The 124,147-nt window shown below is 40.3% G+C and overlaps 1 protein-coding gene and 2 long non-coding RNA genes across 6 annotated transcripts; all 3 read right to left on the bottom strand.

Annotated features, from left to right (window-relative positions):
* Positions 1–12,214: 12,214 nt before the first annotated feature.
* On the bottom strand, positions 12,215–115,215 carry sfi1 (SFI1 centrin binding protein). 4 transcript variants are annotated; one of them, XM_064296276.1, is made up of 33 exons: positions 115,089–115,215; positions 107,450–107,523; positions 107,184–107,378; positions 101,083–101,154; positions 100,852–100,962; positions 95,590–95,684; positions 90,592–90,709; positions 89,577–89,679; positions 87,546–87,702; positions 83,695–83,856; positions 81,172–81,242; positions 80,988–81,080; positions 80,569–80,666; positions 76,391–76,457; positions 75,784–75,914; positions 59,731–59,812; positions 59,183–59,361; positions 58,830–58,905; positions 53,408–53,503; positions 47,343–47,419; positions 45,936–46,038; positions 40,729–40,825; positions 40,290–40,450; positions 35,122–35,196; positions 33,735–33,809; positions 20,332–20,508; positions 19,915–20,081; positions 19,666–19,761; positions 19,033–19,225; positions 18,795–18,897; positions 18,424–18,568; positions 16,580–16,679; positions 12,215–12,604 (listed from the first exon to the last, which is right to left on the bottom strand). In XM_064296276.1, exons 2-33 carry the CDS (start codon positions 107,455–107,457, stop codon positions 12,494–12,496), a joined length of 3,594 nt encoding a protein of 1,197 aa, XP_064152346.1. In that variant the 5' UTR covers positions 107,458–107,523; positions 115,089–115,215; the 3' UTR covers positions 12,215–12,493. The 4 variants fall into 4 exon arrangements, with proteins under 4 accessions (XP_064152346.1, XP_064152348.1, XP_064152347.1 ...); XM_064296278.1 differs by having other exon boundaries at positions 19,666–19,740; XM_064296277.1 differs by having other exon boundaries at positions 107,184–107,357.
* On the bottom strand, positions 42,539–45,929 carry LOC135233094 (uncharacterized). The gene is made up of 2 exons (XR_010323760.1): positions 43,598–45,929; positions 42,539–42,754 (listed from the first exon to the last, which is right to left on the bottom strand). It is a non-coding gene; the product is annotated as an uncharacterized LOC135233094 (long non-coding RNA).
* On the bottom strand, positions 96,884–98,419 carry LOC135233096 (uncharacterized). Its single transcript, XR_010323761.1, has 2 exons — positions 97,543–98,419; positions 96,884–97,338 (listed from the first exon to the last, which is right to left on the bottom strand). It is a non-coding gene; the product is annotated as an uncharacterized LOC135233096 (long non-coding RNA).
* Positions 115,216–124,147: the final 8,932 nt, after the last annotated feature.

Here is a 124,147-nt window from a genome sequence, read left to right as displayed (position 1 = left end):
AACTAAGAAGCGGCAGAGCCACTCTTGATTGGTAGGCTATAAAAGAGCACTGCCCAAATGACTGCAGTGCTGGAGCCGGGAAAAAAGGGTCTAGGCAAGAGTAAAACTGTAGCCATCTAAATAAGCTGGCTTTGCACGTATAATGTCTCTCAAGATTGCCCTTTCTGAAAACAGCTAGAGCTTCTCCACAAATCAAGCAAAAGGGGTTGCCTTTCACTTCCACAAAAAAGTAATCCTCTGTCCACGTCTCTTTACGGACCTTCAGCATAAATTTTTCTTCGCTTTGCTATTTTCCCAATTAAACCGTACACTTGAGATGACTACTTGATGGCCTGCACGAGTGACGTTGCTAGATTTTAATTGGATGATGAAACTAGGGATGCACTGATTTATAGGACGATAATACTGCAATCGGCCATCAACCGATAGTATGAAAAGGACTGATGCTCAACTCAGATTATGTCAAAAGGAAAAATAATATATTTTTTATTTGTTATTCAACAGGTGTTTTTCATTTATCTGTCAGATACAAAATAATTGCACTTAATTTTCCATTCTTAGTTCCATTCTTACCTACTATAATTGTACAGACCTGGTGGGCTGCCAGGTTTTTTTAAATACTGAAAATAGTGCCAAATATCTAATCATTTGGAAATCAGTAATCATTTGGCTTGGGAGTCTCTGTGGGGTGCTATTCCGAAATATGAGACAACTTCTGTGTTGTTGCCTGGGAAACATGATGCAGTACATGTGGCTGCAGTGTTCTATCAATGATACAATATTCAATTAATTGTGTTCTATGCTGCTGTCAGTCCCTTTACTTTACATAACCCTGTAGAGCGAAGTAAAAGTAAGTTTTTGATGATTAATATTTTGTTATGGAACCACAATCTCACTGTATGTCTCTTGTTTGCAATGTCAATGTTCTGGCTCTCTAGGGGTGTGGTAGATGGGGTGTGCAACATGAAATAGAAAAAAAGTGAATGTCCAGGGAAGGGTGAGAACGGTAAATTCTGATGAGCGGCATGACAAGAATAACAATTCACAAAAAGTACAGTGGGAAAAAGTGTTTACTTAATAATAGTGATAACTAGTGACAACAGTGCAGACACATGACAGGCTATAAATAGTACAATATTTACAAACACCCTGAGTGTTGCCAAAGAAAATAAAGTAACAAAACCAAATGAAGCTAGCTATAACCAAAAAGTAGATGAAGACTACCTACCTAGAGACATTCAAATCAATAGCCTACCTACAGTTGAGGCCAAAAGTTTACATACACCTAGGCTAAAGACATTCAAACTCAATTTTTCACAACTCCACACATTTCATGTTACCATACATTTCCCGTGTTAAGTCAATTAGGGTATCTACTTTATTTCAATAAGAGGTCATTTCAAAATAATAGCTAAGAGACAGATTTGTTTCAGCTTTTATGTACTATATCAGATTTACAGTGGGTCAAAAGTTTACATACACTTTGTTAGTATTTGGTGGCACTGCCTATTAATTGCTTAACTTGAATCAAATGCTTGGGGTAGCCTTCCACAAGCTTCTCACAATACTTTGCTGGAATTTTTGCCCATTCCTCCTGACAGCACTGGCGTAACTCACGTCAGGTTTGTGGGCCTCCTTGCTCAGGCATGCCTTTTCAGTTCAGTCCACAAATTTTCTATGGGATTCCGGTCAGGGCTTTGTGATGGCCACTCCATTACTTGTTATCTTTAAGCCATTTTGTTACACCTGGAGGTGTGCTTAGATCATTGTCCTGCTGGAAGACCCAGTTGTGACCAAGTTTGAACTTTTTAGCTGATGTCTTGAGGTGTTGCTTCAGTATTTCTAGATGATCCTCCTTCCTCATGATGCCATCTATTTTCTGAAGTGCACCAGTCCCTTTTCCAGCAAAACACCCCCACAACATGATGCTGCTACCCCCATGCTTCACAGTTGGGATGGTGTTCTTCGGCTTAAAAGCCTCACTCTTTTTCCTCCGTACATAGTGCTGATAATTATGGCCGTTCAAACAGTTCAATTTTCGTTTCATCTGACCACTCCTCCAAAAGGCTAGGTCTTCATCCAGGTGATCACCCGCAAACTTAATTATGGCTTTTTTATGCCAGTCTTGGAGTAGGGGCTCCTTCCTTGCATGACAGCCTTTCAGGCTATGATGATGTAGGATTCTCTTAACTCAAATTCTCATTGTTGTGTCATTCATAAGCGCCTAACAGATAGAAAGCATCAATGACGCTTGCGTCAATGATGCCAGTCAAGTGAGGCCACTTGTTCACATCGAAGGCGGGAGAATTTGAAGCGTTTAAGTGTCAACAGAGGAAATCACGATCGGTATGTATGCAGAATTGTTTTGTCCTACACTATTTTCTAATTCTTTTTTGGTCTGCAGAATCCTGCTTTGTGCTACAAACTATAAAATACAGTTGTTTAACCATGGTGCCATAGCCGAAGTCCCAGTTGTTCGTTATAGTTAGCTATCAGCTAACATTCACTGACTAGCTATTGTTAAAAAAAAATTTGGAAAACAGCAAAGATATCAGATTAGTGGTTTGTTCGGGCAAATGTCATATTCTAGTAAACTAGTAAATGACAAGTTTATCGCTAGTAAATTGCAGAGAGGCTAGCATTTGCTAACGTTAACGTAAGCTGTCTATCTAGTTATCGATAAATAAATAACTATAGCTTACTTGTAGCACCATCGCCTACTACCTCGGCAACTGCACGCCACGCGATTGCTCCTTTCTCCCTATCTTTATTTTCGGCTAGTTTGGCAACATATAGAACAGGGTACTTTTGTACCTCGTTAATGAGTTTCTCCTCATCCATGTTTTTGCCGTTTAAAGCGCTGCTAGTAGGCCTACGTGCAAAGGAAGACGGGACTACTGTAGTTTCACAGACAAACTTATTATTTTTCTGGATCTGTGCAGACCTTCGTCTATTTAATTAAAAAACAGACTTGTGTTTCTCAAAAGAGAATTTAGAACGGTCAAACAAGTGAAAACACAAACATACATACACACTGCAATACAAGTTTGAAATAAAATTAGATTACCTTTTTCCTTCTGCGTTGATGCTCCAACTCGTCAATACCGGGATGCCACATACACTTTGTATTTTGGTGGTCTGTGCCCCCGTCGACGCTCAAAAATAGAACCGAGCTCTGAAAGGCACGTCAACAGGTTTTGACGCGCCCACTTGACGCCACCAGTTTGTCTACAGCTGTTGAAAGCAATGGGTGTGTTTGTTGACACGAGCGTCTGACGCTTTGTATCTGTCAGGCCCTATAAAGAGACATTCTAATCTTGTGTTCTACTTGCACCAGTGTGACAATATGCTTCAGGTACCACTCTAGCACTGTAACACCGGTGTGACCTACGTCCCCAAAGTTTTTAACTTGTGTAATTGAAATTGTGTTTATTAGAAAGACAAGATTTTAAATTGTTCAAAAAAAGTTATGGAAGTAGAACCACCAAACAATTGTTATTGGCTAATGTTTCTCCCAAATAATCAGTAAGAAATGTTCATATTGGCTGCATCCTTAGATGAAACTGTTGCCATTGCTGTCTTTTTTAATTTTCAAAAGCAAAGTTTCATTTTGTTTTGCAAATTGTATACTGGCTATATCAAATCTAGGAAACATCCAGTGGGCTGTGTGATATTGACTGGAGGGCCCAGAATATGGCCCAGAAGGTTCCCCACCCCTGGTGTACACTAATATGCAATGTAGCCATCAAGGTTTGTTTTAAGATGGAAAATGCACTTGGAATATGGCTCTGAGTTCTCAAGCTTTTATAGACAACCGCCCTATATCCAATGTTCAGGTCCCATGCCACCTACTAACAAAAATTCAATTATCAGCCATTACTAGATGGCCGTAGGCAGTGTTGCCAATTTAGTGACTTTGTCGCTAGATTTAGTGAATTTTTGACCTTCCCTAGCGACTAAAAATCTTATCTAGCGACTAGCGACAAATTTGGCGACTTCTCCCAACTCTGGCAACCTCCATTCTCGTTGTCGAGCAACAGCAGAAATCACCTTTTGCTGATTTGTGAATGACGCCACACCTGCCTTTCCTAGTGCTCTAGCGTTGCCCACGTTTATAAAAGTAATGATTGACCTATGTAGAATCAGCTGCTATAATTACATGGCAGTAGATGTTCTACAGATCTAACAGATACTACGCAGCTCAGCCAACATCATTTGAGGGCAGGCAGACACAAAACCTACGCTATGCCATGTGTGGCTTAACATACGTTTTTTTAATATGCAAATAATTACGTGGTGATGTCATACATATGCAAATTAACATATGACGTCATCTAGCGACTTCTTGCGAATTTTAGAGGAGGCCTTAGCTACTTTCCATAGAAAATAGTTGGCAACACTGGCTGTAGGCTACCATTTGTTAATGATAATCATAATTAATGATTTCAGTGAGTATTTCCCCATTATTATTAATCAAACAAGCTTACCTATGTTGGTACAGCTATTTAATTGTCTGCCTGAATGTTAGCTATTAGGCATAATTTGTTGATTATGAGGCATTTGCTGTATTAATATGATTATATATTTGGCAGAAATTACAGCCTTGAGTCTTCTTGGGATACACTACAAGCTTCGCACACCTGTATTTGGGGTATTTCTCCCATTCTTCTCTGCAGATCCTCTCAAGCTCTGTCAGTTTGGATGGGGAACGTGGCTGCACAGCTATTTACAGGTCTCTCCAGAGATGTTCGATCGGGCTCAAGTCAGGGCTCTGGCTACACCACTCAAGGACATTCACAGACTTGTCCTGAAGCCCCTCCTGCGTTGTCTTGTTTGTGTGCTCAAGGTGAACCTTCGCCCCAGTCTGAGGTCCTGAGCGCTCTGGCACAGGTTTTCATCAAGAACCTCTCTGTACTTTGCTCCGTTCATCTTTCCCTTGATCCTGACTAGTCTCCCCGTTCCTGCTGCTGAAAAATATCCCCACAGCCTGATGCTGCCACCACAATGCTTCACCGTAGGGATGGTATTGGCCAAGTGATGGGCTGTGCCTGGTTTTCTGCAGACGTGATTGTGGCAAACACGCCTGCCACAGGCCACCGAAGTGGCTTTCTTTGGGGCCCTCCAGCACAGAGACACAGGGAGAAGATGTTCAGACAGTCCACATTTATTCCACGAGGGTTTGGCAAGATGGTAACAGCCAAATGAGCAGATGTAAAAACCCTGTCATGACAGAGAGCTGCCTGGTGTGGGTGGGGATGGCAGATTTAACCTGTGCGCAGTGATTACCTCACTACGCACAGGTGCAGCCACTCCTGTTCCTGGGTCCAATTAGCCTGGCCAATTATCTAATTCTTCACCAATTATCCAATTGGCCAGGTCTAATTAGCTTGACCCAGGGCAGGTGTGGCTGCTTAAACCAGCCATCCCCACACCACATACCCCCAACGCCAAACTGAGGCCAGGGAGAACCACTGGCCGAAGCCTACACCCCCCCCACCCCCACCCCCACCCCCACCCCCACACTCCCAAGAAAGCAAAAGACAACAAACAAAAACAAAAACACTCCAAACAAGGTAAAAAAATAATTTAAAAAAGTCAGGGTGGGTGGCCCCGGAACAGTCCAGTACATGTGGTGACCCTCCCTCGGACGACAAGGCAGCCCTTCTTCCTCCTCCCTCCTGGAGCACGGGAAGTCCTGGGCTGCTCCGCTGGCTGGTGGGGGCGTCACCGGCCTGGGCTGTTCCACGGGCTGTGGTGGGGTGGCTGGGCTGGTGGGCTGGTGGACTGGCCTTGTGGTGCTGGGGACCAGGAACCCTCGTGGCTGTGGTGGCCGCCAGTCGGCTCTGCTGGCGGGCGGCTGCAGGCTTATCCCCTCATGGACTCCGGGCAAACCAACCAGGCCAAAACAAAGAACGAAAAACAACCAAACGGACGAGAAAGGAAGCAAAACGGCGCGGCCACCGCTCGTGCGCCGCCCGTGGCTGACCCGCCTTCCCGGCCAAGTCCAGCTCACGGCGCGACCACCTCTCGTGCACCGCCCGTCGCTGACCTGCCTTCTCGGCCAGGTGCAGCTCCTCAGCATCCCAGCTGAGGATTGCCTCCTTCCCCTCCCTGGTCATCTTCCGCTCCCCATTCTTGGCCCGGAGGATCCGCCCGAAGCCCTGTCGGGAACACCTCAGCCGCCCCTCCTCCAGTGTGCTTCCTGGCTGGCCCTCCTGTGCCTCTTTGCTGTGCCGGAGGAGCCCCACGTTGGGCGCCACTGTGGCAAACACGCCTGCCACAGGCCACCGAAGTGGCTTTCTTTGGGGCCCTCCAGCACAGAGACACAGGGAGAAGATGTTCAGACAGTCCACATTTATTCCACGAGGGTTTGGCAAGATGGTAACAGCCAAATGAGCAGATGTAAAAACCCTGTCATGACAGAGAGCTGCCTGGTGTGGGTGGGGATGGCAGATTTAACCTGTGCGCAGTGATTACCTCACTACGCACAGGTGCAGCCACTCCTGTTCCTGGGTCCAATTAGCCTGGCCAATTATCTAATTCTTCACCAATTATCCAATTGGCCAGGTCTAATTAGCTTGACCCAGGGCAGGTGTGGCTGCTTAAACCAGCCATCCCCACACCACAGTGATGCTTGGCATTGTGGCCAAAGAGTTCAATCTTGGTTTCATCAGACCAGAGAATCTTGTTTCTCATGGTCTGAGAGTCCTTTGGGTGCTTTTTGGCAAACTCCAAGCGGGCTGTCATGTGCCTTTTACTGAGGAGTGGCTTCCATCTGACCACTCATCTACCATAAAGGCCTGATTGGAAGAGTGGTACAGAGATGGTTGTCCTTCTGGAAGGTTCTCTCATCTCCACAGAGGAACTGTGAAGCTCTGTCACAGAGTGGCTATCGGGTTCTTGGTCACCTCCCTGACCAAGGCCCTTCTCCCCCGCCTGCTCAGTTTGGCCAGGCGGCCAGCTCTAGGAAGAGTCCTGGTGTTTTAAAACTTTTTCCATTTAAGAATTATGGAAGCCACTGTGTTCTTCAGGACCTTCAATGCTGCAGAAATTTTTGCACCCTTCTCCAGATCTGTACCATGACACAATCCTGTCTCGGAGGTCTACGAACAGTTCCTTCGACTTCATGGCTTGGCTTTTGCTCTGACATCCACTGTCAACTGTGGGACCTTATATAGACAGGAGTGTGCCTTTCCGATTCATGTCCAATCAATTGAATTTATCGCAGGTGGACCCCAATCAAGTTATAGAAACAGTTATAGAAACATCTCAAGTATGATCAATGGAAACAGGATGCACCTGAGCTCAATTTTGAATGTCATAGCAAAGGGTCTGAATAAATGTGATATTTCAGTTTTTTATTTTTAATAAATTTGCAAAAATTTCTAAAAATCAGTTTTCACTTTGTCTTTATGGGGTATTGTGTGTAGATTGATGAGAATAAATGAATGTAATCCATTTTATAATAAGGCTATAACATAACAAAATGTGGAAAAGGTGAAGGGGTCTAAATACTTTCTGAAGGCACTGTATGTTGCTGCCAGACATCAAGGCTAGCCTACATGAGTAGGTTAGCCGCATGGGCTAGTTATGATGCTCAGCAGTGGCACTTAGTCAGCTTCACTTAATCAGCTGCACTTAATATCATGAAATTGTTTCATGGCGCAATTCCAGGTGTCGGACAATCTGATTTCTGATATGGCAGTGCATTCCAAAATAAACTCAATTGTGCATTATTCAGTTGGTTAGCCAAGCAATGCATAAATTCAGTAGCCTACTTATTTTACTTCTAAATTATGCCAGAGCTAAACTTTATTTTATTAAAAGAGCACAAAGTTGATTATATTCTGATAGAGGAGGTTAAAATGCATTTGCTGGTTTATTGTTGGCTTTAAAGTAATAATCTTGAAGATTTCCATTAAAATAAATGTCTGTTAAGTCACGATCTATCGCCGAATTAGGTAACACAATGGTGATTGAGCCTATTATTATATTAATTTATATTATTATTATTATTATAATTTATGATTAAAGAACTGGGTGTCTGTGGCGACATTCCCGGGAAAAAATCACAAGCGACGCATAGTTAGTGACGCGCTTTCCATCACTCATCAGTGGTTGGTCCGCCAGAGAGGGTAGGCGGAGTTAATGCAACAGGCTCGCTCTTGAACTCACTTGTGTGTGAGCGGCGTACTGTTTTTTCCGGTGTCTGCTAGCGTTACAATAACAGAGAAAGGGGGGGTTATGGAACCCTGAAATGTTTTTGTGTAACATGACAGGTCATATTATTTGTTGATGTAAATTTCATATTACATTTGATGACAATGTAATGTTACTAAATTACATAGCTATTTGCACAGCTAACGCTAGCTACCGGACCATGTCAAGAAAGGCAACAATAGTTTAGACAACGTTGCGCACAGTATCCATCTCTCATATCAGGTAACGTTGCGTTAGCTAGATAGCTAATGTAATTAACACAATCTAATGTCGGCTAACAATGAGAAAAAACGCTAGGTAACGCTACCGACCGGTACCGACCTCGCAAACTGTCTCTCGAATGCAATGCTACTTCCTTGCAACGTTGCAATGTAGCTAACTAAAGGCCAGTTCAGATCAATGATTCGCAACGAGACTGGATGCAACTTGCAAAATTCCAAGATGTCTGATTGTAAACGGTCTAAAACTGCACTTGGCGATTTGACAAGGTGGGTCTTTTGAGACCCCAGGGCAGGCAACGGCTCTGCTACCAACCAGTTCACACCGCTGCAACATTCTAAAACCGTTTCGTCTCGTTGCGAATCATTGATCTGAACTGGCCTTAACGTAACCGTTATTTACATTGCCATCAAGTTCAGCAATATATTATAATGATCGGAATAGAGCCGGGTCTGATTTCTGTGTAAAGTTGTCAAGCCAGAGAAAACTAAATAAAAGAATACGGCAGTATGGATTAGCGTTGCTATTTTATTACGCTTCCTGATATGTTCCTTCAGCCTTGATACCTTTTTTTGATGAAATGTCCATTTTTGTTTTATTCTTCGTGTTCTGATTGCTAATTTAACACCCAGCTCAGCTTTATTCTCGAACAGTTTATCTAGCAAAACCAGAAACACCAGGGGTAACATTTTGCAAGCCAGTTGTTTCAAAAATATCACACAACAATCATTCACGAAAAAGACTGTTTATCGTACACGAGATACATAATTGCACGAGCCACAGGGAATTCTTCTCTGCAGTGTAAAGGTGTTCATACCGGGCAAAAGGTGGAATAAGAACGTTTGTGGAAATTGATCATCACTAATTCTACCCCAGGTCTGCTACAGCATTTTAACCCGGCTCGGCAGTGTAAAGACAGCTTAAGTTAGCCTAATGTTAGACAATGAACGAGTATGTACATAACATTACTTTTATAACAACCATTTTTTAGTGTTTAGTGTAGTGTTGTAGTTGGCATGGCACCAGGTGCCAACCAGAGAACTGACTGACGTCACACAGGCAACACTGGTTGGATCCGGTTGGATCTATGGGAAGTGAGGTCCAAAAACACACCTGCAATTACCGCTTCTCGCCATTGGTACCGCCAAAGAGAACGAAACGGAAATCTTTGAGATTGTAACTTTAAGCTGGATTTGTCAACCACGGCACTATTATTTGCCACTTTACATCTTGCCCACATTGCTTTACTCTCTACATTACAGTAACCCCCTTTGTGCGGATGTGGCCAATTGACTATTTTTGTAGCATTCTATTTAAGACTTTGAGACTTGTGAAATGGCTTAAATGAAGCAAGATACTTGTACCATTGTCATAAGGTTGACAGTACTTGGTTGAGCTATTATATTTAAATAAATTTATTGTATTATTTCAAATTTAAGTACAGTTCAGTGGTCAAGGATCACTGTTTAGGGGTCACCCCCAATTACCCTGTTAGTGGCACAGCACTCTCAATACTGAACCGAGAATAATTGGAGATCACCTTTTATCAACCTCAACACTTAAAATTATTTAGAGGGAACTGACCCTTAGCACTTATGAATTCAGATGTCTCTATTTGACTTTGTTGGTGGATCATTCCATCAGTATGAGAGAGGAACCACAATCCCAGATAAACAAAAATATAAGCTTTAATGACAAATAATTCTGAAAATTAAGCAGTTTGGTTGGGATATGGGATAGGGTACTGGCCGAGTATAGCACAATACAACTCTGTACATGTAATGTAGCATGAAGTGAAGAGTCAGACGTACTAAATTATTAGTATTATGGTTCAGAAGTGGTACGCTATCGCAACAAGGTTGCTGGGTACCGCTACACAGAAACTCACTATGAACTAATACAATTATACGCACGTAGCCTATGATTAGTAGGTGACAGACAACAATCATTTACACTCGACTCAGAACACAAAGGTCTTTAACCATACAATTAGATTTACAGTCCAGAAGCTGTCTTACTACTGCTGGCTTTGTACGGATGCACACATAAATAGCCAATGATAGGTTAAACTTTGAATTATGGTGTTACCTACAAATCAGAGTGTGGAGAGGAAAGAGAGGAAAGAGGGAGAAGAAAGTGATCCCTGAGACCCAGCTGAGGCAGCACGCACTAAAATCAAAGCCGGCAAATGCAGCTTGGACCAGGCCAGCTTGATCGGTGACACCGGACTCCCAACACAAATCTGTCTGTACTTCAAGACATAGACACGCACTTCCAAAACTGTGCAAACACTCGGTAGTCCAACGGTACAGCGATCCAGGGTTATTGAGGGGTCTAGTGATCCTGAAGGGAAGTGGAAGATAGTGTTGGACTGTTGAAAGTAACAGACACAGGCTCATTTGGGAGCTTATGCAGAAATAAAGCATTTTGAGCCCTCAGAGAAAGGACTGCAGAGAAACAACTTACAACTGCCCTACACCATTTACAATAGGAATATTAGTTTAGTTTATTTTTATAATTTAGGTAAAAATGAAGTGCCACAAATACAAATAATTCTATTTGAAAATGGAAAAAAGAATGTGTTCTCCCTTGGTTTGCAATAAAATACTGAGAATCACATGTATAGTTTAACTGTAAAACAGGTTAATTATACATTTCCTGGATCATAAGGGTGATATGCAGAACTACTAAAGACCTATGAAGCAAAATGTACAGTGTACCCTGATGGCCCTTAGTGTTTCCAAATCGATCCAAAATGCCTAAATTGTGCATTATATGCATGTGCATTTAAATGTGTCTAGTTTTCACCAGAGCACCATTAGAAATGTTATAATAGGAACAAAAGACAATACAAAAGCATTATAACGCACTTTGGTACACACACCTTAATATTTAATCATGCAGTCCTGTACTTAAATAAAACCAATTTTTTTCTGTACTCTACGGTATGTGGAGGTCTAATGGTACAGAGCACAGCCATCGGTATGGGTGGAAATTCTAATTTTTGTGATTTTTTCCCTCAGACATTGGTAGCTGTGACAGCTTGGCAACCAGGTTTTGAGCATTAATATGGGGCAGATGCCCCTATAATAGCTCTAATGCCCCCCCGCCCCCCTTCATCCATCGTGCTTCCAGCGACCCCTTGCAATCTCAGAATGCCCCCTCAAGGGCGCCCATGTTGAGAAACCCGAAGCTACATGATTCACGAGTCCCATTTAGCTGCTTGCCTTTCTCTTGCCTCTTGCCAGTTAAGTTTTATTTTTAACGGAAATGGGATAGATTCATAATTAAGATGGACAAAGAGGGCACATTTACGGTTTAATAACTTCAGGTTTAATGTAACTTGTAATTTGTTATTACTGTAGTACACACCATTTTAGGCTTCTTTTCATTAAATTCTTGCGACAGAAAACATTTTGCGGTGATGCCTGGGTCTGAGGATGGCTGGTGGATATGGGTGGTCTTCTCCAACAGGCTCACACAGGAAGAAGGTTGGGGGTTACTTCAGCATTGTTTTTGCCGCAGCATTTATTTTATTTATGTAACAGAACTACTATTAAAGTAAAAATCAAATAACATGTATAGTTCAATTGTACATTGAGCAGGTTCTATCATTGCATTCAATCTCCATATGAATGCCATTTGGTTGCTATTTGGAGCTACCATTTCTCAACTCATTGAAAAACTATTGGACTTTGTTGCATTTCTTACAATACAATTAGTATTTCTGACTGACACTTGGAGACAAGAACCACATTTTCCCCACTCTCACAGCTACAGGTTTTTTGAATATTTTATTTGGCCCCAGTGAAATATTACAAAAAACACTGTACATATGAATGACTTTATATAAACCAGTATAAACTAAATTTCTGTGCCACAAACACTGCAAATCCCTCAATCTTGTAAAATTACAAAAAATAGACCAGAACATTATGCTGGGAGATGTATTACTCTAGCTCATGCTCATCTTGACAACTGTAATTTTGCCTTCCAACATGCACACTGGCAGCACAGGAGAAAATAACTTACTCCAGGCTGCATCTTTTCAAAGCTAGTTCTCCAAAAGGCAGCTAGAAATGCTGTGAATCCTGGCAGCATAGCATTGCATCACTGGCTTCTCCTCCTCCAGCCAGGTGGCCAACCTACTCATCCGGGCCTCCAGCTAGAAGGGACAAGAGCATAAATAAAATTAAGCATCAGAGGTCATATGATCACTGTAGCTCCACTGCAAACATATTGTGGCAGTCCTTATAAAATGCACAACACAAATACAGTTCATTTGATCTGATTTTATTTTGGTTTTCAAGGTAGAATAGGCTATCCCAAATAATCAAGCCATGGCCCTTCCCCCCCATCTACAGCCTCTACACTGCTTATGATCCTGCCTTCTCTATTCAAGAAAAAGGTATTTACTATTAGATGTTTGTTTTGGCAAGGTGTGAAGATGTAGGATAGTGTCTGCTTAAAGTAATGTGAAGTGCAATAGTCTAAAAAGGGGAAATCAAGATGTAAATTCCACTGTCAAAAGTCACTGGATGGCACTGAAACTTACAGCAGGAACATGACCACAAACATACTGCTAAAGCAACCAAGGAATTTTTTAGGGCCAAAAAGTAGAATGCTCTTGACTGGACAAGTCAATCACTCGTCCTATCTTCAATTGAACTTGAAAAGACTGAAGGCAAAATTCCCCAAGAAACAAACAGGAACTAAAGATGGCTACAGTACAGGCCTGGTAGAGGACGGCCAGGGAAGATACCCAGCGTCTTATGTCTACGGGTTGCAGACATCAGGCAGTCATTGAATGCTTTGCAACCCAGTAGTATATGACAACTTTAATTAAAGAATATACTAATTTCTCCAATTACTTCTGCACCCCTAATGTAGGAAGTAAGTATAAAAAGGGCAGTATTTCCTACATGGATCACCCAATATGGATGTAAATACCCTCAAATTAAAGTGGACAGTGTGCACTTAAACCTCAGATTAATCATTTTATTTCAAAACCAATGTAATCAATAGAAAAGAAAAAAACGAATGTTTTCCCAGCTTTATTTATCCATTGTACCTTACAACATACAAATGGGAAAAAACACAAAATGTATTAAATCATTATTAATAAAACAGAATAACTGGGTTAACTGATTAGCAGATCATCTTGACCATGTCTACATGCCTAAATGCACTGAGTTGCTGCCACGTGATTGGCTGATTCGATATTTGCATTAACAGGGGCAGTTTGCGGTTGAACAGGTATACCTAATAAAGTGTGTGTATGTATGTTTAAGCAATAGCTCACGACAGGCCGTGGTATATGCTTCGCGTCGGGCCAAACAACGCCCCTTAGCTGTGATATAATAACCATATATCACGGCCTGAAGTGAGCTATTGCTGTTATAAAACGGTCACCAAGTATGGCAATATGAAAGTAATAGACACACTCCAATTTAAATAGTTTTTAAATACTGAATACTGAATTGTTCGAAGTACAATTATTTTACCGTTGTCAAGCAAAACTGTGGTTGGTAGTTCTATTTGGACCATTGTTATTCAAAAACTCTGGTTGGTCGTTCTGTTTACACCGTTGTTAAGCAAAAACCTCTGGTTGTTAATTCTATGAAAACGATTCCATCGAGAAAAATAGTTCCTTCTTGTTTTATACCATACAATTAGCACCAATTTTGGTCATTTTTTTACATTACATTATTTAAGAAAACTGCATGAAACCATAACTCAATCAAATTAATCTCCCTAGACCAATCAGATTCCTTGATTTGAGCTACCCGTTTTATAAATATTTATATAAAACGGGTAGCTCAAATCAAGCAATCTGATTGGTTCATAGCCGTGGTATATTAACCATATACCACGGTTATGACGTCTAATTCCTTTGCCCAATTCAGTATCACTCTGCGTCTGAAGGAAAAAAAACGTTTTAAAACTATTTAAATTGGAGTCTGTCTATTACTTCCATATTACCATACTTTGTGACCGTTTTATAAAAGCAATAGCTCACTTCAGGCAGTTATTAATTAATTATAAAGTTACACCCTTTGTTACCTTCTGCTTTTCAATGTCCAATTTCGCAATTGATGGCAACGCTGAATCACGGTTCTAGTTACTGGCTTCATTTAGGAATGCCAACAATCCAGCAAAATACGGAATCGTCCCTTATTTTGACAGTAGCTAGAATAGGCGTTCCGTATTTAAGTCATGGCTACGGGACGCATTTTCATCCGTATGTTTGTAAAGGATTGCGTTTGTAGTAACTGCTGTTATGAATACAATTCAATAGTTAGCTAGCCAGGATAACAAGCATGCTGTGAGGCCATTCTGACCTAAAACCCAGAATTTTAATATTGGCTAGATGACCGGTGATGGCGAGCCGACGGCGAATCATAAAGTTAACTTATTCAAACCCGGTTTCAGAGTGTCTTGGAAAAACGCAATGTCACTGCGAGACCGCAACATTTTAAAAAGCAAGACGGCTAGGGAGATAAATTTGATTGAGTTATGGTTTCATGCAATTTTCTTAAATAATGTAATGTAAAAAAATTACCAAAATTGGTGCTAATTGTATGGTATAAAACGAGAAGGAACTATTTTTCTCGATGGAATCGTTTTAACAACCAGAGGTTTTTGCTTAACAACGGTGCAAATAGAACTATCAATCAGAGTTTTGCTTGACAACGGTAAAATAATATGCCCAAACGGCCGCGAAAGAATATTTCATTTCAGCTGATTAAGTCGATAAAAATCAATAAATATAAAGTAACCATATAGTCATTTTTGGTAACCCGTTGTATAAGTGGAATAAACCCCTCCAGGCTGTCCCGTTATTGGAAAATAATGTACTTTGGGGCTGGTTAAGCGACCCTCGGCTTCGCCTCAGGCGCATCACCACCCCCGTCGTACATTATTTTTCAATAACGGGACAGCACGTCATGGTCTATTCATTATACACTCACTGGCCACTTTATTAGGTACACCTGTTCAACTGCTCATTAACGCAAATATCTAATCAGCAACTGCAACCCTACGCAACCCTAACCCTAACCCGCCCCCTCCCCCCATCTGTGAAACATGGTGATAGGGGTGTTATGCTTCGACCATGTATGGCTGTCAGAGTTACATGCTCACTTGTTTTCATTGATGATGTAATTGCTGACAGCAGCAGCAGAATGATGTCTGAAGTGTACAGAAACATCCGCTCAAGTTCAAGCAAATGCCTCCAAATGCACTGGGTGGCACTTAGTCTTAAAGCAAAACAATCGGCCTCATTCACTAAACCTTTCTTAAATTATTTTTACTTTTGTTCATAAAAATGTTCCGAAAAAAACTATATGAGATTCATGACACGTGCAGGTCTTTGTTTTTGTGCATATCCCAGGTGAATGAGATGATTAACCCTGGCTGTTTGTAAATTTTATGCGCAATCCTTTTCATGTGATATGCATAAGGAAACAGCCATGAACAAATACAGATTAAAAAAAAAACGAATGATGAAATGTTCTTGGAAACGTTTTTACACGCCATTTACCATCAAATGTGATCTTACACATGTTTCGTGAATGAGGCCCAATGACACCAAATATAATGCAAACGCAACAAAGGAGTTTTTCAAAGCTAAAATATGGAAAATTTTGGCCAAGTCAGTCAGCCAAGTCATCCAACTAAACACATGTTTTTACTGCTGAACACAAAACTTAAGGCAACCAGCCCCGAAACAAGCAGGAGCTGAATGGCAGTACAGGCCTGGCAGCGCATCATCAGAGAAGATGCTCAGCACCTGGCAATATCTATGGGTCACAGACTTCAAGCAGTTAATGCATGCAAAGGATATGCAACAATGTGCTAAACCTGACTACTTTCATTACATAACATTAATATGTCCCAAACATTATGGTGCTGTGAAATGGTCAGGCTACATATAAAAAGTGCTGTAATTTCTATATCTTGAAACCAAATGTATAAATATACCCTTTAATAAAAGCTGTGAACAACAGAAATACATGCCAAAGGTATTTCTCCATCTTTAGGTGAACATACTGATTCATAAATGGCTCTTATAATGATGAAACTGTAGTCTCTGTGTGAGGTGTGTGAAGAGTTTATGAGTGTGCATTCAGCACCTCACCTCCTCTAGCTCCAGGCGAGTTGAGTGGCACTCAGTCTCATCCTCACTCGTGCTGGTCTGTAACCAGCTTCTCAACACGTCTGCAAGTCTACGCCAGGCCCTAGGAACACAGATAACAGTAATTATGGTGGTTCATCCACACCAAATAAACATGCATGTCAGAAGTGTTTTAGATGTGCAAATGGATAACATTAACAGGAAAGGTAAAAATAAAGTAACAAAGACAGACAAAGACAAAGCATGATAGGAAAGTGGTCCACGCTACTGGATTTCAGCTGTGTGTCAAAGCATATAAATTACTGCATAAAATGAGGCCAATTAGTACTACAGACTGATAAAAACTATTATTATTACAACTACTACTCTTCATCCTATAAGATTCTTTTTTTAATGGAAAAAGCTGAACTTCAATAACAATAAGACATCCTAATTTTGTGGCTTGTGATTGTAGTCAGGGATGAGAGGATTTTTGTAACTGGTGTTTGAAACTGCATTAAAATGTAAAGTAGCCTACTGCCTAAGTGTGGACATTAGAGGTCTGGAACCGGCTAGAAATAACGACCAAGCCTGCCAATGCCCATCGTCTTTGCTGCCTGACCCAAGCCAGCCCAACAAGCTCTACCCAAATTTGAAGCCCGTAGCCGAGTGGGCTCTATCACTGAAATAACAAGCCAACAAAACCATACAGCACAGTAGAAAAATTGTGATCTTCATAATGGCACCCAGCAAAGCTTCTAGTTTTTTGGCTGGACCGCAACTGTGGGGCCAGCCCTACAAACGCGAATGTCTGTGACTGAGTCACTGAGTGATGAAGTTACACCATTGGTCGGCCGAGTTATGAAGTTACACCATTGGTCGGCCGGTCCAGCCATATACTAGGTTTTGACCTGGTCTTGTTTAGTATAGTTATACTCAACTAGCAAATTACAAACAGCCATATTGGAGCTTTCAAGCTTTTTTGAAACATTGTGAAATTTTTTCCTTCTGTTAAATGTGACATTAATTTTTCATGTTTAAAAAAAAATTCTCACTTGCACCTCTGCAACAAACAACACAGGAGCAACTTCTTTGTTCTTTCTATGAGTTTGCATGAACAATGTTTGTAAAACAGGAATAATTCATATTTAAATGTTTTGTAAAGAACAGAACAAGCTAGCAAGCCAGCTTTAGTGCCATTTTTCTTTATGTTAAATGTGACGCTTAAATTTAAATACTGCATGGCTTATTGCATGGCAAACAAATGTAAAAATCCAGATATGCACTTTCATTTAATAGCCAAGAAACTCATGGATAGAAAAAGCTAATGGCACGAGCCCACAAAATGACATTGTTAACACTGCTTCTGAAATCAAATGCTCCAAGTGAAATTGATCGAATATGTTCAGCAAACTAGTCTAGTTAGTCTGCTTGGTTATGGATCATAATATAATTTATCAGTTCCCTACCAGGGGATTCAACAAGATAGAATATGTCAGGGAATCATACCTCAGGCCACTGAATTGGATCATTTGTACACACTTTAACTGCATATAAGGACAGCACTTGAGTCCAGTTTGGTTTATTTAACCAAAATGATTTTGCTGTCATCGTTATTTACTAAAATAATAAAATGGCAATTATCTATGATGGATCCCTATTCAGAACAATGGTAGACAATGGTAACAAACATGGGTTCCTCTCACAAGGTTTTGCCTATGTGCCTATAATGGATCTATAGCGGTCTCTCACAGTTGCTTCAGTGACGCTAAAGATAAAGAAGTTCATAAAGGATACAGCCTTAGGATGGGATTCAGTGTGAACTGCATGCTCAGTTTTAAACAATGGACTAGGGTGGAGATCCTTACCGCAGCTGCCTTTTCTCACGCTGAAAATTATGCATTTTCCATTGGATGCCGAGTAGCTCTTTGGCAACAGCAGTGCTGGCGTGACAGTAGGGCTGTTGGTCTACCAGCTCGCACTCAGTCTGTTTACCTTTCTCAGAAACACAACCTACAACAATATTCCTATATTAAACACTCCACAAAACAACTATTGCAGCACCAAATCATTACAATATTGGGTGAATTTGGCAGTAAGATTTTCTAATAAAAAAAAAATTGTTACAGGCAAAATAGTAGAAATGCAATTAAAACAGGATGCCAACGCACAAGTGGTGCTTGGTACACAAATAACAAGAATTCTAGAAGCACAATGACCATTTTTATTTAAACAGTACCTGTGGGAGCAGCTGCCTGGCACATAGTGAACTTCTTAGTGGACAGCAACATGTCTGAGTGGCTTGGCCCAGGCTGGGCCATTAATGTTGAGGTGCTGTGTTGCTAAAACAACATTAAGAGGAAAACAGAATAAACAGAAGAGTAGGAAAGGGCAGGAGAAAGATCCATAGAGAATGCACTGAACTTGAAATGAAAGAGACACAGCAGCTAAAAGTGCAATCCTTAAACTATTTTTACCCTAGAAACTCCAGATGTCATGAAGGAGGAGGGAGGTAACAGCACTTCCTGGTTTGTAGAGTGGTCCTTGTGGCCAGTCAGTGGTTCTTGTGCAATAGCAGGTGAGCAGAATAATTCTGGGGCCAGAGGGGTAGGCCAGCCCATTGTTTGAATGGGATTTGCAGGGCTAGGTGGGGACGACAAAACCTGGGTACTGAAATAAAAAGAGATGAACCAAAATTGTGTAATAAAGTAAACTAGCCATCTTTCCAATGCGTATCATAAGACTCAAATTTTTCATATTTAATTTCATACTCAAATACTACAGGGAGGTTAATTATTACCAACTTGCATAAGAAACAAATGCCAAATAAATATTTAGCAATAAAAGCTACTTCTTTCACAAATTTAAAATGAATGATCATTATCAATTTTATTTTGTGCCACACCTACATTGTACAAATGGCAGAGAAAGTCCTCAAACTGAAATTTAAGGTACCTGGGGCTTTATGTAGCTTTATATAATTCAAGGGTAATGTTTTCAATAACGCTGTTGAGTGATTGATGAACACCTTCTTTCTGCATAAAAAAATTATATGTGTCTCCTGGATACCAGAGACAGTGTATGTTTTGTGTGTGTGAGGCACAGTGTACCGGTTATGCGTAGATTTACGAGGTGATGCTTTGTCCAGGGAGTTCAAAAGGTGGTCAGACCGTCGTGGCTGCAGCCTGGACGTGCACACAGATAATCTGGGGCAAATTAGAAGTTTTAGGTAATCTATGAAATAACCAATTACACTTAACAAGCTCCATGCAATGTTATACAAACAGATTAATTCTGTGTCTGAATACTTGTGTCTAGTCCTGACTTACAGTTGGCCAGAGGTATGTTCAATGGCTCACCCCACTGTGTAATTTTTGCTGGTGCTCCCTGGTGTAGAGATGGGCGGTGGCAGACAGAAGGATACACTCTTGCAAGTCTTGCCCCTGCACCCACCTGGCTCACCCAGGACTCGCTGCTTCCACAGCATAGCACAACGCCACACCACATTCTGCAGTTGCCGGGCACTCTGCAGCAAACACAATTGTATCACCCGCTTAATGCACGCACAAACTGCATAGAGCACAGTGCACCAAGCACCCATCTCAGTGTATCAACTGCTTTGTGCTGCACTCTGGTGTTGGTAAAGTAAGGTACCTGCAAGGTGTAAGTTTTGCACACTCACACAAATATAGACCTGGGTAAACAAGCTGACATACAACATGCTAAACCTGCTGTCCTGTAAAGGCATAAGGTACACAAACATTGGCCCTTCTAACCTGTTCTTGGCTCTGCAGTGCCAGGTTGATACGGAAGCTGCGCATGTCTGCAGTGTGGGAAAGGATACGCATCACACCTTCCCTCAGTAACTGATCTTGGTGAAACTGAGCTGAATGTACCAGCCGGTCTTGCTTCCGGTGACGCTCTGCCATCCAACACCTCCAAGCCTCCATTACCTGGAATGGAAAATCAACCATGAGCATTAACACTATTTATTCCTGGCAGTAAGGATTGCTCTGTCCAATAACTCTGACATTACAATTATAGGTTCTTACAAAGCTCCCTCCGCCCTCAAGGAATCGGTTTTCTTTCTAGTATATTGGCTGAATTTAGGGAGTTTGAGTTATCTGAGGGAAATTTAAACTGGGATTGGCTCACCCCCTACCTCAGGTTGGTGTCTTCTGTGAGCTGAGTCTATCACAGCTCACTAATTTACCAACTGGCCCTAATTCTAAATATCCAAATAAATTAACACTGTTGGACTAGATCCTTATGAACAATCCTGATAAATTCTTGGTTGTCAGTTTTTTTTAATGATCTTAGTGACGACTGAGCGATCACATATGTTAGTGACACCAGGCCCCCTACTTAGGAATTTGCCTGGATGAGAAGCTTATGTTTAAAATGCACATTGACAATCTCATTAACCCCTTAGCGCACATGCCAAATCTGGCCAATCCTTGCCCATTTAGGGGGTACCCTATTTAAAGCTTTATAACTCCAGATGTGAACACCACAGAGACTTGAAAAATGACTTAAAGTAATAATCTCAAAGATTTTCATTAAAATATGGAAACCTAAAAAGTTTTTGTGTAACATGAGGTCATATTATTTGTTGATGTAGATTTTGTATTACATTTGATGACAATGTCACGGTACTAAATTACATAGCCTAGCTATTTGCACAGCTAACGCTAGCTACCGGACCATGTCAAGAAAGGCAACAATAGACAATGTTGCGCACAGTATCCATCTCTCATATCAGGTAACGTTGCGTTAGCTAGCTAGCTAATGTAATTAACACAATTTAATGTAAAACAATAACAATTCGAAAAAACGCTAGCTAATGCTACCGACTGGTACCGACCTTGCAAAACGTCTCTCGAATGCAATGCTACCTTGTTGCAACGTTGCAGTGTAGCTTACTAAAGGTCAGTTCAGATCAATGATTCGCTACGAGACTGGATGCAACTTGCAAAATTCCAAGACGTCTGATTGTAAACGTTCTAACTGCACTTGGCGATTTGACAAGGTGGGTCTTTTGAGACCCCAGGCAATGGCTTCAGACGCTCTGCAACTAACCAGTTCACACCGCTGCAATTTTCTCTGCAACATTCTAAAACTGTTTTGTCTCGTTGAGAATCATTGATCTGAATTGGCCTTACCGTTATTTACATTGCCATCAAGCCTTTACAAGTTCATCAATATATTATAATGATCGGAATAAAGCCGTCTTTACACAGAGCATTAACCAGGGGTATAGGTGGAGCACAGCCAGGTCTGATTTCAGTGTAAAGATATCAAACCGGAGAAAACTAAATAAAAGAATACAGCAGTATGGATTAGCATTATTATTTTATTACACTTCCTCATATGGTCCTTCAGCCTTGCCCTTTTTTGAAGAAATCTCCTTTGTTTTTGTTTTATTATTCTTGTTCTGATTGCTAATTTAACACCCAGCTCTGCTTTATTCTCGAACAGTTTGCTAGCAAAACCAGAAACACCAGCGGCAACATTTTGCAAGGCAGTTGTTTCAAAAATATCACACAACAATCATTCACGAGAAAGACTGTTTAGTGTGCACGAGATACATAATATGTCCCGCAGCCGCAGCGAATCCCCATAATTCTTCTCTGCAGTGTAAAGATGTTCATACCGGGCAAAAAGTGGATAAAAACGTCTGTGGAAATTGATCATCACTAATTCTTCCCCAGGTCTGCTACAGCATTTTAACCCAGGTCAGCAGTGTAAAGGCAGCTTAAGTTAGCCTAATGTTAGACAATGAATGAGTGTGTACATAACTTTTATAACAACCATTTTTTATTCAGTAAATAGTAAGTGTTATCTCATAAAAAACACGTTTTCAACGTACAAAAATGCCAAGTTACTCAAAAGTATTGATATCAAAATGACGCCAAGTTACGGTACTACAAACAATAGGCTATCTTGCCTCACCGAAATTACATAAGATGTATTTCAAAGCAATGCACCCAATATTTCCTCAATTCTTTTAAGTCACTTGGCACAAAAGTAGTAGACAATTATTAGTGAGGGTAAAAGCAGGTTAAAGGAACGTGTCCCTAGCTGGGCTTGAACCTACGACCCCATGTTCCCAAGACTGTAACCTTACCCACTACTCCACAGGCAGATTAGCTGTTTAAACTGGAAATGTTTCAGAATAAAAAGGTATGGGTATTTTGTGTGTGTATGCAAGTTTTTGATTGGATCGTGAGGATGAGGATTCGGCTGATGTCAGTAAAATGTCCAATGGGGAGACATGTTGTTAGTGGGATAGGCGGCAGGAAAAAGAAGAATGAGAAGAAGAAGAATGAGAAGAAGAAGAAAAAGAAAGAGAAGAAGAAGGAGAAAACGCAAAATCCCCTTAGTTTGGGGCTTTATTGTGTGGACATGTGAAGTTGTTTATGAAATCTGTCTGTTGAAATACGGTCAGAATGTACAGAATTTAATGTTTTTAAGGGCTGAGTGTCTGTGGCTGTTGTGGTTATTTCTGTGGGGAACCCTGAAAAGTGCCAAACTCTCGGTGCTGTATAGGTACGGGGCATGCCCCCGCCAAGGCATAACTTGGCGGGATGGCATACCTGCCCCACCATTGTCGCTCTGGTCGTTCATTTAACACGCACCCCCTCCCTGCAGTCTCATCTAAAAAACACCCCCCACCCTTGACATAATGGACAATATTGTCTATCTTGGCATTCATAAAAATATTCTTTCACCACTAAAAAATCGTATTCCGTCATAGCAACAAGATAAACCCGACAATAGCCCTAAGATATGCAGTGAAAACGCTGCTCACTGAATAACGAAATAAACGAGAAAAAGTTTTTAAAAATGATACCATGTAATTCTACAGTCAATATCTGGGACTAAATATTGAATAAATATAAAAGCTTACTGTTGGTTTTACGTGTAGAGATGTCCCTTTTGAGACTGCGTGGTCATATATTGTCTTAGACAATCCGTTTGGGAAATAATATTATACGCGCATCTGTGACGCCTGGGTATCTTCCAAAATAGCTGTGCTTAACACCACACCTGTGGTTTACGGCATCGTCGCCCTTTTTAGTACAGTCTGACTTGATTGAAAATTCATTTATTCAGTAGGCGAGAGTATAAGCTTTCTAACGATGTATAACATGTCTAATTCTGCTTTTGGAATAGCGTTTTATAGGTCAGCGTAACAGAAAATATTCTTAGCATCGCATTCACTTACGCATTCACTCTGTTAGCAGACAAATACGATGCACCTAACGAAACGTGTTCAAGGATATTTCGTAATTTCTTGGAAAATACTATTATTATTGAGGACTTCTGAACATAGCTAAGCCATATGTTTGCTGATAGACCTAGCTGACATCGTTTTCTGGAGCAAAACAGAAGCGAATAGAACAATATCATTGATACTGTCTCTGTCTCCATCTACTGAACATAGAGGAGATTTCATCATTGCTATGTAAGTATTACCGCTCAAAATATTTCGGTTATATACGTTATTTTTGAAATTGAGTATCTTTAAATAGGTTAGTGGTGTTATATAATGTAAATATTTCACACTGTAATGTAAGCGTTAGATGGAAGTGTAATAGTTTTTGTGAAGCATGCAACAGTGATGACGTCAGAGCTGGAACATTGCCAAAACGTGGTGGACGGGTGAAAATTGTTTTCATGTTGTCTCATCCCCATACAAGAAAACATACGAGAGTACAGAGTATAGAAATACACACAAGTTAATTATTACACATTTAGGTACTGTACCGCATTGTGTGACAATATTTTTGCATTATTTTTTTAATCTGATAGCAATGTTTCATCTTAAACCCTCATAAGGGGCTCATTTATATGCTTTATAATGGACAGAAAGCATTTTATTCAATTTTGGAGAGATTTTGGATATGTTTCTGGACACCTAGCTATTTTAGACCACTGTACTGACTGAAAGCTTGTAATTCCCATTTGAAAATTATGCAACAGTGATTTTCTTGAGTCAAAACAGTTGATTTGTAGTGAAATACGTGGATATGTTATGATTTACAGCAATGCATAATTTAGACATTTTGGATAGATTTGGAGATGCTGGGTACACTGCTTAGTTTTTGCTTCATACATCTATAGTAGTTCTACATATCCACCCTCAGATTTTATGAACTTGTGGTCAAGAAGTTTTTGACCTAGCACATGTATAGTTTAACCTCCTGTATATATGCAATCTCTCAGTATTTCATTGCAAACTTAAAAAGTGCAATTTTTTTTTGTTTTTTTGTCAAAACAATTGCATTTGTGGCACTTTATTTCTTCAAAAATTATGAATATAAACTAATCTGCGTTAGTATTGTAAATTGTACAAATGTCTTGCTTTAAGCCATTTTTCAAGTCTTTGTGGTATTCACATCTGGAGTTATAAAGCTTTAAATAAGGTACCCCCTAAATGGGCAAGGATTGGCAAGATTTGGCTTGTCCCTTAAGAGGTTAAGCAACTCTGCCATCCCAATAGTTGGCGTGGCCCAGGTGCCAACTGACTGACGTCACACAGGCGACACTGGTTGGATCCGGTTGGATCTCTGGGAAGTGAGGTCCAAAAACACACCTGCAATTACTGCTTTTCACCATTGGTACCGCCAAAGAGAACGAAACAGAAATCTTCGAGATTGTAACTTTAAATGAAGCAAGACATTTGTACCATTTACAATACTAACTTAGATTAGTTTATATTCATACATTTGGAAGAAATAAAGTGTCACAAATACAACTGTCCAGGCAAAAAATCTAAAATGAATTTGCTCTTTTTTAGATCGCAATGAAATACAGAAAGATTGCATATATACAGCAGGTTAGTATACATGTCCTGGATCAAAAAGCTCTTGACCACAAGTTCATAAAATCTAAGGGTGGATATGTAGAACTACTAAAGATCAATGAAGCAAAAGCTCAGCAGTGTGCCCAGCGTCTCCAAATCTACCCAAAATGTCTAAATTATGCATTGCTGTAAATCACAACATATTCAAGTATTTCACCACAAATCAACTGTTTTGAGTCAAGAAACTCACTGTTGCATCATTTTCAAGTGGGAATTACGAGCTGTCCTTCAGTACAGTGGTCTAAAATAGCCAGGGATCCAGAAACATATCCAAAATCTCTCCAAAATGAATAAAATGCTTTTTGTCCATTGTAAAGCATATAAAAGTGCCCCTTATAAAGGTTGAAGATGAAACATTGACATCATAATGCAAAAGCATTTTCACAGAATGTGGTATAGTACCTATATGTGTAATCATTACTTCTTGTATGTTTTTTGTACTCTACAGTATGTAATGTTTTCTTGAATGGGGCTGGGACGACAACAGAACAGTATTCAACCGTCCACGTTATGGCAACGTTCCTACTTTCATGTCATATCCGGGGCATGACATACGAACACTACTAAGCTACCAATGAATGCTTTTATTACAATGTGACATATTCACATTATAAAATACCAATAACCTATATAAAGACACTCAATTTCAAAAATAAAGTATATAACCAAAATATTTTGAGCAGTAATACTTACATAGTGAAATGAAATGTTATCTGTGTTCAGCAGATAGAGACAGAGAATCAAGCTGTCGTTCTCCTCTTCTGACTTACTCCAGAAAACTAGTCAGCTAGGTCTATCAGCAAACATATGGCTTAGCTATGCTCAGAAGTCCTCAATAATAATAATATTTACCAAGAAATTACGAAAATTTTGCCGGGTGCAGCGTCTTTTACTGCTCTACAGAGTGAATACGTAAGGCGGAGATGATCAGGGAAAACTTTTTGTTATGTTGGGCTATAAAACGCTATTCCAAAATCAAAATTAGACGTGTTATACATTGTTAGAAAGCTTATACTGTCACCTACTGAATAAACTCATTGTCAATCAAGCCAGATTGCAGTAAAACAATGGCGATTGTAGATTGTAAGGCGACAACACTGTAAACAACATGTGTGGTATTACGAACAACTATTTTGGAAGGCACCCAGGTGTCACAAATGCACGTATATTTCACAAACTGATTGTCCAAGACAATAAATGCCCACTCAGTTTCAAAAGGGACATCTCTATGCATAAAACCAATGGTAAGGTTGTATATTTATTCCATATTTAGTCCCAGATATTGACAGTAGAATGACATGGTTTAATTTTAGAAAAATTTGTCTTTATTGTTTATTTCATTATTCAGTGAGCAGTGTTTTCACTACTGTATTGGCATATCGTAGGGCTATTGTTGGGCTCATCTTGTTTCTATGACGGACTACACATTTTTAGTATTTAAATAGTATTTTTATGAAGGCCCAGATAGACACTATTGAACGACCTGCGCGATCGCCAATGGTGGCGCTGCAAAACTCTGTATTCTGCATAGTTGTCGTGTGTCATCTACTAATGAAACTACAACACAGAGTTTTGGTTTTCAACTAATAATTTGGTTGCAGAAGCAATGAATGTCTGAGTTGAGCAATCTCAGGATGCCGGTGTCATGGCCACTAGGGGATTGCACTAACAAGTTAATTAAATATACAGTTGCAATCAAAATTATCCAGCTCCTCTAACCCATAAGATGTCTTTGTGATGTGAATAAAATATCATGACAATGTATCAACTAAGGCCTTTGTAAACAGAAATACATGTTTATTAGAACATGTTCAAGTGATTTTGAAAACATACAGCTGAGTTTACTATTTGTTATAAGGAAAAAAAATGAAATTCTCCACAAAAAAATCAATGACCAAATTATTCAACCCCCAAAATCAGTACTTTGTGGAACATCCTTTAGCTTTTATAACTTCCAATAAACACTTCCTATAAGTGCTCACAAGCCTCTGACACCTCTCTTTTGGAATCTTGGCCCATTCTTCCTGTGCAAATGCTTCAAGTTCACCGATATTCTTTGGTTTTCGTGATGCCACTGCTTTCTTCAAATCCCACCAAAGATTTTCAATGGGATTTAAATCTGGGGACTGAGAAGGCCAGTCAAGGACATTCCAAGATCGTTCCCTGAACCAAGCTTGGCTTGACTTGGATATATGCTTGGGATCATTGTCTTGCTGGAAAGTCCAATGATCACCAAGCTTCAGCTTATGCACTGAGGGCATCACATTCTTCTCCAGAATGGCATGGTATTTCAAGGAATCTATGGTGCCAATCACACACTGAAGATTGCCAGTACCAGAAGCAGCAAAACACCCCCACAGAAGGACAGACACACCACCATACTTGACTGTGGGGATGGCTGCACCTTTCTTGCGCCAGACATACCGCTTATCCATGGGTCTAAACAATTCCAGTTTTGTCTCGTCACTCCATAAAATATTCTCCCAAAACTCCATAGACCTATCCAAATGACGTCTTGCATATTCAAGTCGATTTTTCATATGCTTTTTGGTTAAGAGTGGAGTGCGGCGAGGTGTCCCACGCAAACTATTCTCCAACTTCTCTTCCCTCCTCATTCCTCCTCCACCCCCACCTCCCTCTTCCCTCTCCGCAGATGACTTTCTGGCCGCCTTTGAAGGAAAGGTGGCTACAATCCGGAACTCCTTCGCCCATCCAGTGAGCCCCCAACCCCGGGACAAACCCACAGCCACACTGACCTCCTTTGAAATGCTGGAGGACTCCGATGTATTACAACTCATCACCTCTCATCGTGCAACCACCTGTCCACTTGACCCCATCCCATCTAAAGTTCTCCAATCCATTTCCAGCGAGCTCCTTCCCTATCTGTCCTCCATTGTTAATTCCTCTCTCTCCTCTGGTCATGTTCCCTCTGATTTTAAGATGGCTCGTGTTACCCCACTTCTCAAAAAACCCACCTTAGACCCCTCCGATGTAACGAATTATCGACCCGTATCGCTTCTACCCTTTCTGTCCAAAACCCTTGGACGAGCAGTTCTTAAACAATTAACCTCTTTTCTCCATCAGAACAACCTGCTAGACCCTCACCAGTCTGGCTTCCGATCCGGGCACTCAACAGAGACTGCACTCCTAGCTGTCACGGAGGCACTTGCCACTGCAAGAGCCTCACGCCTCTCCTCTGTTCTGATCCTTCTTGACCTGTCTGCAGCTTTTGACATGGTCAACCATAAAATACTCCTCTCCACCTTGGCTGGGATGGGAACTGTGGGATGGGGACTGCCCTGTCTTGGTTCGCTTCCTATCTTGCAGATAGGACCTACCAGGTCACCTGGAAGGGGTCTGCCTCTGCTTCTCATCCACTTGTTACGGGAGTGCCGCAGGGATCTGTACTGGGTCCTCTGCTGTTCTCCTTATACACCAGATCTCTTGGTTCAGTCATTAATTCACATGGCTTTTCCTATCATTGTTATGCAGATGACACACAACTCTTCTTTTCTTTCCCCCCCTCGGCCACACAGGTCAATGATAAGATCTCTTCCTGCCTGGCTGACATCTCCACCTGGATGGCCAGCCACCATCTGAAGCTCAACCTCAACAAAACTGAGCTGCTCTTCTTCCCGTGCAAGACCTCCTTGCTTCGTGAACTCTCAATCACGGTTGATGACACCACAGTGACTGCCTCTCACTCTGCCAAGAGCTTGGGGGTGGTCCTGGATGACCAACTGGACCTCAAGGAGCACATCAAGGCAACATCACGGTCCTGCAGATTCCTCCTGTACAACATCAGGAGGATTCAACCATACCTGACGACGCACCCCACCCAGCTGCTCGTCCAGGCTACGGTGACCTCTCGCCTTGATTACTGCAACACTCTCCTTGCAAGCCTGCCAGCTTGTGCCATACAGCCACTACAGATGATTCAGAATGCCGCTGCCCGAATCATCTACAACCTCCCCAAATTCTCCCACGTCACTCCTCTGCTGCGATCACTTCACTGGCTACCGGTCGCTGCCAGGATCAGGTTCAAAGCCCTGACCCTTGCCTACACTGCCACCAACAGGACAGCCCCCATCTACTTGCAGGACATGACTCAGTTCTATGTGCCTGCTCGACCACTCCGCTCTGCGGCAGCAGGGCGCCTTGTAACCCCTCCCACCCACCCAAAGGGATCACAGAGCTTCTCCACCCTAGCTCCCCAGTGGTGGAACGAACTCCCCGTCCCTCTCCAAACCTCCCCCTCACTATCCATCTTCTGTCGTGGCCTGAAGACTCATCTCTTCAGACTATACCTAGACTAACCACTACCACGCTGTATAGAAAAAAAAAAAAAAAAAAAAAAAAAAAAACCTTTTTCCTGTCACTTGTTACATGTTGCCCCATCCCTGCACTTCTTGGTAATTTGTATTTGTCCTAATACTGTAGCTTATTCTTCTGCCTAGTTGGCTTTGCAGATGTTAGACCAGAATAGTGTTCATTGTTCTTGGCTAGAAATAGCTGTACAAAATAAGTAAATGTACCTTACTGAACCCGTGTTCCGCAGTTGTCTACGATCATGAAATGCACTTTTTTGTACGTCGCTTTGGATTAAAGCGTCTGCGAAATGAATGTAATGTAATGTAATGTAATGTGTCCGGCCATGAAGGCCTTGCTTGTTCAATATCCTTCTTATCGTCTGTACTTTTATTCCAGCTTTTAAAAGGTCATCCTGTAAGCCATTGGCAGTAATATGAGGGGTTTTCTCAGCAGTTCTTACGATGTGCCTGATACCAGTTGATGTAGCTTCACTCTTCCTTCCACGTCCAGGTAGGTTTACTGCTATTCCATGACATTTAAACTTCCTTATGATGCTGTCATTGTCTCTTTGAACTTTCAATATCTTGGACATCTTTTTGTATCCATTGCCTTTTTTATGCAATTAAATAATTTCTTCTCTTAACTTTTGAGAGAGCTCTTTTGTCTTTGGCATGTTTGCTAGTCAGCTTCAAATTGATGTGAAGAAGTGCACCGGTGGATTTATATGTTTATCACAGGTGAAGCAAACTGTATTGTTATGGATTTCCTAAGGGCTTAAGTGTCTTTCCACAAAATCTAGTCACTCTACAGACCAGCAAATATTTAAAAAATGGTGATATTGAATGGGGGTTGAATATTTATGATATGGCTGAAATACAACATTTACATGCTACTCAGAAATCTTAAATACATTTTTATTTTGAATTTTAACAGAACACACAAGGGACATACATGTTGTTTTTTTTAGTTTCAAGTCTCCCAAAAAGCATACATTTAAAAATATCTACAGAGTTGGAATAATTTTGATTGCAACTGTACTTTTAAATGAAAGAACATCCAATTGCTCTAGAGGTGAATAGATAATATGGTTTGGGAGCATGGTAACATTCCTGATATGGTAAACAACCAGGAAGTGGCAGGCTGACTACAAATGATAATTATACGATTATAATTGTCAACATGATCATCATCATTTATATTAGCGAGTAATTCTCCTGGTAAATCGACACAAACTAGCTAGCCAGCCAGCTAGCAGTATGATGTAGTCTTAGCTAGCTAGCTAACTCGAGTTTTCATCTAACTATTGTGAAGCTATCTAACTGGCTGCTACGTTTCATTCGCCTCTGCTGTCCACTGGACCATGCCTGCTGTTCATTGGATCTCTCTCGCAAGCTACTTTCATTCACGTACGCTGTCCACTGGACCTCTCTCGCGGGATTTCAATCTGGCTAACTGGATCTCTCACGCAAAAAGTGCTTCATTTCCTATTGTGTTTTTGTGACTGACTTTTGGTAAATGGTAAATGGACTGCATTTATATAGCGCTTTTATCCAAAGCGCTTTACAATTGATGCCTCTCATTCCCAGAGCAGTTAGGGGTTAGGTGTCTTGCTCAAGGACACTTCGACACGCCCAGGGCGGGGTTTGAACCGGCAACCCTCCGACTGCCAGACAATCGGTCTTACCTCCTGAGCTATGTCGCCCCTTTTGACCATAACGGCGCCTCAAATGCAGTCCATCATATAGCTCATATGGTACTGTGGTGTTTTACATTGAAATGCATTTTTTTTGTTGCACTGCACAGTTTAGAGATTTTCTGAGTTTTGCTTATTCATACAGGGAAGAGCTGCAAACTCCAGCTTTTCATCTGTCCTTGGTGTAAAAAGGTGATAAAAAATGTATACACAGTGGTGCAATGGTAAACACAACAGCTGCATTATTCTGCAAAATCTTGCTTTTGTTTGTGACATGCTATTCAGCAGATAAAAGCCTAAATAACATAACCTTTAGATAGCATGGCAGTCATTTCTTGCACAAAGTAGTACCTATTCTCAGTGCACATTTTGTGGTTGGGTTAATCTACACGCAAGGGCATTAAGTGGAAATGCATTTTTAAATTATTTTTATTTCTGTCAGTTGCTTGATAATTTAATTGCATTAATAAACATTAAAAGGAGCCGTTTTACAGTTAATATTGCGCACCTCAACCCTGCAAATGTTCCTCTGAAGTCTTGCCTGGTGAGGCAAAAATAATGGTAATGCAATACAATTGTGTATGCACTGCTTAATAATCGTGTTCTCTACAGTTCTGGACGTGCAACAACTCGTCAATTATACACCATACAGCAACAATGAATTTGACTTTTTTTGATAAAAGATGGGAAAGTGACTGGTAGATGAAAAGATTTCCGGCCAGACAGATTTTTTACCAGCCAAAAATAATAAATTGCTTTTTACTATTGCAAGTTGCTATTATTACTATTTAGCATGTCATCTTGGTCTCATATGCGATTCTCAATCAATATTATAGTAGTGTGCAGCAATAATAGTAGTAACATTAACTGTATGCAGAAATATTAATTCAACTGTTTCAACACTAAAGTGTAACACATTTGAATGAGTAAATTCAGTGGTATTCGCCTTTAAGTGCAAGAAGAATCATTTATTAAGGAGTTTGAGAATATAACAATCATATCAAATTTGCCAAATCAAGACTTAAGTTTATTGTTGGGGCCACAGAGGCTACAGCCAGCAGTACTCATAAATATTACCAACCAAAGAGCATGTTCTTCACCATGTAAATTTCGTTTCATTATCTCCGCCAGGCGAGAGCCTGGAGGGGATTATGCGTTTGGTCGTGTGTGCGTGTGTTTGTGTATCTGTCCGCATCTAATCTCGCATACTACTGGGCCGATCAGCCTAAAGCCGGACACCCACCGCACGCATATCGACCGCGAGCGCACTACGCGCGTAACTGAAGCGTAGTCGAAGTATTGTTATTACAACGGCAGCGGGCGAGGTCGTCTCCACCAGATGCGCACTGTTATGCACCACCTGACCAAAACAAATTCCTCGTATGTGTAAACCTACTTGGCAATAAAACCTGATTCTGATTCTGATAGTTTTTGTCCATATGGTTAGTTTAAAATGTAGTGCCAGAGGACAACCATAACAATCTTTTTTTCTTATTCACCTTTATTTCGAAATTTGGTGTTGAAAACATAGTTAAAAACTGTCTAATGACGTGGTTGTTATGTTATCCTGAACGCGTTTCCCTTAGCTAATGTTATATGATAGCTACATTAAGCTATGATAGAACGTTAGCTAGCTGGCTAATTATTGTTAACTTAGCTAACGTTAACTGCCGTAACCAAACGTTAGCTAACTTGTCGTTAGTGGTCTCTTCGGCCTGAAGTTCGCCTGTTTTCTTTCTCTTTCCTGAGGGCTCCACTCCCGCAATAAATCTCCACATGGCTGGGTTTGTTTCTACTGCCCGGATGATAACAAGTACCTCACGTACTGTAACAAAAAATTGCGCGGTTTGATGACTGACGCACTTACGTACTACGCACGACACGTAGCACGACTGACCTAGCAGATTGAAGTGACAGCAAGCCAGCAGCTTCCTACAGCGCGTGTAGGAAATTCATTTTATTCTACCGGCCCGAGTGGCGGGTGGTCTCCATAATATACTCGCCAAAGACTAAATTTACCCACATTTGGCAACTGGCGACTTAATTTTGGACTCTGCTTGTGCATCTTATCCACTGTTTTTACTGTTGAAATAGACAAGACATTTTAGCATCAAGTATCAGAGTACTAAAGCCATAAAGCTAGGCCGCTGAGCTAGGTGGCCGCAAACAAATAATAAATAAATAATAAATAATAATGTTAATTTAGTTTTCCAATGGCATAAAATATTTAAGGCAAGTCAAGTCCTCTCTTGATAAACTGATTTTGTAGCTGTGGAGGGTATGAGGAGCAGACATAAGAATCTTACCTTGGCCAGAAGTTTGAATGACCAGTGCCAGAGAGCCACATCTGTAAGCTCAGCTTCCTCATATCTAAGCTGCAGCTGGAGGAACAAATCACATGACTCTCAATAAATATTAATACCAGATGCATACTGTATCTACAATAGGTTAAGTCATTTCAATAGAATCTCAGTTAAGACAGAACAATTTAGTTTTTTATGGACACCATGTGCTACCATTACCAGAAGAATTGTTGGTCAAGAAACACAAGGTTCCAAATTACAAAGTCTATAATGAAATGCAAACAAATCGTCCATACCCAAGAAATGGGGTCCTTAAAAGAGACAAGAGCACAAAAAGAATAACACTTCTTCAGTGTAAATGGATAACCCCACAACCAAACTCCAAATAAGCACCCGGGGTAAAGGTAAAAATAAATAAATAAGTAAATATACGTAGACACAAACACACAGCTCGATAATGTTTGGGACAATGATTTTTCTTGATTTGTCTCTGTACTCCACAATTTTATATTTGTAATAAGCTTTTTTTATTTTTATTTATAATTTTTGAATACACTTTAATTTCACCATGTACAAATTACAGCACTTTTTATACATAGCCCCTCCATTTCAGGGCACCATAATGTTTGGAACATATAATGTTACATAAATGAAAGTAGTCCTGTTTAGTACTTTGTCACATATCCATTGCATGCAATGAATGCTTGAAGTCTGTGACCTGAAGACATCACCCGGTGCTGAGTACATTTTCAAGTGATGCTCTCCCAGTCCTGTACTACAGCCATCTTCAGCTCCTGCTTGTTTTAGGGGCTAGTTGCATTAAGGTCTCTCTTCATCATATGAAACGTATGTACAATTGGATTCAGATCAGGTGAATGACTTGGCCAGTCAAGAACTTTCCAGTATTTGGCTTAGAAAAACTCCATTGTTGCTTTAGCAGCATGTTTGGGATCATTGTCTTGCTGTAGGATAAAGCGCCATCTAATGAGTTCGGAGGGATTTGCTTGAATTTGAGCATGTAAGATGCTTCAGTAGACTTCAGAATTCATTCCACTATCAGCAGTTACAACATCAAACAAAGAAGATGAGAAGAAGTGAGGCACACGCACACACATACAAAAATCTGAGTGTCAAGCATGAACATCTGCCAATTTGCAAACACCACTGTGCAGCCCCAAAGAACATGTGAAGATAGATAAATAGATAAATAAATGAATGAATGAATGCACCCCAAGCATCTTCATTAACCCAGAACAAGAAATGCCAAAAAAACTGCTGTATGCTTTAGCTCTAACAGCAAAAAAGAGAGAGTAGAAACTCAGTGATGAAAAATGTTTTCAAAACTGCACCTGCACCCAGAAATAGAATCAGCATGTCCTCCCCTGCTTACCTGTCTTTTCCAAAAGGTGAAGTAGTGCAGACAGGTCCTGCGCAGCAGTAAGCAGTTGGCCTGCCCTTGCATTACCTGAGCACACAAACACACATATTTTCTCATCAATACCTTAGTCTGATTCAGCAGTCTTAACAACTTCTCACCCTACTAGTGGAACTGGCAGTGTTGGGCATGTGGTAGTGTATTAAGGCCCTAGTTTTGCAATAGTAAAACATGACTAATTCAGGATGATGGCAAATTAATTATGACTTTTTCTACATAGGGCACAAAGTGCTTTATAGAATAAAAGTACAGGTAAAATAAAGAAACAGAACAAAGTCAATACATTTGGACAAATTTTGGAAGGGCAGCCAACTAAAAATCACTTGATTTAATAGAAATAAAAAGATATGTTTCACATAAAATAACCAAGTGGTGACGAACAAAAAAAAAAATATTGCAAATATTGCAAACTGAACCTTAAAGGACACAAAAATTAATTTATGCTTAGGAAGAAACAAATTCTCAAATAGACTGAAACCTGAACTGATCAGAACCAGTCTAGAGTAGGGCCAGAGACCCCCTACCCAGTTTATAATTAGGGCTCTATTTTCCAGCCGGCGCATGGTATGTTGCAAACTGGAAAATGTTATTTTCGCCATATAATTTGACACACCTCAGCGGTTTGGTAATTTTGTGACTTGCCATGCAGGAGGAGAGCCGCTGCTGGGGGTGTGTCAGTCAATATCACATGGCACAGTGCAATTTTGGCAGCTCATTGGAATAGCGCAGGCCATCATCCAGCGGACTGCCAATGTTAGACCTTCCCCATGGAATACGCGCATGTTTCACGGTCAGTTCAAAAGCTAATCAACGGGGAGGCGTTGCAGCTATTTATCAGTCCTTATTGAGTCTAGCGCCTAAACATGGCTATATGTTCTCCTCTTTTGAAGCTCTTATTACTAACTGTGTACAGTCCGATCTAGCTAATAAAAGTGCTAGCGGGCAGTCCTTTTTTCTTGTGTTTGTTTACAGGTCACCTGGGCCTTATTCTGATTTCTTAAGGGAGTTTTTATCACACCTTGCAATTTCAGCAGATAAGGTCATAATTGTTGGTGACTTCAACATACATGTGGATAAAAACGGTGACCCCCTAGGAACAGCTTTTGCCTCTATTATTGATTCCATTGGTTTTGTACAGAATGTTTGTGAGCCTATTCACTACCGTGGCCACACCTTAGACTTAGTTTTGTCACATGGTATTAGTGTGGTAAATCTTACCATCGCACCTCATAACCCTATACTATCAGATCATTTCCTTATTACGTTCAATATTAAGGCATCAAATCCTCCTGTATCACAGCCTAGATATTACTACAGCCGCTCAGTAAACGCTGAGGTTATTCCACAGTTTTTAAACATGCTTCCGGAGTCATTCCTCTCCACAGAAGACTGGTGAAAATGCTGATGAAGCCGCTCTGGACCAATTGACCAACCAGCTAACCTTTACCCTCAGGAACACTCTTGATGCTGTTGCCCCCCTTAAAAGAAGAAGCCCTAGTCAGAAAAAGCACACTCCATGGTATAACGATACCACCCGGGCCCTGAAGCAGTCTACTAGAAAATTAGAACGAAAATGGCGGTCAACAAAGCTAGAAGTATTTCATCTTGCATGGAAAAACAGCTTTCTTCAGTATAAGCAAGCGCTTGCTTCTGCTAGATCTGCCTTTTTCTCAAAACTTATTGAACAAAATAGACATAACCCAAAATTCCTATTTAGCACTGTGGATAAATTAACTAAAAAACAATCATCAGAGTTTTCATCCTATCCCTCCAACCTTAGCAGCAATGCCTTCATGAACTTCTTCGATCAGAAAATTGAGGCTATTAGAGACCAAATTTCCAAACTGTCTCCATCATGCACTATTCCTGTTCATGCTAATAAACAGCCCCGCACCTGGTTACAACAGGAAGATTTACAGACAGCAGTACTGAGCTGTTTTACATCCATTAGCATGATTGAGTTATCTGAATTAGTTATGTCTTCAAAACCGACGACTTGTGTACTCGATCCTATTCCTTCAAACTGAATTAAAGAACTATTTCCAGTACTAGGCCAGCATATACTAAAAATCGTAAACACATCCCTAGTCACAGGATACGTACCTGAGTCACTAAAAGTGGCAGTCATTAAGCCATTATTGAAGAAACCAAACCTAGAACCCGATAAATTGGAAAATTATAGACCTATTTCAAACCTTCCATTTCTTTCAAAATTATTGGAGAAAATTGTTGCTAAGCAACTAAGTGCATACCTTAGCTCTAACGGTATCCATGAAGTATTCCAATCTGGGTTTAGACCCCACCACAGCACAGAAACCGCACTTATCAAGGTTACAAATGATTTATTACTGTCAGCCAACCGTAACTCTGTGTCGGTTCTTGTGCTCCTCGACCTGAGTGCAGCTTTTGATACAATTGACCATGGAATTCTCCTGGACAGACTCCAGGCCTGTGTTGGACTTCATGGACAGGCACTTGCATGGTTTCGATCATACCTATGTGACTAGAAACAGTTTGTCAGATTAAAAGAAGATGAGCCCAGCTCCTCAATAATGAAATACGGTATTCCACAAGGATCAGTACTAGGACCAGTACTCTTCTCGCTATATATGCTACCACTTGGCAATATTATCCGGGCACATGGCGTAGAGTTCCACTGTTATGCGGACGATACCCAGATTTATATTTCAATGAAACCTGGCGAAGCACTGCCGCTTTCACGGTTAGAGGCCTGTATTGTAGATATCAAGGTTTGGATGCTTTCAAATTGTCTGCTCCTAAATTCAGACAAGACTGAAATGTTGGTTTTAGGTCCCAAAATATTAAGGGAGAAATTGTCTACTCTCACCTTAAATTGTGATGGTTGTTTGGCTGAACCTAATATGGTCGTTAAAGACCTTGGTGTCACCATTGATCCTGATCTATCTTTTGACACCCATATAAAAAACACACCCAGAATTGCCTTCTTTCAGCTGCGCAACATAGCTAAAATTAGACATTTCCTGTCAGTCGAGGATGCTGAAAAATTGATCCATGCGTTTGTTACGTCTAGGTTAGACTACTGTAACGCCCTGCTTTCTGGCTGCCCTAATAACTCGTTAAAGCGTCTCCAGCTTGTGCAGAATGCAGCTGCTCGTATCTTGAGCAGAACTAAGAAGTATGAGCACATTACACCAGTACTAGGGTCGCTTCACTGGCTACCCATTAAGCATAGGATAGACTTCAAGGTTTTGCTCCTGACTTTTAAAGCTCTGCATGGACATGCACCTGTGTACATATCGAACCTGCTCCAACCTTATAAGCCCACAAGGTCACTCCGATCTCAAGACGCAGGCTACTTGGTAGTTCCAAGAATTTCCAAGAACCTAAAAGGTGGTAGGGCTTTCTCCTACAGGGCCCCACTACTGTGGAACCAGCTTCCAATATTTATAAAGGAGTCAGACACAGTCTCAATATTTAAATCTAGATTAAAAACGCACCTCTATGCTCAAGTTTACAATCAGTTATAGTCTGGAGACAGGGTGCGAGAAGCCTGTAGTCATAGAGCTTTGTAGGTGGCAATCCTTTCCTTACTGTCACCTGTCAATCAGCTGTGACCCGACTTTACATGGGCTGGCTCTTGATAGGCGGGTATGGTTGTCTACCCCTCATGACTGCATGGGCTCTCCATCCCTGTCCTAGTAGATATGCAGCCATATTCTACTCCTGGCGGGGTCCCCAATACATACCACTGGCACTTACTCACTGTCTGCTATATTGCAAATTCCTTAACTGCTGTTTCCACCCTCTTCCCCATGCTGCCGGCGGGGCTCTTGCCCCAACCCTCGAGAGTGCTTCGAGAGTCGTCTGGTCTCCCCCACCTCTGTGGTCCAGCCCCTCTTTCGTCATTGCCTCCACCCTGCCCACATCGGCCGCCACCTGCTGTTCCCCATCACCGCCACCCGGCCCCACCCATCATCTGAGCCACATCACTTATCATATCTTCTGCATAAACTGGCTGACATGCTGGTCACCAGTTGGCACCCTGAGCCGACCAGAGGAGGATGGGTTTCCCCCTTGAGCCTGGTTCCTTCCAAGGTTTCTCCCCATCTGCCACAGGGAGTTTTTCCTTGCCACTGTTGCCTTAGGCTTGCTCCTGTGGGGGTTTAGGCTAGGGCTGTCTGTAAAGCGTATTGTGACAACTGTTGTAAAATACGCTATATAAATAAAATTTGATTGATTGATTGATTTTCACAAATAATATGCTGTCTAATTTTACTTTTATAAAAATTCCAGAAGCAGGAAAAATTAAAACTTAGCATTTACTGTTCATCATCTTTTTTATTATTTAAATTCCTGTATGTATTTCTATTTTAAATTGGTTCATAGCTGTTCTTATACTGCATTGTGGTCCTGTATTTTGTTCCTTTCGCTCACTTCTGCAATGAGAAGAATGTTCAAGTTGCCTTTATTGTCAATCTTTTCATTTTAATTGACTGTAGTTAAAATGATAGCAACATTACTGGCACAAATTATGGATAAGCTGTCTTTATAAAGTTTGATGATTAATGCAATATTTTGTAAAAGAAAAAAATCTCTCTTCTTGGCATAATAAATGTAATATGTAATAAACTTACTATCAACATAAAACAAAAATGCAGAAATAATTAACATTTGAGTGAAACAAGTAATAATCATTACAAATTCCTACACGTATTAGATCATACCAACATAATTCAGCATGTATCACATATCTTACTGGTGGAAATTTTCTAATCGGCACATATTGTATATATAGGAGACGAGAGAATGTCTGATGTGCTTCAGCGATTTCGTAGCCCAGCGCTGAATTGGCTTACTTTTACACACGCGGACTATTAAACCCGCCCTTATATGCCCATATATGCTTGGATTCATTAGCATTTTTTTCTGGCTTCTCATCAAAGGTCCTCGTGAAAAAGGCTGAACATACATCAGAGGGAAGCGTCTCCATCTATGGTTAAGGTAACGATACAGACAATGAAACTGCCAACCTGGGCAGAGGGAAACAATATTCCGCTTGCCACATACAAAATAAGCAATTCAACGAACACTCAGGGGCATCTACCCTACTGTCAAATAATAATACAGCGTGCTTCTCTTACCTTCCTGTGCTTGTGTTGGTGGTAGTACAGAACCCAAGCCCCAATGCATCTGTGGAGGAGAGCAGTTTGGTGATTTTTCCTGGCCTTCTCCATGTGCAGTCTCTCCTGCCGAACCTCCTGGCCTCGTTTCTTCCAACGCTGATACGCCTGTTGCAACCACACTGAGACAACCAGAGTTTTTATATTATTTTACTTCCAGATCTCTGACGTTTCTACTCTCTTGCACATCCTCAGGTCAGTCCATATTAGAATATTTTGCATAATGACTTTAACAGCATCATGTATAAGGATACATTGAAATACTGCAAGGGTAACAGGACTCATTTTATGTCTCAGAATTCTAAATTATAAGTTAAAATCTGACTGGCCACCAGAGAACCAGGCACAGCAACATTAATAATGAGGTGGAACCTGACCAATAGGATGCACCTTTGCTTACCTCCCTGCAGGTAAGTCCGTGCTACCTTCACTTCCTCTTCCTGTTGATGGCGAGAGTAAATCGCATAAACTGTGGCCTCTCTCCACATCATCAGCACCTGAAAGAAAAGAGAAAATGGAGAAGGTCATAAAGACATGGAGTGTGTCATCCTCAGAGGCCACCTCTACAAATACATAAAAAAACTTAATTCAAATCATTTGTGCCTAATACTCTTTCAAGAGCAGAAGGGAACGTATATAAAGTGTCACCAGAAAAATACATTTGAACACATTTTTGAAGGAGAATTTCTGGGGAAATAAACAATTGAACAAAATGTACTATTAATGCATTCAATAATAAAGGACATGGGCATCTGAAATACCACAAGGCTTAAATTAGCGGCCTGGTGTCATAAGTGCATAGAACACCCATTTATAGGGAGACCTGGCTGTTGGAGACCAACATCAAAACAGTTTCTCACTTATGGGTACACCCCATTCTTAAAGTAGGCCAGCATTGAAACTACCAGTGTAGTGTCTTTTCATATTTTTGCAAGACAACATTTTCAATTGGATCTCTTATGGAGTGACGGGACACAGGCTACCTGTAATAATTAAAATAAACAAATAAATAATTGTAGATATAAGCATGTTTTGATAACCATCATTACATTGCCTTTTAATTTAAATGGCTAGCTTAATAGGTGAGTTTTTGCTTAAATTGCGATGTAAATGAAGATATTATAATATTATATATATTGTAATAATCTTTCGGGATGAACAGGCTGTCCACACACACAGGTTCAATTACGCATGAAACAGTTTATTTAAAAAAACAAGGGAAAATGAGGGAAAACAAATGAATGAAGCCACTCTCTACTTTCTGGTTACTTTCACGTCTCGAGAGAGAGACCACACATGCAGCTCAATCAGAGGGTTCCTTGTAATTGGTAGCTCAGTGGATGGGGGCTGAGCTTGATGTGGGGGGGGGGGGGTAATTCCACAGTGCATCTCCCAAACCCAGCTTACAAAGTGAACAGGAATGGTTATCAAAATGACACAAACATGAACCATACACACTAAACACAACAATCCACAGATTACAAGGTTACTACAATATAATATAATAATATAATATTATAATATAATAATATCATAATTGTATTATTATTATTATTATTATTATTGTTATTATTATTATTATTATTATTATTAATACACCAATAAGAGTTTTACAAATTTCACTTACTAGTCAATAACACTTCTAATGGGAACAGTGATGTTGTGCCTTGGACTGAAGAATCGTTGTCGGGTGTAAATCTTGTTGTGGAGATTCGAAGCACATCGCAGAAGTGACTGTCAGTTATCTTGGCTCTCAATCGGCTCTTGTTCAGCGTCATTACAGAAAATGTTTGCTCACATATCTATGTGGAGCCAAGCAAACTGAGTACTTTATTGCCGTGGCGCCTCATCAGTGGAAATCTGGACTTTTCCAAGCTCCTGTAGAACTCTGGCAGTGGAAACTTGAGATAACTTCTCGCAGTGCAGGCAAGTGTGTGTCAATGCGCTCACTGATTTGTCTCTCAAAAAGACGAAGCCTCATGGCAAATGATTTAATGTGCACGTACATTTGAGACAAGACACTTGCAAGCTTTTCTTAAGCGCGTTCAGCTGGCCAGTGAGGTCCACTAAAAAGGCCAGGTCTGCCAACCACGCAGGGTCGCTCAGTTCATCAAGTGTCAGGCTTTTTTCTTGCAAAAATCGGTTGATTTCAGATCTCAGTGAATAGAACTGCTTAAGAACAGAGCCGCGACTCGGTGAAAAAGTATTCATTTTTGCCAGCGTGGCTGAAATCTCCTGCATTCGCTTTCTGTTTTTCAGTTCCTTGGTGCTGCCATTTCTAGCTATAAGCTTGCTAACATTAATGTACACTGTACAGAATTAAAGTTTTGAAGAGGGGAAAAAGGAGGGGGAGATGATCCATTCTTAGATGCGGTTTTACGTGTTAGCGAAACCCAGTATGAAAACTAGGAACATCATTTTTTTTACTTTCTTAATAGCTGATCTTTTTTTAAAAATGGTTCTATCCCGCCTGGACTACTGCAACTCTCTTCTGGCTGGACTACCGGCATCTGCCACCAGACCCCTGCAGCTCATTCAGAATGCTGCGGCTCGTCTGGTCTTCAACTTCCCCAGACACTCCCACGTAACTCCCCTGCTCACTACCCTCCACTGGCTGCCTGTTATAGCTCGCATCAAATTTAAAACATTGGTCCTAGCATACCAGGCAGTCAAGGGATCAGCCCCAGCATACCTCCACAAGATATTCAAACCCTACATGCCAGCCAGATCCCTCCGTTCTGCTACCTCAGGACGCCTAGCACCTCCCCCTCTTCGCACCTGCACTTCCAGAACACGTCTCCTGTCTGTTCTGGCCCCACGATGGTGGAATGACCTCCCTGTGGAGGTCAGAACAGCTGAGACTGTGACCCATTTCAAACGACGACTGAAGACCCACCTCTTCAGGCTGCACCTCTCCCCATCCCTCCCTTCCCCCCTGTAAATGACTAAACTTAGGGTTGTAACTAGGCAGCTGTTTCATAGGTGACTTAGTTGATGCGCCTGTCTTAACGACTACTTGTATTTTTATTTATTTTTATTTTTCCATAGATTGCGTTGTTGCCGTTCTCGTTGTTAGTGTTAATCAGTTTAACCATCAGGGTCCAAGTTGAACTATGCGGTTGTTCCCTGTACTTGGACCGGTACTTCTCTCTAGGGGTTTCGTCATACTTGTTCCTGGTTATGGTTATACACTTTGTTGTACGTCGCTCTGGATAAGAGCATCTGCCAAATGCCTGTAATGTAATGTAATGTAAAAAAAATTTTTTTACTTTCTTAATAGTGGGCCAAATTAGATTTTATTTGTAAAATAACTTGCGGGCCATTTCAATAATGGCGGTGAGCCACCGATGGCCCGTGGGCCGTAGTTTGGACACCCCTACTATACAACATCATGCCTGCTTCAGCCGAAACTGAAAAAAGTGCATAATGGCCGAATGCTGGATTTGTGTTATGCAGAGCGCAAAGCGTTATCCAAGAATAGCTTACCAACTGCTCTGGTTAGCGTAGTATAGTTAATATGGTAACAGTTCAGTTTTTTACTTTATAGCCTATTATACAAAGTCAGGGCATTTTTGTTTACACTGAACAAAAATATAAATGCAACTCTTATCAATTTTTATTGAGTTCAAAGGTAATAAACGTAAATCAGTCAAGTGAAATATATTCATTAAGCACTTATCTATTGATTTCATGTGATTGGGGATACAGATATGCATTTGTTAGTCACAGATTCCCCAAAAAAGAAGATACCATGAACAGAATACCAATCAGTATCCTGTGTGACCACCATTTGCCTCATGCAACGCAACACATCTCCTTTGCATTGAATTGATGAAATTGTTGACTGTAGCCTGTGGGATTATTATCCCACTCCTCTTCAATAGTTGAACAAAGTTGTTGGATATTGGTGGGAAATGGAACACGCACTCGTATGTGCCGGTCCAGAGCATCCCAAACATGCTCAATGGGTGAATGTCTGGTGAGTATACAGGCCATGGAAGAACTGTTACATTTTCAGCTTCAAGGAATTGTGTACAGATCCTTGCAACATGGGGCCACGCATTGTCATGCTGAAACATGAGGTGATGGTGGTGAATGAATGGCAGCAATGGGCCTCAGGATCTCATCACAATATCTCTGTGTATTCAAATTGCCATGGATAAAATGCACTTGAATTCTCTGCCCATAGGATATGCTTGCTCATACCAACACCCCAGCACCACCATGGGCCACTCTGTTCACAACGTTGACATCAGCAAACCGCTCACCCACCCGACACCATACACGCTGCCTGCCATCTGCCCAGACAGCTGAAACCGTGATTCATCAGTGAAGGGGACCATTCTCCAGTGTGCCAGTGGCCATCAAAGGTGAGCTCTCGCCCACTCACGTCGATAGTGACACCGAACTGCAGAAAAATCAAGACCTCGGTGAGGACGTTGAGCACGCAGATGAGCTTCCCAGAGGCGATTTCTGACAGTTTGTGCAGAAATTCTACGGTTGTGTAAACCAACTGTTTCATCGGCTGTCCGTTTAGCTGGCCTCAGACGATCCCGCAGGTAAAGACGCCGGATGTGGCGGTCCTGGTCTGGCGTAGTTACACGTGGTCTGCGGTCGTGAGGCCTGTTGGACGAACTTCCAAAATCTCTGAAACAACGCTGGAGGCGGTTTATGGTGGAGAAATGAACACCCATTACTCTGGCAACAGCTCTACAGGACATACCTGCAGTCAGCATGCCAACTGCATGATTTCTTAACTCTTGAGGCATCTGTAAGATGGTGTTGAACAACAAAAAACTCAACGTTTTAGGGTGGCCTTTTATTGACCCCATCATAAGGAACACCTGTGTAGTGATCATGGCTTTTAATCAGCATCTTGATATGCCACACCTGTGCAGGAGATGGATTATCTTGACAAAGGAGAAATGCTAGCTAACAGTGATATAAACAAATTTGTGGGCAAAATCTCAGAGAAATTAGATCTTTGTGCACAAATAACAAATCTTTGAGGTATTATTTAAACGCATTAAAATGGTTTATTTCAGTGTTCAGTGAGCAGCGTTTTTCACAGCTGTATTAGCATACCTTCCGCTATTGTTGGCTTTACCTTGTTGCTACAACGGAATACAAATTTTAAGTGGTAAAAGAATGCTTTCATGTATGCCCAGGTAGACACTATTGTCCAGTGTGTCACGCATGGGGGTGTAGTTATAGATGAGACCAAAACCAAAGGTGAAAGTCTTAAATTAAAATGTCAACAGCAATAAAACTTGAGATTTGGCCAAGAGGTGGTGTGCAGAAGCATTTTGTGATAAATGTAATTTAAAAAAACAGAGAGAAGCAGAAAATGTATTTATAAAAGTACGTCACTAGCCTATACACAACCTATTTATCTACACACACTAGTAGTGAAACTGCAATCATTAGAAAATGTGTATCTCATCAGTTTGATTCCTCAAGCTCATGCATGCTTTATTTTCATTTTTATTCACAGCTATTAAAAGAAACTGACTATTGGACAGACTAATTGAATATTTACTGTACTTTGGTAAAGAACCTGAAGTACGGCAAATCCTGTTCTGAGGCTATGTAACAGGCGTAGCATACCTTGGAGAGAAGAATGTGTTGGTATTGTTTAGAGGCTCTGCTCTGGGAGGCCTTGTCTCTCACCAACAGGGTGATATTCTCCTTCCATGTGTACAATGCTTTCCTAGGAGTAGATAAGAACACAGACCCAAAGGATTTATGTAAAGTACAATAGGGAAAAAGACTATTCCTGCTACAGAAGCTGTGAAGAGGGTTATGGAGGGTTAAGGTGAAGCCACACTGTATGCGGCACCGCCTCCATTCATTTTGAATGAGAGGTGGCGGCAGACCCCCACAAGCCATGTTGGGATTGCAGGCAGCGTGGCGTGAGGCGGCGAGACGCCGGGGGAGATGGCCAAAGTTCAACTTTGACCCCCAGGCGGGTCAATGCCGCATTTCGGTAACCAATCAGATTTGATGTAATGATCCGTCAGGTAAATTGTCCCAATTTATTTCTGAATTTAGTTCTACATTCTATAGTTCCACAATGGAGGACTCACTCATAATTGCCTTTATCGGGTTTCCCAACTTTACACGATCTCCTACAGAGACACCGATAAGAGGAATGCAGCGTGGAGAAAAGTCTCTGAAATTGTCGGTGGCTCTGCTATGTAGATATAGCCGTTACTATTAGTTATCACTGTCCAATCTGAATAAAAATCATTTCTGCAGTAACCTAGCTCTGAAAAACGTTAGTCAACTGTCTAAGTTGTCTAATGTCTAGCTAGTGAGTAACAACCAACAATAACAACAAAAACATTTTCCAGTTGCTAGTTGTTCGTGATTGTTTCTACCAGCCACCTAGCTAGCTAACCAGACATAACTTTGAAGGCAATAGCTGGCTAATTAGCCAGACGATGTTTTTGACGATGTTTTAGTTGTTACTCACTAGTTAGACATTAGACAGCCTAGCTAGGCAGCTGACTAACATCTTTCAGATATAGGTTACTGCAAAAATGATTTTTATTCAAACTGGACAATGAACGTGAAACACGACATTAAACCCAGTCAACATTTAGCGTACACAACTGTACAAATATAGGTGACATGCCCACAAGCGACCGATTGTGGGATGCAGGAGTGGCGCCAGGGTGCATCGCCGTGTAGTGTGGCGTCACCGTTAGATTTCCAGAGCAGACAGATAAACAGTGGTAGTCTGCAACGTCTATCTAAAAATGTAGAATTCATGTACTATTCCCGTAGGGATGCAGAGACCGATTTATGTCCTGTATTTTTTAATGATTTATTTTTATTTACTAACATTTCTTTATACAGGGTAGGTTGACTGAGTACGCATGCACTTTTGCAGCAATGCCCAGTGAATCTCCCCCCCCCCCCTCACATGTGTCTGGGATTGTGGGAGACACAGGGAGAAAAAACTCCACAAAGAAAGGCACGTAGTTCATAATTTTGATTTTAAAAAAGTACCTCAAAAGATTTTGATGGTGCAGTCTCTGACGCTCCTCTGCAATGCGGTTAGCCTGTTGTGCCCTGTGGTGGTACTCCTGTGTGAGGGAAAGACTTCTCTGTTAGGTTAAGCTTGCCAGCTTATCAGAAGGACCTTCTCTCCAAGTGACCATTTCAACTCTTATTCTCAAAGTGTCACACAGCAGGAACTCTAATCTCACAAATTATTAAATACCAGTACAGGTGTGCAACCAAATAAAATACAAACATTTATTATAAAAAGCTTGTCTGTTGAATTCAATTTTACAATGCAGGGAAACAACAAAGTCAAGCATGGATGCATCACCGACATCTACAGTTGAGGCCAAAAGTTTACATACACCTAGGCTAAAGATATTCAAACTCTGCACTTTGCATTTCACGTTACCATACATTTATTTTAATTAGGGCATCAACTTTGTTCACATCAGAGGTCATTTTAAAACAATTAAGAGACAGAGTTATTTCAGCTTTAATTCACTCAATGAATATTAATCACAAAGTGAAAGTGAAATGTTCTGACAAAAGCCTCAAAAGATGGCAACATCTGCCTCGTCTCCAAAGTGCATCAGCATAGAGCTTTGACAACTGCTACCGCCATGTATACAATTCAAATAACATGCACAGTGGTTTAAGGCTTCATTTTACACAATTGCCTGTACAGCAGAGGTTCTGCTGGCCAGAGGGAAATACATGTGGGGTCCGACAGTAGGGGGCAGCAGAGTGCCATTTTTCCTCACAAGGAGACCTGCCATTATATCGCATTGATGTCTTCAGAGAAATTGTAGTTGATGTCACACCGTGACATCATTTTTAGAGGAACGCGTAGCTCTAATTTGGACAGAATTCATATTTGGAAAAAAAGCCATTATGTTTTGTTTGGTTTACAGTGGAATCAACTCTGCTCTGACAGACTACAGACAGGCATGATGTGCACCCTTGGCATGTTCTACAAGAACAGCTAAAATTAGTTTAATTTCTTCACAACCAAATCCCACAAGGAGAGCAAAAGCAACTTGCAAGACTTCAGTCAATGGCTGCAGCAGTGGCAGGATATAGGCGATTTCATTAAATGATGCATCACACAATAAATATGAGTAAAGGCATACAGTATATTTGTTTTACTGCACCAATACCACTAAATATTGCTTTATCCCCTTGAAAAATTTGGTTTTAAATCATGTGACTAACTTAACCAGTCCAAAGCTTTCCACTTTTGCCGATTGGTTAATGCATTGGTTGCATTACCACAATGATGCATTTCTTTGTACGTAGGCAGACAAAATCTCTGTACACTCCCGAATTCATCCTACTGCTGCCATCCTATGTTATATCATCAATAAAGACGAGTGAGCCTGTTCCAGAAGCGGCTTTACACACCCAAGACAACACACTATCGTTTCCATTCTTCACAGATGAGGGAGATCCTTTGGATCACGAGCTGTTCCTTCCTGTTCCTCCACACATCTGGCTTTCCATCGGTTTGGTAATGCCAAACCTCGTCTCATCTCAATGAAACAGAACTCCAGAACTCTTCTGGCATGTCTGTATTTTTCTGCAAATTCTGATCAAGCTTTTTGATTCTCGCAGTGTAGCCACTATTCATAGCAAAAGGAGGGATTCAGGTCAAGTACAGGAACATTACACTATTTTAAAGTTATTCTGTATGGCCATTCTAACGTATCGCCTGTGATAATTTAAAGTTTTACACTGTGCAGTTACGAGTGCAAAGTCAGTGTGCTGCTTTTTTGCCTTTTATCTGTTTTCTTAACTCTACTTACACCTGATCAATGGCAACTCGATCCCACCGTCCCACGAACCTAACCCCAGCGCGGTTAGCCCTACGGGGCAGGGACCAAAAAATTGATGCCCGGGTAAAGATAGCCAACATTTCCCCATTTTCTCGTATCAGAATAAGCCTTTTCATTTTATTATCTTTTATTTGAAAATACAAATATGCCCAAACGTATGTGGACACCCCTTCTAATAAGTGGTTTTGCCTACTTTAGACACACTTTTTAAAATAAAGCATAGTCATGCAATCTCCATAGACAAACACTGGTAGTAGAATGGGTTTGTCGATAATCCTCCCCCTCCCTTTGGAATTAACTCAGACCAGAAACACTGTGTGGCTAAAAAGTATGTCGTTTCATAGATCATGTTCCCTGGATTTTACGATGGAATGCAATGTATGACATTAAATTGAAATCACTGATTGAAAACCTTAATGTCCCTACAGATAATGGTTGTTGAGTCCTGACAGCTAAAACCTACACATCTGCTGTTGAAATTAAAATTAAAACTTAGATGTTTTTTTATAGGTATTCAAAACTGAATTACCACCCAAAATAATCATGTTTGGTCTCATTAGAAAGATTCAATTCAGGAATCTTTTGATAATAATATCATGGTACTTAGATATGTTGTTTTTACCAACATAAGTTCATATACAGTTGTTATACCTGATATACAGATTGTTTTGACTTGTTGGTTGATTCCACCAGGTTACTGTAGACTGACCTATTCGGCAATTTAATTGATAAATTGCACAAACAAGGTCCATATAGAAATGGTATGCCAAGTTTTGTGTCGAAGAACTTGACTGGCCTGCAAAGAGCGCTGACCTGAACCACATCGAGTACCTTTGGGATGAACTGGAACGCCGACTATGAGTCAGACCAAATAGCCTAACGTCAGTGCTCGACCTCTCTTGCAGCTGAATGGAAGCAAATCCCTGCATGTTCCAAAATCTACTGGAAAGACTTCCCAGAAGAGCGCAGGCTGTTATAGCAGCAAAGGGATGACCACCTCCATATTAATGCCCATGGTTTTGGAATGAGATGTTCAACAAGCACATGGGCATGATGTTTGAGTGTCCACATACTTTTGTATGTGTTATATATGTGTGTGTGTGTGTGTGTGTGTGTGTATACTAACTGAATTAACTACAGGTGACACAGACACACACACGCACACGCACACGCGCACGCGCACGCACACACACTCAGGTAGAGATATTTAAAGGTATTTAAAATATCTTTTTTATATTAAAAGGTAGAGAAACACATATATTGAATAACAAACCAAAGTACAAATTTGTTTTTCAATTTCTACCCACAGTAACACAAAACGATGACTTTTACTTTAAAAAAAAAAATCTAAGACATGACTTTCGTCTATCCAATCATTTTGCAAAGTGGGAAGTGGAGGGGTAATTAAATTGAGTGAAATCTTATCTACCTTAATTTTTATTTCTTTTTTTTTTACCCAGGGAGCCTAAAACCTTTAGCCTGTAGTGCAAGTAAAAAAGGCACTAAAGAAATGTGGCAAATAAGGATGAGTTAGGCTTAGATGTGTGGGGTAAACATGGTAAACATTAGCAAGAAGGTTATTCCCAGAAAGAAATTGCAAAGAAGCTTACAATTTCCAGGTGCAGTGTTTATTACACACTCAGAAGGTTCCAGCTGATGAGCAGTAATGCAAAAGGAGAAGACCAGAAAGATAAAGAGGCAGAAGACAAATATCTTGTGTAAAACTGCACCACAACTACAGGAAGAACTCAATGCAACTAAAGAGAAACCAGTTCCACTGACTACAGTGAAACGGCAACTACAATCTGCTGGTCTAAAAAGATGTGTGTGTATCTGTGAGAAAAAAAGCCCTTGCAATGTGCTGTGAAAAATAAGACTCCAGTGGGCAAAGCTCCATCAACACTGGACTAAAAAGATTGGGAAAAGGGAGATGCACATCCTTATGATACTGGGTGACTTCAACATGTTTGCTGCCCTAACAGCTCATTAGCCTTTTTAAATGTAGTTGAGGCTTTTAATTTACTTACAGCCGTCACAGGTTCCTCATATACCAAGGTTATGACTTGGTCTTGTCACATGGCTTACCTTTAAATAACATGGTTTATGTAGATGTAGGAGTCACCAACCACGAGTGCATCATGTTTGAATCGGTGACTTTAAATCAGTCCGAAAGCAGGTGTAACTCAGTATGTGCCCACATTTTTAATACTGCCTCTACTGCCAAATTTGCTGAAGATTTTACTTAGTCTTCATTTGTGATGGGATCCAATCTGGATGTTGATATTATAGAATATATTTTAATAATACCCATTCCATGACACTGGACCAATTATCCCCTTTAAGGCAGAGAAAACCCTCAAAAACTTTGTCGTAAGTCAGAGCATCGGTGGAGAAACTTTAAACATTCATCTTGACTCATCAATGGACAGTTTTAACGCTACAGTTAGAAATACCAGAGCACAGTATTTCTCTGACCTGATTGCTGATAACGCTTCAACTCCAGTGTTCTCTTCAATGTTATCAGTCGCATCACTCAACCTCCGCCATGCAACAGTATTGATCCCTCCCCAGATGAATGTGAATAATTAAAGGTTCACATCGCACAGTGAATACAACTTTGGCCAAATTCCCTGGTGGGGCAGTTTTGTATGACCATCACAAAAAATAAAGGTAGTCAATTAGTCTACGGTAGGCCTATTCTATCATATGGGCTGCGCTGTAAGTGCCAGGGAGCAGAAAGATTTACAAACTGAATAATAAAATAAAGACTTGTTCAAACTGGAACTTAAGAGACTTCAAAAATTAAAATAAAATCACACTTGACTTGAAATTGAAAACTTCAGCTAGCTAGAGTAAGAGCACTTATTATCGACCACCGGGGGGGGGGGGGGGGGGGGCGTGTATCCACCACCCTAACCACTAGTGTATTTACTTTGTATGTATTAGAGAGAACTGGACATTGTTACCTAATAAAATGTAAGTCCTGTAAAAATACACATAATAAACTGTCTAAATGTAAAAAACCAACTTCATACATATGCATTTAGTTATATTAATACAGCCTTATTTACAATGTCAAGTTTAAGATCAGCAACACGCTCGGAATTATCTCATCGCGACCCATTAAATGCAATGGCGCAGAGGTTGCTTTGAAGAACTGCTTTCCTAACGGCTATTTTGCGTCCTGCGACTTGGGTTACAACAGTGAATAAGTACGGATTCCTAGACGTGCTGATAGCTACCACCCTTTCTCATATTAACCTCAAATACGCAAGATAGGACACTACAGTATGCTAGCAAATTTATGTCAAGTTCCATTCATTTATATGGGGTAGTCGATACACGTCCCCATAGCTAGCGCTGGACCACCTCTGACTTATTTTCCGGCACAGAAAAAAATCGTGAAAGTACTGAAAAAATAACCACTGGAGGATAACAAGGACATTTTTTCCTACATAACTAGGTACAGGTTGTTACCGATATTTCGCCTATTTCATGTATATTTGCAAATCTGTTTACGTTTTCTTGTCTGTCGAACGAAGGTGGTCGCTAATAGGTGCTCTCACTCTAGCATTAGCGATAGACGTACATCAACCCATTAACGGTCACGTTTATTTTTTTTTGCCACCTCATGTGGCTCTCCTATTGCTAGGCAGAATTCGTAGGGGCAGAAACATTTCTGCCCCTCCGCCCAATATAATTTGCAGGAGGTTTTCCCTGCTTACACAGATCACGCTCACGTTGTTCCCCTAGCAACGATGGGGCAGAGTGCTCTGCTGCCCCACAGCAGAGAGATGGGGCAGAGTGCTCTGCTGCCCCACAGCAGAGAGATAGGACAGGGAGCGCAGTCCGCAGCACGAGCACACACATACCCACAAAGGAAATTACTCCAAAACAGCACTATAAGGATTGTGAGTCAAGTTTATTATATTTATACACGCCAATTTCACCACTGAATCACCATTTTGTATTAAATTTAAAATACATTATGCCACAACGTTCAGATGTTATGAGAATCTTGCACCACAGTGCCATCTTTGGCGGGGCACTGCCCCACATGCCCCTAATGTAAAAACGCTCCTGCATGTATCTAATTTAATTAAGTTACTAAACACCCATATGCGTAATGATTTTACACCGCACTGTATGGTTTCATGTTGAGCGAGTGCTTACATATTTAGAGGGGTGTATTTACCTATGTATAAAATGTGCTTAAAAGTTTGTCTGGATATTTACCTTCCAGCCATGTAGTGCGCGTGCCAACAGCTTGCAGTGGCGGTAGTGATCTAGTTCCTCTAGTTTTCTCTTCTTCTCCCTCTTGTGTTGGACATACTACACACACAAACACAAAATATAATGTAGACACAACCTCCACACATCTCACTCCTATTAGTACATTCACACAAGGGCTGTCAAACATTGGTTAGATATTCAAATGCAATTCCAATTTGAGAAAAAAAAATAAAAATAAAGAAAGTAATTAGAGCGTGAACAGTAACATCTGAATGTAAAAGAAGAAACAAAGGGTATCTATATTGCAGCCATTTTTCCTTTCACCATGGGTTGTGTATTATGCATGTACGGCAAATGCAGCAAAAACTTTATTGTATCCATTTTAGGAACATACTTATGGACACTTTTTGTTATGAAATAAAATTGCTGCACATTTTAATCCTTGTAACGTCCATGCATACTTGCATTCGACTTATGTCAACCCCTGATTATAAATGTGTACTGTATGTACATCTTAAAATCCATCTAAAATCCCCTCAGAGACAAACTATATGATTTGTGTGAGCACAGGAATATATCTCTCTACCCCCTTCCCGCTCTCCGCTCCACAAACAGAAAGGGAACATCCTTGGGACAAAGCCATGTTCGTATCTTCACTATACAGACCTAGCGTGTCCACAAAAGATTTTTCTCCTTTGTAAGTTATGACTATTAACTCCCAGAACAGACATTAGGACACCATATAAGGGGTAAGAGAACCCACATGGCTACATGCCACAAAGATCCATTTTCCAGTTAAGTTGGAATACAATCTATGGCATTTAATTTAAATCAGAGTGAAAATCTATTTAGATAATGGCTGTTGAGGCCTGATAGTTGAAATATCCATTTTAAGAACCAGTTCCAGTTTCAAGTATAAACCAAAGTGGTACGACTTGGTTCTGTTACACAGAAAATATTTTGCCTGAAACTGGAAAACGCAACTGGCAATTTGTCTACAAAAATCGCCTCGTTGTCAGAAGCAGTAGTAAACTTCCATGTTTATTTATGGCCATGAATTACCTCTTAATTTTATTTGGCATTATATAAGCACGTACCCCATGATGTAATGTTAATTCTCTCAGACCCAAAATCATCCGCAGTCACTGGGAGACACACCTCACACTCCCATCAGTTACACTGAAGAGAGTTAATAGTCTTAATCCAGCATCCCTGATACCGACATCAGAGGAGGGTGATCCTCATGAATGTGACATTGTAAAAAAATAACCCTCCCACATTCTGGGGTTAGAGAGACCCCCACTGCAGGTGGTCGCCTCGTAAAGTGTGGTTTGCTCCCTGGAGCATCAGCACAGGTTGCTGAACTCAGAGCATTAACGGAAGCTTGCAATGCCACTGTAGGTTATAAAGTGAATATATGTATATACAGACCCTAGGTAGGTTTTTGGAGTGGTTCATGACTAGAGGTTTTCTTACAAGTGAAGGATCACCTATATGTCACAAGGAGGTGGTTTTGAACCTCCCTCCATACTGATATCCAACAACCAAAGGAAGTTGTAGTTCTTAAACTGAAAGCTCATAGCAAGAATCAGGATGAGCATAGCATTGGAAATGCACATGCAGACTACCTAGCTAGAGAAGCTGCTCTCAATGGAGATGTGGATATTTGTAAAATAGCAGTCATAAATGAACAATTATCCCAGACAACCCAGAGTCTTACGTCCCTGGAAGATCTTAAAAACATCCAACCTTCCGCTCCAAGGTTGGAGAAATGGAATTGGATAGAAAATGAGGGCAAATTGGATGATGAGGACATAAGGCTATTTTCGCATCACCAGGGCTGCCATGGGTAGATGCCCTTCCAAACCAATCTGCTCCGAACATACTTAGTCTTATTACTGGTCCAATCACCAGTAAGACTACAGGGAATATGATCGTGGATCCACAAGAGTCAGATCAAGTTAGTTCTACCTGCACAACCTGCGCGCAGCATCCGATCCGCTGCCTCCAGACGAACCTGGAGACAACTTTTAAGCGTATACACAGCTTTTGTTTTGTTTTTGCATGGTTATTTATTTCCTTTCACTACTTTTCTATTTATGATTGTGTGCACAATTGGCCACTTGAGTGCTTTCTAATGCTACTGTACCCTTTTGGGAACATGGAGCGTTTACAGTATCGGCATCTCAGCGGAGAAGCACAGGCCCCACTATCTCCAACTGAAGTTGTGATATGTACCACAAAAATTGTGTGGAGTTCCTTGACTTTCTTTCTTCACAAAAGGAGGGAAACCCCAAATAATTAAGATCAAGTTTGCGAAGTTCGAAAGCCAAGAAAATTCAACCATTAGGAGGACTGGGAACCATCCTCCTGTTGGGAATGATTATTAAACTAGCACAAACTACCACAAAATTGGAGCACCAACATTTGACAAAACCAGGCCCATTAAAGATCTGTTATCAGTCACTTGGCCCTGTGTGTATAAGCATGCACTACATGGACAGGCCAAACATATGTGTGGATGGCTTTCTCACAGTCAAGATTGATTGAATAGGCGTCTATATGTCCAATTTGTATTGGTATGTATGTATTTCGCTGCCCAGCATTTCTGTTGCCTGAATGATTGTATGTTTCTTGGTATAAATGTCTGTTTGTAAAGGTGAATGTAACATGCTGCGAGGGAAATGTCCCCATGGGGATAAAGAAGTTCTCTATGTATGTATGTACAATATGTATTTGACATGCAGCATTTATTGTATGTAGCAAATATACAATAACGTGTACATTTACTCAAATTCAGTTCAGAAGCAAGTACAAATTTATGTTTCCTGGAGAAATATGCTTCCTGTAGTTACTCACCAGCAGTTTTCTACATGAATTTCAATGTGTTCCATGAGGAAATTCGAAATATTTGACTCTTTGATCTGACACAAAGTTTGCATGACATTGTTAAATGGTAAGATTACAAAGCACAGGGCCAAGTGACTTGAAAGAATTGAGGAAATATTGGGTAGCATTGCTTTGGAATACGTCTTATTTAATTTCGGTGAGGCAAGATAGGCGTCATTTTGATATCAATACTTTTAATGGCAGGCCTGGATTTTGACAGTCTGAATGAATGAGTTATAGACGGTGTATGTCTTGTACGTGTGAGTAACTTGGCATTTTTGTACGTTGAAAACGTGTTTTTGATGAGATATCATTTCTTTTTGCAAAGCGTTTTATTATGAGAGTGAGAAAAGTGAAAGTGACGTGTACCGTGTAGCAATTTCGGTTTGCTATATATGTAAAACAGTGGCTGTGACAAAGGGTGCGATGGCGTAAACGCATCATAAGCGCAGGTGAAATATGGCCAGGGTATGTACTCACGGATTTGACGGCCATCCAACGAGTCTTGATTGACAAAAGAATCAGCAAGTCTGTAGAATTAGAGCTCCCTAGGTCGCAACTTGTGTACCTTTCTGTCCTGCTCCGTTGTCTGTTATTTTGTGGAGATGAACTTTTAGTGTTTGTAAGGTTTATAAGGCATTTTGATAGGCTTATCTGCAGGTGGGAATCCTCTTTGCTGTTTTGCTAAACTAGAACTGGAAAAGTTGATAGCGGAGAATAGGAGCAGACGCATATGTCCCAGCAGGCTTTGCTTATGAGAAAATAACAACAGTGCGAGAGAAATTAGGATGAAATGATGAAATTGCGTAGTTGAAACAATATGTTTTTAGCAGAATGGGCATGTAGGTGAAGGCTGACATGATCACAGAGTATAGTGTGAAGTAAATGGAGTGACCATGAGCGAGCTTATTTTCCTTATCGAATGGTATATATAACAGTCGCTATAAAATACTCGTTATTAAAGTGTATGGTTAAGTAACGTGTGAAATCTATTGCACTGATGTGTTTTTCTCATGTTCAGTACTAGTAGTTATAATTATGAGTGAATCATGATTTTAAATGTAATGTTTTATTGGGGAGTTGCAGGACGTACATACGTAGTAATTGTTTGTATGTGGCTAGATGGAGAACAGGGCGAGGTAACCTGAATGTAGAAACGTGGCGTTTGCTGATAAGAAGGTTTTGTACGGTAGCCAAGTGAAGAAATATAGTTAGTAGAAATGGCACAGCGGTGAACTGGTGCAACTTTTTAATAAAATGAATACATTTGCCGTCATGAAATGCATATGGGTGGCCGTGAGTGAGTTTTGGTAAAGCAAATATAAGCGTAAGAAAACGTTAGTGTAAAAGAGGAAATTCAAGCCTTCAACTGGAGGTTTACCAGTCTGTGACTTTGTTAGGGCAACACCATGACATAGCTATGCAATGCGTGAAATATCATTAGCAAACCTGTCCGTGGTTTTAAAGAAGAACACAGGCGAGTAAGCACAGAAGAGCTCCCGTTGAATCCATATGGCTTTGCAATATTGTAGCCGGTTAATAATTGAACGTGCAGACGGTACGTCATAATGCAGTGTATATGTTCGGTGAACGGCGGGAAGCAAAAGCAATAATTGAGAAGTAGTAGACAATTATTAGTGAGGGTAAAAGCAAGTTAAAGAAAGGCACTCCTAGCTGGGCTTGAACCTACGACCCTATGTTCCCAAGACTGTAACCTTGCCCACTAGGCCACAGGCGGACTAGCTGTTTGTACTGAAAATGTTTCAGAGTAAAAAGGTATGGGTATTTTTCGTGTGTATGCGAGTTTTTGATTGGCTCGTGTAGGTGAAGATTTGGCTGGTGTCGGTAAAATGTCCAATGAGGAGACATGTTATTATTGGGATCGGCGGCAGGAAAAATAAAAATGAGAAGAAGAAGAAGAAAAAGAAGGAGAAAACGCAAAATCCCCTTAGTTTGGGGCTTTATTGTGTGGACATGTATAGTTGTTTATGAAATCTGTCTGTTGAAATAGGGTCAGAATGTACAGCATTTAATGTAGGGCTGAGTGTCTGTGGCTGTTGTGGTTATTTCTGTGGGGAACCCTGAAAAGTGCCAAACTCTCGGTGCTGTATAGGTATGGGGCATGCCCTCGCCAAGGCATAACTTGGCGGGATGGCATACCTGCCATCCCAATATTCGAGGCAAAATTGGATATGGACTTTTCACATTGGTTAAAAAGTTGTGAAGTATTTTCTAGAGTTAGTTGATGAGATTCATGACCTATGTGAAAAAATGCTTGCGCGCCTTCCTTCCTGCACTCAAGGGCAGGAGAGAAGATCAGTTGAGGGTTGAATAGGCATAGGTTTTGGAACCTTTAACACATTTTCCCAAGCTAGGTGGCGAGGGCAGGCCAAGAGCACCAGTGTTACTGAGCAGGACACGCCACTGTGGTTTTAAGTAACAGTTTTTGCTTAAAATGAAGTTGTAGATGGTTGACACATGAATGGGACAGGATGGGCTGAGCACTTAAGAAAATAAATTATGAGAATAAGGGCACCTTTCTCCAGCGTGTCAGGGCCTTTTGAACACAGAGTAGATGGTCATGTCTCACTGCCTGCTGCTCATTTTCTCTTCTGCAAGAGAGTACACACCTCATGAATAAACACATGGACATCATGGACGTCAATGCATACTTTCAACAAAGCAAACACCTCATTTCATCTTCTTCCATTCCACAGCTAACAATCTCTCCTCCATCTCCCAATCAGCATAAGGCAGGTAAAAATAAAAGTGATTAAAACTTGATTAAAATTTGGTAAGAGTCATAACAAGAAAAGATCACAAAATGGGTCTCATATCTTCACTTTCACACAAGCTCTTTCATGTGAAACTGCAATCCTCTGGTGTTACCCTGATTGAATTAGGGCAATGTTGTCTCTCCATAGACACAGGGTTTTGTGAAGCAGAGTGTTCAGGTACAGCCTTGCTGAAGCATTGCTTTTCTCCCGCTCCTCCCTCTCCCAGTCTGCTCTGGAACGCCAGTGGACAAAGACCCGGAGCAAAGCAGATTGGTCTGCATGTAACACTGCCTGTAATGTAAGACAGAGTTCAAACAAGAAAAGAAAAACTGTCCATAGAAATTCAGTTTGGAAATCAAACTACAGGACGTGGTGGTCTGAGGAGGACTGCAATGGGTTTTGATCCATCCCAAGAGAAGTACAGGTGTACAAAGGCCCATGTGATGCAACAAAGTCAACCAACTAAAAAAAGTCTGCCAGCTTTGCATGGGCACCCATTTTCCCTGTATGCACTTGAAACTCCCCCATAATGAGAGCATTTCCCCAAATTGATAAAACAACCTGCTTACTTGTGAAACCATGTCCAGATGTCATTTGGTTTCATTTCTTGCATTCCCTAATATTCTTAATATTCCAAATATAACTGAAATATTACTTTACCATCCTCTCTGCCAACCGTTTGTCCCTCTGTTCTTCAGACTGAGTCAACCAGGTGTAGAATGCCCAGGTACATGTCCGCTGCCTAAGAGCAGTAACATTTTCTTTAAGATACAACTTAAGCAGCTTATCTCAAACTTGTCTTAAATGCAAATAGAGCTTTTTAGGGGTCCAAGCAGGAAGTGCTGGAACCCTATTGTTTTTGCTTGGATTTTCAGGGGTCCAAGTACCACAGGTGCTGAAACCCTATTGTACACTAAATTACCAAAAGTATCTGGACACCCCTTGGTCTGGGACAGTTTTTCATGGTTAGTGCTACGCCACTTAGTTCCAGTGAAGGCACATCTTAATGCTACAGCATACAAAGACATGCTAGACGATTCTGTGCTTCCCTATCAGTCTGGGAAAGGCCCTTTCCCGTTCCCGACAATGTCTCTGAGCACACAGTGAGGTCCATATAGAAATGGCTGTCGAGAACGGTGTAGAAGAACTCGGTTGGCCTGCACAGAGCCCTGACCTCAACCCAATCCAAAACCGTTGGGATCAGTTGGAAAGCCAACTGTGAGCCAGGCCTAATTGCCCAATCAGTGCCCGACCTCACTAATGCTCTTCAGGCTGAATGGAAGCAAATCCCAGCAGCAATGCTCCAACATCTAGTATAAAGGCTTCCCAGAAGTGTGGAGGTTTCATAGCAGCAAAGGATGGACCAACTCTATTAATGGCCATAATTTTGGTTATGTTGGATTTGAGGTGTGTAGCAGCCAATAATGTAATAACTGTCAATAACGTAATAATTTTTCCGTTCTTAATGTAATAAAAGCCGATAATGTAATAACTGACCAATAATGTAATAAAATTTCTGAACCAATAACGTAATAACTTTTTGCACATAATGTAATAAGTTATTAGATTATTGACTGGCTATTACATTATTAGCTGGGTTAATAAAAATCATTAAAAATGTAATAATATACTTGTATCACTATGTATAAGTTTTATTTATTATCAAGTGTCAGACTTCCATAACACTTAGGCCTACCCTTACTGTTGCTTCTTTCAAATAGCTGCTCAAAAACCAGGCCAATCCTGACCCCTGAATCTTAGTCCTAACTCTGAGAAAACACACACACACACACACACCTACTCTCTCTCTCTCTCTCTAGGAATTAATTGTTTGTGTAACTTGATGGTTGGACTTATCTCCAGCCCTGCCTTATACTCCTTTGCCATTTGAGTACCACATTAAGTGGGAGCACGCATGTTTGCAAACACAGACAATTACTCTTATGTTGTATAATATGAAATCTATACCTCTTTGGAGATGCTGTGTTCTCAAATAAAAAAGACCACCACTTCTTTCCATGAAAAATATAATCTTTAATCAAGTGTATTTAAATAACTTCTTCAACCAAACTGGCACTATTATCCCTTGTGCTCAGCTTTCAACCTCTTAATACAAAATTCTAAACTGTAAAATATAGTATATAACATGACCTACAAAGATAACTTTCAGTTTTATCATAATAATAAAGGATGGTTTACCGTCCCTTTTTTTTAAAGAACTAAACATTCTCTTGATACACATTACATTTAAAGTATCTATACCATTGGTCCCAGCATCATGTTTTGTCTCAGAAAACAATATGTGTCATTTTATCAACAGAACTACTTAGTTAAATATTTTTTGCCCAAACTAATATAAAAGTAGTACTGATAATTCTTTTAAAAACATGTCTTTTGCACACCAAATTAGGAAGTATCGATAAGAGTATCGATAAGTATTGGTATTGATAAGCAGTATCAATAGTGGTATTGGTATTGATAAAATCCGAACCATGCCCATCCCTAGTTGTAGAAACTAACTAACTCACGAACAGGTGCAGTTTTCTTATGACATGGCTTGCCATTGTGTCCCTTTCTCTCTTGTTTTAAGCACTTCTTTCATGGTGACTCGACTTGACTTGCTTGAGTCTAAGCACAGAGACATGAGACTTGCTTGAGACTTGAAGGTTAAGACTTGAGACCAAGCGGCCAAAACCAGACTTCGTTTTTGAAGCTCATTTCCTGGTGTTGTAGTTCCTGGTTGCTCACTAGCGCCACTACGGATGGCTCCAGTATAGGTGTTTTCATATCCGGTTTCCATGTAAGTCTACGGTACAAATGCAATAAAAATACAAAGCCACTAATTTTTTCTCACAAGAACAAATAGTCATAATAGGTGTATTTTATTCGTCTTATGACTGTCCATGGGTCTATTTTATGATTTATTGCATCATTTGGGCACAGGGCCAATATTTGTTCTGGACCAATGAGGTACAGCTTGCGTCACTTCCGGATTACTTCGGAGGACTATGCTACAGTAGGGGCCACAGTCTATGGTCACTGGGGTGGGCGGTGGCGCTTCTTGGCCTTGCCATTGCGGCTCCGGCTACGGTCCGCCTGTGCTAAGTCTGAAAATGCAGGCATCCCATTTCGTGGTGATTTCATTATGGCGTGTGCTATTTACAGCTGCACTAGACGACCATAAAATAATCCTCCTCTTAAGTTTTTCGGTAGCCGAGTCATTTTTACTATTTCCTTTAGCCTACTTAACCAAATAATTACTCGGCAGAAAGCGTAATCAGCCTGCTATATTTGGTAAACCAGCAGTAGCCTGTGCTAAAACAGTTCGCAACTTCGGCTACCAAGCCGTTTGACTAGCTAGCTAACCTTAACCGGCAAACATTCAATCTGTCAAACGTGTTTGGCGGCTTGTCAGTCGTGTACATTCCGTAAATGTCTACCTGGGCCATGCTTCAAGCATGTGACAAAGCTACTATAATCCCGATTTTGGGATAAACACTTTTTCAGTTTCACGAAGCGAATTAAGAGTCTCAAGGTTCATTTGCTGAAATCACACACACAGAATTTAACGAAATTAACCATCTTGGCATTTAGAAAGGAATATGTTTTTAGCATTTAAGAGACCGACAAGCTAGGCATTTAAGACAGTGGTTCTCAGAATCGGTTCTGGGGGCTCCTTGCGTATATTGGCTTTTCTCCATTGGTTTTGATGATTTACAAGAAAAAAACGATAGCCTAATAATAATTAGAAATTCAACGTAGGCTACATTATTTTTGTCTTCATGCACCAGGTGGAAAACTTGCTGTACAAAGTGATTTGCGAACGATCGGTCAGCTAGCGTCACCCAGCAAGTGAACACCACAAACGGCGATGGAGTAGCTAGTAGTAGCAGTTACTGGCTCATTAACTGACTGGCGAAAACCTACGACGATAACTTGCTCGGTTAACAGCAGATCTACCAGACAGTTATACGAAAATTAGCCTAGTCATATCACCAGTAGCCTACACATCTCCGATTGATTGACCATCAGTGTAGTCAATGTTCTTCCCCTGTGGTTCATATTGCTAATGCGTGAGCTAACCACGGATAGCCTACCTAGCTCACTGGCAAGCTGATATGCTAGTTAAGCATATTCGTTTTGCTGAGAAACATGAATTGAAGATAACTGAACATAGCCGAATTGTATTTTTAATGTCATACATATAACGTGATTACATGACAGTACAGTCACGGATGGAAATTAAACTCCGTAAACATCTGATAATATATTTTAAAACATAACGGCAGACAGTCAGCTAGCCTCGTTCAGGTTGATGGGCTTTTCCGCACCGGACTGTCAATCAAATTGTAAAAATCACAGAGCGGCTTTTAAACTCTGTGGTTTTGGCTCCAACTCCAAAATGGCCGCGCCCGCCATTGAGCTTCAAAACGTATTTTCGGAGACCCACGGAGAGTCAATGGGTGACGTCACAGTAGCTTTGTCCATATTTTTTACAGTCTCTGCTTGAGACTTGCTTGTGACTTGCACAAGTGTGACTTACTCCCACCTCTGCCTCACTGTCAGGTGAAAAGAAGCAGTTGGCGACTCTACATGTATCAGAGGCATGTGGTAGTCTACACCCTCCCCAGACCAACAGAGGATAGCGCATCGACCAGGACCGTGATACACACACAGAATTGGTATAACGATTAATTGGAGAAAATGGCAAAAATAAAAAAGAATGAACTATAGATATAATTTGCTTCGGTTTTAGACTCTTTGTTGAGCTTGTCAAGACTGTATTCAAATAGCCAGGGATGTCAATAGGGCAAGGATTCTGATTTGGTACATTTTCATGTAACCTTTCAGGAGTCAGGTTTGGTATATATACATAGAGAGAGAGAGTGCTGAATAGCTATAATAGTGTGGTTGAAACAGTTTGCTTGAAAAAGTTATTTAAATACATTTAATTAAAGATGACATTTTTCATGAAAAGAAATGGTGGTCTTTGTATTCGTGGACAAAGCATCTTCAAAGAGGTATAGATTTCATATTATATGACATAAGAGTAATTGTCTGTGTTTGCAAACATATGTGCTCACACTTCATTTGGTACTCAAATGGTTAAGGAGTAGAAGGCAGGGCTGGAGATAAGTCTAACCAAGCACCACAAACAAATAAATAGTCATAATTCCTAGAGAGAGAGTAGGTGTGTGTGTGTGCGTGTGCGCGCGCGCGTGTGGTCAGGTTTTTGAGCAGCTATTTGAAAGAGGAAGCAAGGGTAAGTGTCATAGAAGTGTGACACTTTATAGCCAAAAATAAAACTTAAAGCGATATAAGTATATTATTACATTATCGGCTCCTGTTATTACATTTTTTATGATTTATTTAAAAACCCTAATAATGTAATAACCAGCCAATAATGTAATAACTTATTACATTATATGCAAAAAGTTATTACGTTATTGGTTCAGAAAATGTATTACATTATTGGGCAGTTATTACATTATCGGCTTTTATTACTGTAGCCAATAATGTAATAACTTATTACATTATATGCAAAAAGTTATTACGTTATTGGTTCAGAAAATGTATTACATTATTGGTCAGTTATTACATTATCGGCTTTTATTACTGTAGCCAATAATGTAATAACTTATTACATTATACGCAAAAAGTTATGACGTTATTGGTTCAGAAAATGTATTTACATTATTGGTCAGTTATTACATTATCGGCTTTTATTACATTAAGAATGGAAAAATTATTACGTTATTGCCAGTTATTACGTTATTGGCAGTTATTACATTATTGGCTGCTACAAGGTGTCCACATACATTTAGCCATATAGTGTATTTGTAGGAGTTATTACGGGCCCAAGAACAAAATTGCTTTAATTTGTTCAATTTATTCAAAATGGCAGTAAATTCACAATTCTAGGCTAATGAGTCATGGAGGCAAATTATTCTGTATGTAAAGAGGGATCTTGTGACATTAATTACTGGTCCTCAAGTCAAACAGAGATGTTTTAATTTGGTGAAATTCAATGGACTGCTATAGCATCACCATGTTGCCAATTGGCACCAAATTTAATAAGTAAGTAGATAACATTTCATCATCGCTATTGTAAGTATTATTGCTCAAAATATTTTGGGTATATACGTTATTTTTGAGTGTCATTGGTTAGTGCTATTTTATAATGAGGATATTTCACAATGTAACGTAAATGTGCGTTGGTAGCTCAGTAGTGTTTGTGTTTCATGCACCAGATATGACATGAAAGCTGGAACAAAAAGAGGTGGATGGTTGAGTATTGTTTTAATGCTGTCCCATCCCCATATAAGAAAACATTCCATACGGTAGAGTACAGAAAAACATATAAATAAGAGTTAATGATTACACATTTAGGCCCTGTACCACATTGTGTGACAATGTTTTTGCATTATTTTTCTTATCTGATATCAATGTGTCATCTTAAACCTTCATAAGGGGCATATTTATATGCTTTATAATGGACAAAAAGCATTTTATTCATTTATGGAGAGATTTTGGATATGTTTCTTGACCCCTATATATTTTAGACCACTGCACTGACAGAAAGCTTGTAATTCCCACTTGAAAATTATGCAACAGTGAGTTTCTTGAGTCAAAGTGGTTGATTTGTAGTGAAATACATAATTATGTTATGATTTACAGCAATGCATAATTTAGACATTTTGGATAGATTTGGAGACGCTGGGTACACTGCTTACTTTTTGCTTCATAGATCTTTAGTAGTTCTACATATCCACCCTTGTGCACTTATGATCAAGGAGTTTGATCCAGGTCATGTATAGTTTAACCTGTTTTATATATGGGAGCCCTCAGTATTTCATTGCAAATTGATTTCTCATTTTTGCCAAGACAATTGCATCTGTGACACTTTATTAGTTCCTGAATTTCAGAGCAAATTCATTTTTCATTTTTGCCAAGACAATTGCATCTGTGACACTTTATTAGTTCCTAAATTATGAATATAAACAAGTTAGTATTGTTTATGGCACAAATGGCTTGCTTCGTTTAAGCCATTTTTCAAGTCTCTGTTATACTCACATCTGGAGTTATAAAGCTTTAAATAGGCTACCCCTTAAATGGGCAAGGATTAGACAGATTTGGGGTTAACTGGTAGTGAATATGCATGATTGAATTCTAATTTATTAGTGTCTAACCTTACAAAATGTAAAAGATGGAACTGTACATATGGCTGTTGAACACTCTGACAACACAAAAAAGAGTAAAAGGCCACTAACTTTAAAAAGATTTTATGGGTACAAATAAACTGGCAAGCTTATCAAAAAGTCAGTTTCCCATCCCCCCATGCAAAGACATATACGGGCATTTAGGCTACTGTTAGAGGCAGTGGATGGGTTGTTTAAAATTGCCAGCGTAGGCTACCCTTGTCTATAATCCAAATTCAACCCCTAGCCCCAAGTAGTTCCCCTGGAGTGCCCTTAGTATTATAACTTCCTGACATCACAACGATTTGTTTTTCCATGAAAATAATTTAAATAAATCAAATACAAAGTATTTCATGTGTAAATGTATTTGAAAATACTTCAAATATGCATTTAACTACATTTTCAAATACAAATACGTATTTGTATTTGACCCAGGTCTGGTTTTAGGTGACTTTCTCTTTGGTTATTAATTTGTCTGCAATGGCAAAGCACTCAAAATATTTCTAAATGGCAATCCTGAGGTGCAGTGAAGTAGAAATTAGCAACTCATCCGACGCCGGTCTTGTGTCACAGACCTGGTCTGACCATGCAGTCAGTGCAGGTGCCAATCGTAGAGTACTCAGAGTACACCATTGCACTGCCTGATCTTCACTGACACGTCCTAACTGTGCCTCCCCTCCCATTTCAGTGTCCCTACTGACGAAACTGTCAGGCACATAACAATCCATGAACAAACTAGAAATACCGCCTCGTGGTTGTATGCCTCCGCCATCACGTCATCATTTTACCCTATTAGACATTTGTGTGGTTTAGGTTTTAGGTTTTTATTTTTTCAAAGTGTCATGCACCAAAAGGTGCCCAGCCCACATGGGCTTACAAGACACTACAAAAATAACAAACAAGAGCAATAACATAGCATAATGAGAGCAAAAGAACAAATGTAATATAATTCCATTCATGTCAATTAATGTCAGCCCAAATATGAACATAATCCTGCTCCTTAGACATTTACAGATATAATACATAATTTAGGCATATCTGGGGCACAGCCTGTGCCTTAAACACATCAAACATAAAGCGCCCTCGCACGCTGTTGATAAGCATCTAACACAAATTGAGCTAGGTGAAACACTTTGTCTGTAAACAGGTAATGAAGTCTACATTCATCAGACATAGAAAACAAATCAGGACATTCAGTAGACATTTTAAGGAAAAGCCTATATCTAAAATTATGATATGATGGACAATAGAACAAAAGTGCATTTCATTATCGACCTCTCTCAGATCACACAGGTGACACTTTCTATTCTCCTCTGGAATTGAATGGAAGCGTCCTGTTTCCACCGCTAGAGGCAAGATACCACATCTCAATTGGGCACAAGCAGACCTCTGTGCTCTGGTCAGGTTAAGGGTAACGTAGTGCTCAGGGTGGTAAATACTCTTAATCAGACTGTACGTTCTCAGTTTGGGTTTACACAAAATTTGTTCTGACCATTTCTGTTTATAATTTTCAAATAGTATTATTTTAACTTGACTAACGCTACAAGATAATTTATTCCTAAATATATATTGAAGACCTGCCTTACCAAATATTTTTTCAAGCTCCCTTGTCCAAGAATAATTATTTAAAAAATCCCGACAGAAAATTTGTTTGGTAAGTCTATTATTGGGCATATTGATTAATCTGTTCCACAGTCGCAACATGTCACCCTTATGCCGCACTTCACATGGCTCCCATCCCATCACCACATACTGCAAGTTTTGGGGCCATTTTATGCACACCCAGAAAACAGCGCATAGCTCTGTTCTGAACTGCGTCACACTTTGTTTGCTTACAATAACCCCAGACTCCTGCACCATAATCTAAAATAGGACAGACACAAGATTTATACAACTGTGTATAGGTTTTATAACCAAGATCCCTACATAGTTTAACCTTATTAAGGACAGCTCCCAGTGCCCTACCTGCAGAGTCTGATAAAACTTTTATTCCTTCTTCAAAGGTAAGATGGTCATCTAGAGTAAGTCCTAAGTATTTGTAATACTCAGTGAGTAACAGAGGTGTTGAACCAAAATGAAATTTAAACTTGGTCTGTAGCTCTCCCTTCTTCCTAAAATGCATGACCTGAGTTTTATGTTTGTTTATCCTCAATCTCCATTTGTTACACCAACAACAAACAATATTCAACAGACTTTGCAGATCATTTTCAGTCTCTTCAAGAAGGACTATATCATCTGCGTATAGAAGAGTGCCGACCGTAAAATCATCATCTAACGCCAAAAGCTGCTTGCTTAATTTCTAGTACTAGATCGTTTATATAAATAGCAAACAGCGTGGGAGAGAGCACGTCCCCCTGTTTTACACCAGATGGGGTTGGAAACCAACCTGTTCTATGGTCATTGACCTGCACACATGCAACTGGGGTTTGATAAAAAGCTTTTAAGGCGTGACCATCTATACCAGATTTTAGTCATTTGAAACTGAGAAGGTCATGATTTATGCAGTCAAAGGCTTTCTGAAAATCTATAAAACAACTAAAAGTAGGCTTCCCTTCTTGTATTCTAGCACAAGCTATAGTAGATAAAGAATATATGTGGTCAATACAAGCTCTATTCTTTCAAAAGCCATTTTGTTCGTCTACCAACAGACCAAATGTTTCTAAATAACAACACAGTCGCTCATTAAGAATGCTAGAATAGAGTTTATAAACGCAACTGAGAAGACTTATCCCCCTATAGTTCAAAGGAACTCTAGGTTCATTATTATGGGACTTAGGGATTGGTTTTATTATAGATTTGTGCCAAGCAGAGGGGACCAGGCTATACTTAAAGCAAACAGAGAAAAGATTACCTAAAAGTTTAAATAAACAGGGTAGTTTCAATAGTTCATCTGGCAGATTATCAATACCAGTTGCTTTTCTCAGTTTGAGCCCACCAATTGCCCTTTTAACTTCCTCTTCAGTGATACTAGCATTTAAGTACTGATTGAAGGAATAAGAATCCTTCTGCATATTAGCCTCCATAATATTTTTAAGATCAACTATCATGGCAAAAAAACTATTATCCCACTCAGCTGGGCAGTTACTTCCAGAAAATAAAGAACCAAAATCTGTTTCCCATTTTTTCAGAATACAATCAATAGCAAAGACAGAGGATCCATTTTCCAACACCAGTTCCATTGGGATGGATTTACCTCAAATTATTTATCATATTCCAAAACAACTGGGGGTTATTAGTTTGCAGATGCTCTATTTTTAATGCTTGCCCCCTCTCATAATTTCTTTTGCAAGCCCTCAGTTTTCTGTCAAAATTATTTTGTCTAGCCTTAAATTCATTTTTTAACTGTTGCTTCCTCATATCCTTACCATCACACTTTAGAAATCTTTTCTCAGCCATCCTCATTTCCTTCCACATTACTTTCAACTGTCTATTCCAATAAGGGTTACGTTTCCTTGAAAATCCACCTTTCCAGTTGGAGCATGGACTTCTACAAACTTCAGTTACATTACAAATATATTTACAAAATTCACCATACCATTTATCAATTTCTTGTTGATGTTGTACTTGAGTGAGCTTATCTAAGAGTTCAATAAGCACAATTTGACACTCACTGGAGGAGAAGAGGTGAGGAGAAACATTTCTAATATTCTTCCGTGGATACTGTCTAAGTTGAACAATATCTGAGACCATATAATCTTCAGTAGAGCCCCCACCTGCTTGGAAGGTTAAGACCAACATAGAGTGATCAGGTACTCTGCACCTATCACCTAGCACAGGGGTGGCCAACCCTGGTCCTGGGGAGCCGCAGGGTCTGCTGGTTTTTGTTTTCACCTTAAATACAACAACCACTTAGACAAAAGAAACCAGGTGAGGTGAGTTAACTGTGTAATCAACTGCTTTAATTGATCAATTAAGCGCTGAGTAAAAACAAAAGCCAGCAGACCCTGCGGCTCCCCAGGACCAGGGTTGGCCACCCCTGACCTAGCAGGTTGAGACAACTGAAGCTCCCACTCTCAATTAACTCATTAGGACTGTGGATGTTCAACTCAACACAAGTATTTAAACAATTGTGAGGAGTAATTATATAATCCACAACTGCTTTCCCTTTTACGGATATTGAGGTAAAATTATCATTCCCAGATATCCGTCCATTCAGAACACAACATTTGGAGTCCTTCAGAAATTCCACCAACATTTCACCGTGTTTATTTACAACATTATCCAAGCTGACTCTGGGTGAAACACCCCTATCAATATCACTAAAGCTGCGTTTCCACCGCAGGAACTTTACCCCGGAACTAGGAACCTTTTGAGGAACTCAGTGCGTTTCCACCGCAGGAACTAGGGTCTACATTTAGTTCCGGGGGCCTTATTTTACCCCCAAAAAGGTTCCTGCTCGGGGGGTAGTACTTTCCAAAAGTACAGGAACCTTTGGGGTGGGGCGCAAGCACTGAAAATTTCTGATTGGTCGACTACTTGCAGTGTTATTTTTTTTTACTTTCAGCCGCCATGTTTAAAAATCTCCAGCCGCAAAACGATTTATTTTCATAATAACTTAAAATCAAACTTGTATGTTATGCGGCGCAGTAGCCTAGTTTTGGTTATAGCCTGCCAACGTCTTGGAATTATAACGTGTGCTCTTCTGTTCTTTTCTTGCTTTAGTATTCGTTTTATAAAATGCTAAGCATTCGTGCTGGGACAGCATATTACGTACCAAAACATTCAAACGGATTAATTCGGTTGCTGAATATTTTCTTCCGGATTTTCTTTGTTAGCCCGTTGTAATTGACTCAAAACGTTTGATACAGTTACGTGAGGTATGCGGTAGTTCTGCGTAATTCACATTGGTGATACAGTAAAAGCAAACTGGAAATCACCTTCCGCACTTTTTGTCAGGGTAAAATAACAGGTTAATTCTAGTAATCGTCCCTTTAGCTTTTTCAGACTGCCGTAATTTTACTCTGCCATTCTTCAATTCCACAAATAAGACCAGGAAGACTATGGACTAATTTATGGTGCATGGTTCGCATCTGGAGGGCACACTTCGCTGCTCGGCTAACAGTAACTTCGAAGGAAAGCAAATGGTGGCTGTACCACTACTAATTTAAATTTTCACGCAAGTCCGAGTTTTCGTTCTATTCTTGTCATTTTGAGATTTGCGATATGGAATTGACAATGAGAAAGTAATCAAACAGCAAATTTTTTACAGCGTGTGCATGTTTTCTGCTGTTGTTGCCAGTTATACATATAAATGTGAATGCATTCGGTCGCTTCGGATGTCAAGACATGAAAGCGAATGTTTGCATAAAAACATAATGAATGTGTTTGAGAGGATATATAAAACAGTTACAATCTGACTATTGGCCTGTTACATCCTATTTGTTGCATAACAACGGTCCAAGTTCAACTACCAACGACAGTTTAGCTTGACAATGGTAAAATAAGCCCAAACGGCTGCAGAAGAATATTTCAATTCCAGGTGATTAAATCGATAAAAATAAAAAAAATACAAAAGTAACCATATATAATCATTGTTGGTAACCCGTTGTATATAAGTGGAATAAACCCCTCTGGGCTGTCTCGGGTATTAGAAAATAATGTAGGCTACTTCGGTGGTAGTATGGGGTTATAGAAGAAATCATAGGACAGATGGACCGACGACAACGTCGTTTTTTCATACGTCAGTGGGCTAATTTGCCTAATCTTCGCGGGACTTTAGACCGCGGTGGAAACGCAGACAACCATGGGCTGAAGGAACCTTTTAGTTCCTGGTAAAGTAGTTCCTGGGACTAAAAGTTCCGGGTAATTTTGGTGGAAACGCGGCTTAATACAGTCTTCCAGCAGCCCTATTCGACTGTTCAGATCTCCGCATACATAAATAGCATCAGCTTCTAACGAATAATAAATCTGAACCAATAGGTGATTATACAACTAGTCAGCCCGTACTGATCCTTCAGGGGGAAGATAGCAAGAGAAAATTATAAAGGAATACTCTGACACCAAATGCTTAAACTGTAAACCAATTATACCATCTACTGATTTATCAATCAGACTAACCCTGTACGACCTAAAAATTTCATTTTTTACCAAAATACCGACACCCCCCGACCCTTTAGGGGCCTTAATGTGAGTTTTTCTGTTAAAGCCAAACCAAGTATATCCATCTATATCAATCGTATTTAGTCCGGTTACGTGCGTTTCATTGAGGGAAATGAAGTCCAGATTGAAGCTAAATAATATCAGGAGTCTAAGTTCATAGTTCATATCCGTCCATCCATTTATATTCCAGTGCACAAGAGTGAATTGTTCCGGATTTGCGAGCTGGGCAGATGATCCTCAATTGTCGGGCCTCCGTCTCTGTTCCCCATCTCGGTTACCATCCGCACCTGTTGTGCGTCTTCTAACTCTCCCGTTCCCTGAGATATAAAACTGTCGCCCGGAGGGTATTTCATCCAATAGAGTTCTAAAGTTCAATTCAATTTGCCTTTCGGTATGAGTCTTGGCTGATCGAATGTAAACTTTCTGAAACTTATCGTTACTCTTCAGCCTTTGTTTCTTGCGTAGCACATCCACCTTATCCTGTACAGAGCCAAATTCCACCTTTATCACACTGGGCCGTCCTCCCCTTTCTCTCAGTCTTTCGGCTGCCATGACTCCGCGGGGGCTCTCCCATTGTAGTCCCTCGGTGAGCAAGTCCTTCACCAGATTCATAACGTTTTCCCCTTCCTCACAATATATGCCGGAGATAATAACAGATACATCGGGATCAAAACGAGTGTTGGTTTTATCTTTCACCTGATCAATCTTAGCTTCCATTTGTTCAGTTCTCGCCACTACGTGGCCAATCTCCAGATAAAAGTTATCTTGAATTTCCTTAGTTTTTTGAGCGAGTTCCGCTTTCAGACAGTCTCTGTTTTCAATGGCTAGCTTTTCCAGCAAAACGTGCAGACTGTCCACCTTGGAGTTTCGTTGGCTCTCGAAAGCCTCTTTCATCCCGTCTATTTTATTATTGAGCACTTTCAACTCCTGCAGCACAATGTTTGACAATCCGGAATCACTATCTTTCCGCTCTTTCTGTCTCGTAACTGACCCGTCATTCGACATTTTGAGCACGCTTGATTTCCTTGATTAGTATTAATCCTTGTGTGAAACTTTGTCATAATTAGCGCATTAATTGAGTTATGGCCAAAAATGTGTTTTGTGAGGTCACAGTGACCTCCAAACTTTGACCACCAAAATCTAATCAGTTCATCCTTGAGTCCAAGTGGACGTTTGTGCCAAATTTGAAGAAATTCCCTCAAGGCAAAAGCATGTTTTGTGAGGTCACAGTGACCATGACCATTGACCTTTGACTACCAAATTTGAAGAAATACGCTCAACAGGTTCCTGAGATATCGCATTCACGAGAATGGGATGGATGGACAGACAGACGGACAACCTGAAAACATAATGCCTCCGGCCATGGCTGTGCCGTCGCAGAGGCATAAAAACAATGCAATTGCTCGCCACGCACCAGCCCAAAAAAAGAACCCATAGTCTTATGGTGTCTTTTCTGTAGATATGCAACTTTTACAAAAATGCGTTCATTGGACAGTCCTATTGTTCATAAATGTGACATGCTGTGGAAGAATTTAACAGACTGTCTTCACTCTATGGACAATTAAAAGGATGACTTATTTAGACTATTTCTTTATGCTTAGTGCTTTATCATGGTTTTTTGGCTACTTGATATTTAGTCTGGGCGTGCTGCCAAATATGTAACTTCCCATGTTTAATTAGTTCTCTTAGAGGAAGAAATATTATCTATTTTTAACACGAGAAAGGCTGCGTTTTTTTTTACTACTACAAACCTCCAAGCCTGACACCCAACAGCATCAGGCATCCTTCATTACTGCATTGATTGCAGCATCCACAACAACCTAATTTCATAAAGATAATGAAACTTTATCTCTATATTCTGATTGACTTTTACATATGCATTGTCTCTGTCCCCTTACTCATCAGTTCCACAGGGAACGCACAGCTTTGGTTGTTTGTGTGAGCAGGGACCCCACACAAATCGATTGCATTTCAAGCAGTTGTCTTTAGCCTTATTCCGACGGCATTAGCCAATCTGGCACCATGTTTTCTTCCCAGGAGTGATGGGTGTTGCGAGGTGATGCTGCGACCGTGGCTGCTTTGGCGGCACAACTTGCATGCCAGGTCCATGATGAAGTCATTCATCAGTAATTCCAGTGCTTACTTTGGTCCCATTTGTTTGTATGATTTTATCATCCTGTAGCCTATTCAGAGTTTATCCGAAATCAAAGTGTCAGTGAAAAAGTGGAGGTGTTATCTCCATGGAGTCATAAACCCATCATTTCTATAAATACTGTACAATGCCCACAATTATTGATCCTCACACTGAAGTCAATAATCAAAGTACACCATCTATATCAAGAGATTGCAGTAAATTAATTTTGTGATTATATGTGCAAAATTAGATTAAATTGCACTTGACACAGCAATTTGGCTTTCTGCCAGCCTGTAGTTAGCTCACTTTGGCAGCTGGGTTAGTAGTCTAATGTTAGCCAACTCCATAACCTAGCTAGAGCATTTTTTCTGATGTTAAACTGTTGCTACTTCTGAGCAAGTGAGATCGTCTGCATAAACAAATAAATGCACCCATTTGGGACATAAAGACCAGCATTGCAAAGAATTTATTTAGTGCTATGTTTTTTTTGTTGTGGAAAATAAATGCTTTTTGTCATAGGAAGAACGAGGTTAAACTCAAACGCTCATTTTTGTGTCATTCATAAAAAGATGCCCTAATCTTGTGTTCTAATTGCACCGGTGTGTCCATATGCTTCAGGGACCACTCTAGAACTGTAACAACGGTGTGACCAACTTGCCAAAGGGTTTAAGTTTAAGTTTAAGTTTATTAGAATGGTAAGATTTAAAATTGTTGTTCAAAAAAGATATGGAAGCAGAACCACCAAACAATCGGTATCGGCGCAGGTTTTCCCCAAATTGGAATCGGTATCGATCAGAAATTTTCATATTGCTGCCCTAATAAATTTTATAGTATAAATTTTAGATTTTGTATTGTATGAATAAATAAATAAATAAATAAATAAATAAATAAATTAATTAATTAATTAATTAATTAATTAATTAATTAATTAAAATTCAGAGTGTAATCTCAAGTACTTCTCAAGCTGCAGTCCATTTGATGTAGGGGAAGGGAGGTGTAACATACTGCAAACAATGAAGTATGTCTTAAATGAGAATTCTTATGTCTTAAATGAGAAATAACGAAGTGAAAAATTACATTTCATACATTTTCCCTTGTACTGTTACAACTTTTTCCTAAAATACCAAGCAGGCAACTGAAGATCCATTTTTCCTCTCAAGTTTCCCTATCAAGCACGACTTCCACTCCATGTCAACCAACAGGATCACAAGGAATGGACTAGTTACATACAACTTGGGCACTCTTCCAATGCAGAGGACTTTTTGTGCTGATGAGGCTTACCGAATATGGGCCTCTGCTGTCCCAATCCTCTCTCGGGTTTTCTTTTTCTGTGCAACATAGTCTTTCCAGGAGTTAAAGAATTGGGGCAGGGCCCATCTTGCATAATAGCGGTCTGCCCTGAGCTCCATCTTCTGCCACACACAATACAGCATGTTTACAATCAATTCCTGCAGTCTTCTATACACTATGAACTCAGAAGCACTAAAATATGAAGATACTAATTGCAATCAAGGAATTAGAAGACAGCTAAAAGCACTTGCATTATATAACTGCATACATATATGAATATGCATATTTAAAAAGACTAGAAAAACCTATCACCTGTGATCAATGCATTTACAATTACATGATATACACAGTGAATGGTAACTATAAAACCATCTACAATACAATCATTAATAATAAAGAAAAACCCTCTGGCACCTAGTTTCCTACACATGATTTCCCCTCAGAGATAAACTGAGAAATCAAGTTTGCCAGTGTTTGCAGTAAAAAGCTTGCTAAAACAAACACAAATACACCAGACGAATTTCCCCACAAACACCCCGTTATTTTCATAAATCAGGAAGTGACTACATGCAAGATTATGTGCATGAGCATTGCTTACCTTCCTAATTCGATGTTCAGAGAAGCATTTTCTCCAGCAATGCAGGGTGTTATTCAGCAGAGTAATGCTGTTCGTAAAACAAAACAAATTACCACACCACCAAACTACAGTTTCATCACTGTTTTGGGCATCCTGTTCCATTTATGTTTTCTAGAGAGGTTTTATAATGACAATAGTTATTATTAACAAAAACAATGGAAATCTTTTGAATTGGGAATATCCAAAACAACTTTTTGCGTTTACTTTTTATTAGGCTTCTGTCAGAAAGCATAATACATTTTAATCTCCGCCAGGCAGAGCCTGGAGGGGATTATGCGTTTGGTAGCGTGTGTGTGTTTATCTGTCTGCAGGTAATCTCTAACCGGCCGGGTAGGGGCCGCAAGTGATCAACAAGTGATTCGCCAGGCAGAGATCTGCACTCTACTGAGTGCACTCTTCTAGTTTATATATATTTTTAAACCCATAACATTTCACCAACCTCCAATTAATCATGAATGTTGGGACACAAATCAGTCCTTTCATTTACAGGGAATCGTTTTTTTTAGCAACTGCTAGTGCTATCAATATCCATTTGTAATTACGGCACTGCAAGATCGGCAGGATAAATATGGCTGGGCAACTGTTACTTAAAGGTTATCCCGCATGGCCATGCACAATAATTCTCCCCAGTAATGGTTTAACTTTCCATACAAATACACTAAAATTGAATGTCATGACCTGTAATGTTGCAAGAAGTTTGACTGTTGCCATGATGGAATGGGACGTTGTGTTGGAGGTTTGTAGGGCGATTTACAGATGTGTGACTCATATCAGACCCCCAAAGTAAAACAGGCTGTTTACTGTGCGGATAGGGAGTCAGCAGGGTGTGATAAAGAGACAGTGCTCAGCTGCAAATCATCCCATTGGATTAGCATTATGCATTATTATATGTAAAACTTTGCTTCTTAGGTCCATAGGACAGTGTAATCATGTTTTGTATTGTTAAAAATCCAATGTCATGGGGAACAAGTCTCGGCTACAAAGGTTAGCCTAGTGCGATATGCTTAGCAAGCAGGATCACTGATGTACTGATATTGTCTTTATTTGATGACTTAAGGTTTTTCCTTGTACATAACATTTCCAAACCTATGTGGACACCCCAACTAATAAGTGGTTTTGGCCGTTTCAGCCACACTCATTGCTAACAGATCCATAAAATCAAGCACACAGCCATGCAATCTCCATTGACAAACATTGAACGCAGAATGGGTCATACTGAAGAGCTCAGTGACTTTCAATGTGGCACTGTCATAGGATACCACCTTTCCAAAATGTTAGTTCATAAAATTTTAGCACTGCTAGAGCTGCCCCAGTGAACTGTACGTGCAGTTATTGTGAAGTGGAAATATACAGGAGCAACAACAGCACAGCCGTGAAGCGGTAGGCCACACAAGCTCACAGAAAAAGACTGAGTGCTGAAGCGTGTAGCACGTATAAATCATCTGTTCTCAGTTGCAACACTCACTACAGAGTTCCAAACTACCTCTGGAAACAACGTCAGCATAAGAACTGTTCGTTAAGAGCTTCATGAAATGGGTTTCCATGGTGGAGCAGCCGTACATAAGCCTAAGATCACCATGCGCAATGCCAAGCGTTGGCTGGTGTGGTGTAACACAAACTGCCATTGTATCTATGCAGGCTACACACGCCAGAGGTACATCCATGTCTAAATAGTGATCTATATAGAGCCACACTACTGGCAGATTACTTGCAGTCTCCTTCTATGCACAACTGTTAGCAGGAAAGGGTAAAATGCTATTTTGGAGTCAGATAAAGATAACATTAAATGAATCCTTTTCCAGTTACACTGGGTAAGATTACCTTAGCGACTCAGATACTTCTGCTGGTTGGTGTATCTTAGGGATTTCTTAAAGGCTCTAGGTCATCATTTATTTCATCCAGAAGAGTAATCATTTCTATGGTTGGGAGTTTGTCACAGAAGTTGCAGGTGTCACAGATTCCATGATTATAGTCTCTTTTTTGCCAGTTCTGTGTCTTCACCCATTTTAATGCTTTCCGTGATTAATACATAATCAGGCACACTTATATCTCCACCTGTTATTTGTGAGATCCTCATTAAAATGCATATGCATTAAGGAGAGAAGCACATTGTAAACTGCGCTTCCAGCCCCATGCACCTGTTTGATACAAACGATGCATGTTTCTGCAGCAGAATGCATCTGACAGGGGCGTTTCTAGGATTCAAAGACATCAGGGGCTTAGCCCCAGGGGGAGTTTTAGTTTGGTGCGCGCAAAATTTTTTGGGGCCCGCAAATTGTTTTGGGGCCCATTTATTATATTATTACATATACAAACATTACTGTAGATTACAAAAAATAATAGTGACAGTGCTATACTAATCTGACTAGTATAGGGATATAATGTTGAGTGACTGTAATATGTATGTATGTGGCTATATTGCAAAGCAGAATGAAGACAGCTAGATGTAGTTACATAATTAATGTAACTGGTTATGTTACAGTAGAGAAACAAACTAACAGAGTAAATAGCTACATGATTCAATATAACTGGCTATACAAACACACTTAGTTACCAGAATATGTATATAGATATACTGTAACTAAATTAATAAACAAAATACTAGCCATAAATAGCTAGTTAACTACCTAGCTGCTTACCCTATGCAGCTGTGAGTGATGATATGTAATGGCTTTTCAAAAAATATTTCATACTAGCATGTAAACTGGCAAGGCACTGGGCAGGCAAGCTAGAAAGAATACATAGCGAGTAACAATGTTAGCTGGCTTAGCCAGCCAGTTATGTTAGCTAGCTAGCTAACGTTGTTAGCTAACGTTAGCCGTACTGACGTTACTGAGCTGGCATCACAAATAATTATTTTGCTGATGTTACACTTCTAAATCTGATTTTAGCTTGCTAATAGCCTAATTTTAGTTAATAACACAATTAGCTGCATGTATAGCCAGTACCATTAACCCTGTTAGCTGTTCTGCACTCTCTGGCTGCTGACTGGCTCTCAACATCCGCTGTAGCGTTAGTTACATTCTCAATCTCATCATTATGAGATGAGAATCTCCTCCTCAACAACCTGCCTCGATATTTCTTTTAAAAATCTGCGGATATCCACCGTTTCAGACAGTTCACTGACGATAACATTACTGAACGAGAAATATTCAGACTCGTCTACAGAAATCTGCCTAGTGTGTATTCTGCGTACGTTTGTCTGGACAAGCGGAACTGTCAGTCTGTCACTCAGAACTCTGTGATTGAACTTTACTGTACCAGTGCTAGCCATCGAATCATCTGATTGCAACCTACTGTGCCTACTAGTCAGTCAGGTTACTTACTGCTCGATTTGAAGGGGGTGATTTGTTTACGTTAGGGCTCCATTAAATAGAATGATATTTTGTGCTGTATCTCTTTTTTTGAGTGTCAAAAAAAATTTTTTTTTTTTTTTTTGGTGTCAAAAGGTCCGGGGCTGGATGAAAAACATCCAGGGCTTCAGCCCCGGAAGCCCACCCCTAGCGACGCCACTGCCATCTGTGCCTGAAACTAGCTGCAAAAGGTTAACTAACCCTGGCCCCAGTGATTATTGCTCAATGCTAGGCCAGGAGAGCTTATTCAGTTTCAAAACTATAACTGGTTTGAATTTTCAAAGGGGAAAAAAACCTAGTGATTCGCAAAATTACACCCTGCCCCTTTTGTAATAGCATCTAGCATTTTTCTTGTTCTACAGGAAATCCTGAACAAATCTACCAGAAACCAAAGGAGATGCAAAAGAGTGGACAGAATCAAGAGAGTGATAAAATGATTGATGGGGGAGGGATATATGATAGGTTGTTATACATCAATGAAACTGAATTGGATGTTTCAGAATGCAAGCACGCTAAGCTACACAGTTGCTCATTTCTTTGTAAATCAAACTTAACATGTTCTAAATAGTTTTTAACATGTGTAAGCTGCTATGACCAAAATATTCTATTTTATCACATGAAATGGTAGAACTCTTTCCCAAAACATCCATATCAAAAGTACCATATAGTTTTGGCACGATCATACACCATTGGCACCAACATACTGAGAAAAATTAACACTGTATTTAACCAATTGCTACTACTCCAGCTTTACAGCACCAAATTAGAACAAGAGGCTATGTGTACCTGTAGTGCATGAGTGCCATATCCCCTTGTTGTTGATGGTTCCTTTCCTCAATTTCCTCGTAACTTTCCTGCCAGCGATGCCAATACTTGCCAATCACCTGTTGACACACGCACACACACAAAAACCTACATACACAAAGGTTCTTTAAAAACTGGTGTCATCTTTTAGTGTACTTATAATGTTCACTTGCACAAAAAAACCCTGATTTAACTTGATTGTTCTACTGATGAAAAGCTTTAAATATCAATTGTTCATGCATTCTTCATAAGATGTAATTTCTTTCTACACAAGGTGATGTTCCTGAAAATAAAATGCCAGGTCAAAAGAATAATTTCCACCGGTATTTATAGCATGCCTTTTCCTCAATAGATCTTACACAAACATTTTCATTTAATTTAACAAAGATGCATCTACTAACACTGTGTTGGTACTGCTGGAGTGCAACATTCTTGTTAATTTGACGAGCCTTCCGCTGAGATATATTCAGGGTCAGGAGTCTCAGTCCCATGCGCTGCAAAAAAAGCAGGAAGAAAATGAATGGAGCTAAACCACAATTTTCCTGTAATAACCATGTATATCAGAAAGTGATTATTCCTCCTAACCATCAGGCGGCGCCTGTAGTGCTCACGAGCAAATTGGTTTATCTTTGTCTCCTCCAAACATTGATTCGTATCTTTGCAGAAATTCAGGAAAAAGAGGATTTATAAGGACATTGCTGACTCAAGGAGACTACATCAGCAGAAAAAAGGTCAATACAGCCTCCTCATTAATTAATGTTTATTGGTTTTAATAGTTAATAGCCCAGATAGTTGCATATTGAGCTTTGGGAACACACATCAAATGGAATAAAGTAGAACAACGAATAGAGAAATGCTCAGCTTACGGTGGACGAACCAGATATCCACATACCTTACCATTTCATATAAGTGTTTCAAAAATGTATAAATTTTTTTATTTGTAACCGTTCTCAATAATGTATTCTTGAATAAGAAGTGTTACTGGAGTCGGATGAAACAAGTATCCGGTACGGATAATGTACTTTTTACGAGCACGAGTACCATCCGAGTAAAATGTGTCAATATCTGTACTCGTGATAGGCCAGCCACACACAGAGCTCCTCCTCTACACAGAGCCTATACAAAGTTCACTGCTGCTGCGCCACACAACACAATCTTGCCATCGTCACAGCGATCTATTATCTATTGTCATATATTCTCAAAAAAATGAAGTTTGCAATTCTCAGATTCGGATCGACACATTATTCTCACCATAGCTAAACACACATTTACTGGACATTCACACGTAAGCACATATTACTGATTAGCTTCTAGCTTGCTACAGTGGGGCTAACTAGCCAGTTAATTAGCTGCTACAGTGGGCTAACTATCCAGTTAGCTAGCAACTACATCATGTAGTACATGATATAAGCGTGTACTTGTATTTCCCAACATTCAGCAATCTCATACACACACTCTCCTAGCGTCATTGACATCCTAGCTGTACTAATGCAATATCACTTTTGTGCAAATTTAGACGTCGTCACTCACCTGAAATCACAAGACATACAGCACATCATGGTTAGCCAACTGTAACCTGGCGCGCTCTGTCTACTACTGTCTTCACACCATCAGTTCATTAAAAAAACTAATAAAACCAGAGTAACGATAACAGCGTCTTTTACTGCTACCACAGAGTGAATGCGATGATAAGAAAATTTTTGGTTACGCTGACGTATAAAACATTATTCCAAAAGCAAAATTAGACGTTATACATCATTAGAAAGCTTATATTCTCACCTACTGAATAAATGAATTGTCAATCAAGCCAGCCTGTACTAAAAAGGGCGACAAACGACATGTGGTATTCAGCACAGCTATTTTGGAAGGTACCCAAGCATCACAAATGGGCGTATATTTCACAAACGGATTGTCCAAGACAATATATGACCACTCAGTCTCAAAAGGGACATCTCTACGCGTAAAACCAACAGTAAGGTTGTGTATTTATTCAATATTTAGTCCCAGATATTGACTGTAGAATGACATGGTATCATTTTTAAAACTTTGTCTCGTTTATTTCGTTATTCAGTGAGCAGCGTTTTCACTGCTGTATTGGCATATCTTAGGGCTATTGTCGGGTTTTCTTGTTGCTATGACGGAATATGATTTTTGAGTGCTGAAAGAATATATTTATGAATGCCCAGATAGACAATATTGTCCGTTATGTCATGGGTGGGGGGTGTAGTTGCAGATGAGACTGCAGGGAGGGGATGCGTGTTAAATGAACGACCAGAGCAACAATGGTGGCGCGGCGAAATTCCGTATTTGGCATAGTTGTCATGTTTGGTCTACTTATGAAACTAAAACAAAGCCTTTCTGTTTTTAACTCATACTTTGGTTGCAGTAGCACTGAATGTCTGAGTTCAGCAATCTCGGCACGCCGGCGTGCCGACCACTAGGGGCTTTGCTAAGACGTTAAAATACCAACTTCTGGTTATGCCCTGTAACACTTCCGGTTTAAGCCCCGCCCATTCCGAGTACGAATATGGACACAGATAATTTTGTTGGTTGAACAGATACAGATACAGATAATGGTGCACTCGCTCATCCCTATGGAGTATCATAATTAGATTATTCCTTCATAAATAATAAAAACAATCAGGACTTGGTAGTATCCTCAGACTTTTGGTCCCCACTGTATCTTTGCTTGCTGTACTTGACTAGTTTGGTAGTCTACACAGCTGAAGTTATGAGGTGTGTGAGATTAGATGGGGTTCCCAATAGCAAGTTCCCAACAAGGCCTCGTTGTGCAAGAATTAAGTGCAATGAGATCCCCAAACAAAACACTGCGCTCACGCTCACTCGCTCACTCGCTCACACGCACGCACGCACGCAAGCACACACAGTTTCACCCAGCTTAAGAATTTCTCAATGCAGAAAGGGATTCTGTCACCAAGTAAGAATACATACATCCATTCATTTGGGGGATTGTCTGTCCTTACGGTCAAGCAAAAACAGTAAGTAATAGTGTCAGCGTATATGTCCTTTAAACTCAACGATTACTCAGATTGTTCAATCAACAGAATACTGCACTGTGATAAAATACAGTAGGTTTGAGGAGGATACAGCCTTTCCAGCGATGCAGTGCCCGGAGCTGAACACGTTGCTGTGCCAAAGCAGATACAGTCTGCCACGTAGCCCTCTCATTCTGTCTGTGCAAGAACTCTTCTTGCCATGTACTCCAACACCTCCTCAAGACCATGGAATGCCTTGCGTGTTTGCTTGAAACTGCAAAATAGCACATAAATACAATATTAAAAAATACAATGGAAAAAAAACATGTATATGCATAATTTTCAGAATAAAGTTTACTGTAAACATGGTTGCATATTCGGTATAAATCACTGTTTTCAATAGGGGTGGGGCCATTTACTAAAAATAAGTACTTATGAAAGGGTTAGTCAATGTTGACTGATCTCTATAATGGACAAGGGAAAGCTCCAAAAGACCTCAGTCATGTCTACAACATCCAAGAGTCCTTGGTGATATGATGGTTAGTGTGTTACAACAGAAATTCAGAAGATAATTGGGCGGCAGTGTAGTATAATGGGTAAGGTGCTGGTCTTGTAACCTAAAGGTCACAGGTTCAATTCCCGTGTAGGAACTGCCATTGTACCCTTGAGCAAGGTACTTAACCTCAATTGCTTCAGTATATATCCAGCTGTATAAATGGATGCTATGTAAAAAAAAAAAAATTTTAAAAAAAAGTGGTGTAAGTCGCTCTGTATAAGAGCGTCTGCTAAATGCCTGTAATGTAATGTTTTGCCAAGCATGACAATTTTACATTGGTAAGCTGTATAACTTACAAGGAATCGTGCTATGTTTAAGCAATATCACACAAGAGGGAATGCTGTTATACTGTATATGAGCATGGTGGTGATTATCTTTGGCCTGCCCCATACCTATACAGCACTGAGAGTTTGGCACTTTTCAGGGATCCCCACCGAAATAACCGCAACAACCACAAACTCTCAGCTCTTAAAAACATGAATTTCTGTACATTCTGACCCCATTTCAACAGACAGAATTCATAAACAACTTCACACTTCACAGTGGTTCTCCATCTCCTTGTAGGTACACAGTCAGTCTGTGCCGTCAAAATGGAAATTACTTTTTTTAAGAACATGTAGCTTTCTAGATCCTTAGTGTGAAGATTCTCCCCCCCCACCAGGTATAAAAGTGAGGGACAGCAATCGCTAACTCTCTTCCTGCATGGTCACCCAAAAGTGCATTGTCCCTTAAGTGCTGTGGAACTCCTATGGGCCTAACTCGAGTTCTTACAACTCTGTAGAACTCTAATTCAAAGGTTTGCAGAACGCCTAAGATCGCTGCTGTCACCTACTTATCGAAATGCACAGATAAAGTCACTGTACGCAGCAACCAGACTCTGCTGATTTAGTTCGCCTACGGTGACTAAGCCTAATCCATCCCGCATGGAAACCAGCGCACGCCCGGTGCTGCACCGACTAACCACAATGAGCTCCTGGAAGAAGAACCTTGTTGATGACCGATCAGGGGGCGGAGAACTACATCACCGCTGCTACGGAACAAGGACTCAGCCTGTGCAACTCACACCAGGAAACCTCCACAAATTCACCCCACCAGGACTGTCCTCTCCAGGACCCGACATCGACCATCGGAGGCCGCTACCTGTGTAAATGGATGGACAGTAAGACTGAGCACACTTTTTAGGCAATAGCAGTTAGTTTAATCTGTACTGGGATTAATGTGATATTATGTGCTTCCATTTTGTCTTTTAAATAATTTAAATAATTATGTATGCTTTGTTTGTTCGTTTGTTTAATAAATAATTTTATTAAACCCCGCGCTGCTGGAACGTGAAAATCTGAGTCAAAATAGCCAATCCATAACTATATCTATAGCATATATCATATATATCATAACTATAAATCTTTGATTTAATTATTTGATCATTAATATTTGTAATACTGATTATTAATGGAAGTTCCAAATTTATGGTCGGATAGTCTAGATAACCGTAATTTTATGAGACTGGTTTTTAATTCTGCGGTTATACCACTTCGCCTACACAAGTGGTACCAATGTGAGAATACAGAAGTATAATCCTGACAAAAGTGGTGCCCCATGTAAGGCTATATTGTCATTTCCCCGACATTCTTCCTCTTCTTCTTCCAGCCACAAATGCTCCTAGCCCACAAAGAATATGTCTCCCCATATATATAAATGTATATATACACAAAATGAATGTATATACAAGTGTGAACAAAGTACAAAAATGGCAAGTTACTCACACATACAAAGCACTGTCGTTAAGTTATTCATTCAAACTGGTTAAATCTAGGCCTGCCATTAAAAGTATTGATATCAAAATGCCACCAAAGTACTGTACTACAAACACTATAGGCTATCTTGTCTCACAGAAATTAAAGAAGCTGTATTCCAAAGCAATGTTACCCAATGTCACTTGGCCCTGTGTTTTTCAATCTTACCATTTCACTATGTCGTCATTCAAACTTTGAGCCATATCAGTGTTAAATAAGTTCACGGTACCATCCACGCACTGGTTATCTAGCCTGGTTTAAATACCCACTGGGGCCTTGATTGGGCATGCATGTCCATCCTATCTGTGAGGGACAATGCAATTTACAACGCAGGCCCCAATGCCCAGGTTTCACCCATTACACTAAATCAGAGATCAATACACAGTGGCCTAACTATTTCCAGAGGAGAAAAACACAACAATTTATCATTAGTTTAGCTAACAAATGAGGTCAGTCATTCTTCGATTCAGGATAATTCCTCTATCATGGCAAATCGGATAGGAACCCACTTCCAGAAATCTCCTGTATCTCATCAAGCTAGACACAACCCTGACTGACTAGATAGCTGGCTACCAAATCTAGCCATTCTGTTATTGTGTCTGCGAGATAGTACCACTGTTGTATACATTGAACTGTACATTTCCATTGATTGGACAGTTGTTCAAGAAGGAGTCCAGAGCAAAGGCGATTGAAACACCAGATAAGCTTGTTGGGTTAGACTGGTGCTTAACTGGGTGTGCTAGACTCGCTACAGCTTGTTAAGATGTTGCTGTATCTCTTTCTGGATTACAGTGATGGTTCAGAAACAACAGGCATAAGAGCAGCAGGCTACGTAACCTAATCACTGTCCAGATATTCTTCTATTGTCATCGTGTGGTGGAAGAGATCAAACAAGATATCATCAAACGTATCCACTGTGTTGATGCTGAAATGTAGGCAGCTAACAAAGTAAACTTTTTCCGATTTGGGTGACGTAGCCAACGTAAAAAAAATGTGGATTGATTGTAGCTGGTGATGAGATCAAAGTGCTGTTGAATTCTATATCAGCACTCGAGGAAAGCGTATCGGCTAATCACAATGCACTAACTGCTGTATAATTGGCTAAATTACTGCCACAATGACAACAATCAACTATTTTGTAAAGTTATACAAAACAGTGTGATCTAATCTTTTCTTTGAATTCTGCCTTATTTTATCAGATGGTAACAAATGATATCAAACTACAGGCAAGAGACAGAAATGCAGTATGAATGTATGAGACTAGTTTCAGCAAGATGAACAGGAAATGTCTGAGATACAGTCCTGTTGATTTTAGGTTTCAAATTTATTTCAGCATAAAGGTACAAACACACCCAAGATGAAACTGCAGGTGCAACCTCTGTAAAGAGCTGAACTGAAAACAACCGTGTGGCATTATTTTGGTCAAATAATACTCGATCCGTGGTTGCTTTGTGCCATGAAAAGAAGGCCATGACGTTTCATGCAAATATCACATGATTTGCTTGCGCGGTTCTTTTTATTGTAAGGCAGTCTGATTTGCCCAGTCAGGAAATTGTAAATCTTCAGTAACCATAAAATAGCTCATTCAAGGAGTAAAAACCACATGAATGGTACCTTTTTGCTCCTTCTTCACTTGGCGATAGTGCAGGTAGCTGGTCCACGTGAACAGAACCCTTCTCTGGAGCCCATGACTGTGGTGCAGAGAGGCTCTGGTCTCCTCCTTTCTTAGACTGCAGGCAAGCAGGTACACTTCTCTCCATTGCAGCCAAGTCTGGAAAACAATTGGGCTATAATGTTCCCAAAGCTCACTTTTTGATACATACCCTGGAAAACATAATAGCACTTATCTTGCAAATAATTTTACAATGAATGTCAAAACGTGCCTTTCTCCAGAACCTAGACATTTTCCACAATCCTACAGATACAGTGAGCTCCATAATGTTTCAAACAAAGACTTGTTTAAAATTACTATTATTATTTTACAGATTCAGTTCTGTACTCCACAAATTTAGATTTGTTATCAAACAATTCACTTGTGGTCACAGTGCACAATTTAACGGTATTTTTATAGACTTTGGTTTCACCACAAAGTAATTAAAGCACCGTTTATACATAGTCCCCCCATTTCAAGGCACCATAAAGGAAAATAGTTATGTTTAGTACTTGGCCGCATATCCTTTGCAGGCAATGCCTGCTTGAAGTCTGTGACCCTTAGACATGACTAGGTGCTGAGTATCGTCCCTGGTGATGCTCCGTCAAGCCTGTACTGCAGCCAGCTTCAGCTCCTGCTAGTTTTGGGCTAGTTGCCTTAAGTTGTCTCTTCAGCATATGAAATGCATGTTCAATTGGATTCAGATCAAGTGAATGACTTGGCCAGTCAAAAAATTTCAAGTTTTTGGCCTTGCCAAGACAAGCGAGCCAGAATTTTTTTTCAAAATTCTGCAGGCTCTTTTAGGCAGTTCACAGCAAACTGTAACCTGGCCATCCTGTTTTTGCAACCAACTAGTGGGTGGCATCCTGCAGTGTAGCCTCTGTGTTTTGGTTTGTGAAGTCTTCTGCGGACAGTAGTCACAGATACATCCACACCTGTCTAATGAAGATTTGTCAGACAGGTTTTTGGGGTTTTTCTTCAGTATGGTGAGAATATTTCGGTTTTCCTTGGCCTACCATGCCCTTGCAATTACTGACCTCTCCAGTGCTCTATTTCGTCTTAATGATGCTCCAAACAATTGATTTTGGTAAGCCTACGTTTGACCTAGGTCTCACACTTTTTTTTTTCTCTCAGCCTCATAATGGCTTCCTTGACTTTCATTGGCACAATTCTTCATTTGACAAATGCCAATAAGAGTCCAAATGCAATTAAAAGCTTAGAACCAAGACTAGAAACAGAAAGTTCTCTTATACCTGCACTAAAGAAGCTACTGAACATGCACTATGTACGAAAAGTGCTGTAATTTCCACAAGGTGTAGACAAAATGTTGCTTTATTTTCATTCTAATAATAACGACTTTTCCCCCTGAAACAAACAGGAATTGAAATAGCCATTTACTATTTGGAATAACTTTTTTTCCATAGCTTGGCCAAGTATGAGATTTTATGCACATAACCAATGTTTAAATTCACATACGATTAAATAATTCCAGGTGTAGCATTTATTTTTACTTGCAGAACATGCAGTTGCCTATGACCTTACTCAATACCCACAAAATTGCAAAAATGTTATATTTAGCATCAGTGCACAGTATGATAAAGAATCTGTTCACTCACATTCTGCTTTGCTGTGCTAGCTCAAACATTTTGCTACGGTGATAACATGACAACTGCACTTCATCGCAAGGCTTGCAGTTTGCTGATCCTATCCAAACTCTTCTCTATTCACTGGGAAGGCGGCAAACTTGGAGTAAGGATAAGCATGCCAGGTCCAATGTGAACACTGAACAACCATACTGAGAGATCCCTAGGACAGTGCTTCTGGACAAACACTTTAACTTACACTTGACCTTTTAGCAAGACGGATAAACATGCTTATCAACAAGACTATCAAATGTATTCATCCTTGTCACATGCAGAGGCACAAACCCAAAATAACTCCCTCCGTTACATCATAAATATGTACATCTTAGGTCAAAATGTGCTCCTGCTCACCCTACTCTGCAGTGACAGTGCCCAGTGCTGTAAAGCACACTCTTCCAAGACAAGCTTCCTTTTCTTGAGCTGCAGGCAACCAGTCCACAGCATCCATGCTGACCTAATCAAAAAACAGAAGAAGAACAGTCTTAGGGCACACATTCACTACAGAAAAGAAATAACCCATATTCTCACCATGCATGCACCCATGAGCATGAGCGTGCACACAGACACAGACACTTACATATTTTGTTTTGGATGTTCCAGAATGAGCTGTGAGGTTGCAGGACTGAACACTAAAATCAGGAACTTTATGTGGTTCTCGCTATACATCAGTTACTTTCCAAAAAAAATGACATTGCATGAAACATTAGGGGAACTTTCTCCCATAAGAATTAACGTAAATTTGAGGGGTTGCATTCCAATGTGTAGTTTTGTCTCCTCTGGGATTATAGGACATTTATTAATAAGGAAAAAGGTGAGAGGTTCTACGCTGTCCTATATAAAGCGATTTCACTACATTCACCACATATTTTCGTACTGTATTCTTCATCACAGATACTGAATTATGTTTTAGTCTAGTCTAGTTTCCTGCACATTAAATAAAAATAAGAAATCATTCTTAAACACTGGATTGCTCTCTTTTCGGTATAGGTGCATCGTTAAGACTTGATCCACATTTGTTGCTCATCTTGCAATGGTAAGCGATGTAATACAGTACTGCATTAAGAAAGAAAGTTCTCCCGTACGCTTTATGGCAAAACGTAGAAAAGGGTGGGTATGAGAGGGAGATGCAGACACACAGCACCCAGCATCACAATATAATGACACAGAGACTTCCTTCTCTCAATGCGCAAAAAAATTAAAAAACCCAGCACTACACATGGCTGTAGTTTGGGTAGTAACAAGGGCGAGGACTAATTTAACATAAAAAACTAAAAGGATCCACAAACCTCAGTATGAAACGACAAATAATGGGTGAACGTATAGTGAAGACGTCATTTTCTCTTGAAGAGGCTTGAAGTACTCTCACCTTAAGGCAGTATTCTCCCAGTGCTTCTGAGCAGCCTCATGCATGTTGCGTTTAATCCTTTGCATCTCCAGATATACCACCCATCTTCCCCAAGCGAAGAACTGGCAACGCTTTTCAGCTACAGCAGCACAAAGTAAAACCTTCAGCTTCAACGAGGTTGATGACAATTACATTGCCAAGACCCTCCTAACCCTGCATGTGTGACTTAAATGGGCACACACAGAAGTGCTGAAGAATTTATTATAGTAGTGATTAATCACCATGTGAAAATTCCAAATATATATGTATATTTTTTAATTTTGATGTAGTGATTAATCGCTATCTAGCGCCATTGTCTGCTTTTGGGAAATAACTGTAATAGTGTAGTTGATGCACATAAATATAGGTAAATGCAAAAGTATATGGGGCAGTGACACAATTTTTTTGCCATTTCGGCTCTGTACTCCAGCACACTGGATTTGAAATAACAACAATAAATACGAGGTTAAAGTCCTGAATCCAAACATGCATGTCATTTGCTGAAGACATGACCGGAGGCAAAATGCCTCAGAAATAAAATAAACTGAAGATAGCTACAGTACAGGCCTGGCAGAGCATCACCAGGAAAGATAGCCAGCATCTGGTGATGTCTATGGTTCACAGACTTCAGGCAGATAAATGCAAAGGATTTATAACAAAGTACAAAACATGATGGCTTTCTCTCAGATTATGTTATTTTGTCCAATTACCTTTGCTCCCCTAAAATGGGGAGGCTATGTTTACAAAAACAGCGGTAATTCCTAAATGTATCCCCTGATATGCTGACTGTCAGCACTGTAACCTCATATTCATTGTTGTATTGATGTATATTATGTGCTGGAGTACATAGCCAAAACAACAAAAATTGTGTCACTCTACCAGTACTTTTAACTGTAGGTTCCAATTAACAATATAGTAATTTGGAAAACACTGTTAGCCAAAGCAACTTACAAAAGTGCATTTCATATGGTAAGCAAACACAGGAGCTAGAGATAGGCAAAACAATCAAAAAAGCGCCACTGTTGAAGGGCATGCCTCAAGACCTGCAAGATAAATGGAGAGACACTCACATTTTTTTCAACACAGGAATACAGTGCCAATGGAGTGGAGAGATATTTAGAGTGACATCACAAATTATTAATTCATTAGGCAAAACAAAATTAATAGTTGATGACAAAGAAAAGGTGGCATCATGATAGAGGGCATATAAAACATACTTTCCTACAACATAATGCATGCAAAATACACAGGCAGTGGTCCAAGTGAGGAGACAATATTAACACTGATAGAACAGGTGCAACAATCCCTAGAAAAAGAGCAAGTCATGGAGTTGGGTGTGGAGTTCAATTTATTTCCCCGTACTTTTGTACGGAGGCAAGCAGGCATGTCTTAGGTTTTAAAATAGATTGTATAATATAGTAAAGAAACTAGTGGGTCTGTTCCCAAAGTACAGATCAACAAAACCCAACAACTGAGGGAGAACGACAACACTTATACCCTGTCCATCAAAGGAAACAAAGGACCAAATGGTGATTGCTTTAAATGAGAACACATCACATGAAATGAGGGGAAATTAGACCTGGGAGGGGAAGAAACAAGACGTGAGGGAAATGGACTGAGGTAGAAATGGATCGAGGTAGTGGGAGAGTAGGGTTGAGTATCAGGAGCTGGTTCCAAATTTGAACCAGTTTCAAATTTCCAAGAACCGGGAACACTTTAAGAAATGTGCGTTTCGAATCTGCTTATCGAATCCTGAAAATGCATTTTCAATGGCATTCGCATTGAAATGCAAACATTTTTAATTGACTGCCAGGACGATGGGGTAAAACAATCCATCGTGCTGCATGTAGCTATTATTAGTAGTCGGGATTATAGAGATAATAAAAATGCTGAAATGTTGTGCATGGTGGGCTGTACAAATACAGCCAAGAGCCACGATTTTAAGTTTTATGTCCTCCCATGACAGAAGATCGAGCCAATGAGGAGAAACGATTCAGGCCTTTAGATGTGAGGGAAAAGCTAGGACCAGTAAGCTATACTGGTCTGGGGAAAGCCAGGAAACGCTGTAATTCTGAATCAAGCCGCATTTATATTTGGAGTAAATCAGCCATTTTGTCCCCGGTAAGTACTAATAACTTTCATTAGCTGTGGTTAAGAGGCTGTGTCAGAAATGCTCATTGCTATGTTCGTTTAATGTGGTTTTTTTAGAAAGTGATGTGACTGCATAGCAAGCAACGTTACATATCACACCACTTCCTAAGGAAACAACTAGCTACATAGCTAACATTATTACAATAACTTGGCTGTTTTTAACTAGTGTTAGGCTATTAGCTAGGGCAGACCTAGCTGCTTTTAAGTAAAGTTATTTTTAAGATTAACTCTATGGAGCGCAAAAGGTTGTTTTCCCCCACCCCCATTTTATTTATTTTTTTGTCAAAATGATGATCTACTTTTTATGACAGCCTATATATGCTGAAAATAAAGGTGGCTTTTGTGTACAACACTATTTGGTATGTTTTTGTACTCAAAAAGAAGAAGAATCAGAACCAGGATTTTATAAGAACCAAATTTGATAACCACAATCAGAATGGCAACCAGAATCAATAAAATCTAAACGAAACCCACACCTAGGGTAGAGGATATCACACAAAGATACTGCATATTAAAAGAAGCGGATTTGACTGGATTAGGTGGTAGATGAGGTTATCTGAAATTGGCCCACTACAAGGTAAGACACTTAAGGGGGGATGAAGACTGCTCCAGAGCATCTGATGGTGCAAGTGTATTCATGATTCATTCTATAGCCTACTTAACACATACATACTCGACAATCATTTAAATTCAGCTTCAACTTCAGATTCAGATTGTCTCTGACAGAACCGGAATACAATTGATAAAATCCAGGTTTTTTTTTTTTTTTCCCCTCAATGACCAAATGACCAAATGACCAAATCCCCTGATCTTATGGGAGTCTCACTCCGTAAACATACAGGACTGAAAAAATAACAACAAAGAAATCCAAAAATTCTCATATTTTCTTTATTCTGTAGTGATTATACGTACTTTTGATGCTGGACAAAACCAGATTTCTCTTTCCCCCCCTAATCGTACCATAGGATGTATACAACTCCAGGATAAAAGTTGGGAGTGGATTGAACAAAGAAGTAAAATATGACATGCGTTTTCGCAGAGGTGGGCCAAAATGTCCCTGAAAGATTTTCAAATTGCACCAAACCTCTCCAAATTGGAATACATTTTTTCCCAGGCATATTCCACTTCCAGATGCTAATTCCTTTGAGGGTGGCACCCTCGGGAACCCCACAAAACAAATACTCTTAACTTACTCATTCTCTCTTTTTGACTAAGCCCTGTATTGCAGTCAAATGCTGATCTTTTGGAGAGCTTCTATGTACAAAATCACACAATCGAAGCAATCAAGCCACTTGGTTTTACCTTGCTGTGTGCACTGACCCGTATCAGATGCCTGAACCACCTCAACTGACTCCTTTCAATGCGAAGGAGCAGCAGCTCTACTTTGAGGTCCTCCTGGACAACTGAGCTCCTCACCCTGTCAAGGAGAGTAAGCCCTGCCACCCTACGAAGGAACCCCATTTAGGTTGCTTGTATTTGCCATCTCACTCTTTTGGTCACTACCCATAGCTCGTGACCATAGGTAAAGGTAGGGTAAATCTGGTAAATCAAGGGTTTTGCCTTTCGGCTCTGCTCCTTCTTCAACACCACTGTCCGATACAATGCCCACATTACTGCGGCCACTGAATCTAGACACTGGTCAATCTCCAAATTCAGTTTTCCCTCACTCATGAATAAGACCCCAAGATACTTGAACTCCTCCACGTGGGGTAGTTGCTCCCCCTTTACCTGAAGGGGGCAAGCCATCTTTTTTCCAGGCCACTGTACATGGCCACTATTTTAAAAAAATAAGAATTGAATATTTAACATGTTCAGCCAAAGTTCCATTTGAAAAAATAATACTTAATCTCCCATTCATGAAGCATAAGACTGATCACATCACATCTGGATCATGAACTCTTTGCTCAACAAGTGTGGACGCAGTTGATTGTAGCGTCCCACTGCATTAGCAGCTTGGACCTCGGAATCGCCCCTTTGCAGTTATATTATATAATTGTTTTGAGTATGTACAAAATTATATTTCCGATGACTTATAGTGGTGAAGTGTCTCCCCCCTTTCCTGTGTCTAAAAGATGTATTGAATGAAGATATGATCCATAATCAGGATTAAGAATAAATTAATTTTAACTATGAAGGACTTTTATAAGGATGATGACCTGTGAACATTATATCACAATGCATTATTTGCACGTGTCATGAGTGCAAGATTATGCCATCATATGACTTTTCATTCTTAAAGATATATATTTTTGTTCATCCAATTTTCATTTGTACTACATTCATATTTGGGAAAAAATGCACTTATTTTGTGCTCTTTCATTTTAGTTACTATAAATTACCTCAATTTTACATCCATATACTTCCATACAATCACATAAGTGTTGACCCTCCAAACTGGCAGCCAATTTAGGACATCTTTACATCCCTGAATCTGTTAAACTATGCAAGAAACCATGTCTAAAACTGTTCTATTCATTTTAATACACAAAGACTGCCTGAAGGAAGGAGGAGCAATATTGTAAACAAACCCATAAATCACCTAAATGTTGGTTGAATTTTGATGAAGAGACCCAATCACCAGGCTCAATGCTGGTACAATGTAGGATTTTAAAATACTGGATGCACCTATAGCGCCAAAAATGCCACAAAATTGGTATGTTAATTGTATGTTTCAAAAAAATAAAAAATGTGTTATTCAAGTCTAAGGAACTCAAGTCTAAGGAACCAACCTTATTCCATTGGTCAGTTAGGCAATTTTGAGGCGGAATGTCCCTAAACATAGATCAAGCAACAGGCCATTAAGACAGTACAAGAAAGGAAGTACAATACCGTAGATGGCTGCCGTCTGAAGCCTCTCCTTACGCCCTTGTTGCATAGTCACAAACTGCTGCCAGTTGACGAAAACCCAGTTATACAGCCGATACCTACAACATAACCCATATTCCTCAGTTAACAAAGCTGGTAATGCACAGCGATCACAAGCATGGTCATCCAGTGTATATACAGTTAAATGCAAATGTATTGGGACAGTTATGTTAAATTGGTTGCTATTTCTCTGTACTGTAGGATATGTAGTGTTTAGATTTTGGCCTTAGAGAGGGAAACAGTGAATAAGAATGTGGCCTGGCCTCCCCATCACAAGCATCAAAGCAAATGTGACTGGGGCAATTTTAAATTCCACTGATACCGTAATCTAGGCTGACACTCTATGGGTCTCACTTCCTCAGACAAACCAGATGACACAGGATGCCATATCAGGGGTTGGAGACCCTGCATGCCTAACATTTCCCATTACCTTTAGTTTAAATGCAATCTTTAGGTAGGCCAGTCCTTGCCATAAATTAGTCTGACCCCCCTTCCCTTCTCTCCTAAACCCGGCATCACCCAATCAGGGCAAACATCCTCAAGCCATGCTGGGTAAGGTATTTAAGATTGCTACAGGAAAAAGTGTTCTGTTGCGTTGTTGTCGGAGCCTTGAAGAAGTTGTTTTCCTCTTTTTAATTTGGTGGTGGTTCCTTGGTTGTGTGTTTTTAGCTGGTTTCCTTGTGGCACTTATACTGGAAGCGGGTGATACTTTGGCAATGTCTGGCCGACCAGTTTCTTTCTCTCTCTCTCTCTCTCTCTATTTTCTGGTATTTCTAGATTAGTTGTTTAATGTTTTGTTGTATGTCTTCTGTTGTGTAATTCAGTAGTAGTGTGCCTGAATTCAATAAAGAATGTATGTTTTCAATTCATTATAATTGACTGCTACTTATTGAATTCAATTATTTAATCTTAAAACCTGGTATAGAGCTTGTTTTGACTTGTTGGTTGATTCCACCAGTGCACTGTAGACTGACCTATCAATGAATTTGGTGATTTAATTGATAATTCTAATTTTAAACATAATTATTAAATTAAATCAAATCAAATATATTTTACATGTAGGTTAAGTGAGGGGTTCTAGCATGCAATATCATTTGGTTCAGTATTCAGAGTGCTGAACATTTTAACAAGGACATTGACTGTTGGAACCACTGGATTCAGAAAATAAACATATTCTTAATTAATCCTTGCCTGTCCGAAAATACTAATCAAATTTGTATTTTCAAATGAAACAATGACTGAGGCAAAATTCACAATCTGCATTTATTTCATGTTTTTTTTATTTCAAAAAACAGACATTGAATTATATTACAACAATGCCATTCAATGCAATGCTATTTCAATTCAGCATAAATATTAGGACAGAGTAAGTTGACAAACTAATGACCTGCAAGGTCGATATTTCACTGCATACACCCAACATTTGACTACATTTAGTCTGACTCATGGACATCACAAGGTTCATGATGTGATCCTTTGAGATGCTCAGCCAAGCTTTTTGCCCCTTCAGTTCCTGTGTGTTTGCTGGGGTTTGAGACTTCAGTTTCCTTTTAAGTACATGAAAAGTATGTTCACTTGAGTTTAAATCTGGTGACTGACTGGGCCACATCAAACACAACCTGTTCTTCCATATAAGCTCCTTGGTTAAGTGTGCCTTATGTTGAGTTGTTGCCTTGCATGATAAACTTCCATCCAATGGGTTTGGTGGCAGTTCTGTGAATATTGAGAGAAAAAATGTTTATGTACACTTCAGTTGTCATTCTTTTGCTGCCACCACTGGTTACCTCGTCAATAAAAAGCACCAAACTCAGATGCAGATGCAGCCATACAGGCCCAAGCCATCACACAACCTCCTCCATGCTTGACAGATTTTAGTTTGCAAGGGTATACAGGAGTCTGTCTTCTCCATACTTTCACCTTTCGATCACCGGTGGTAAAAGTTTATCTTCATTTCATCTGTCCATAATACTTTGTTCCAAAACTTCTCAGGCTCATCTTTTTTTTTTGTATTTTCTGCAAATTCGCCGTTCTGTTCTTGGTGCCAATGAGGGGGTTTACATCTGGAAGAGTAGCCTCTGCAATTTGCCTCTCTCAGTCTTGCGCATAGTGTCCTCTAATACTTTCACTCCCAATGTATATCGATTATATAGGTTGTATATCTCATGGGAAACACATTTTCAACGTACAAAAATGTCATGTTTACTCACACTTACAAAGCACTGTGCATAAGTAATTCATTCAAACTGGCAAAATCTAGGCCTGCCATTAAAAGTATTGATATCAAAATGACGCCAAGTTACTGTACTACAAACAATACAGGCTATCTTGCCTCACCAAAATTAAAGAAGCTGTATTCCAAAGCACTACTGTCCAATGTCTCCTAAATTGTTTCAAGTTACTTGTATGTTCAAGCATACAGTGGATTAACAGGCTTAGCTTGCTAGTATTACACTAAAGCTTGCTACCAAGCACATTACAATACTGTTCTGTATCACACTCTTTTTCTGTAACAGAAATGATAAATGTCATGAAAAGTAACTAGAAAGGTTACAACTCCTGAAGGAACTGTGTGGGCTTGCTTCAAATTCCAACTGGCACTGTCCTCAACTGGCATTTCAATGAGGGCGCATAGCTCAGAAGAAGCATGAAACCGTCCAGACCCATAGCGCACCGTAGCGTTACATATACAACCGGGGATCAGCATGTAGCAAATTATGTTCCAGAGATTAGTCATATCCTAAAAGTTTCATGAGTAAACCTTGGCTAACTATATAGCTAGCTAGCTATGGCATGTCCTCACCTCTGTAACGTTATTTGTTGTCCTCCGTGTGTCCATACATCTGTATCGGTGGTTGTAGCGTCCGTGTGTCCATACATCTGTATCGGTGGTTGTAGCTGTGTGTCATTAGCTCCTACTCATGCGTGCAGAATAGCATCCGTACGTGGGTTGTAGCTGTGTGTCCGTAGCTCCTACTCATGCGTGCAGGATAGTATCTGTACGCGCTAACTAGGTTAACTAAAGTAGGCGAAAAACTAACATGTTAGGGTTAGCTGTTAGGCGATAAAGCTGTGCTTAAAAATCTCGTGCCGCTGGAAGTGTGTCCTACTAAACGTCCATGAGTGTGTGAGTGACCACCTGCGCGTGCGTCCTACTAAACGTCCATGAGTGACGCCCTATGGAGTGACCACAAAAATTGCTCACAAAAACTTGAATATTTCAAAAAGTTTTGAATATTTCAAAAAATTTGAATACAAGCAACAATGTCTGGAACTAGCCGGTCATTTTGGTGTAAAAAGTTTGAATGTAGTGCAAAAACTGTAGGACTAGTTAGAGCTAGAAAAATTGGCCAGAAAGTGCAGATAATAAATATAAAAGATATCAAGAGTGGGCTTGCTAATGAAGCCCCGTTTTTATGAAACATAAATAAGCATTTGTTAACATAGTTCGTGAAGAACTGACTGTAACGTAGCTAACTAACCATGTCGACAACAATATAGCATGCGGCAAGCAGTGACGCTAGTTATATTACTAAACAGTTTAAACATTCTCTTAAACATTCTCGTGTTTCAGCATGTAAAAGTGAACAGGAATTTGTGCGCATACTAAAACTATTGAAAATTCGTGCTTCATACGGTCTTACCTGCAAATAAAACATAAAAGCTTTCAGCTGACCACATACGCAAACACGAGTTTGCTCTCAGCTCGCTTAGCTTGTTGCTAGTATCCCACCAAATCTTGCTACCAAGCAAGATGTCCTGCGCCTGTGAATCTCACACTGACTGGCGGCCACTGCCTTCTACTGGCATCAGCTGGTATCGCACTGGCTAACAGAGAGAAAAAAGATTCTTGCAGTAATATGCATCTCATAAAGAACACGTTTTTCAATGTGCAAGAATGGGAAGTTACTAACACCCAAGATAGCTTACGTTAAACACGCCGAAATGCCCTGGTAAGATTTTACATATGCAAAAGCAATGGTTTAAAATGTTGTATTTTTAGTTAGCCAGCAAGCCGGTGTACTGAGTTTAGAGATTTGCTGCAGTCGCAGGCGGGAATTGAACCCGGGTCTATCAATCCTGTAAACAGATCCAACCAAAAGACAAAGGCACTACCCACTAGGCAACGTGCACACTTGTATGTTCATTGAGTGTTTGCATCCGCTGTTTTTATCGGTAGATGTACATAAAATGACCAATGGGGAGAAATATTCTTTGAGGGCTAGGAGCATTTGTGACAGGATAAAGGAGAAAACGCAAAATCCCCTTAGTTTGGGGCTTTGGGGCTTATTGTGTGGACGTGTGAAGTTGTTTATGAATTCTCTCTGCTGAAATGGGGTCAGAATGTACAGAAATTAATGTTTTTAAGGGCTGAGAGTCTGTAGCTGTCGTGGTCATTTCTGTGGGGAACCCTCTTATCACAGCTCTAATCATTCCTGACATCTTTCTAATGTCTTTCCAGCCCAGGCAGCCTGATTGATGGTGATTCCCAAGTCATCCAGTGGTTAGTTTCTTCTGTTAGGACAGTCCATACTGTTGACTTTGGAATACATACTGCAAACATTCTGCAATAGCTCCAATTGATTTTTCTCTTTTATTCTGACCAACAGCTTTCAAGTTGTCATAGTCAATTCTATTCTAAGTCAATTCGGCAGTTTTCTTGTCCTGTATCTTTTAACTCATAAGGTAGACACGACAAATGCTTCCAAAGGATATTACAGTAATGTGATAAACCTGTGAAATCTGAAACAGCTAACCGACAGTGAACTATATTACTACAATGCTATAATGAGTGAAGTATCCCTATTCCAAGTCATTTGTCCCAATACGTATGCAGACTTGGAAAAGGGAGACTTTACTCATTATAACATTGTAGTAATATAGTTCAATATCAGACGTAAAAAAAAAATTCAAAAACATTAAATAAATGCAGACATGTTCATTTTGTCTCATAGTCAGTTTGATTTGAAAACACAAATTGGACTAGTACAGAAGAAAAACCAATCTGACAACTGTCCCAGGACTTTCGTATTTAACTGTATACCCACAGTGAACAGAAAATGGCTGATAGAGTGTGTGTGATTGTATTTTAAAGCTACATGACATTTATACTGATTGAAGGATATAAATATAAAAAACAGATATAAATATAAAAAATATTTGACAATATTATATAAGCCCACACCAATTGAAGGAGTTCAGCGGTGGTGAATGTCACAGTTCTCTCACCTATAGTGACATTCCGCTCTCATGCAAAGTCTCCACTCCTTCCTGGTTACCCACCACTCTTCCCTCCATACCTCAAATGCCTTCCATAGAACTCTTTGTTGGTAATGTGTCCTGGAGGAGAGTAAATCTTATTTCAAATAAAGCCATGAAGAAATGTACAATTTCAGAAGTCAATAAATGAAGAGCACAGAAAAGCAACAGAATCATGTTTTTTTTAAAATGGTACCAAACCTAGCTTGAGACGGATGAACTCGGCCAAAAGTTTTCCGAATCCACAGGTAGAACAGTTTTTGTACCAGCTGTCTAATGAGAAAGGGCATAAAAATAAAATGTCAAAATACAGCATCCATTGTCTGTTGCAAAAAATGATCCTAAACCATTTTAGCACACACTTTACGAAACTGGGTGTCAACATAATCATCAGAACACAAATTTTCCAAACAATAATGACTGATCACACAGAACATGATACTCATGAGTGCACGTGAAACGTAGTCATACACCCAAAGATTTGGCACCCATGAAATTGCATGATTTACTGAATCTCAGAGATAAGAAATTAATGCAACCTCTGCAGGATACAAACCTAAATATAGCATATTTCTTTTAAAGCACAATTACTATGTATTAGCTGAAGTTAACGGTTTGAAAAAAAAAACCTGTAAATGCTTGTGCAAGTTTATGCTCCCTTCCAGTAGATCCATTAGTACTTTAAGGTACCAAAAACTGATTGACTCATTAAAGCTTAAATTAAGCCAAGTGAAGACAATTGCACACCTTAATAAATACTCTGAACATCCTAAATTGCCAGAGTACGTTTATACTCACAAGCAGCGGACTGAGGACTTGAAAATAATGATAATCGATTCTTTAAAAAAGCAGAGGAAGGCAACAAAAAAATATATATCTTACTGCTGCCAGCTTGGTATTTCCACCTGAAGAGTCATTAAGAATGGAAGGGTACTATTGATTTTTAAAAATCTGGAAGACCAAGTAAAATCACAGAACTGCTCATGGAGAGGTCAGGTATATAAAAGCAAATCCCACAGATCACTACAAATGAACTGCAGAAAGACTTACCTGACATCACAGTAGTGCTGCATCAGTCCAATGTGCAATTTTGCTTACACAAAAATTATCTACACAGAAGAACTGTCAGGAAGAAGCCATTCCTACGATCAACATAAAACTCATTGCCTGAAGTATGCACCGCTTAGATAAACCAGAGACTTTCTGGAACAAATTGCCGTGGACAGATGACACAACTATTGAACTCTGGCCACAACCACCAAAGATACATTTGGAGAAAACATGGGAAGCATTTGAAGAAGAAATTACCCTGCCAACTGTTAAGCATGGGGGTAGATCTATTATGCTTTGGCGTTGGGTAGCGCCCAGTGGCACAGGAAATATTGTGCAGGTGGAAGGAATAACAGATTCATATCTATATAAAAAAATCCTAGAAACTGTGCACCACAGACAGTGAAGAAACTGAAGCTGAAAGGGTTGGATCTCTCAACAAGACAATGATCCAAAAAATACCTCAAATGAACCATGGACTAGGGGTGGAACAATAATGATATAGTTATACATCTTGCTAAAAAACATTAATGGTTATACATTTATATCACTGTCATTACCTAAATAACCGTAGTGCGGGATATACAAAGACACCCCATGTCTTTAACATAACCCACCTGCAATAATAATAGAGATGATGCTGTAAGAAGATTGGCACGCAGCACCTAATAGCCTATCACAGAGAGGTGCGTGAGCTAGGTCAGTTTTCTGAAAATCATCTTGAAATCAACAGCAACTGTTGTTCTGCAACAAACTATTATTAGTATATATAGTCATGTATAAGGCCACCATGATTATTTATGATATAACTGCAGGAATGTAGTGTGATGCATTTTTCGTTGTTTAATCAATAGTACACATGAATAATAGTCTATTTTGGAGATCGCAAAATGAGGCCAACGTAGCTAACCGTTAGCTAGCTACAAGTACATTGGGTAGGTGCTAGCTGGCGGTAGCCAAGCTATCTACCTGCTGTTTTACAATAACAATTGTATTGTAACGTTATTTTATGTATCGTGAGGAAACCCTGGTAAAAATCAACAGCAACTGTTGTTCTGCAACTAACTATTATTTGTACATATTTGCAGGGGAAAATATAATGTGTTTGCATTAAGGATCATTGTCCGGTTCTTTATATGTTCAACATTAGCATTGTTCAACCACCTATAAAACTAAAGAGTAGTAATAACCAACTATGGACATAGGGGGAGCACTTCTCATTCTCTGACACTCAGTAGGCACAACAATATAAAGGAAGTTTACTTTGTACTTTGTATGATGAAAGGCAGAGGGCAAACATTGCAGCAGCAAGGAATAACCTTACCAGAAACAATGCTGTTACCTGCAGTTTTTTTAAAAGTTTTTTTTAATAAAAGCAGTTCAAAAATTAAATTTACTTCAATAAGCTGTACATTATTTTGCTGGGAAAAAAAAGATTTATTTTTGAAATCCTTTTTTTTAACTAGCTATTGACATGGCCAAAATATTAACATTTTTACATGTTTAACATTTTTACAGTTTAATAAAACATGTTTTAAGAACATGCTTTCTGATTGGTATGAATTAGTATTGTTTTAATACCATTTTAAGACTTCCAACTTATTTAAATAATTGAGGTAATATTGTATATGGTGAAAATGTTGGCCAAGATAACTGTACTATGAAATTCTTATCAGCACATGCCTACCATGATTTTCATGCAGTTACTGTAACTCATCCTATAAAACTCCACATTGTTGTTCTGTACCGTCCTCCAGGTCCACTCAGCTGCTTCCTGGATGAGTTGGACACACTCCTGAGCTCCCTCCCTGAGGATGGCACTCCTGCTATTCTACTGGGAGACTTCTACCTCCCACCAGAGACCTCACAACTATCCAGGGTTGCCTCACTCCTCTAGTCTTTTGCCCTCTCCCAGTCTTCTTCTCCCCCCACACATAAGGCTGGTAACCAACTAGACCTTGTATTCACCAGAAGTTACTCCATTCCCCAAATCACGGTGATGCCCCTCCATGTCTCAGACCGCTTCTTTCTTTCTCCCTCTCCTGCTTACTTCCCCACAACTCATTTAACAGCTCACCCACAGTAACTTCCAGGAGAAATCTCTCTACTGTCACAATCCTCCCTCATCTCCACTGCTCTCTCTACACTTCCTCCTCCACCTTCTTTCTCTAACCTGCCAGTTGAACTTGCTCCACCCTAAACTCATGCCCCCCCAGTCCCTTGACTCAATTTGTCCTCTTGTCTCCAAACCAGCACACCCTTCACCCCCATGCCCTTGGCTGACTGAGTCACTACACTCCAGCAGAACATCACTGCGGGCTGCAGAAAGGAAGTGGAGGAAATCCAGATCCTCTGATGACCTGACCATATATCACACCCTGCTTTCAACTTTCACATCTGTCCTCACATTAGCTAAAGCCTCATTTTTCCAATCAAAGATCAGTGCATGTGTCTCTGACTCACGCAAAATATTCTCCACCTACTCTTCCCTCCTCACTCCTCCTCCACCCCTATCTCCCTCTTCCCTTTCCACAGATTACTTTTTGGCCACCTTCAAAGGAAAGGTGGCTAAAATCCGGAACTCCTTCGCCCATCCAGTGAGCCCCTCTACCCCCCGGGACAAACCCACAGCCACACTGACCTTCAAGAGGCTGGAGGACTCCGATGTACTCCAACTCATCACTTCTCATCGCGCAACCAACTGTCCACTTGACCCCATCCCATCTACAGTCCTCCAATACATATCCGGCGAGATCCTTCCCTATCTGCCCTCCATTGTTAATTCCTCCCTTGCCTCTGGTCATGTTCCCTCTGATTTTAAGACGGCTCGCATTACCCCACTCCTCAAGAAACCTCAGACCTTTCTGATCTAATGAATTATCACCCCATATCGCTTCTACCTTTCTGCTCAAAACCCTTGAGCAAGCAGTGCTTAAACAACTAACCTCTTTTCTCCATCAGAACCATCTGCTAGACCCTCACCAGTCTGGCTTCCGATCCGGGCACTCAACAGAGTGTGCCCTCCTGGCTGTGACAGAGGCACTCGCCACTGCAAGAGCCTCACGCCTCTCCTCTGTCCTGATCCTCCTTGACCTGTCTGCAGCATTCGACACAGTCAACCACAAAATACTCCTCTCCACCTTGGCTGAGATGGGCATTTCTGGGACCGCCCTGTCTTGGTTCGCTTCCCATCTTGCAGATCACCTGGATGGGCTCTGCCTCTGTTCCTCATCCTCTTGTTACAGGAGTACCACGGGGATCTGTACTGGGCCCTTTGCTGTTCTCCATATACACCAAATCTCTTGGTTCTGTTATTACTTCACACAGCTTCTCCTATCATTTTTATGCAGATGACACGCAACTCTTCTTCTCTATCCCCTCCATTGCCTCACAGGTTGATGATAAAATATCTTCCTGCCTGGCTGACATCTCAACCTGGATGGGCAACCACCACCTGAAGCTCAACCTCAACGAAACTGAGCTGCTGTTCTTCCCATACAAGACCTCCTTACTCTCCCTACTATGTGAGCTCTCAATCACGGTTGATGGCCTGGGGGGTGGTCCTTGATGACCAGCTGGACCTCAAGGAGCACATCAAGGCAACATCACGGTCCTGCAGATTCCTTCTGTACAACATCAGGAGGATTCGAACATACCAGACTACGCACTCCACCCAGCCACTTGTCCAGGCTATGGTGACCTCCCACCTTGATTACTGCAACTCTCCCCTTGCAAGCCTGCCAGCTTGTGCCATACAACCACTACAGATGATTAAAAATGCCACTGCCCGACTCATCTTCAACCTTCCCAAATTCTCCCACGTCACTCCTCTGCAGCAGTCACTCCACTGGCTACCGGTCACTGCCAGGATCAGGTTCAAAGTCCTGACCCTCGCCTACACTGCAGCCAACAGGACGGCCTCTATCTACTTGCAGGACATGATTTGATTCTATACACCTGCTCGACCACTTCGCTCTGCAGCAGCAGGGCCCCTTGCACCCCCTCCCACCCCTCTACTTTACAAAATTAAGGTTTCGGAATGGCCTTCACAGTCCCCACAGCATTTGATATAGATATAGAAGCTGTCCTTGTGAGGAAAAATTCCACTCTGCTGCCCGCAACTGTCAGAACCCCGTAAGCATTTACTCTGGGCGGCAGGACCTCTACCTCAAAGGCAAATGCATCAAATGAAACCCTAAATCACTGTACAGCAAGCCCTAAGGAGAGATTAACTCAAACACAGAAGGTGCAAACAAGACAATGGCATTGAGGAGAAGGGCTATTAGGAGATTATGCAAATGACAAGATTGTGGAATAGGATTGCACAACATACATGCACCAAGAAAGCGAGAGTGTAAATTCAGTGAAAATGTCATGCTCAAACAGCTAGGCTGGATGTTTTTTCATTTCCAACCAATCTCACAAGTAAAGCAAAGAGACCGAGCACCTCTGAAGTCTCATGCGCTCTGCTTACCAATAAGGTAAAAGGAAAAAAAATAAAAGATTGAAATGTTTGGTGGAAATTTTATATGAAATAAACATTTATGCATTTTTAATTCATAAGACGTTTGACAGCTGTGCTCATCAACTTCTTCCACAAATGCAAAAAGTAGGTAGTTTGCTTTTAGGTTATAAAAGAGGGCAGTATCAGTATCGACCGGCATGGCAAATATTGGTTTATGATAACAGAATTTCCATTATAGTGCATTCATATTTTAAATGCATTGCTCATTGTATGAAATAGCAACCCTAATCATTTAATTCATGAGTTTCAGTAATAAAAAAAAAACCTTACTTCAAACATAAAAATGCCCAACTCATGCTTTCACTGTGGCATGCTCTTTCAGAGCAGGGACATAAAACAAACATTTTGGGACCATCAGATTTGCTGAGGCTAAATGGGTATGCAAGAAACTAGCCATTATTGTCCTTACCATTCAAAGCATGGGATGTTAATTGATTAATTTATTCTGTGAACATACATTTTTTTACTTTTATGTTGATTAAAATGGCTTTATTAAATTGGATCACTTAACGTATTTGACCGCGAGAGAGAAGGCTAAACCATACGATGCGTTGTGATGTGTTCTGCCTCAACAACTTCACACTGGGTCAGAAAAGACTGCCTTTATTATATTCACTGGTTTAAAAAAAATAGTAAGTATGGCTGTCCTCATTACCCGATGCTTACAGCTACATTTGTTACAGATACAGAAACAGTAAGTTGTATTACAACAAAAAACATCCCTTACCTTTTCTTCTGGTCTTTCAGCCTGCCACCTCTATTACAAGTCTGTTCCACTCTGTAACTGACCCTTTGAGAGAGGCCACGACGTGCATGCATAGCCCCTGGAACCACCTTAAGAGTGCTGTCTTTGCCATTGGCAGGGCCCAGGCATCCAGGAACCTGAGGTAGCCGAGCTGCACTGAAACCCAATACCACACGTCTGAAACATATGCAGTAACTATACCGGAAAATTTATCGTTTTTTTGCTGATGGACAACTATCCAAACTTACCTTTTCATTTCGCCCCTCACAGTACCCTAGGACGAGTGTTACAATTTACTTGAGTAGTAATCTGGCCATCTCACCTTTGAATCAAATAAAAATAAAAATAAATGAAAGACCAAGATTATTGCTCTTCCAAGGCAATAATAATAATAATAATAATAATATTCTTGGGCAAAATAGAAAATGTTCATGTAAATTATGGCTGCATTGCATAATTTTCCCTCACCATTACGCTTTCCTATTTTTCATTCTGCACATGCGGTTTTGGAATAAAATTCTGCTAAATTCTAAATTTTCTGCTCTCACGAACAAGTGGCAGTTTTTACAATTCTAACACACAAAATCAAAATGAGTTAGAAACTAAGGATGTGAATGACATAATTCTGCCCACTGACTAGTTGCAGTCTCAAAAGGGCAATTTAGACTAATCGTTTTTTTTAACCATTTGATGTAGCATACCACTAATAAAAACAACTTGAATCAGCACAGATCAACAATATTAGAACATTGTGGCAAACAAGCCTGCCACAGGCCACCGAAGTGGCTTTCCAAAGGGCCCTCCAGCACAGAGACACAGGGAGATGATGTTCAAACAGTCTTGTTTGAACAAACATGTTTATTTACAAGGGTGGCAAGATGGTACAGCCAAAGATCAGATGTTAACACTGTCATGACCGACAGGCTCTCCTTTGTGTGGGTGGGAATGGCAGATTTAACCTGTGCGCACTGATTGCCTACGTGCAGCCACCCCTGTTCCCGGGTCCAATTAGCCTGGCCAATTATCTAATTCCTAACCAATTATCTAATTAGCCAGGTCTAATTAGCTTGACCCAGGGTAGGTGTGGCTTCTTAAACCAGCCATCCCCACACCACAAACATTTACATTAATTGTGGACAAAATCCCTGATTTAACACCTTCAGTATTTGGTGCTTCGCGTCCCCTCCAAGGTGGTTCCAACTTTGTTTGATCCAAACCAGATGAATCTACTGTTGGTGGCATTTTTTTTTTAATGGTCTTTAAAAAAAGCACATAATTCTTCTAGGTGTGCTATGAAAATTAATATGTGGAGGGTGAATTTCAATTTTGTTTTCATTGGGTCCTTTAAGAAATGTCTCCTCAAAAGAATCAGGAGCTGCTTTAACCTTACACAGTTCCACAATCCTTGGTCTTTTCCTCCCAGAACGAACTCCGTTCCTTCTATTATGCCGCAGTTGGCTCAGACTTATGGTCTTGTTATTCTTATTACAGGTATCATCAATGCATTGTTTTGCAGCCAGAATATGATAGCAAGTTGCTACTGACTGACAGAAACACTGAGGTTTTGGAAACAGCTGGACAACATGTTTTTTGTTTTGCAAGCTGGAAATTATAAAGCTTTGGGAAATTGAATCCAAAGACACTCGGTTTTCATACCTTGCTAATTTAGCTGGTCCCTCGAGTGTCTTTCTCTCACATGGTGGTACATTGCTGGTTTCACTCAATTTATGGATAACTTTTCCCTCTTTTACCAAGTCTACAATTTCAGAAAGAAAACTAAAAAGAAACTAAATCCTGAGGAAATGTTGTTGCTGCCACATTTTGGAATGTGGCAGAATATGGTAATTTCCAAGGTCACACTTCCCTCTCAAGATCTCATTCAAATAAAAATTTTGAATAACGTACAACGACAGAATTAAAGCATCTGCCGATGATTCCTTCCATCCAATCAAACGTTTTAACACTGCATTGAAACTCTCTGAAATGTTCGTTGTTACAATACCAAGACTTTCCATGATCCACCTCCCACCAGCAGTAAGTACTGTGCGGCGGACATGTTCATTGTAGTAGATTATAAAGGGCTCACTCCATTTTACTTTTAATTTGTCAAATCTTTGTTGATATTCTCCAAGAGACGTGGATTCTAAAAGCTCAGGAATGTTGTTCTGGTAAAGGTAAATGTCTTGAGTGCAACCACCATTCATTAGCCGCGTTTCCACCGCAGGAACTATACCCCGGAACTAGGAACCTTTTGAGGAACTCAGTGCGGTTCCACCGCAGGAACTGGGGCTTTATTTTACCCCCCAAAAGGTTCCTGCTTGGGGGGTAGTACTTTCCGAAAGTACAGGAACCATTTGGGTGGAGCTTGCAGCGCTGAACATTTCTGATTGGTCGAGTACTCGCAGCATTTTTTTGTGTTTTTTGTTTTCAGGCGCCATGTTTAAAAATAAGCAGGCGCAAACCAATTTATTTTCATAATAACTTAAAATCAAACTTGTATGTTATGCGGCGCAGTACCCTACTTTTGGTTATAGCCTGCCAACGTCAATTAACAGAATTATAACGTGTGCTCTTCTGTTCTTTTCTTGCTTTAGTATTCGTTTTATAAAATGCTAAGCATTCGTGCTGGGACAGCATATTACGTACTAAAACATTCAAACGGATTAATTTGGTTGCTGAATATTTTCTTCCGGATTTTCTTTGTTAGCCCGTTGTAATTGACTCAAAACGTTTGATACAGTTACGTGAGGTATGCGGTAGTTCTGCATAATTAACATTGGTGATACAGTAAAAGCAAACTGGAAATCACCTTCCGCACTTTTTGTCAGGGTAAAATAAAAGGTTAATTCTAGTAACCGTCCCTTTAGCTTTTTCAGACTGCCGTAATTTTACTCCATTTTACTGCCATTCTTCAATTCCACGAAAAGACCAGGAAGACTATGGACTAATTTATGGTGCATGGTTCGCATCTGGAGGGCACACTTCGCTGCTCGGCTAGCAGTAACTTCGAAGGAAAGCAAACGGTGGCTGTACCACTACTAATTTACATTTTCACGCAAGTCCAAGTTTTCGTTCTATTCTTGTCATTTTGCGATTAGCCTATATGGAATTGACGACGAGAAAGTAATCAAACAGCAAATTGTTTACGTGTGCATGCTTTCTGCTGTTGTTGCCAGTTATACATATAAATGTGAATGCATTCTGTCGCTTCGGATGTCAAGACATGAAAGCGAATGTTCGCATAAAAACATAATGAATGTGTTTGAGAGGATATATGAAAATCAATAAATACAAAAGTAACCATATATAGTCATTAGCCGCGTTTCCACCGCAGGAACTATACCCCGGAACTAGGAACCTTTTGATGAACTCAGTGCGTTTCCACCGCAGGAACTAGGGTCTAAATTTAGTTCTGGGGGCTTTGTTTTACCCCCCAAAACGTTCCTGCTCGGGGGGTAGTACTTTCCGAAAGTACAGGAACCTTTTGGGTGGAGCTTGCAGCGCTGAACATTTCTGATTGGTCGAGTACTCGTAGCATTTGTGTTGTATTTATTTTCCGCCATTACCCGCCATGTTTGAAAATATGCAGCGGCAAACCAATTTATTTTCATAATAACTTCAAATCAAACTTGTATGTTATGCGGCGCAGTAGCCTACTTTTGGTTATAGCCTGTCAACGTCTTGGAATTATAACGTGTGCTCTTCTGTTCTTTTCTTGCTTTAGTATTCGTTTTATAAAATGCTAAGCATTCGTGCTGGGACAGCATATTACGTAGGCTACCAAAACATTCAAACGGATTAATTCGGTTGCTGAATATTTTCTTCCGGATTTTCTTTGTTAGCCCGTTGTAATTGACTCAAAACGTTTGATACAGTTATGTGAGGTATGCGGTAGTTCTGCATAATTAACATTGGTGATACAGTACAAGCAAACTGGAAATCACCTTCCGCACTTTTTATCCGGGTAAAATAACAGGTTAATTCTAGTAATCTTCCCTTTAGCTTTTTCAGACTGCCGTAATTTTACTCAATTTTACTGCCATTTTTCAATTCCACGAAAAGACCAGGAAGACTATGGACTCATTTATGGTGCATGGTTCGCATCTGGAGGGCACACTTCGCTGCTCGGCTAGCAGTAACTTCGAAGGAAAGCAAACGGTGGCTGTACCACTACTAATTTACATTTTCACGTAAGTCCGAGTTTTCGTTCTATTCTTGTCATTTTGCGATTAGCCTATATGGAATTGACGACGAGAAAGTAATAAAACAGCAAATTGTTTACAACGTGTGCATGTTTTCTGCTGTTAATGAATGTGTTTGAGAGGATATATGAAAATCAATAAATACAAAAGTAACCATATATAGTCATTGTTGGTAACCCGTTGTATATAAGTGGAATAAACCCCTCCGGGCTGTCCCGGTTATTAGAAAATAATGTAGGCTACTTCGGTGGTAGTATGGGGTTACAGAAGAAATCATATGACAGATGGACCGACGACAACGTCGGTGGGCTAATTTGCCTAATCTTCGCGGTACTTTAGACCCCGGTGGAAACGCAGACAACCATTGGCTGAAGGAACCTTTTAGTTCCTGGTAAAGTAGTTCCTGGGACTGAAAGTTCCGGGTAATTTTGGTGGAAACGCGGCTATTGTTGGTAACCCGTTGTATATAAGTGGAATAAACCCCTCCGGGCTGTCCCGGTTATTAGAAAATAATGTAGGCTACTTCGGTGGTAGTATGGGGTTACAGAAGAAATCATATGACAGATGGACCGACGACAACGTCGCTTTTTCATACGTCAGTGGACTAATTTGCCTAATCTTCGCGGTACTTTAGACCCCGGTGGAAACGCAGACAACCATTGGCTGAAGGAACCTTTTAGTTCCTGGTAAAGTAGTTCCTGGGACTGAAAGTTCCGGGTAATTTTAGTGGAAACGCGGCTTTTAAAACCAACATTTTGATGTCTGTCAGTATGTGGTTCCAGCAGTTCACAATTTTAACAGCTGGCAGGGCAATCTGGACTGCTTTTTCAATTCCTGATTCCCTGTCAGTTGTCATAGAGATTACAATATTGGGTTCAGAAAACAAAGCACACTTTGGACATTAAATTAAACAACTGCAAATGACGATCTGTAGATTTGGTCTGATGCATTAAAAATGTTATTGGAACGAGAGGAGCCTCTAAAATAATGTGTGACGGAAGGGCAATGCAGAAATGTAAAAGTCACCAAGTTTAAAAGTTGTGTCATATGACAGCAACTGTGGAGGTGTGCCTGTTGCCTGCATAACTTTTTCAAATTCTTTGACCATTTCTGGTAATCCCATCACAACTGTCAGGTTTGGAACAAGGATGTACTCCCAAATGAAGTTATCAATGTACAATGACATTTCATATAGGCCCTATATTGTAAAGATCATCATGACAATTTCTTTTTTTTTTGGTTTCTTTCATTTTTTATTTTATTCCTGACCTGCTCAGTGTCACATGGCAGCATTACAGGAATATGACTACGATCTACTTTTGCTGTGGATAAAGACTGATATGTCTTCATTGGTGGATCAGAAGGGTTTTTAGCTATGGCACCAAGTACTGAAGTCCGAACATACTCTCTCTCTGTATGTTTTTTTATTGCCCTGAGCCTTGGGGATATATACAGATTCATCACCCAAGTAGTGAATTAAGACCAGTCCCTCAGTCTCTTCAGGATTGTATCATTTGTAAGCATACCGTGAAATTTTACCCTTTTCACTCTCACATGTATGATATATTTTTGTAATTTTTGGTTTGAATTTTGAAAGATGTCTTGTTCCATTGTGTTTCCATTGAATCTGATCAGCACACCATTCCTCATTTTTATATTAATCCCCAGAATTTGAAAAAACATACACTTCTTTATTCTTTGGAGACGAGGGTGGCAAGAAAGTAATTTTAAGATTAGGCTGGGTCAGAATTTAAAGTGCTTCATCTGTCTATAATTTCATAATGAAAGCCTTTCTTAGAAGTGCCATCAGTCAACTCCATTGAAATTCTGTGACAATCAGAAGTAGGCTACAATGGAATTTGGCTTTCACTTTGTTTCCACAGCATCAGGATTATCAAGAACAATACTGGGATTTGGTGTGTCATAGCGATCCGCTTGTAAAAGTTTACACACCATTGTTTGAATATTATGACTGTTCCTTCTCCAACAGTCATACAGAAATCTTCTGTTGGGTTCAATATTTTTTCCTCCCAAGTCCCTAGTTACTTTACAATTCTTTCAAGTAACTTGGCTCTGTGTGTACAAGCATACAGTGCATCGCCGGGGCAAACATATGCGTGGATAGGTTTGTAAGATTCGAAATTTATCTATTTAATAGGCCTCAATATGTGTAATTTGAATCTGTATTTATGTATTTACACCCCCCACCCCCTTCTGTAGTGTGAATGATTGTATGTTTCTTGGTATAAATGTCTGTTTTAAATGTGAATGTTACATGCTGCTAGGGAAATGTTGCCATGGGGATAATGAAGGATTGCATATGTGCATGTGCATGTATGTATGTACAGTATTATTTTACAATAAGTATTTAGCTATTTGAAGTTGCAAATATACAAGGACTTGTACATTTTGTAAAATGAACTTGACAACAAAGTATAAGCATATCCTTTCTGTGGGAATATTCATACATTAGGTATTGACCAGCAGTTTCATAAATTCATTTAAATGCCTTGCATGAGGCCATTTTTGTTTTTAGACACATTGATGCAACACAACTTTGAATGACAGCATTGTTTTCAGATGGTAAGATTTCAAAAACACAGGGCCAAGTTACTTCAAAAGACTTAGGGAACATTGGGTAGCATTGCTTTGGAATACAGCTTATTTTATATGTATGAGCTAAAATAGTCAATATTGTTTCATGTAACTTGGCACAATTTTGGTATCAATACTTTTAATGGCAGACCTCGATTTTAAGTAATGACTGATAGATAGTGCGTTGTATGTTTAAGTACCTTGCATTTTTGTACGTTGAAAACGAATTTTTCATCAGATAGACTGCAGGTATTCAGAAAAAAGACAACAGTTAAATGTTGAGGCCTGCCGTTCTAGAATGCAAAATGATGGCTCGATTGGACAATAAAAATCGGTATAATAAACAAGAAAATTCAGTGGTCTCAAATCGGATGATAGACGGTGGAAAACTAAACATAGCTATAACTCTGATCACACATCGTGTTCGGAACGTGAAAGCATTATCGGGGAAAACCTATTTTGACACACTTCTACGACTTTGTATGGAGGCAGCGCCTCGTTGATATAATTATATTCGAACTGTAACTCTCTAAATTTGCCCATTGAATTCAAGTCAAACGTTTATTTGTTTATATATATATATATATATATATATATATATATATATTTGTAATATAGACTGTTTTTATTGCAACTGCCGAAGTTACAGAATACATTCAACTAAAATGATAGTTGAAGAGGAGCTTTCAAGAGCAGCTACTATTATGCACAGGTCGCAGTTCCGGCGTTCCTGCTTTTACCAACAGCCTATTGCGACGAGATATATATATATATATAAGAATTACAATAATACCACACGTACAATTTGTTTTCCGGCAAGAAATAAATTATAGATTTCAACTCGACTGTTCAACTGTTTCCCAGCACTTCGTCAAGAATCGCAAACAGGTGTAACGACAAAGCAGCCCACTCAGCCACCTCGGCTTGTCATTTACCCGCGTATTCCCATCCATTACATATCACAGCTAGCTATGTTGACAGTTAGCTATTACCTAGGTACCTTGTGACTGAAACTAACTAACGTTACACGGCTTGGTAAACTGGTTAACGTTAAAGTAATTACTATTCTACATCACAAAGGACAACTTACCTAAAAATAACGCACCGTGCCAGCATTCGGTGCGTAGTTGTACGTTTGCTCCGTGAAGCTGGCAATTGTTGCTGGCAACAATTGGACACTTCCGGTTAGAGGATTTCAAACTAAAAGCTCGGTAAATGCAAAGATCTCTTCAGTGTGATTTTGTCGTTTTTCTTCTTGCAACTAATACAGTTGGATATAATTACACATTATATACTCTTATTTAAACCCATACCTTGTACATTGCACAGTCCTTTCTGGAAAATCACGTTCCCAGCAATTGTTGCTGGTGTTTAAGTGTAGCCCAGCCATGCATTTCTATACACTCTCAGTTCAGTGCTGGCTCATTGTTTACCAGATTACTGCCAAAACTAAAAATTGTTACCAAATGAAAGGGGGCATACATTTACTCTACAGACCCATACCAATAACATTATGTAGTCATTTCTGTGAAATCATGTTCCCAGCAATTGTTGCTGGTGTTTTAGTGTAGCCCGGCTATGCATTTTTCTACACTGTCAGTTAAGTACTGGCTCATTGTGTACCAGATTACTGCCAAAACTAAAAATTGTTACTAAATGAAAGGTGGTATACATTTACTCTACAGACCCATATCTTCAAGATTATGCAATAATTTATTTGAAATCACGTTCCCAGCAATTGTTGCTGGTGTTTCAGTGTAGCCCAGCCATGCATTGCTATACACTGTCAGTTCAGTAATGGCTCATTGTTTACCAGATTACTGCCAAAACTAAAAATTCTTACCAAATGAAAGGGGGTATACATTAACTCTACAGACCCATACCTTTAACATTATGCAGTCATTTCTGTGAAATCACATGCACAATATAATTAAAAGATTCAAGGAATCCGGTCAAATCTCAGTGTGTAAACGGCAAGGCCGAAAACAACTTCTGAATACGCGTGATCTCTGATTCCTCAGACGTCACTGTCTTAAAAGTCATCATGCGTCTGTAATGGATATCCTGACATGGGCTTGGGAATACTTTGGTAAAGTCAACAGCATTCACCACTACATCAACAGATGCAAGTTAAGGCTTTATTATGCAAAGCAGAAGCCATGCATCAACACAGTCCAGAAGCGCTGCCAACTTCTCAGGGCTTGGTCTTGTCTGAGATGGACAGCAGCACAGTGGAAGCATGTTTTGTGGTCCGACGAGTCAACATTTCAAATAGTTTTTGGACAAAACAGCCATCGTGTCCTCTGGGCCAGGGAGGAAAAGGACCATCCAAGCTGTTACATTACATTACATTACATTACATTACAGGCATATCCTTATCCTGAGCGACGTACAACAAAGTGTATAACCATAACCAGGAACAAGTGTGTTGAAAACCCTAGAGAGAAGTACCATTCCAAGTGCAGGGAACAACCACATAGTTCAACTTGGACCCTGTAGGTTAAACTGATTAACACTAACACAAACAAGAACAGCAACAACGCAGTCTATGCAAAAACACAAGCAGTAGTTAAGACGAGTGCATTAACTAAGTCACCTACGAAACAGCTACCTAGTTACAACCCTAAGCTTACAGTCAATTTAGAGATTACAAGGAGGTAGGGAGGGATGGGGAGAGGTGCAGCCTGAAGAGGTGAGTCTTCAGTTGTCGCTTGAAGTGGGTCAGTGTCTCAGCTGTTCTGACCTCCATGGGGAGGTCATTCCACCATTGTGGGGCCAGAACAGGCAGGAGACGTGATCGGGAAGCGCAGGTGCGAAGAGGGGGAGGTGCCAGGCATCCTGAGGTAGTGGAACGGAGGGGTCTGGCTGGCATGTAGGGTTTGAAGATCTTGTGGAGGTATGCTGGGGCTGATCCCTTGACTGCCTGGTATGCTAGGACCAATGTTTTATCAGCATCAGGTCCAAAAGCCAGACTCTGTCATGATATCAGGGCCAGCCTGTGGCATAAACACTCTATGCGGTTGTTTAGAGCCACAACCGCTAGGGGGGGGGGCCACACGACCACAAGGGGGGGCCACACGATTCAATGGTTATCTAAGGCAAATAACGTTAATTTCGTAATTACATTATTCATCCCCTATCGCGGAACTAGCGGTCTAAATTTAAAATGTAATGGCAAAAGAACATTTCAATGTAATGTAAGAAGGATTTTACCAACAGAACCCCCCTACCCCACCCCACCCCCCCGCTCAACAGAATCCAACAGCAACCCCCCCCCCCCCCCGGTCGAACGCATCCCACAGAATTGTTTAGGGCCACCAAAATCCTAGGGCTGCCCCTGCATGGTATGGGGGTGTGTCATTGCCCATGGCATGGGTAACGTGCACATCTGTGAGGGCACCATTAATGCAGAAAGATATGTACAAATTTTGGAGCAACATATGCTGCCATCCAGATGCCGTCTTCTCCCGGGACGTCCCTGCATTTTTCAGCAGGACAACGTCAAACCACATTCTGTGGCTGCATAAACAGAGATTGCGGGTGCTAGATTGGCCTGCCTGCAGTCTTGACCTGTCTCCAATTGAGAATGTGTGCCGCATTATGAAGCGCAAAATTCAGCAACAAAGGCCCCGTACAATTGCGCAGCTGAAGACCTGCATAATGGAAGAATGGGGGAAAATTCCACTTGCTAATCTTAACCAACTGGTGTCTTCAGTGCCCAAAGTGTTATTAAAAGAGATGGTGATGTTACACAGTAGTAAACACTAGACTGTCCCAACTTTTTTGGAGCGTGTTGCAGTCATCAGATTTGAAATGAGTGTATATTTTCAAAAAAACAGGGTAAAACATCAAATAATGTTCTGTTGTAGTCTTTTCAATATAGTACAGGGTGAATAGAATTTACATTATCACTCCTTTTTGTTTTATTAGCATTTTCCATACTGTCCCAACATTTTTGGAATTATGGTTGTACAAGGAGGCAAATGTAGCAGGAATATTAATTTCATAGGCAGCGAGATATGTGTCACACTTGACTGTGCAAGAGGCTAATTCGCATCAAATTGTTGTACAGTCAACCAATCACAACATATTTCTGGACAAGGGCAGTAGGTAAAGGATTTATAGACACAAAATCCTCTGAGCCCGCCCGAACTGTCAAAAAACTAACACTAAAAAGCCCACTTGCACGCCCAAAGTCCTTGTTGCGCGTGAGCTGTTGTTTTTATCCTGTGACCTTTTGCGCAGTTATTTTTTCTCCTCCTGACTTTTTGTTGTACGCTCATGGTTCTTTTTTTTTTTTTGGCTTAAGCTAGGAATTTGCACGTGCAAAGTTGTATTCTTTCCTTGTAAGCCTTGTAGTTATGCGTGCAACTTTTGCCATTATTCTGACTCCATACTTACTAAACTTTAAAAAACCCTTTTCAATGTAGCAACTTGTTAGCAACTTACTTCTTTAAAGCGCATAATGGCTTCAAAATTCACAGTTCAGGTATTAATGTGTGTAATGTATCCTGTAGTAAAATACACAAAGAAGCTGTCTTAGTGAAACAGTCACAGTCCTTATTTTCTGAAGAAAATGAAATCCCAATGGGAAAAAAGCATTGAAAATCTGCTGAGGGAACCCTTGGCTCAAAATACGAACTCCATGTTTTAGGACTACAAATTCTAACACTCTGGCTATGTTTGAAACCCCATACTGTCATGGTTCTGTCTTTTTGTTTCTATTTTTCCTTGTTGGGCCGCCAGATGGTGGCACTTCTGTTTTATGTCCTGCTCGTTCCCCTGTTAATTGTATTATTGCTTTCAATTATTTTAGTAATGTTTCTGATTGTGTCTCGTTGTTCCCACCTGTGTCTTGTTATCCCCTCCTTTTCTGGTTTGATTGTTCTTTGAGTTCACCTGTGTCTTGTTACCCCTGTCTATTTAAGTTCTTTGTCCCCTTGACTCGGGTGCTGGTTCCTTGTGTTTGTTTCCGACTTGTGTTTGTTTCTGACCGCATGTACCTACCCGTGTACTCTGCCTGCCTGTGTTCTGCCCTGCCCGTGTTTTGAGTTCCTCTTGTTTTCTGGTTTTTCTTAGATATTTTGGAGTTTGTGTTTTTGCCCATCATGGCCTTTTCTGTTCCCTGCTTGTGTTTGCCTTTTTGTTAAAGTCTTTGTTAATTGTTAATTTTCCCTTTTTGAGTTTGTCTTTCCCTGCGTTTTGGTCCTCCCTACCCGTTACGTGACACATACTAAACTTCATATTACTTATACTTGGAATACTAACTGGCAAGTAAAATAAGTATATAGTGTGTTCCCACTGCAATGCATGTTCAGTTTAAGAATGTGAAAAGTGCCCAGATGCATACTATCTGATGAAAAGCACATTTTAAATGTACAAAAATGCCAAGGTACTCACACATACAAAGCACTGTATATAAGTCATTTATTCAAATCTAGGCCTGCCATTAAAAGTACTGAAAGAATTTAGGAAACATTGGGTAGCATTGATTTGGAATACAGCTTGTTTCATTTGTCTGAGCTAAGGAAATAGGCTATTGTTGTATGTAACTTGGCATAATTTGTATATCAATACTTTTAATGGCAGGCCTAGATTTGAATGAATGACTTGCGGATAGTTCTTTGTATGTGTGAGTAACTTGGCATTTTTGTATGTTGAAAACGTGTTTTTCATCAGATATTATTTCTTTTTTGTACTCAGTCTGTTATGAGTTAGTGATAATTGTAATTAATATAAATGTAGGCTGAGAGACATGCATACATATACATGCATGTAAACACACATTCTAACTGAAAGAAACTCATGGATTCAAGCATTTTTCCTTTACCATGAATGAGAAATGAAAGTGTAGTTCATATTTTTAAAAGGAAGCGTTGTCATGACAAACCTACCAATTGTTTGTATGTCGGTAGGGATATATATAAGGCTAGCTAACATGAAAATGTAGAAATGTGGCATTGCAGTGTATAGCCACACCTAGTTAAAAAGTATTGAACAGTAGAAATGGCAGAGCGGTGTATTTGACATTGTCACTTTTTAAGGAAATGGATATACATGCTGTAGCAGAACCAGAGGAGTAGTGCTGGATGGGCGCTATGTGCCTTCATACTGGCTCTATTCTATGCCTGGAGCCATGCCACCTTTTCCAGCCAGCCTGAGTACACTCACCTGAAGACACCGAGGCAATCACAGCCCTATTTAAGCCTTCCAAACACAGTAGTGAGAGGAAAGGACCAGTAAGGGAAAAGCGTAGCTGCTGTCTAGAGAACTCATTGTGGTGAGTGAAAAGTAACTTTGTGCAAGACCTTTTTTTGGCGGACTAACTGAATTGTGCATGGAACTTTGCTTGGAAGAGAACCCGATTGGATAACAAACTTGGCCTGTTTTTCTGACTTGGATTGTGGACTTTGATTTGGTTGTTTGAAAGACTGGGAACCGGCTTAGCTGGCCAGTGCTCCAACCGGAGCTAGATTTTGTTTTCTTTTGTCTGGGTTTTTTTCCCCTCATTCTTACGTTGGTTGGGCTGAGGCCCAACTCTTTGTATACGGACTATAATAAAAATCTGTTGTACTCCCAATCTGCATTCCATCTCCTGTTTTATTGCATGCTGTGGGGCAACTTGAGGTCTCCATCCCCCGATCCTGTCACAGTTGGTGGAGAATGCGGGCAGCAGCCCTCTAGGCAATTGGAGGGAATCAGTGCAATAGAACAATGGAGGCACTACTACAACAGCTGGTGCAAGCGAATCTGACTCACCAGGCCATGAACCGTGAGTTGCTGGAGGAACACCGCAAACAGACTGCTCTCCTCCATGCTGAGCTACAGCAGCTGAAAGCACACCAAACCACTGTAGCTACTAAACCAACCACTTTGGAACCACACCCCAGTAAGTTCCTGCCCAAACTTACTGAGCAGGATGACATTGAAGTCTATCTGCAGGTGTTTGAACAGACAGCCACAAGGGAAAGATGGCCAAAAGAAGCATGGGTGGGTTTTCTAGCCCCCTTCCTGGTGGGCACCGCCCAAAGCGTATATCGGGATTTGACACCGGAACAAGCAGTTAATTATGAGCTAGTGAAAAAGGAGATACTTAGTCGCTTTGGAATAAGTTTACAGTCAAGAGCCCAAAAGTTCCATGATTGGACAATCGACCACACCCTGTCACCAAGAGCCAAAATGTATGAGCTGATCCGCATCACAAAGTCCTGGTTGTATGCAGATACAGAGGGTACCTCAGTGTTGGAGCACTTAGTTATGGACCGATTCCTGAGGGCCTTACCCACAAACATGAAGAAAACAGCAAGCCTGGCAAATTCTACAAGCATTGACCAGTTGGTTCAAGTAGTGGAAACCCACCAGGCCACCAGTTGCCTATTAAAACCAGAGAAAAAGGAAAAGGAGTCAGTGGGCCATACAGAGAAGGGAAAGCGGGATTGGAGGCCTACCAGAGAAAGGACCCGAGAACCCGAGGGGGATGAGAAGACAATGTCCTTTCTTGGACCTAGACCACCGCCGCTGCTTTGAATGTGGTGAAACTGGCCATTTAGCTTGGAGTTGTCCAGGTAGGGAGGAACTAATGCCCACCGCTCTATCCTCTGACAGCCCCAAAGGGAAGGAGTGCCACCTGCTGACCTCATGCCGGGCCCACGAAGAACATACTGCTCCTCTGCTTCCCGTCAAAGTAGATGATAAGGACACAGAAGCCCTCCTCGACCCTGGGAGTATGATAACCCTGATTCAACCAAAGTTGTGTGAAAAGCAGCGAAGCTCTTCGGGGCCTCTTATGTCTGTTTCCTGTGTGGATGGTGACACCAAGGAGTATGTCACCTATAGAGTACACATCACCACCACAAGGGGAGCTGTGAGATGGTGGTAGGGGTTGTGCCGGTTTTATTGGGAAGGGACTGCCCCCTGTTCCCGAGGCTCTGGGCCTGTGCCGGAAGTGCAACCATAAACCAGAAGCCAAGGAGTCAAGGTAAGACCCCTTCCCCTTTTCACTCCTGGACTCAGCAGAGGAACAAGGGGGCACTGATGTGATCACAGGGGGTACTACCTTAATAGGACAATTTGGGACAGCACAACTAACTGATCCTAACTTGTTACACACTCAATCCCAAGTGAGAGTGGTGGATGGACGACTGGTGGAGGGGGTGAGTGAGGTAATTTATCCTCATTTTGCTATACGGAAGGGGTTCTTGTATCAGGTAGTCAAGAAAAATGAGGCGATCAAGGAGCTGTTACTGGTACCTGCTCAACATGTTAACACAGTCTTGCAGCTTGAACACTCACATGTACTAGGGGCCCACCTGGGAATGGAGAAGACGCGAGAGAGGATCTTGAACCAATTCTTCTGAGTAAAGAGGGCTGTCAAGTATTATTGCAGATCCTGCCCGGAGTGCCAAAAGGTGACGCCAAAAGTGCACTACAGGAACCCGCTGGTCCCCCTGCCTATCATTGAAACGCCTTTCGAGCGGATAGGCATGGACCTAGTGGGGCCTCTATTGAAGACTGCCAGGGAACACCAGTATATCCTTGTTATAATGGATTATGCAACACGCTATCCTGAGGCTATTCCCCTACGTACCATGGCCTCCAAAAGTATTGCGCGGGAGCTCGTCATGCTCTTTAGCCATGTGGGGATCCCCAAGGAAATCCTCACAGATCAAGGTACCCCGTTCATGTCAAGAATCATGAGGGATTTATGTAAATGATTAAAAATCACTCAACTTAGGACCTCCGTTTACCATCCTCAAACTGATGGTTTAGTAGAAAGGTTTAACAAAATTTTGAAACAAATGTTGAGAAAGCTGATTGGCCAAGATGGGAAAAACTAGGACCAGTTGTTACCATATGTGATGTTTTCGATTCGGGAAGTTCCACAGGCTTCTACCGGATTTTCGTAGATTTTTTTTTTTTTTTTGTCTGGGTTTTTTTCCCCCATTCTCACGTTGGTTAGGCTGAGGCCAAACTCTTCGTATACGGACTATAATAAAAATCTGTTGTACTCCCAATCTGCATTCCATCTCCTATTTCATTGCACGCTGTGGGGCAACTTGAGGCCTCCATCCCCCAATCCTGTCACAATGCCATGAAGAAGTCATTATCTTGCACCAGTCTCTATTAGAGCCCAACCAATATATCGGCCATTATTTTACTTTTTTGACGACATCGGGATCGGCAGTTATGCAGCCGATGAGTCCCGATTTTTAAATAAGTATAATAAACAAAAAAACATTGATTATTTATCTGTACTTGCCTGTTCAAACGTTGTCATTGCTATTTACTAGAATTATCCAGTAGAGGGAGCACTAATAAGTGTGAACTGCAGCAGCTGACGCGCTACTTCTGTAATAAGACGTTTGTCACTCGTGCCTCATCCAATATTCTCCACTGCCAGACTTGTCTGCACAAATTCGATTGCCGCAATAAAGGTATGTATATTTAGTGAAAGTTTTTAATTAAATGCGTTTATACGACCACTATGTTTATCAATCCTCATTATCGAGCGAGCGAGCTAACTAACATATTTGGTTCACTTTAGCAAGCGAGCTGGCTAGCAAGCCTTTATGAAGTGGCAGTGAGCACATAAGCAGCGTAGGATCTAGGCCTACATTTCCAGAGGACATCGCTGTATTCTCAAATAAATAACCAGCCAAAATAAAATGGTGATTGAATGCATCACACATTTGTTTTTTTAAATCTGAGATAATGATATTAGCTACTATATGATGCTGTGTCAATAGCCAACGCGTTATTGCAAGCGAGTGTGTCATCTAGTCACGCGTCATCGTAGCAAGCTAACCAGACAGTAAAAACGCCGATAAAACGCTTCATTTTAAGCCATGTTAATCTAGCTTTGTCCTGATAACATGAGAGAAGGATTGCTGTTGGAGAAGTGAATCAACCAACAGTTAGCGCGGGTAACCTGCACGAAAGCGCATTGTAGTTTTTTTCACCACCTAATTCTTATGGACAAGCCTCACGTTACGTATTTCATCCAGTCAATTTAGTTTCATTACACTTTATTCGCTCATTAGCTCCGCTAGATAAAGTCTTACTCTTTGAGATCATGTAGTCGGAATGAAATAAGAAAATATTATTCATTTAACTTACTGAGAATAAATAATAAGAAATAATGAGGCTATG

Source organism: Anguilla rostrata, chromosome 10 (assembly GCF_018555375.3).
Source record: "Anguilla rostrata isolate EN2019 chromosome 10, ASM1855537v3, whole genome shotgun sequence".
NCBI classification, from domain to species: domain Eukaryota; kingdom Metazoa; phylum Chordata; class Actinopteri; order Anguilliformes; family Anguillidae; genus Anguilla; species Anguilla rostrata.
The sequence above is the reverse complement of the archived record's forward strand: the minus strand, read 5'-3'. Positions and strand labels throughout refer to the sequence as shown.

What these genes read in the sequence shown, in the direction of transcription:
- sfi1 (XM_064296276.1), bottom strand. An exon ending in CTGAAAGACCAGAAGAAAAG is followed by an intron (nt 101,155 to 107,183) that starts GTAAGGGATGTT and finishes CTTTCTCATTAG; the next exon opens with ACAGCTGGTACAAAAACTGT. An exon ending in ACTACAGGCGCCGCCTGATG is followed by an intron (nt 81,081 to 81,171) that starts GTTAGGAGGAAT and finishes CTTTTTTTGCAG; the next exon opens with CGCATGGGACTGAGACTCCT.